The sequence below is a fragment of the Choloepus didactylus genome, chromosome 18 (assembly GCF_015220235.1).
Source record: "Choloepus didactylus isolate mChoDid1 chromosome 18, mChoDid1.pri, whole genome shotgun sequence".
NCBI lineage: Eukaryota > Metazoa > Chordata > Mammalia > Pilosa > Megalonychidae > Choloepus > Choloepus didactylus.
In genome coordinates this window covers 14,366,701-14,510,879 of record NC_051324.1, presented here as the reverse complement: position 1 = coordinate 14,510,879, position 144,179 = coordinate 14,366,701, and the positions used below count along the sequence as shown (strand labels likewise).

General features: G+C 39.4%; 1 pseudogene; it reads right to left on the bottom strand.

Annotated features, from left to right (window-relative positions):
• Window positions 1–31,230: 31,230 nt before the first annotated feature.
• Window positions 31,231–131,744, bottom strand: LOC119514623 (annotated as a pseudogene).
• Window positions 131,745–144,179: the final 12,435 nt, after the last annotated feature.

The window sequence follows — 144,179 nt, the reverse complement described above, 5'->3', positions numbered from 1 at the left end:
AGGTGGGCTGTTGGCCTGGGCTGTGGTCTTCTGAAGACTTGGCTGGGGCTGGAGGACCAGCTTCCAGGATGGTGCCCTTGCTGGCTGTGGGCAGGTGGCCTCAGTTCTTCCCCATGTGGGCCTCTCCTCAGGGCTGCTTGAGCATCCTCACAATGCAGCAGCTGCCATCACCTGAGCAAGTGACCCAAGAGAGAGCAAAGAGGAGGCCACAGCTCCTCTTAGACCTCGACTTGGGGGTCACACACCATAACTTCACTTTATTCTGTTTGTTAGTAGCAAATCACTATGTCCAGCCCACATTCAAGAGGAAGGGGATTTGAAGGGAAGAGCATCAAGGAGTTTGTCTACATATGTTAAAACCATGGTGCTTAGCTGCAGGGGAGGCTGGGAAATGTAGTCTTTATTTTGGATTGCCATGTCCAGTCATGGGCCTGTTACTGTAGAAGTGGAGAACGTTAGTGTGGGGATCCAGTAGTGTCTCTCCCTGCTGTGCTTGGAGAGGTCACCCAGGGGCAGACCTGCAGGCCATGATGACTGTGGCAAAAAGCCTGGGTTCTCTCCTAGGGAGTACAGAGGTTTAGGAACAGAAGGACAATTTCAAAGCCCTGTCCCTCTTCAGCCACTTTATTGAGAAAGAAGGGCCCAGTTAGGTCTAGTGGAGGATAGAAAAGAGTCTGGGTTCAAGGGCAAGATCTAGGAGGCAGATGGATCAGGTTTGGAGATCGGAGGCTGGGGAGTGAGGTTGTGGATGGGATGTGGTCTCCAGTGGCCCCTGTGGTGGGGTGGGGGTGGGGGCAGCATTGTTGTGCCAGTAACATGTTCAGGGAGGAGTTGATGGGTTTGCCTTGAACCATGCAAGGGACTTTTTTTTTCTCAGAAAGAAAACCATTTTTGTTTTTTAATTGTAAAAATAATATACACACATTGTAGGAAAAAAAAAATCAGATGAGAGAGAACTCTTTCCAGAAAGAACTCCAAAAGCATTTTACTCCTTTTGTATACAATATATAAAAATTTATATTGAAGTATGTGTTTAAATACAAAAAAGAGTATATGGACAGACAATAGTTTAAAAGCAAAAAGTACTCAAGATAAGAATTCAACTTTAACACATTTTTATTAAAGGAGCACTTAAGGTAAAAAGAACAAGTTTACAATGTAAAAACAAATTGATATATTACCAAGCCTGGGAGCCCCTGCTCCTTCAAATGCAGTTCAACATGAGACAGAGATCTCCCTCCTGTTTAAGTTACAGACTATTTATAGCATTTTTGATTTGTGTTCAATTAAATCACATTTTATTTTTACATTTGAACCATGAGTGGTAAATGAAGCATTATGATCCGTGAGTGATTGATGAAATGTCTTGATCCATGAGTGGCTTAAGCTCAAAGGAGGGTATCCACAGCATTATCAGAGACTTAGTCTTGAATGTCTACAAAACTCTGATAATATTTTTACTAATTAAGCTATGACTTCTGGGAAGAGCTATTTATTTTTTACTTATAAAATTTAAAAATTGGAAAGAATACTATTACTTGTTTTTAACTTGTTAATATAGATTCTTATTTTAGTCTCTGATTAGTTTAGCCATTATGTTATATTGCTAAGCATACATTTGATTAAAACTATATTCAGCCTTACTACATTAAATATTATGACTTATCTATGATTAAAGTAACAGCTACATCCCAATCCTGTTTTCTTTTTACAAAGAGGACTAGATGATTACATGCGATCTATACCCAAGAAGTTTGAGAGGACATTTTTGTTTTCCTGAAAATATTCACAGCATTTTTATCTGTTTAGCTTCTCCCTCAATATAGTCTTCTTGGACTTGAAGTTTATGAATCATCTGTCCAGTTACTATAGTAAGATCTTTCCATTTTTTAACATTTGGAAATTGTTCTTGAGTGTTTTGGGCAAATGTTCTGTTAAATATGCTTCTATATCAGAAGGAATGATTGTTTTTTTCACTATCAGAACAAAACACATCAGGTGATATATGAGAGCAGAATAGAGTGAAGGTGTCAGCATTGCCATTATCAGATTCCTCAGTAGAAACATTATCTTGTGACACCTGCCTCTTGGGGAACACATCCTTGTTTAATCACCCTCTCTTGGATGTGGATTGACTGAGTGACTCACTTCTGAACAGTAGAATATTGCAAAGTGATTAGAAGCTTCATTTTCACTAAAGTATTTCCTCCATATTTGTTCATAAGTTTTTGTTTTCATTCTTTACCCATCTCCTCTCCAGACTGTAAATTCCTGGGGCAAGAATCTGACCCAGGCCTAAAGTAACACCATTCATAGGGGTGTCAATGTTAAATAAAAAAATGAGATGGTCACATGGAAGCCATACTAGGCTCTGATCAGCTCAGCTTGTAGGGAGGTATGTTCATAAGAGGAAATGAAAATTTGAGGCTGGAGGATGGCCTGGGTTACACTTGCTCCTGTGTCTCCATAAAGCAATGGGCTCAACTCAAAGAGGCTGCCACCCTGGTGACAAGTGCTAGCACTACAATGCAAGAAAGGAAAAAATAAACCCCAATGAAACACACACATTTGTTTTCAGTTATCCAGGCCACAACTCTGGCAGCAAAGTCCAAGGCAGCCAAGGAGTAGGACCAGAAGCCCTGTGGATGATGCAAAGCAACTTGGGATTATCCTATGCACTTTCATTGCTCCACTGGCCCTGGGTGCAAGTTCTCTCATGGGCATCTTCATCCCAGCCAGGGAAAAGATATAGATTTACAATGAAAGAAGGACACCAGGCCTCCCACAGGACTGTTTTTCCTTGTATCCCAGACTCGGGGTCCAGGGAACAGCCATACTCTGTCAACCCACAGTTATGTCTAAAAAATCCAAAAGACCTTGTCTGCTCAGAAGGACCCTTATGGAGTAGAAAGCAGTTCCCAGGGCCTCAGAGCACAGCAGTCTCCAAGGAATATCAATAACCAAAGTTACTTCTCCAAGGCTCCAGAATGCATCATCTCTGTAACCTCCTTTCACAATAGGGGCTAATCCAAGTTTCAGTTGCCCAGAGTGCTAGAGACAGGACCTCATTCTGTCTGCTTCTGGCTGCCCTGTGGATGGACACAGCATACAGCCTTCTGGGTATCTCAGGGAAGCTCTGCCCATCAGCCTTGGAACCCCCATCCCTATGCTGTAGTTAATGACCATGTTGTGATGCTGGATGCCACTGCTCAAAGGCAGAGCTGCCCAAAACTCTTCCTCTTCCTTCATCACCTTTTCCAGTGCCATCTCTTTCTTTTCCCAATCCTGCATTGTCCACACACCTCATTAGTCTCTCTGTGTGTGAGTGTGTGCACACATGCCCAATCACGTGCTCCTGGGGATGCCCAGAAGAAAATGTCCTCACCGGTACAGGAGAATGCAGGGAACCCCAGGATTTTAGAACTCTCATTTCAAAATCAATTTCCATGGGAGGGAATGAACCCTACATTTAGAAATTCCCAAAAATGTATGGCAAAGCTACTTGTGATAAGAAACATGTACAGCAAAGTGGCAGGATAGAATGTCAGAATTCAGAAATCAGTAATGTTTCTATACACTATTTATAAGCTACCTGAGGAGGTAACCAAAAAAAATTCCATTTAAAACAACAACAGAATGAAATATCTAGGAATAATCTTAACTAAGGCTATAAAGTACCCATACAAAGGCCACAACAGAACATTGCTTAAGGAATCAAGGTAAACCTAAATAAATGGAAAGACATCCTGTGACCATGGATTAGAAGGCTAAATGTCTTAAGATATCAATTATACCCATATTGATCTAAAGATGCAGTGCAATTCCAATCAAAATTCCAACAGCATACTTTACAGAAATTTAAAGGCTAATTATCAAATTTATTTATAAGTGTAAGTGGCCTTGAATAGGCAAAAAATCTTGAAAAACATCGACGGAGTGGGAGGACTCATGCTGCCTGTCCTTAAAGCATATTATAAAGCCACAGTGGTAAAAACTACATGGATGTTGACATAAAGATAGACATATTGACCAATTGAGTTGAATCAGGAGTTCAGAAATAAACCCTCAGATCTTTGGTGAATTGATTTTTGATATGTCATCCAAATCCACTCAAGTGGACAGAAGAGTCTCTTCAATAAATGGTGTTGGGAGAATTGGATACCCATATCCAAAAGAATTAAAGAAGGCCCCAATCTCACACACCATACAAAAATTTATTCAACATGGTTCAAAGAACTGAATATAAGACAAAATAACATAAAGTTCTTAGAAGAAAATATAGGGAAACATCTAAAATATCTAGTTTGTTTCCTAGATCTAGTTTGTTTTCTTAGATCTACGTTGTTTCCTAGATGTTACACCCAAAGAACAAGTAATGCAAGAAAAAGTAGATAAATGGAAACTCAGCAAAATTGAATGCTTCTGCAATTCAAAGGACTTTATCAAATGAGTGAAAAGACAGCTGGCCCAAAGGGAGAAAGTATTTGGAAACCAAATATCTGATAATGGTTTGAAATCCAGAATATGTAAAGAAATCCTATAATTCAACATTAAAAAGATGAACAGCCCAATTAAAAAATGGACAAAAGATTTGAATAGACATTTTTTCAAAGAGTAAACAGAGATGGTGAAAATGCACGTAAGATGATCATCATATCTAGATATTAAGGACATGCAAATCAAAACTGCAATGTGATATCATCTCACACCTACTAGAATGGCCAGTAGTATACAAGCAGGAAATTACAAGTATTGGAGAGTATGTGGTGAAATACTAACACTTATTCACTGGTGGTTGGAATGTAAAATGGAACAGTGACTGTTGAGTTCAGTTTGGTGATTCCTTGGGAAGCTAAGTACAAAGTTGCCTTATGATCCAACAATTCTACAACTCTGGATATATCTAAAAGAATTGAAAGCTGGAACATGAGTAGACATTTGCACACCAATGTTCATAGCAGTATTATTCAAAACTGCCAAAAGATGTAAACAACTCAGGTATCCATCCCCAGAAGAATGTATAAAAAAAGTGATATATATATATATATATATATGAATGATGAATTATTATTGAGAAGTAAGAAAGAATGATATCCTGAAGCATGTAACAACATGGATGGATGAAACTTGAGAACATTATATTAAGTGAAATAAGTCATACACAAAACAATAAATAATTTATGATCTCACATACAGGAACTAACTATAATATGTAAACTCATCATAAAATAGAGAGGATAGGTTATCAGGAGACAGAATGAAGCTACAGAATGATGAACTATTCCTTAATATGTGCAGAATAATTAACCAGGTTGAAGTTACTTAAGAAATGCATAGAGATGATGGTAACATGTTATAGTGAAAATAATTAATAATAGTTAATACTGTGTGAATGTGTTGGAAAGGTGATATTTAGAGACATGTATGTCAACAGAAGGAAAAGTGATATTAAAACATAGGAAAAGTATAACACAATACCTTGTTGCAGGCTATGACTGTTGACTAAACAAATACAAAAATATTAAATGTTCTTTCATGAAATAGGCCACATGTGTGATATTATTACAAGAAATTTTAAATGGAGGGGTATATGGAGAAATATACTTATTGCAAATTATGGACTAGAGTTAATAGTAATATGTTAGTGCAATTTTATTGAGATATAATCACATAACTTACAATCATTCAAAGTTTACAATCAGTTGTTCCCAGTATTATCATATAGCTGTGCTTTCATCACCACAATCTTTGAACAATTTATTACACCAAAAAGTAAAATAAAAATTAAAATAAAAAAGAACAGCCAAAGTATCCCCTCCCCTCCTCCCCCATTCTCCATTTACTTTTTTTAAAATTTTTATTGGGATTGTTCAGATACCATACAATTATCCGAAGATCCAAAGTGTACAATCAGTTGCCCCTGGTACTCTCATACAGCTGTGCATCCATCACAGCACTTAATTTTTGTTCAATTTTTAGAAACTTTTCATTACTCCAGACAAGAAATAAAGTGAAAGATGTAAAAACAAAAAAAAAAAAAAAAAAAAAAAGAAAAGAAAACCAAATCCTCCCATATCCCTAACTAACCCCCCTCAATTGTTGACTCATAGTGTTGGTATAGTACATTTGTTACTGTTTATGAAAAAATGTTGAAATACTACTAACTGTAGTATATAGTTCACAATAGGTGTATATTTCTTCCCTATATGCCCCTCTTTTATTAACTTCTAGTTGTATTGTCATACATTTGTTCTGGTTCATGGAAGAGTTTTCTAATATTTGTACAGTTAATCATGGACATTGCCCATCATAGGTTTCAGTTTTATACATTCCAATCTTTTGACCTCCAACTTTCGTTCTGGTGACATATGTGACTCTGAGCTTCACCTTTCCACCTCATTCATGCACCATTTCACACTGTAAGTAATTCTCACATCTTGCTACTGACACCTGTGTTCATTTCCAAACATTGAAGTTTATCCTAGTTGAACAATCTATTCATACTAAGCAACCACTCCCAATTCTTTAGCCTCATCCTATATCTTGATACCTTATATTTCATGTCTGTGAGTTTACATATTATAATTAGTTCTTATCAGACAGACCCTGCAATATTTGTCCTTCTGTGTCTGGGTATTTCACTCAGTATATTGCCCTTGAAGTTTTGTCATCAACCCATTTTTTTTAGGATGGTTTTGTTCACACACCATACATTCCATCCTAAGTAAACAATTGATGGTTCTCTGTATGGTCACATATTTATGTGTTCACCACCTTCACCACTATCTATATAAGGGCATCTACATTTCTTTCACAAGGCAGGAGGGAGAGTCAAAGAAGGTAGAGAGGCAAAAGACAGAGGAAAAAAAATGACAGCTAGGAAGTAGCAAAAGGAAAAGTAACCTTATATCAAAGTAAAGAGTCAGACAATGCCACCAATGTCTAGTGTCTAACATGCCTCCCCTATCCCCCCTCTTATCTGCATTTACCTTGGTATATTGCCTTTGTTACATTAAAGGAAGCATAATACAATTATTCTGTTAGTTACAGTCTCTAGTTTATGTTGATTGCATCCCTTCCCCTATGCCTCCCCATTTTTAATACCTTGCAAGGTTGACATTTGCTTGTTGTCCCTAATAAAAGAACATATTTATACATTTTATCACAATTGTTGAACACTAGATTTCACCAAGTTACACAGTCCCAGTCTTTATCTTTCCTCCTTTCTTCTGGTGTCTCACATGCTCCCAACCTTCTGCACTCAACCATATTCATAGTTATCTTTGTTCAGAGTACTTACATTGCTGTGCCGCCATCTCACAAAATTGTGTTCCAAACCGTGCACTCCTGTCTTCTCCCATCACTCTGTAGTGCTCCCTTTAGTGTTTCCTGTAGAGCAGGTGTCTTAGTCACAAAGTCTCTCATTGTCTGTTTGTCAGAAAATATTTTGAGCTCTCCCTCATATTTGAAGGACAGCTTTGCTGGATATAGGATTCTTGGTTGGAAGTTTTTCTGTTTCAGTGTCTTAAATATATAACACCACTTCCTTCTTGCCTCCATGGTTTCTGCTGAGGATCCACACATAGTCTTATTAAGCTTCCTTTGTATGTGATGGATTGCTTTTCTCTTGCTGCTTTCAGGATTCTCTCTTTGTCTTTGACATTTGATACTCTGATTATTAAGTGTCTTGGCGTAGGCCTATTCAGATCTATTCCCTTTGGAGTATGCTGCACTTCTTGGATCTGTAATTTTATGTCTTTCATAAGAGATGGGAAATTTTCATTATTTCCTCTGTTATTGCTTCTGCCCCTTTTCCCTTCTCTTCTCCTTCTGGGACACCAATGGTATATACATTCTTTTACTTTGTTTCAACTTTAAGTTCCCAGATGCGTTGCTCATATTTTTTCATTATTCTCTCCATCTGCTCTTTTGCATATAGGCTTTCATGTGTTTTTTTCTCCAGTTCTTGAGTGTTTTCTTCTACCTCTTGAGATCTGCTGTTGTATGTTTCTGTTGTGTCTTTTGTCTCTTCTGTTGTGTCTTTCATTTACATAGATTTTGCTAGTTGTTTTTTTGAACTTTCAATTTCTGCCTTATATATGTCCAGTGTTTTCTTTACAGTCTCTATCTCTTTTGTGAAATGTTCTCTAAACTTTTTGAATGATTTAGCATTAGTTGTTTAAATTCCTGTATCTCACTTGAAGTGCATGTTTGTTCCTTTGAGTGGGCCGTAGCTTCATTTTTCTTAGTGTAGGTTATAGTTTTCTCTTGTCTAGGCATCTGACCTCCTAGGCCACCCCAATCAAGTTTTCCCAGATGAGAACAGGTTCAGGTCACAGAAGGAGGAGATATTCAGTGTCTGGTTTCCCTGATGGTTTTTCTTAGAGAATTGATACACTTGTGCTTTTCTTACCTGGCAGGTGCACCTGTCTGTCTGTCACTGCCTGTGTAAGAAGGTGTGGCCTGTGGCTTTCCTCCCCCAGGCTTTGGAGTCTGGTTCTAGAAAGGCAGGCAGTAGAGTTGCACCCCTCCCTTTCCTCTTGGGAAGCTATGCCCCCTCCAGAGAGGTCATCTGAATATCAATAAATTCCTTGTTTTTCTGACTCTGCTGATCAAAGTCTTTTGATTTTAAAATGGCTGTGGCTTTCTTTACTGCAAAGTGCTTCCGGCTGAAAATGGCTGAGGTTTTCTCCACAGAGAGAGAAAGGGACAGAAAAGCTCCCAGGTTCACCCATCAGCTAGAGATAGCACCTGATCCTCTGTGCTCCCCATCCTGAGACAGATATGTCTCCTGGCTCTCCCAAGGTCAGTTGTCACAAAAAGCCTCTATCTGCATGTTGAGGATTTGCTGTCTATATTGAGCCATTAACATTAAAACCCCAGTTGGAGCTGGGCTGAGAGAGTGCTGCTTTCTAGCACCACAAGGCTTCTGTGAGGGAGGGGCTCTTGGCTCTTGTCTTTCAGCTCTCAGAATGGGTCTGCAGTTTTACTTAGATGTTTTTTTGCTGTGATCTTGGGCATTCCTCCCAATTCAGGTTGATGGATGATGAGTGGACAGTCGCATTTGTCTCCCCACAGTTATTCCAGGTTATTTACTAGCTTTTGGTCAGTTATGAATTGTTCCGGGGGGGACTAACAGTCTTCCACTCCTCTCTATGCCCTCATCTTTCTCCTCCCTGTCCATTTACTTTTTAAAATACAGTTTAATTGAGATGTATTCCCCCACCTTACAGTCATCCACAGTTTACAATCAATTATTCACAGCACCATCATACAGTTGTGTATTCATCACCACAAGCAATTTTTGAAACTTTTCCTTACTCCAAAATAAAAATAAAAGCATAAAACAACCCCTAGCTCTTTCCATCCCCTCCATCCCATCCTATTCCTCATCAAATTTTTGTCCCCATTTTTCTACTCATCTGTCCATACACTGGATAAAGGGCATGTGAACCACAAGGTTCTTCATAGTTATGCAATCATCTTCAAGAATCAAGGTCACTGGGTGGCAGTTTGATAGATTCAGGTATTTCCTCTAGCCATTCTAACACACTAAATACTAAATGGTGATAGCTATATAGCATATAAGAATACCCTCCAGTGTGACCTCTCAACTCCATCTGAAATCTCTCAGCCACTGGAACCTTATTTTGTTCATTCTCTCCTCCCTCTTTCGTCAAGAAGATCCTCTCAATTCCACAGTACTGGGTCCAGACTCATCTCGAGGAGTCATTTACTATGTTGCCTGGGAGATTCACACCCCTCGGAATCATGTCTCACATAGGATGGAGGGCATTGAGTTCACCTGCTGAGTGCACTTAGTGAGAGAGAGGGCCACATCTGAGCAACAAAGAGGGTCTCTGGGGGCTGGACTTCTAGGCACAAATATAAGTGGGCTTAGCCTCTCCCTTGCAACAACTAGCCTCACAGGGGAAGGCCCCCTAATTGAGAGTCTGGCCCACAAACTTGACAGCCCTCAATGTTTGTGGGAAAATCAGCAATAGCTTAGGTGGGGAAGTCCAGCACTTCTGCATTACTCCCCAGCTCCTAAGGGGGCCCCACAAGTACACTTATACTCTCCACATATCACTGTGGGATGTGTCAGGATTTAACCCCACAGCCTGTACAAACTGACCAAATCCCACTTTCCATTCAAAGCCCCATGCACCTATACTGTTCAAATAAACTAATTGTACATGTTAAGTTATCTAGTGTGCTACAGAAAATATAGATCCTGTACCAGATAAACATCTCCTTCCTTGGTCTCACACAAAAGTTGTAGTTTTAATACCCAGTCAATATTGTACATTACCCTTGGGCCTGATTTTTCTTAGTCCTAACCAGATCCTCTTCATTCATATGTCTTATTAATGTCTGAATTCTTTTTTTCAGCTCTTTCAACAGTTACCGTATGGGGTAATACTGACATTCATAGCTGCCAGGTTCTAGCTCTGATTCTTATGTGTCACACAGACACCCAAAGTTCCAGAGACCAACCAGGTTATACACAAGGAGCTCAGCATCCCAGGATTTAGACATAACGATTACAACTCAGGAGTAGATGTGAATGCTGTAAGAGCTTACAATCTAGGGACCACTGCAATAAGCATTTCCCTTATAAGCTGTGCTCTAAGATTCAATTCTCAGAGTTTACACATTATAGTTAGTCCATATTAGTGAGACATTATAATGTTTGTCCTCTTGTTTCTGGTGGGCTTCAGAGAATATTTTGAACATCACAGTGTTATGAGGGATAAGTTAGTGTGCTAACTTTTCATAACCTCAGTTTCCTTGTTTGCAAAGTGGGTGAGTGAGCCAGACACCAGTTGTGTGTGGAGGGATTAAAGCCAGGCAGATGAAGGCCTTCAGTGCCTGGAACTCAGAAGAACACCTGGTTGGGGGTACTCAACACAGTACGTGGCCTTTGAGTGTCATCACAGGGGAGCAATGGCTCAGAACAGAGTTTCTGTGCCCCCCCCTTTCCAGCTGGGCTCAGCTCCTTGAAGCTGGGTCCTTGAGTACTGGAACTTGTGGCTCATCTACAAAATGGGGGAAATCACTGCTTCAGGAAGTTCTCCCTAACAACCTGAACTTCCCCCTAACATTTGGCCTGCCTCCTCCCTGGGGTCCATCCAGGTCAACCCTGCATATGCCAGATGGAATGGGGGAAGCATGGGAAAGAGAGAGAGAGGGGCAGCCTGACATGCTCTCCTTCTGGACTCAGCCACCTGCAAGTCCACAGTGCCACCCACACCCATGACAGGAGGGGACAGGGGTTGGGTAGTGTATAGTGAGACTCCTGTGACTCTAGGCTCTCCACCTGTGACTCTATCAGCACACTGCAGAACCACCTGCCATTGTTGGGGATGTTGCCATGGCACTTTCAAGAACGGAGGACACAGAGCAGGGAAGTGGGGGCTGGACGGTGTTCCAGTTTGCTAATTCTTCCATTATGCAAAATACCAGATATGGGTTGGTGTTCTAGTTTGCTAATGCTGCCAGAATGCAAAACACCAGAGATGGATTGGCTTTTATAAAAGGGGGTTTATTTGGTTGCACAGTTACAGTCTTAAGGCCATAAAGTGTCCAAGGTAACACATCAGGAATTGGGTACCTTCACTGGAGGATGGCCAATGGTGTCTGGAAAACCTCTCTTAGCTGCAAAGGCATGTGGCTGGTGTCTGCTCCAAAGTTCTGGTTTCAAAATGGCTTTCTCCCAGGATATTCCTCTCTAGGTTGCAGTTCCTCAAAAATGTCCCTCAGTTGCTTTTGGGGTGTTTGTCCTATCTTAGCTTCTCCAGAGCAAGAGTGTGATTTCAATGACCATCTTCAAACTGCCTCCCATCTGCAGCTACTCTCTCAGCTTCTATGCATTCTTCCAAGTGTCCCTCTTGGCTGTGGCAAGCTTGCTTCTTCTGTCTGAGCTTATATAGTTCTCCAGTAATTTGAATCAGACCCACCCTGAATGGGTGGGTTCACACCTCCATGGAAATTATCCAACCAAAGATCTTGTCCACAGTTGATTGAATCATACCTCCATGGAAACAATCAGAGAATTACAATCTCATCAACAGTAGTAACGTCTTCACCCACAAGATTACATCAAAGAACATGCCATTTTGGGGTACATAATACATCCAAACCAGCACAATAATATATTAACAGAAAAGAGGTCAGAGGAGAAGTGAATATCCTAGGTATTTATCATGCAACAGCATTTTATGCTATGCCATGAATGATGATTAGAAGTGTTTTATTATTAGGTAATAGGCTATCATTTCAGGATCCTTAGTGAAAAAATAATTGTAATGTTTCAGGGAGAACAGCAGTGTATCACGAGATTGGAGATGACATATGTGGGAGAAGTTATAGCATGCTTAATCAAACCATGGGATGTGTAGTACATGGTGAGGATGAGATGTGGTAATTGCAGACAAGTTTTCATGAAACATTTGAGGCAGTGACTGTCTATTTTTTATAGGAGGTACCAAAGCCAAGGTATAGAAGTTGGCCCATATTATTAGAAAATACCCCTACTGCTGTGGGGTTTAATATGGAGGAGGGTAACTAACACCCCCTAATTGCCAGTGAATTCCTCCAATACTCATGCTGAGCAGACAACTTCCCCTCTTCTCAATTATTAATCATTGTTTCTTCCTTCCATTTCATGAGAGAACTGTGGGATGCATCAATGTGGACCTGTTGGTTATTTCTAATAACATATTTTGAAATAATTTTAAAGTTATGGACAATTACAAAAATTATATAGTAACAATATGAAGAACTCCAATGACTCCATACACACACAACTTATTTGCAAATATTTAATATATTGCCACACATTTTGTGTAATTCTATGTGTCAATCTATCCCTTTTATCTACCTATATATCTAATTATATATATACTTATTTTCTAAAATTTGATAAATTGCATACATTATAATCCTTGAACATGTAATACCTCTATGCATATTATTGATCCCACAGAAATATAAAGGATCATAAGAGGATTCTATGAAAAATTATATTCCAGTAAATTGGACAAATGAGATAGAATGGACAAATTCCTAGAAATATTTGAACAACCTACACTGAAAATATAACAGATAGAAAACTTCAATAGACCAATTCCAAGCAAAGAAATTGACTCACCAATCAAAAATTTCCCAAGAAAAAATAGGTCCAAAAACAGATGGTTTCAAAAGTAAATTCTGTGAATCATTCCAAGAAGAATTAATATCCAACTTGCTCAAACATTTCCAAAAAATTGAAGAGGAGTGAACCCTACCTAACTAATTCCATGAGACCAATATTACCCTAACACCAAAGCCACTTAAAGATACAACAAAATAAAATTACATACCAACTTCTCTTACAAATATAGATGTGAAGATCCTGAACAAAATACTTACAAATTAAATCCAACAGCACATAAGTAAAACCATGATCAAGTGGGTTTTATCCCAGGTGTGCAAGACAGTTCAACATCAGAAAATCAAAGAACATAATACACATTATAAAACAGGAGGGAAAAGACAACATGATCATCTCAATGGATGCAGAAAAGGCATTTGACAAAATCCAGCATTCTTTCTTGATAAAAATAGTTATAAAGTAAGAAAAGAAGGAAACTTCCTCAACATAACTGGCATATATGAAAAACCCAAGGCTAACATCATGTTCAGTAGTGAAAGACTGAATTTTTCCATCTAAGATCCAGAAAAAGACAAAGATGTTTTAAGTCACTAATGTTCTTCAACATTTACTAGTTCTATTCAGAGCAGCTAAGCAAAAGAAAGAAATAAAAGGCCTAAACATCAGAAAAGAAGAAGTTTAATCTTTCCCTATTTGCAGATGACATGATCCTCTATATAGGAAGTCCCAAAACACCTACAACAAAGTTAATCAAGCTCATAAACTGAGTTCAAAAATGTGGTTGTGTAAAGAGAAATGCTTAAATTTTTTAGTTTCTATTCACAAGGAATGAATGATCAGTAGAAGAAATCAATAAAATAATTTATTTGCAATAGCAGCTTGGAGAATCAAATATCTAGGAATAAATCTAACCAAGAATGTGATGGGCTTGTTAAAAAAAGGATAAGAAAACATTGTTATAAGAAATTAAAGAAGATCTAAGTAAAAGGACATTCTGTGTTATTAGATTGGAAGAATAAACCTCATTTAGATGGCAATACTACCCACAGAAATGTATAGATTCACTGAAAATGAATGTAAATGAAAAATGAAATTCCAACAAACTTCTATACAGACATGGGAAAGTGTTCATCAAATATATATGGAAATGTAAGGGGCCCAGAATAGCTAATGCTATCTTGAATATTAATGACAAATTTGGAGGACTCATATGGCCCCATCCTTAAACTTATTACAAAGCCACAATCATCACAACAACATGGTACTGGACACAGGACAGACATATAGACCAATGTGGTAGAATTTAGAGCTCAGAATTCAACCCTCACATTTATGTCCAACTGATTTTTGAAAACTGTAAAAAGACCACATAATTGGGAAAGAATAGCTTGTTCAACAAATTGTACTGAGAGAACTGGATCTACATTTGCAACCCCAAATTCATGACAAAACCTAATATAAGAGCTAGAACTATCACACTAATAGGTATAGGTTGGGAGATGAAAACATAGTGAATAATCTTCTGGACCTTGTGTTTGGCAGTGATTTCTTACACTTCACACACAAAGCACAAGCAACAAGAGAAAAATTATATAAATAGGACATCATCAAAACTAAAAAGCCTTGTACCTCAAAGGAATTTATCATGAGAGTATAACAGTAACCTACTCAATTGGAGAAAATATTTTAAAACCACATATGCAATAAAGGATTAATACCTGGAATTTAAAAAAATCCTTCAACTTAAGAATGAAAAGAAAAACAGTCCAATTAAAAATGGACTGAACGCTTGACCAGACATGTTCCAAAAGAAACAAATTGAAAGATGGTCAACATCATTAGCCATCAGGTAAATGCAAATCAGAACCACAATGAAATATCATCTCCACCCATTAGAATGGCTGCTATTTTTAAAAATGGGAGACACCAAGTCTTCTGATATGGAGAAGCTGGAACACTCATTCATTGTTGATGACAGTGGAAAATGGTGTAAATGCTGTGGAAGCCAGTTTAACAAGTTATATTGATAATAGTGGATTTCAAGAGGAATGCATGTCTTTTATGGATAAAATGTAGTGTGGCACCCAGCCCTGCAGTTTCTTGCCCTAGTTTAACCACAATATCTTGTCTTCAGTGTCTTTGCAGAGAACCAAAACATCTTTTACTCTGGTTTCTGTTCTATCTCTTCTGAATATTCTTTGGTCCATTTCATGGACATTTCCTCTGTGGCTGGGTTTCTTAGTAACAATGTTTACTCCATACATTGTCCTTGGTTAAAAATGTGAATATGACCAACATTTTATATATATAGCATACATAGGGTTTCCTTTAGGTAACCTTTAGATATACCCATCTTGTCATGGTTTAGCAAAATGTGTTCCATGTATGCTTTTTACTCCAAAGAAAGCTGTTTTTCCCAAACCTTTATAAATGCAAGAACTTGAATTTTCATCCTTGAGAGGGCTTGGCCCTTTGCTATTCTGTGATCACAATAGTTCTTCAATATTGAACTTACTGGCACTGGATGGCTTGACTGATATTCCACAAGTGGCAGATTACATTTTCTAAAGATGACCACAACAATATCTCCCACCCCACATATTCTTCTACAGCCTTGCTGCTCCTGGTTCAGGAGGTGGAGTCTAATTCCCTCCCCCCTTGAATGTGTGTGGATGTGTGAATGCCTCATAGCCAACAAAATGCTGCAGAGATTATGGTGAGGGAAATGTGAGACTGAGCTGTAAAAGGCAATACAGTTTCTGCTTTAAGAATAGGACACTTCCACTGGAGTTCTGAGCAGCCATGGTTAGCCACACTGTTAAGAAGTCCAAATTAGTGCATTTGGAAGTAGCCCATAAAGACCCTAATAGGTCTCCAGGGGGATAGAGAGAGAGATGCCCAGGCAACATCCAGTTGACTGGGCCTCAGTTGCTCTCTTTTTGTCCACCATTTTACTACACATGCTTGAGAAACCTAAAGCCAGTAACACCCACCCAAGAAACATCTGAATTCCTGACCCACTAAGAACACAAAAACTGATAAATTTATTGATTTTGTTAAACCATATTCTGAGGGGATTTTTTTCACAGCAGTAGTTAGCCAGAAAATCAAGAATTAGTGCCAAAATGACCCATTACCATGACAAATGATAGAAAATCTATGGACCAGATACATATTCCCATATTGTATGAGATCTCAATTGTGTCCCTTCATTCAGTCATCAGTCTAGTTTTTGACCATGAGGAATCCAAATTTAGATGGGTTACAATGAGGCTGAATGGACTAAGAAGATTGTGGACACAGAGCAGGTTGAATTTCCTAATGAGTGCCATCAATTTTCAGACATTTGGTGCCATTTTGCTTAGAATACCTGGATTGGGGCCAAGTTTTCTTTGATCACTTGGGAATCCCCTTTTACATAAATCCATTTTTGAGCTGATAGAATTTCCAAAGAAGAATACAAATCTAAAGAATATATTCAATGGTCCTAAAAATGAGATATCATATTATACCAATCACAATGGCTGCTATTGAAACAAATGGAAAAATAACAAGTTTTACAGATGATGCAGAGAAATAAGAACACTCGTACATTGCTGAATGCAATATAAAATTCTGTATCCACTGTGGAAGACAGTTTTGTGGTTCCTCAGAAAATTAAGCATACAACTACCATATGACCTGGCAACTGCACTCCTAGGTATATGATCAAAAGAATTGAGAGCAGATACTCAATAGATGTTTCCACATCATTGTTCATGGCAGCATTATTCAGATTGCCAAAAGTTGGAAGAAACCTAAATGCCTGTCAAATGATAAATGGATAAATAATAAGTGATATCTGTATGTCATAGAATATTAGCCATAAAAAGGAATATACTCCTCACAGAAGTGAAAATGTAGATGACCCTTGAAGACATCAAGTTGAGTGTAAAATCTAGACTAAATGAAGGCATATTATATGATCTCAGTGACATGAAACAATTAGAATAAGCAAACTCATTGAGCCAAAATCTAGAACAGATATTACCAGGGAACTGATTGGGCATAAGGAATGGGAAGTCAAGGCTTAAAATATTCCAGATTCCTACTTTGAATGATGGAAATTATGTGGTAATGTATAGTGGTTAAGGTCATTATGGTCACAAAATATTATGAATGCAGTTAACATACTATATCATTATGATTAGGAGGGGAAATATTTGAGTGTATATAGGATTTAAAAAAAAATTCATGGTACTATACCACACAAACATTGAACTCTTATTTAAACCACACAATTTTATTAATTATAACAATTATAAAAATATACTATCATAAATTAAAAAGCATATTCTACACCAATGCTAGGTATTGGTGGTGAGTTGGTGTATAGTAATCCAGTATATTATGCTGATTGGTCTGTCAACCCACAACTTCTCTAATAAACAAAAATAATTAAATAATACTATGTAAGGAAAAAGGAAAAAATAATGTTTAGCATCTTCACTGAATAGTAGAATATAATGGATAATTTGGGAGACTATTGGAGGAAATACATTTGAAGTTAAAGTTAAGTACAACTTTTGACCGAGTTTTCCTCTGTGGAGATAGATTCTGATATAGAGTAATTATGGGTGTCTAGATGAGCCAATTTTAGAAGGGGTTTTGCATGGTAGTGACTTGTAAGTTATTCATTTGGAAAGGTGAATGAATATTTTAGTTTCCTCAGTAAAAAGGAAAGTTAAGTGGGAGAGACCTCATCAATTTAATGAAACAAGGAAAACTGGAGCACGAGAAAGAAATGAACATGGAGAACATGTGGCAATCTTTACCTCAATGGCATCATGAGATTCTGAAGTACACAGTAAGAAAGAAGGCAGCTGAGAAGTTGGTCCCTGAGACACACTTGACTACTTCCTTGAAGAGAAGCTCACAAAATTCTGAGGCAACAGACTCATTGACACAAAAATATCAATTCAGATACAGAAAGACTGGGAGAAAGAGACACACCAAAATTGGAGCTTATGAGGAGATGACATTCTCTCTGAGCCTCTGCCATAAGACAGGGGTCAAGTCCACTATGATTAAGATCAAAGTAAAGTCCACCCACACCACTGTATTTTGCAGCAGTTACTCTGGGAAAATTGGATTGGTAGGCAGGGTAGGCTTGGGCTGTACTCAATTGGTAAATCCTTTGTGCTGAGGTAGAGAGGGAATCAATAAAAGGAACCATCCTCATCATTTTCTGTCCTTTTCAGTCATAGGATGGGCTTGCTGAACTCATTCTTTTAAGGAACATGAATTAGAATAGAGAGGAGACATGTTCTGCCAGTTGTAACTGAGTATCCTCGGTGGAACTCTCCATAAGGGCAGGCCAAGTCTTGTGCATTGGTCTCTGGTTGGCCTATAAAACAGTCCAATGTAAATACTGCAAACACATCCAAATATGGAGACATTGTCCCAGCAATTCTTTACTTCCTTGTAGTTGAGCCTCTCGGTATTTTATGTAGTCAAGAGTCTTTGGAGAAACAGGATAAATGTATATCTGTGTGAGTGTATATATGTAAATGTTAAGAGATGCTTTATAAGAATTGGCTCATGTGAATGAGGAAATTCCAAATTCAGTAGGATTGGCCAAACTTTGGAATCACTATGGTGACATTGAATTCCCAGGAGAAGCTGTATATTGGGGAACTCCATGTAGTTGATGAAGTTCTCAGGAGAGATTGGTTGGGTAAAGAAGAGATAGAAATTATTCTTTCTGAATGCTGGAAATTTGTTCTTCCCTAGATTGGATGAGACTTCTCTCATTCCTGAAGGCAATCTCCCTTCCTGGTATTAGATGTTGTCAGCCTTAGTTGCATCAACTAATTATTTAAATCCACAAAATACCCTCATAAGAGCAATCAGTCCAGTGTTTACTTGACCAAATACCGGGACAGCATGACCAAGCAAGGTTAACACGTGAATTTAGTTATTTATTTAAAATTTATTTAATTTAATTATCACAGCATTATTTTGAATTCATTTGATTCCTATTCCATAACTTGAGATGAACTTCACATTAAAGAAATCCCATTAATAAAGGAAATTCTGTGATCCCTGGACATACCAAAGACAATACACAGAAGAGATATGAAAGGATAATGTTGAGTACATACTTTTTACTTTTCTAAGTTATCCAAGCCACATGAAGGCATTTTTACCACCAGTATTTAAGTCATATCATGAATTTTTAAATTAGGGTCTCCATTACCGTAGAAATTCTTTGTACTGATCATAATCTGTATTTGACCAAAAGGCAATGGCCACATTCTATCATTTAACTGCCCCTTTACATGAAGGGCCTTCTTGGATACTAAGTATTCTCATAATGCTTCTCAGTATTCTGGCATGTCCTCTGTGAGCCCTTGCAAAGTTCAACATAACTCCTTGGTCAAATCTAGTGCTCCTACTCATCTATGTACTGTAGTGACTTCTGTATCATTCTGGAAGTGAATTCAGCTTTGGAACAACTTACCTGAAATGATGATATGCCGATTGACCAGGAGTCCTTTTCAAAGGCCAATCAAAGAGATTCTGACTTATTTACTCAGGGCCAAGCCCCAGGACATCCTGTTTCAGAATGCCCCCTGGGTGTTCATGATCTGCATCCTGTATTGAAATCTGCTGCCTTAGAAGTGACCAGGTGAACTTTGCACTGAACTGCCTCTGCAGGCAGGGACCTACTTGGTCAGTGTGCATTTCATTATATTCTAGGAGGCAGGACTTTTACCATGGCTCAAACCCATGCTGCAGAACAGGAGTAGCAGTAGAGGATTAAAACCATGTGAAAAGGATCCATTATACAGAGATTCTGATGGAATGATCCAGGTCAGCTGCCAGGCATCAGTGTCTATGAAGGTCCCAGTTTGTTCTCTTGCCCAATGAAGTCGGGGAGATTGGCTATGGAATAATCTAATGGCAATGGCTTTTTTCACATTTTCTTTAATTTCCTGAGAAAATGATGGTAGCACCAGAGTGTAAGGTAGTTTGTTTCAAAAGATAGGCATCAAAGCCAAATAGGCAGGTAGTAAAGAAAAGTTTTATTTGAGAGAAGCCTCAGGACAGCCCCTGCCAGCAGAAAGGCTGCTCAGAGGGGAAATCACACAGTAAGGTGGTGAGATTTCTTTTTATAAGGGCTTTTTGCCAATCTGGAAGTTACATGGTGTAAACTATGTGAACTTTGGCCAATAGGGGGTTACACATAGTTTATCTGGCAACTTTGGCTATGCCTATTTTGTGCACTTGAAAAGGAGAGGTGAGGGGGGCAGGGAATAAATGTGTGAGGGAAAGGGAAGCAGTGATGTGTGATAACAAAGAAAGTTGCTCAAAAATGGGGAAAGGGAGGGGTAGCAATGTGAGGCATGGTATGATCTACAGACTGGTTTTGTAAAAGAGGGAAATGAGAAAGGGCCCAGGGCCCAGACCTAACACAGAGAATCTCTGGACTTGGCAAGGCTATGAGGGCATGAGCCTGAAAACCCCTTCAGATATTTAATATTTATTCATAGGGATATGTGATTTTAAAAGAGGAAATGGTTTTCCTATCTATTTTAGGATTTTTCCTTATAAGGGTAAAAAGTACATATGCTTTTATTAAAGCTCTGGGAAAAGAATATAAATTAGGGGAAATTGATCAATGCTTCAGTGTAAAAGAACTCTCAGTAGAAAGTATAACAGTCATATCATTTTCAAAATTTTCCATGTGAAAATGTAGTCTGTAGGGTTTCTTCATTGCCTATTTGAAATCTGATGGGCATTTAGGAAGTATGTTAGGGGAACGTGTAGCTGAAGCTATTGTGTTTTCCAGAGTGGGGGAGTTATGCAAGAAGAAAAAAGGAGTGTCTGCATCATGGAAGTGACAGAGAAAATGAAAAGGGAAGGGCGAATGAGTTAGGGGGACAGAGTGAGAGACAATTTGGGTTTCGTGGACCCTCTCCATGAAAATGAGTCAGAACAGAAAGACTATGTCTACTATGAATGATTTCAGAAGCAAAGTTCCTCATGGTCACTGTGTTTGTCCCAGTTACTGTAGAACAAAATGAAGATGGAGGCAGGGGTAGGGAACCTGCAGCAACTTGATTGGAAGTCCATTGTGCTGATGTATGGAGGAGACCTAGAAACAGGGTACAGAATCAGAATCCTCCACCAATCTCAGGGCACAATGTGATGGACTGGGCTTCCTGAATTCACTCCCTAAAAGACCATGCCATACAATACACAGAAGCATTCTCAGCAGATGTGGTCATGTAATTTATAACACAAGAATACTGTATGGCATTTCTACAGGGACAGGTCATGTCTTACCACTGGGGCTTCTGGATTTCATTCCTAGTGAAAGTCCTGCAAAGCTATAAACTCCTGGATACATGCCACCAGACATTAATGATGTCCCTGTGTTTGAGAATTTGGGCAATCCTTTGTCAATGTGGGACTCTATTTCCTCTCCTGCTGTTGTACCGCATGCTCCAGAAATTCCAACTCTTGCAGGTAAGTCTGTGTGCTGGTTTGGATATATTGTGTCCTCCAGAAAATCCATCATCTTTAATACAATCTAATGGGTGCAGAGTTATTTATCTTTTGGTTAGGGTGTGACTTTTTGATTAAGTTGGTTCTATGGGGATGTGATTCACCCCCTGATGAGAACTTTTGATTAGATTATTTCCATGGATGTGTGGTCCTGCCCATTCAAGGTGAGTCTTAATTAGATCACTTGATTCCTTTAAGTGGCTCAGGAAAAGAGGCAGGAGGCAGAGCTGACAGAGATGCTTGGAGATGTGGACAGAAGGACACTTAGAAATACTAAGCTAAGAGATAAAGCCCAGAGTTTGCACAAGAGAAATTAAGAGAGGACCCCCAGATGCTTAGAGCAGAACCTGTTGGAATCGGAAGTTGAAAGCAATTGCACCCTTGGAGAAAAGGACCAGCAGACACCAGTCATGTGCCTTCCCAGCTAACAGAGGTGTTCTGAATGCTATCAGACTTTCCTTAGTGAACGTACCTTCTTGTTAATGTCTTAGTTTGGATACCTTTACCACCTTAGGACTATAAACTTGTAACCAAATAAACCCACTTCATAAAAGCCAATCCATTTCTGGTATTCTGCATAATGGCAGTTTTAGCAAACCATAAAATATTTTGGTACCAGAAAAAATGGGTAATGCTGAGTTTGCAAATACAAAACAGGCTGGAATGGCTTTGTAAATGGATGAGGGAAAGATTCTGGAAGAATTTTAAGGAGATTCATAGAAAAGGCCAGGACTGCTCTGAAGAGATTTTCGGTAGAAATATGTACTGTAAAGATACTTCTGATGAAGGCTTAAGCAGAAATGATAAACGTGTCATTGCCAACTGGGAGAACGGTGATCCTTGGTCTTAAGTGGCATAGAATTTGGCAAAACTGAGTCCCAATATCAGTTGGAAAGTAGAATTTGAAAGCAAAGGGCTGGGATAATTAGCTGAAGAGATCTCCAAACCAAATGTTGAAATCACAGCCTGGCCTCTCTTGGCAGCTTATAATAAAATACGAGAGGAAGGAGATAAGCTAAGAACTGGACCCTTGGCTATTATAAAACCAGAAAATACAGGTCTGGAAAAATTTGGGCTTCCAGAAAGTGAGACCCCAGTGGCTAGGGTGTAAGAGAGGATTTAATGAAACCTGGAACCAGTCAGCCATTTCAGTACAAGCCAGGATTTGAGTTGGAATTATCCAGGAAGGATTTGTAGAAAGTTCTATTGTCTGATGGATTTGACTACTGTATGTTGCATGCCACAAAGCCAACAAATTTTCTGTGAGATCTGCATGAATTGAACCACTGCCAATCTGGACTAAAAGGGTCAGAAAATGGACAGATTGAATGAAAATCTTCTTCAAAGACATAAACATGGAAGCTGAGTTCTGGAGTGAATAAACCTTGGGGCAGGAGAGCAGACCAATCCAAGCACATGGATAGTGAGTTTAACAGTGACTTGGAGTTCAAGAGTGCTGCCATCTAAGGGTTCTCGGATGCCTGAGGAATAGAGGAGAGCTTGGAAACTCCAATTTTTGAGAATAATTTTGGTACCCTGGGCCATAGATTGTGGAGCACATTCCCTTGGGATCTGAGAAAGCCTAGCCACCACCCTACTGTATGAAGGGAGGAGAGCCTGGGCCCCAAAGATTGCATAGATCCTGGGTGCCAAACCAATGTTTGAGTGGTGTGGAGCTGAGAACAGTGTGGCCTCCCCAACACATGGATATGTTGGAACAATACACTAGCAATTGGAGAAAGCAAGGCTGCTGCATAAGCATTTGGAAAGGTTGGAAATGATGCTCTCTCAAGCCACAGGGACAAAATATCATTCAATAAATCACTCAGACTTTGAAATCCAGTCATGTATAGCTGGCATGTTTTAGGAAGTGTTTTGGTCCCATAACCCCTATTTCCCTTAAAATTTCTCTATGGCAATGGATGTTTATCTGATGACAGTCCCTCCTTTGTATATTGGAAGCAAATAATCTGTTTTAAGTTCCACAACCAGAGGAGAATTTTGCCTTAGGCCAGATCATGCCTGTAACTGATTTCAATAAGACATTGTACTGATCTACTGTTACTGAAATATTTTAAAGCTCTTGTGATATTGCAATGGAATGAATGTATTCATCATGTGGAAGGAACATATGTTTCTGGGTTCCAGAGAGTGGAATGTGCCAGTTTTGATATATTATGGCCACCAGACATGCCATGATCTTTAATGCAATGCTGTGGGGGAATACTTCTTCATCTTTTGGTTAGGATATGACTTTTTGATTAGATTGATTCCATGGAGATGTGACTCACCCAACTGTGGTGAGACCTTTTGATTAGATTATTTCCATGGAGGTGAGGCCTCACCCACTCGAGGTCAGACTTAATTATATCACTGGGGTCCTTTAAGAAGCTTGGGAAGAGAGACAGGAGCCAGAGCTGAGAGTGATGCTTGGAGATTCTTGAAGACGCAGGAAGTAGGACTTTTGGAGATGCTAAACTAAGAGAAGAAGCCAAGATTTTGCCCCAGAGAAGCTAAGAGAGGACTCCTAGATGATTAGAGTGAAAGCCACTTGATTCAGTAGCTGAAAGCAATGCAACCCAAAAGCAAAGGACAGAAATATACCAGCCACATGACTTCCCAGCTAACAGAGGAGTTCAGAATGCTATCAGCCTTTCCTCAGTGAAGCTATACTCTCATTGATGTCTTAGTTTGCACACTTTTATGGCATTAGGACTGTAAATTTGTAACCAAATAAACCCACTTTATAAAAGTGAATCTTCTAATTACTTAACATATTATTCAGGTTCTTCCTGGAAGCAGAAATGATAGGCTAGTCATGATATATATGTATATATATATATAAATATATGAACATGTATATATGTGTGAATACTTATGTTTGTATATGTAAACATTTTGGGAATTATGATAGAAATATATTTATGTGACCTTGGGGATTAAAAAGACCAAAATTTTTATAGGGAAATCTAAAGGTCAGGCATTGTGATGAAGGTGATTAATTCCCCAGAAGAAGTTGCCTAGCTGAAGTAGAGATAACAATTCTCTCTGACTGCTGAAAGTTTCAGTTTTCCCTTTAAAACCTTGTTCTAATTTGCTAATGCTGCAGAATGCAAAACACCAGAGATGGATTGGCTTTTATAAAAAGGGGGTTTATTTGGCTACACAGTTACAGTCTTAAGGCCATAAAGTGTCCAAGGTAACACATCAGTAATCGGGTACCTTCACTGGAGGATGGCCAATGGCATCTGGAAAACCTCTGTTAGCTGGGAAGGCATGTGGCTGGCATCTGCTCCAAAGTTCTGGTTTCAAAATGGCTTCCTCCCAGGACGTTCCTCTCTAGCAAGCTTGCTCCTCTTCAGAATGTCACTCACAGCTGCACTGAGTTCCTTCTCTTTGAGTCAGCTCATTTATATGGCTCCACTGATCAAGTCCCACCCTGAATGGGTGGGGCCATGCCTCCATGGGAATATCTCATCAGAGTCATCACCCACAGCTGGGTGGGGCACATTCCAAGCAAATCTAATCAGCACCAAAACGCTTTCCCCCAAGACTACATCAAAGATAATGGCATTTGGGGGACACAATACATTCAACTGATTGGATGAAACTTATCATTGCTTAAGGCAATCTCCTTTGCTTTATGTCAATCTAAGAGCCTTTGATACAATCGAGTGACTGATGATATAAATCCAGGAAATGTCCTCAATGTCACAATCATCACTGACTTGACCAAACAAGTGAACACCATAACCTCACCAAGTTGACTCCTGAACTTACCATCATAATCTATCCCTTGTTACTTTATCATCTACAAACTTCTCAACAAACCATACTTAAGTTCTCAAAAAACAATAAACAGTCATACTTTGGCCTGGGATAGTTCAGCTGTTCTTCCTACAACCAGAAATGCACTGAGACTTTCCCTAGAAAAGGATGCAAATCTTTTAATGTAATAATCACTCTTAAACTTGATACCTGTAAGTTCAGTACTCCTGGAAGGGAAGGGATGGGTCAGCAGGCTGTCCTATCCTGGTGTCTAAATTAGTCAGCTCAAAAATTCTCATGTTTCAACCTAGTCTGCAGTCAGACAGAAGGAAATAAATATTCTAAAGCCTCACTGTGATCCCTGCCACCCTCCCCAACCTGTTGCCTTCCTACACAGGAAGTCAGTAGTCTCAGTTCCCATTTGGCTTGGCCATGGGATGCTCTTGTGACTGTGTCCATCTCCTGCCAGTTTGGCCCTCCTTTCTTATTGGAGCTGATGGACTCAGATGCCTGATTCATTCATTTGCTATTGGCCTGAGTTCCCACCTATGTCCCTCTCTGATAGACTCAATTTTACTTACTTTGCACTGTTACCATAACATCTTCAGCCAATTGCACCTGCCCATCAGGGAAACACAGTATCTCATCACCAACTCCTACACCATGGCTGTGCTCCCCCTCCACTTGGAAACTCACAAGTTAGGCATATCTGTCTGCCTGTGGACACTTACCCAGTTCACAACCATCTTCATCACTATTTACAAACATTGCTGATGTCCACCTCTGATGGACATCTGCTTATGCCTGCAGTCTCCCTTCAAAGGATTTACCATCTAATGTCAGATCAAGGGAGGAATTGGATTTACCTCTTTTTCATGAAAGTAGTGATGGTTTCTTCTCATATCCACTGGATTGGCTTGGACATTCAGGGCTCACCCCTGTTTGGGGTCTAATTCACCCGCTCCTTCACACATCCCAGCTGTCTTTCTTCCACCTACTCTGGAAAGTACCCCTCCCAATTTTTCAACACTCCCAACCTACCTTCAAGAGCCAAAAAGGAGGGTCTGTGTGCACAAGGGGATCCCTGGGGAGACCAAAGTGGAACACTTAATAATCCTATAATGGCCTTACCATCAGGCAGCTCAGAAGATGCTGGGGGATGGAAGAAGGTGGCATCATAGAGAGGAGTGAAAGATAGTACCCCTGAAACAACTAATAAACAATAAGGAACAAGTAGTGCATTATCTCAAATAACTGCTGAGGGAAAACCATGACTGTTCATACATCATACACCAACCTGGATTGGGAGGAATTCCTGAGATTGCAGCATAAAATATGTAAGTAAAACCAGCAGAATGAGCTGGGATCCCCGCCCCTTGCAGCACCCAAACTGCAAAACCTTGCTGTGATAGAGAGCAGCACTCTCTGAACAAGCAAATACACCTCAGTCCAGCTCCAATTGGGGTTTAAATCAAGAAACATGGACTGCTCAATACAAGCTACAAATCTGCAACAAGCAGAGAGAAACATTTAGTGATCACTGACCTTAAAGACCTGGAGGACTTCTCTGACCCAGGATGGGGAGCCCAGAAGGCCAGGGGCCTGGTGGGTGAAGCTGGGCAATGTGTGGACTGGTCCTGAAAGGGGACTTTCTGTCCATTTTACTCTCTCTCACAATGGACAGCTCAGTGGAGAAAGCCAGAGATATTTTCAGTTCACACGACTCTGACCCAGACAATGGTGGAGATAGCAGAGTCAGAGAGACAAAGGACCTATTTAAATGCTGGCAATCACTCCTTAGGGGATGTATCTTCCTAAGAGGAAGGAGATGTGTCCAGTCATACTACCAACCTCCCTTTCAGAACCAGACCCCAGAGCCTGGGAGAAAACAGCCAAAGGAGAAACTAAGCAGGCCACACCTACTTAAACCAGTTAGGAGTGACAGGCTGACAGATGCCATCTGCTGGGCAGGTTAGGAAAAGCACAGCAGCTAGAGGCCTCACAGGGTGTGTCAGTCTTCTAAGACACACCCTCAGGGAAACCTGATACTGAATATTGCTCCCTTCTGAGATGTGAGCCCATTCTGGTCTAGGAATACCAGATTGGAGTAACCAAGGAATTCAGATGCCTAGACAGCAGAGAACTACAACCTACACTAAGAAAAACAAAATTATGGCCCAGTCAAAGGAACAAACTTACACTTCAACTGAGATACAGGAGTTGAAACAACTAATGCTAAATCAATTCAAAAGTTTAGAGAAGATATGGCAAAAGAGAAGAAGCCTATAATGAAAACACTGGGTGAACATAAGGTTGAAATCAAGAGTTCAAAAAACAACTGGCAGAATCTATGGAAATGAAAGGCAAAACACAAGAGTTGAAAGACACAATGGAGATATACAACAGCAGATCTCAAGATTCAGAAGAAAACACTCAAGAAATGGAAAACAAGACACCTGAAATCCTACACACAAAAGAACAGATAAGGAAAAGAATGGAAAATTATGAGCAACATCTCAGGGAATTCAATGACACTATGAAATGCATGAATGTACATTCTATGGGTGTCCCAGCAGGAGAAGAAAAGAGAAATGGGGCAGAAGCAATAATGAGGAAATCATCAATGAAAATTTCCCATCTCTTATGAAAGACATAAAATTACAGATCTGGGAAGAGCTTATTTAAACATAGTAAATCTGAACAGCCCTATGCCAAGGCACATAATAATCAGATTATCAAATATCAAAGACAAAGAGAAAATCCTGAAAGCAGCAAGAGGAAAGAAATTCATCACATAAAAAGGAAGCTTGATAAGATTATGTGTGGATTTCTCAGTAGAAACCATGGAGGCAAGAAGGAAATGGTGTTATATATTTAAGCTGCTGAAAGAGAATAACCACCAACCAAGAAACATATATCCAGCAAAAATTTCCTTCAAATATGAGGGAGAGTTTAAAATATTCTCTGACAAACAGATAATGAGACAGTTTATGAAGAAGATACTTGCTGTACAGGTAATACTAAAGGGAGCACTGCAGACAGATATGAAAAGATAGGAATGAGAGGTTTGGGACACAATTTTGGGTGATTGTAGCACAGCAATGTAAGTACAATGAACAAAGATGACTTTGAGTATGGTTGAAAGAGGAAGGTTATGAGCATGTGGGACACCAGAAGGAAAGAGGTAAGATAAAAACTGGGACTGTATACATCAGTGAAATCTAGAGTGCTCAACAATTGTGATAAAATGTACAAATGAGTGTCAACATTGCAAGGTGTTAAAAATAGGGTAGTAATGGGGGGAAATTCAATCAATACAGACTAGAGAATATAATTAACAGAAACATTGTATTATGCTTCCTTTATTGTAATCAAGGCAATGTACCAAAGCTAAATGAATAAAAGAGTGGGACAAAAGTGAAGGGTATGGAACTCTTGGCATTTGTGATGTTGTTTGACTCTTTATTGTACTTTAGTTTAATGCTATCTTTCCTGTTGTTGCTTCCTAGCTGTCATGATTTCTTTTTCATTTTTTTCTTTTTCTTTTTCTCTTTCTTTTTTCTTTCTACCTTTGACTCTTCCTCCTCCTTTGTGGAAGAAATGGAGATGTCCTTATATAGATAGTGGTAATGTTGGTTGTTCTGGTTTGCTAATGCTGCCAGAATGCAAAACACCAGAGATGGATTGGCTTTTATAAAAGGGGGTTTATTTGGTTACACAGTTACAGTCTTAAGGCAAGAAAGTGTCCAAGGCAAGTCATCAAAAATAGGGTACCTTCACTGGAGATGGCCAATGGCATCTGGAAAAACTCTTTTAGCTGGGAAGTCATGTGGCTGGCGTCTGATCCAGAGTTCTGGTTTCAAAATGGCTTTCTCCCAGGATATTCCTCTCTAGGCTGCAGCTTCTCTCCAAAATGTCATTCTCAGTTTCATTTGTCCTCTCCTAGCTTCTTCAGAGCAAAAGTCTGCTTTCAATGGCCATCTTCAAACTGTCTCTCATCTGCAGCTCCTCTCTCAGCTCCTGTGCATTCTTCAAAGTGCCCCCCTTGGCTGTAGCTCTTATTCAAAGTGTCACTTACAGCTGCACTGAGTTCATTCTGTTTGTCAGCTCATTTATATGGCTCCAGTGACTCAACTTAGACCCACCCCGAATGGGTGGGGCAACACCTCCATGGAAATTATCCAATGAGAATCATCACCCACAGTTGGGTGGGGTGCATCTCCATGGCAACACTCAAAGAATTAGATTCTAATCAACACTGATAACATCTGCCCACACAAGATTACACCAAAGATAATGCCATTTGGGAGACATAATATATTCAAACTGGCACACTGGTGGATAGAGAAATTCGTGACTATACAGGGAGCCATTGACTGTTTACTTAGGACAGAATGTACAGTGTGTGAACAAAACCATCTTAAAAATGGGTTGATGAAGAAAACTTGAGTACACTATATTGAATGAAATGGCAGACACATAAGGACAAATACTGTATGGTCTCACTGATATGAATTAATTATAACATTTAAATACATAGACATGAAATATAAGTTACCGGGATATACAATGAGGCTAAAGAATGGGGAGCAGTTGATTATTGTGAGCAGAATGTTCAACTAACTTGAACTTAAGTGTTTGGAAATGGACAGAGGTGATGGCAGCACATCTCAAGAATAACTAACAGTGATGAATGGTGTGTGAATGTGGTAGAAAGGGGAAGCTCAAAGTCACATATGACACCAGAAGGAAAGTCAGGGGTTAAAAGAAGGGAATGTATAAAACAGTGAATCCTGTAGTGGACAATGTCTGTGATTAACTGTACAAACATTAGAAATCTCTTTCATGAACTAGAACAAATGTATGACACTATAACTAGAAGTTAATATTACAGGGGCATATAGGGGAAAATACACCTATTGCAAACTATATACTATAGTTAATAGTATTTTGACATTCTTTCATCAATAGTAACAAATGTACTATACCAATACTATGAGTCAATAATGGAGGGGCGTTGGTTAGGGGCATGGGAGGATTTGAGTTTTCTTTTTCTTTTTTTTTTTTTTTTTGTCTTTTTTCCTTTCTGGAGTAATGAAAATGTTCTAAAAATTCAAAAAACATTAATTGTGGTGATGGATGCACAGCTGTATGATGGTACTGTGACCAATTGATTGTACACTTTGGATCTTTGGATAATTGTATGGTATGTGAACAATCTCAAAAAATAAATGGAAGAAAAGCAAAGAACAAAAAAAGATACTGGGATGCCAGGAAATGCCTAGTACAGTTTTCTATAAGTTCCTAACTAATCCAATTTGTCTAGGCCTGAGGAGACTCACTGGTGCTTACAAAATATTTCCATAACCCCCTGTCACACCCAGCCCTCTGTGTTCACTCCCACATCCTCCAGTCCACCCACAGGAAATTTCTTTTTCTATAATGAATATTTGTTCTTTAATATGGTAGTTTTCACCTTGTGAACTGCAGAACATTGGACAAACCAGTGAACACACCAGAAATGATAATTCATACTCTAAGATATTCCTGTAGAAGGATACCAACTCCACAAACTCATGTTCACATTCTACTTGGGATCCAATTTATTTTTATTGTGTTAATGTGTTAGACCACCTGAACAGGGTCTCTGTCTCTGACAGGATATTAAATTTGTTCTCCAAGTGAGTACCAGCATATCTGAAGTTAAGAAAGAAAGCCTTGTTCATTGTTGCTGTGTTCATAAATGATGGTATTTATTCCTTGGAAAGCTGCATCCAGAATATCTTGATGGGGTAATTTACCTGTGAGATAAAAGTGTGCCTCAACATCCTGCAGAAACCTGCTTTCAGATCCAGCACAGAGAGCCACAACTTTGACTGGAGAGTCTATATGAACATCAGATACATATATGTGTCTCTTGATTTGCTCAATCATGGTTGCCAAAGAGACAGAGTCACCCAATATACATAACCATCCCTTTCCAGTATATAGAAGCAGAAACTTCTCTAGTGACAGAAATTCAGTCTTCTGTGGCAGACTTCTGTTTGGGGAGAGGAAAGCCCACACCTGCAGCAAAGATTTCTTAGTACAATTCAGACTAATCTATGTTTGTTCTTCATCTTAAGTCCTAGAAGGAAAATAAATGACAGAAATATCTGCAATTCCTTTCACTGGAAATATGACTATTCCAGGTGTTTGGTGTGGTTGATGTTGAATTCCATTGTGTGGGTTCCCTCTTTGAGGCATTTGGGAAATTTCGCAGGATATTTAGGGCTGAAGGTGCAAGGACCAAGTTCTTTAACCAACAATCTATTGTCTCCCTGGGGTGCAGTATCATAGGCTGTGGGAGAAGAGTAAATGCTGACTCTGTTCTCTAGAGCCCAGATCATCAGACACTCCTTCCAGGTTTACCAGGTTGTGCACTTCATGGGTCAGAAAATAGGAGGATGGTAGGAGAAAATAGGGTCATCCATCATTTGCACTGTCTCCTCCATTAATGGCTCAGGCAAGTTATTGGACAGGAAGAGTGTGTTTATTTTATGTGGTGGGCTTGATTCTACTAATCATCCAATATTGTCCCAGCTCTCAGCAAAAGAGTATGATGAGAAGCCATTAAAGAGTTCTACATAATCAAGCAGACTTCCAGAAGATGGCAGCTAGAAGAGACAAGGCAAAAAAATACCCCAGTGAAAAATTACCAGATAAAAGCCAGAAAGGGACCCAGAACACCAGTTCCAGTGATGCACCAGCTGGACTAGGTCTACTAAATCCACAGGGACTGTGCACTTGGTGAAACCAGGAGCCTATGTTCTGAAATGAGTGATTAAGCCTGCTGAATATGTGACAGCCATGCTGTGCTGTGGGGAAACCATGGGTTGGTGTTTGGAGTCAGACTAGCTCTTTTTTAAAAATACCCAAAGTGGCTGTGGATATGGTGGCAAGAACCACACAGTGAAGTGTGACAGGAAAAGGCTGTGCCAATGCCTCAGTATCTGGTGTGGACAATAGCCGTTTGTGCACCTGCTGCTAATTTTCTCAGAGTGAGGAAAGCAGAGGGGAGCCAAAAGGGGGAAATAACCACACTCCTTACAACCATCTTCCCAGCAGACTGGGGACACTCCTTCCCAGCAGACTGGGGACACTCCTGCCCAGCACCGGTGCCACAGCACAGACCTGAACCAAAAAACCCAGTGTGACAGGGAGTGTTTCCAGCAACACACACATGCCACAATATCAGGCATGGGCAATAGCCTTTCTTGCACCCACAGCTAATTGTCCCAGAGCAAGGAAGGTGGAGCTGTGTGAAAAGGGGGAATTTAACACACCCCATGCAGCCATCATTACAGCAGTCTGGGAATGCCCCTACCTGGCCAGTAGCCTAGAACTTCCCTTGGGGGATGGCACTCAACTGTGATGTAGCACAGCCTTCCATCAGCAGAAGCCCTAGGAGGGCACAGCTTGGAAGAGGGACCTACTCAGAAATCCCAGGGACCATACACCAATAACAAGGACTTGTGGGTTAGCACAAGAGAGAATCCATGGTGAGACTGAACTGAAGGTTTAGACTCTTGCAACAGCCTTAAATCTCCAGGAACACCTCAGAGGTTTGATTATTAAAGCCACCCTCCCTCCCTATCTGCTCAGACACAAGGGCAGACAGCACCAACCACACACCCATACTTGGTGCACCAATTAGAACCCCACAAGAATCAGACCACTACAGACCACAAAGACAAATTTGGGGAAAAGTGGCTTGAGGGGAATAGGTGGCTCATGGGCACCACCTGCTGGATAGTTAAAGTGTACACCACTAAGCTGTAGATCTGACAAATTAGAGATCAGGCCAAAAACAACAGAAAAATTTAAAGCATATGAACAAACCAGACAGTATAGATAACCCAAATCCAAACACTCAAATCAAAAGATCAGAGGAGATGCAGTACTTGGAGCAATTAATCAAAGAACTAAAGACAAATGGTGAGAGCATGGCACAGGATATAAAGGACACAAAGAAGGCCCTAGAAGAGCATAAAGAAGACATTGCAAGAGTAAATTAAAAAATAGATGATCTTAGGGAAATAAAAGAAACTGTTGATCAAATTAAAAAGATTCTGGATACTCCTAGTACAAGACTAGAGGAATCTGAACAATGAATCAGTGACCTGGAAGAGGACAAAATGGAAAATGAAAGAACAAAAGAAAGAATGGGGAAAAATCAAAATGGACCTCAGGGATATGATAGATAAAACAAAATGTCCAAATATAAGACTCATTGGTGTCCCAGAAGGGGAAGAGAAGGGTAAAGGTCTAGAAAGAGTATTCAAAGAAATTGTTGGGGAAAACTTCCCAAACCTTCTACACAATATAAATACACAAAGCATAAATGCCCAGTGAACTCTAAATAGACTAAATCCAAATAAACTGACAACAAGACATATTCTGATCAGACGGTCAAATACTGAAGAGAAGGTGCAAGTTCTGAAAGCAGCAAGAGAAAAGCATTTCACCACATACAAAGGAAACAACAAAAGACTAAGTAGTGACTACTCAGCAGCCACCATGAAGGTGAGAAGGCAGTGGCATGACATATTTAATATTCTGAGAGAGAAAAATTTCCAACCAGGAATTCTTTATCCAGCAAAGCTTTACTTCACATTTGAGGGAGAGCTTAAAAATTTCACAGACAAACAAATGCTGAGAGATTTTGCTAACAAAAGACCTGCCCTACTTCAGATAGTAAAGGGAGCCCTACCAACAGGGAAACAAAGAAAAGAGAGAGAGAGAGAGATGGAGAAAGGTTCAGTAATATACTGTTGGATTCAATTTGCTAATATTTTGTTGACAATTTTAGCATCTATATTCATAAGAGATATTAATTTGTAGTTTTCCTTTCTTGTAATGTCTTTATCTTGTTTTATCAGCAGGGTAATGCTGAGACTTGTGTAACTTCTCCCCTTCGGTCTCATCAAATATATAATTGGGTTTAAACAATAGGTGCTACCTCATTAGGTTATTATGCAGGTTAAACCACTAAATACATGTAAAGCACCTTCAGCAAAGCCTAGAACATAATAAGTACTAAATATATAATTTTTAAAGTACTGCTTTCTTGGAAGTAAATTCTATGTGGTTACAATTCAGTATTCAATTACTGTGTTGTTAGATTTCACTTGTTAAATGTTTATGACTTTTTCTTTGGTGTTTGTAAAGCAATTAGCTTATTATCTTCTTTATGTATCTGTTCTTGTCCCACCTTTGGTATCAGGGTTTGGCTAACTTCCAAAAGTGAGGTGATTAGCCATCCATCTTTTTCTATGCTCAGGAAGTGTTTACATAATATAGAAAATCATCTGGGCCTGGTACCTATTTTTTTATTAGTTATATATTGTTGTGTAACAAATTACCCCCAAAACTTAATGGTTTAAAACAACATTTATTACCCTATAACTTCTGTAGATCAAGTAACTAAGCATGGATCTCTCACAGGCTGCAATCAAGGTGTTGGCTGCAATTTCAGTCATCTTAGGGCTATCTACGGGGAGGATACATTTCCAACCTCACTCACGTGGCTGTTGGCAAGATGCAGTTTCCTGTGGGTTGTCTGACTCAAGACCTCAGTTCTTCATGGGCTGTTGGCCAGAGGCTTCCTCAGTTCCTTGACACATGGAATTCTCCTCAGGGCAGCTCACATCTTGGCAACTGGCTTCACTGAGAGTGTCATGTAGCAAAGTAGGACTGACTGTTTTGTAACCTAACCTTGAAAGTGATATCCCTTCACTTTTGCTGCAGTCTATTGGCTAGAAGAAGTGAGTTGTTAGTCCAGCCACCCTCAAAGGGAGGAGATTACACAAGGGTGTGAATACCAGTAGGTGCTATTATGGGCCATTTTAGAGGCTGCCTGCAACAAATATGAAAGGTAGATCTTTGACTGCTCGTCCATATTCTTCTATGGCTATTGGTCCATGCTAGTCCTATACTTTTTCTTACACAATTTTGGTAATTTATGATTGCCTACTAAATAATTATGTTTCTGTTTTGAAAATTTGTTAAAAATCTGATCTGGAGCTGAAGCTTATTCCTATCTTATTTGTCTCCCCTGTCTTTTTCTTTAGCAGAAAGAATACTTGCCTAATTTGTTGCTCACTGCAAAAAAGCAGTTTTTTTGTGTGTATTGCTCAGCTCAATTTTTTATATTTTCTTTTATTGATTTCTGACTTTATTAATTACTTCCTTTTACTTTTATTTGAGCTTATTTTGTGTGCTTTCACCTAGATTCTTGAAATCTTAGTTTCTTTGTTTTCAATTTTGATTTCAAATAAATGCATTTAAGGCCATGCATTTTCCTCTGAGTACTAGTTTTGGCTCCACCCCACTGGTTTTGATATGTAGAGCTCTTATTGCTTTTCATTTTGCAATGCTTTGTAATTTCCATTTTAACTGATTTCTCCTTAATAAGGATAAAAGTGCAGTGCCCCACCTTCCTTATTTCCATGGGCATAATTTTAAACCATCCTTTTTTTGTTAAACTGTTATTTTATTTCCCTATGGTTAACATGGTCCTAGATGAGTTTTTTTTTTTTAATTTTTATTCAGGTAACATATATATGGCCTAAAATTCCCCCCTTTTACATATACAATTCAGTACTATTAATTACATTTGCAATTTTGTGTTACCATCACTACCACCTATTGCCAAAATTTTACAATCTTGTACAATTTAAGGATTAATTCTCCATTCTCTACCTCCAACCTAGCCCTTGGTAACTTGTATTCTAGATTCTGATTCTATGAGTTTGCTTATTCTAAGTATTTCATATCAGTGAGATCAGAAAGTATTTATACTTTTGTGACTGGCTTATTTCACACAACCTGACATTCATCAAGATTCATCCATGTTCTTGCATGCATCAGAACCTTATTCTTTTTTAATGCTGAGTACTGTTCCATTATATGTACATACCACATTTTGTATACCCATTCGTCAGCTGATGGACACTTGGGTTGCTTCCACTTTTTGGCAATGTGAATGATGTCATTATAAACATCAGTGCACAAATATCTGTTCAAGTCCCTGACAGCCACATGGTAATTCTATACCTAGCTTTCTGAGGAACTGTCAAACTTGTCTTCCACAGCAGCTGCATCATTTCACATTTCCAGTGGCAGTGATTGAGTATTCCTATTTCTCCACATCCTCCCCAACACTTACAATTTTCTTGTTTTTAACTAGTAGCCATTCTCATTGATGTGAGAGGGTATCTCATTGTGGTTCTGATTTGCATGTCCCTAGTAGCTAATGATATTGAGCATCTTTCCATGTGGTTTTTGGCCATTTGTCTATCCCCTTTGGAGAAATGTCTATTCAAGTCTTTTGCTCATTTTTTAAAGTGTGTTGTTTATCTTTTTATTGTTGAGTTGCAGGATTTCTTTATATATGCTGGAGGTTAAACCCTTATTGGATATGTAGTTTCCAAATATTTTCTCCCATTGTGTGGGTTCTTTTTTCACTTTCATGATAAACCTTTTGATACATAAAAGTTTTTAATTTTGATGAGGTCCCATTTAAATATTTTTTTTTTTCCTTTTGGTGCTTGTGGTTTCAGTGTAAGATCTATGCAACCATTGTCTAACACAAGATCCTGAAGATGTTTCCCAATTTTTTTTCTGGAGTTTGATAGTCCTGGTTTTTATATTTAGGTCTTTGATCCATTTTGAGTTAATTTTTGTGTATAGTGTGAGAGAGGGGTCCTCATTCTTGTTTTTTTTTTTTTTTTGTTTTTTTTTTTGGCATATGGTTACCCAGTTATCCTAGTACCATGTGTTGAAGAGATTATTCTTTCCCAATTGAGTGGACTTTGCACTCTTGTCAAAAATAAATTGGCCAAAAAAATAAATAAATAAATAAATGAACAATGGAGGGGAGGAAGGGAATGGGATGTTTGGGATGTGCTTTTTTATTTTAACCTTTTTTATTTTTTGGATAATGAAAATTTTCAAACTTTGTGGTGATAAATGCACAACTATATGACAATACTGTTAACAACTGATTGTAAACTTTGGATGATTGTATGTTATGTGATTATATCTCAATAAAATTGCATAAAAAAGAAAAAGAGTTCTTCACTGCCTTGTAAAAGGCACTAAAGTGGCACTGAAATAAGCAGTAGAGGAAACAGAAGAGGAAACAGTTTGCAGGTTGTGAAGTGGGTCCTTCTACCTTACTTGATAATAGCAAACACCGTGATTACTCTGGATATGGCACTTTTCTCCATGTTTGACTGTGTTTGTTCTTATCACAACCCTCTGAGCTTCAAATAATGAATAAGAACCCATATATCATATTAAATATTTTTGCCATAAAAATGTTTGAAATGTATTTTGCTTTTGAAAGCATTGTTATGAATGTTTCATTCAATTCATGATTGGCTATGAATTCCTGTGAACTATTGTGCATAACAGGAAATATTTTCATTCAAAAATGATAACTTCCATAGATACTAAATTTAATAACTGAGTTGACAGCACTGTCTTTTTTTTATTAGAGAAGATGTGGGTTTACAGAACAATCATGCATAAAATTCATGATTCCTATACAACACTCCACACTAACACTTGGTGCAGAAAATTTGTCATTTTTATGTGATTCTGTTTTCAACAGTGATTACATTTGTTTCAATTGATGAAAGATTATTAAATTAGTACCATTAACTATTGTCCATAATTTATGTATCAGTAATCCCCCCATATTCCCAACATACTATTTACTATTTTTCCATGTATGTCTTATTTCATTACTCATCTACTAATTCACTCACTAAAGGGGGTGTCATTCACAAGATTTTACAATCACATGGTCAAAAGATAAAAGCTGTATGGTAATACAATCATTATCAAGTTCAAGGCTACTGGATTACAGTTAAGGAATTTCAGATGAAAAACAAGGTCAGAGGAGTTAAATGACTTCCTCAATTACCATGCACTGATATTCAGTTTTACCTGATTTCTGTATGTTGGCATCTTATGTATGACTGGTCCCCATGATATTCCAGCTTGTCCATTACCCAAGCTGTAATTTTTCTTTTTATTCATGGATTTGAAAGCTCTCATTTCTTCCTTGAATAGAAAGTTCTTAAGTTTATCTTCCAGCTCACATGCTGCATGAATGGAGAAAACTGTGTGATGGTCTCTGTTTCCTGTCTCTTAAGGCTTTCACTTTTGATTCTTTGCAAAAAACTTAATATTATGAGCTCACTGAAAAGACTCCATATGATAATCAATTAAAATTAACTAAATTGTGAATACCTAAAACATAGAAAGATTCAAATATATCTAGAAATATAGGCTGAAGCTTTTCAGCAAGAAAGGAGAACATTTAGGGCTGAACTTTCTGTCAGTCTAGGCAGAAAGGGAAACAGCTCAGAACCTGCTAATTATCCAACTGAATGACTACAAATTCCTTGAGAGAAAAAAATCTTTCTTTTTATTGAATCAAATGGGAAGATGCCTCAAAATGTTTTGTGGAGGTGAGTTATAAATACAATTAAATTTTAGAAACCATAAATACAACCCACAGCTTTCTCTTCCCCAGTTGTAAGAATCCCAGATTCTTTGTGAGCCTTGTGGAATTCCCTGGACCTTTCCATGGTCTTCTAATGTCCTGACTCCCAGGTCCTTCTGTGGAATGTGTGCCTCAGGCTGAAAGTCTGGCCAAAGTAGGTAGACTCCTCTAATGATCAGGAGTACATAGATATACAGCTATCCCCCATCCCTTCTGGATGCCCACCTGATCCACTTGATGTTGGGGAGTTCATGGGGACCACCTGCAGATGCCATAGTGAATCCCTTTGCAACCTCCTTGATTACTGTCCATGTCTTGACTTTCACCAAGGCCATTATAACCTCCTCCAGCAACTTTGCCAAAACTGGATAAGGCAGGGTAGAATTGAGTGCTGGGCCTGGGACAGCAAAAAGGAGGTTCATAGTGATGACATGAGTTGACTGGGCTGCAGACACCTGTGGCCCTGTCCTTGGTTCAAGTCATTTTCCCTGATTTTCCAGCTGGGAGGATTTGGCCAGTCCCTTAATGTCCCTGAGACATGGTGGCCCCAGGTGTGGAATGAGGATAAATGGCCCCAACTGTACCCTACTCTGTGCCAGGAGCTAAGATCATGCACTTGCTCTGGCAGGAGCCAAGCCACAATAAGAAAAGGAGACAGAACTGGATTAATGGGACTCAGGTCTGAAGAAGGGGCATGCAGAGGGGTTGCAAGTGGCCATAAGGTTCCTGTTTTGGGTGAATAAATGTATTGTAGGAAGATAGAGAGGGTGACTACACAGTATTGTAATGTACATGAAGACAGATACACATACCTCAAATGGGAAATAACATAACTTAAGGGTAAATTAAAAGGAAAAATAAAGCAAACCATATAAAAATAAAATGTGAAATAAAATGCTACATACGGGAAAAAAGGAGAGGGGAAGGAAGGCCCCATGTCTTGGTCTGGTCCTGTCTGGATCTGAGAAGTGGGACCTGGGTCTTTTCCTTGACTGGCTCTACCTGGGAAGGTGCTGCTGGTAGCATGTCTGCCATCACATCCAGCTCTGTATCTGGCCATAATGTTTCAGTTCTCCCAGGTATGAACCCAGATCCAACTCCATTGCTGAAGATACAGGTGGTGCAATTTTAATTATCTCTAGAGGTGGTAAGGCAGGTGGTTCAGACTCCAGAGTCTGCACAAGAGCTGGAATTCAATGGGGCTCTAGATCTTCAAGCATTGCCCCCTCTGGCATTGATGCTAGAAGAGGAGATACAGCTGGAAATATGGCTGGTGCCAAACCAGAACCTGGGCCTGCATGAGGCAGAAATTCACCAAATGACTGCCTTTCCAGGTGTCTTTCCAAAGTCAGAAAATATCCCACTTGCGTTGAGAAGCTGAAGCCCAAGAAAGCACCTCAGGAAGAATTTGAAGACAAAGGACTTCAGAGGATAGGTCTGAGGTTCCTCTTTGCTCCAGGCTCAACAAGAGCATCTAGAGGATCCTCCCTCTGTATGCCAGCATGTCCTTCCCCATGCGCTATCAGACATCAACCCCAGGTCATCTTCACCCTCTGTCTCTGCCTCAGTTTTCTCCTGTTATTCGTGCTGGGACCTTAATGGATGTGTGTGGCCATGCAGCTCCAAGGCAGTCAAGCAAATCTTCTCATAGGCCACCAGGACCTGATATTCCTGCAAATATGTAAGCTGTGATTTTGCAGGTAGTCATGAATGGGAATCAAATGTAGGAAGGATGTGGGATGGACTCGTGGATTCAACTGGGACTGGGAGAGGGGGCTAACCTGGCAAAGCTCTGGGAGAGAAACCGGGGGAGTTCAAAGGTTGGGGCCTTTGGAACTGGGTGTAGAAAAATCTCTGCTCCCAGTATCTCACCTCCAGCATGACCTGGCATTTGTGGACAGTGTGTGCTCCTGCACCCTGATCAGGGTGGTGATGTCCATAAACACATCATACAGCTCCTTGCTGGTCTCCCATGTGGAGCTGTACAACCACATGGACCAGCATCAAGCAGAGAGACTCCAGGGACCTGCCTAGTCATTTCCAAGGAAGGCATTCCCTGTGGAATTCTATTCATGGATGAGGCACAGGACTTTGCACAGATCACTCAGAGGAAGAAATGAGATTAGTGAAACAAACTGTGGGAAATGGCCCCCACCACCATGTCTCCACCTGCCACTGGACAACCATGATCTGGGAGGGAATATGAAAAGCCCACCAGGCTTCCATTCTCCATGTAGCAGCTCCTGCCCAGGATCTGCCCCTGCCTGTGGTCCTCCCTCTGGACACACACACACACACACACACACACACACACTGGGAATGTCCAGGTAGCACCACAATATATACTCTTGTTTGTATTCCCCTTAACTGTGCCTCCTTGTTTACCTTTTTGTCCTAAATGTTAAGTGGCCAGAGTCTTTGAGGGCAAGGTCTGAGCCAATGCCTGAAACACTGAGAAAGGCTCTTCCTCCAGGGTTTCCTGAGGCTACAGCCTCAGCAAATAAACAGGAAGAAAACATCTTATGCTCTCCAATTCCTCTGCACAAGTGAGCTGTTAGGTGATTTCTGTAGAATGAGGTTACCTGGATACCTGGGTTCCAAGCTTTTTTGGTCTCTTTCTCCAAGGATGTGAGGTCACTTCTGGGGGTCCACTTCCCTATTGCTCTTCCATGGATATCATTTCCCAAATGCCCATCTTGGCCACCAACTGTGCACCCTCCTCTACCATGTCATCTCCCTGACTGTAGAGTTTCACCAACACATTCCTCCATGCTGTCCTGGCAAGGCCTTGAGACTTAAGAAACCAATTTGTGTAGATAGAGCTGGGTTCATATTTGGTTCTTTTTTCTACCAGTTCTGTGAAAGTGGGTAAGTTGCTGTGCCTCTCAGAGATCCCCAAATCTCCCTTCCTGTTAATGGAATCATTATAGCATATATATTCTAAGTACATCTTCAAGTGGATGTGAGATAATACATATATAACTCATGGGTTGGGGCCCCATGTAGTTAATGTGTGAATTTAGAGAAGAAGGAATGACAAGATCAGGTGGGTAGCAGCATGGTATACAATTCAAAACATGAGTGAGTTCTGGGAGTCTGATCTTGGGAAACTTCCCATTCCTCTTCAATTTATTTCGAAGTCCACAGCTTGAGAGGCTTGAAATTAAATGAAAAGCAGTTATCATTATTAAATGTTGTAAGTATCCTTAAATTGCTTCCCATTATCTTCAGAATGAGATCCAGGAGCCACCTCTTAACCCATGTAGTGGACAGCCTCAAGATGTCTTCCAAGGATCCCCATCTCCTGGGGAACAAACCCTTGTTTTAATCTTCCTCTCTTGGGTGTTGCCAGACTGAGGATCTTGCTTCTGAACAATAAAATATGGCAAAATGATGAGACACTTCATTTTTGCTACAGTGCTTGGTCTTTTTTTCATAAGTGTGTGTTTTCATGATTTTACCCATATCCCCTCCAGATTATGAATTCCTGGGTGCAGGGACCATGTGGTTCATTTTGAATCCTGGAACTAGAGTCTAGTCTGGCAGCTAGCACAGATGTGTAGAAGGTGAATGAATAAATGAGATTTTCAAACAGACCCCATACTTTCCTCTGATCACCTCAGCTTGTGGGAATGGATGCTATAATCAGAAGAGCAAGTCTGAGGCAGGGGGATGGCCTGGGTGACCCTCCTCTTTCTCCTGGGTCTCCACAAAGCACATAGGCTCAGCCAAGAGATGAGGCTGCCACTCCTTTTTGCCAATGCTAGCACTGTACCACTAAGTAGGAAAAATAATAACCAAAATAACACCCACAAATTTTTGATGCCATACTGGCAGCATTTTGGCAGCAAAGTTCCAGGCAGCAAGGAACAGGACTGGAAGAACTATGGGTGATATGAAGGGCACTGGAAAACCCCTATGTCCCTTTCTTTGCTCCATTGGCCCTGGTGCCTTGTTTCTCATGGACATCCTCACCTCAACCAGGGAAATTATATGAACCTACTTCCAAAAGAGGACCTTGAGGCTCTCACAGGACAGTCATGTCCTCAGATCCCAGACTCTGTGTCCAATGATCTTCCAGTATCTGTGACACCCTACATCTTACCTTCAACAAACCTGCTAGCCACACTCTGCTCAGAAGGATCTTTAAGGTATAGAAAGCAATTTCAAGGGCATCAGAGAACTGCAGGTAATTGTTGTGGATCCAAACTGAAGATACTTCTCTGAGATTGTGGAACCCTTGGGGTCCCCCAAATCAACCACCCTAATTTATATAGGAGGAAACCTGAGTCTTCTTTTCTGTAGGCTCTTTCCACAATAGGGACTCATCCAAGTTTCAGGAGCCCAAAATGCTAGAAGCATACCTAGCTCTGTCTCTTCAGAATGTCCTGGGGGTGGACTCAGCATGCAGACTTCTGGGCACCTTGGGGAAGCCCTTGCCCAGCAGCCTGTCCACTCTACCTGCCCATGCTGTGGTCCCTGAACTTTTTGCTAGAAGGCTGTATGCCACTGCCCCATTGCAGAGCTGTCCCAACCCTTCCTCTTCCTTTCTCCTTGTCACTTTCTCCAGTGTCAGCTCCTCTACCCCAACAAATTTCCACAACTCACATTAGTCAGTGTGTGTGTGTGTGTGGGGGGTGGCACATGCTTCTGAGGATGACAAAAAGATTATAGCCCCATGGTGAAAGTAGCATGCAGGAGACCTACATTATTTAAGATCTCTCATTTCCAAAGCAAATACCTTGGGAGGGGGTTGAGCCTTTGTCTAGATGTCCAGAACCTTCTAGGTTCTCTGGACTCAGCACTGGGTCACTGCTTACATTTCTCTGGCCACAGTTTCCTAAATGCTCACTAAGGTGTAGGATGTGAATTGCCTAAATGCATGCTCAGCATGGGCAAGGTGTCAGGCCTCAGAAAGCTGGGTGGGGTGTGGCAGGGCAGTGGATCAAGGGCACTCATGAGCACATGGTTCCCCAATCACAGGAACATGGTGGACAATACTGTGCAGGCAGGATTATGTCCACAACCTGGTACACATGTAAGGCCTGTGTGGACCAGAGGAGGGTGCATGGATGAGACCCCACTTTGCCAAACATTTCTCTGCTCTGTGTCTTCCATTCTGCCAAGGGCCATGCCAACCTCCCTAGCAATGCCAATTGGGGCTGCATGTCACTCTTTGATTTGCAGCTGGAGAGTCTGGAGACAGAGGAAACTCATAATACACTTCAGGTGTCCCTGTCTCCATTTACCACAAGTTGGGGTGGCACTGTGGACCTACAGGTGGTCAGCAAGTCCAAGAGGAGAGCAGGTCAGGCTGCTCCTACCCCTCTCTCCAAACACTCCTCTCCCATCCCACTGGGTGTTAAGTATGGGTGGCAGGGAGCTCAGGGAGGAGGCCTGCAAAGGGTTGGAGGACAGTTCCTGCTGTTAGGGAGACCCTCGTGTAAGAGGTATTGTCCCCATTTGTTGATGAACCCCAGGCTGCAACACTCAAGGACCCAGCTCTAAAGAATTGAGCTCAGCCAGAATGTGGGATTCAGTATCCCTGTTCTGAGGCCTACCAGCACCTGTGTTAGCAGAGGCCTTCACCTGTGCTGACTGCCACTAACCAGGTGGCCCTCTTGGGGCCCAGGGGTGGCAGGCCTTCATCTGACCAGCTATAATTCCTCCACACCCTCATGGGGTCAGATTTATTCACACATTTTTCAACGGAGGAAACTGAGGCTCTGACACAGTAACTTCTCTGACATAGTGTTATGAACTGACCAGGTCAGGGTTTGAACCCAGGTCAGTATGACCCTAATGCATGTGCTTTGCACAAGGGCCTGGATTTGGTGGCCTCTAAGCTCTCACATATATTATTAATTTGTGCTCATTATGTGGAATTGTTAATATGTATCAAAAGTCAGAAAAGAAACTTCAGAGTGGGGTTCAAACCAATATGCTATAAGTAGTTTTGATAAAAAGTTATATTGTAACTGAATGCTACAATATAAATGGTCTAAAATGTCAAAAAGTGTTGAATAAATTTTTTAGAAGGGAATATTTTGTCTTTTGGAAGGTGAGTGTCAAGAGAAACTGTTGGTAAACTATAACATTACCTACTGTTTGTTAAATGTGATTTGCTTGGATCTTGTGAAAGGAGAAAATGGTTTGGTTAATGCCGATTTTCCAGTAGGGTTAAGGGTTAATATTATCTGGTTTGCTCATCATTGGATTACAACTGATTTGTCTTCTAGGCAGAAGATAGTCTCTCTGAGTAGTTTTCATGGCTCCTTCTAGTATAAGCTTCTTGCTGCAATCATTTTGCTTCTCTAATTTCCACATTATTGTGGTATATATGGATTAGTTTGGGGAATTGGCTGCACATTCCAATCGTTCTGACTTTGGTTTTAGCCCAGGATATACCTCTGGAATACTTGCTCTTATTTCCACGCACTGCAACGGATTGAGCAAGATATGGCCTATAACCTGGCCCAACCTAGGATTGTGGCAGGTATGCACACATCTGGTGCCTATGTCCTTAAAACCCATTTACTTCTTTTATCATGAAATCCCTGGCCAGTCCCTGCCACATGATGGGTCTTATAAGTTTTTTTAAATGAATGAAGACATAAGAAAGGAAAAAATGGTTCTTAGGAACATGAGTTCTAAATCTATGGCTGTGACCATGTTGCATAACATCCAAGTGCACCATACTACTCTGTCTGCTCCACAGGGGCACCATAAGCATAAGTGATATGAAGAATGCCCCCTAGAGTTATGCAACTTTGTATCCATGAGCAACCCAGAGCTAGGAAAGAATGGATAAGGCTCTCTGAAAAGGAAGAGTAACATGAGTGAAGAAACAGTTTATTGCAATAGAATGAGCAGTATTGTATAGCTAGAATATGCACATGGTAGAGATCATGTGGGTTATATAAAATGATAATGATTTAACTTCATGATGTAGGTGAAATTATTTACTTATGAATAACATAATAATAAGTTTGAACTCTGGCCATTGGTGTATTCATAGATGTCAGTTATTATAGAATGGAAAATAAGCAATTAAATAAATTTAAACAAAGACAATAGAATGGCATATGAACAGTAAAAGAGAAATGGATAATAGGTGCTCTCCTAGGAGATGTTTGCAAATGTTTAAGTGAAATATGGTGAAGATTTTAATTAGAATGGTTTAAGTGGAAATATAGAAGGAATTAACTCAAGAACAATTTCATCTCTAAATGAAAATTTGATCTCAGATTTTAGGCAGAGGATAAGGTTTCTTTTTTGGGAGGTGGATGAAGCATATTTTGATGCAGTTCACTGTTAATTAAAAAAGAATAAAGTCTGGCCCTACAAAGAAATATGAACTCTGTGCATGCTGAGTTTGAAGTGCCAGAGATGACAGAGTTTCAGAGATGGCAGCTGGAAATCAACATCTAGAAAGAAATAGCACAGTTTAAGATAGAGATTTTGGAGTCCCCAGTAAGAATCATAACCCAATAAAACAAAATAAATATTTCAACAGAGTCCATACCATGCTTTTAGGAATTTCACATTTCCCACACATAATTTAATATAAATACAAATTCACTTTTAAATTTAACCTAATTTCTTCTCACAGTTATATGCTGTACCAGCAACATTGCTTATAAAGTGAAGTATTAGAATGGCCACTACTGCATTTCTTGCAGTGTTCAGGAAAGAGAAAAGATGCTTGAATTAGGATCATTTCCAAATTCCAAGGTTTGTGTGGATGTATGTAGAAGTGAAACATATTTTATGAGCTACTGCCCTGAATTCTCTTTGAAGATTTGCTATTAGCTGATCATACCTTCCTAATTGAAATGGAAGATTTTTGGTGGGCAATACTCTGTTAGTTGGTGGAATTTGGTTTCTGGACCAATTCCTAAATAAATGTAGGCATCTCACCCAAGAGGAAGGGGGAGGCATTGGATTGGATAAAATCACCCAGAGAAAATGTGAGTTCTAAGCTATAGTCAGTTACCACCTTTTACTTTTAAATCTTTTTGCTGATAAAATTTTTGATATTTTCAAGTGTGTCATACCCATTCATGGTTGAGAAATAAAGATTCACAAATGTAATGTTAGCATATTCATTTTAACACATTTCATGTATACAAAGTAGCATCATACATAAATGGGAGCAAGCAAAGTAAGCATTTTAAGAGAATGTCTTTTGGGCTGGGAACTCTATGTTACCTCTTTGAATTTTGACAACAATCTTTAAAATATACATTAGTGCCTTTATTTTACAGATGGGTGGTTACAGGTGTAAATGGAGATGCTGAAATTGAAATTCATGTTCTATTTCACTGAAGGTTCAAGCAATTCTTATATCCCATGCTGACATCCTGCTCATTAGCACTTTTGGGGATAATGATGACATAAAGAGATAGTTGGATAGGGCAGGAATGTGTGAATCCATATGCTCACTTATCTGTATCTTATAATCATGATTTATAAGATTAAACACATTATTAATATAATTCATTTACCAAAATTATTTTTTGAAATATGTTTTAAGATTTCTCAACCTACTGTATAAGTACAATAATTCTGCAATTCAAATTCACTTAATGGGTTTTAGTTGAAATGTATGTTACATGCTACAAATTCAGGAAAAAGAGCTCTTTAAATGGGAATTGACATCAGAAATAAGAGTTTCAGTTATATATCTAACTTGAAACATCTAGAAAAATGTTTGAACTAATATAGTGTAAGTTACCCCTGCGCCTTTGTGATTACTTTGCTTTTCTTATATTCAGTCAACCCCTTTCTAGTTATTTACAAGAGGAATTTCATATCTTACCCAATATCTCCAAAACTCTATCCCTAGAAACTCACCCATGCCCTCAGGATCAGCAGAAGATCATGTCTCTTCCTATTTCACTGAGCAAAGAGATCATAAGAGCACTTCTTCACTATCCTTCCTTAAAATGAACATACCATTCTTTCCTCCTTTTGTCACTCAAGTTATAATGAATGAGGCATCCACACTTTTTATAAAGATACTCCATCTAGATGTTGGTTCTGATTCCCCTTAGATACCTGCCTCTTTTTGTAACTTCTCTCATTCTTTATATTATGTTTCTCCCTTGCCAACAGCTCCTTCCTTTCAATCTTTGAATACACTTAACTTTCACCTTAGTTTAAAAACAAACTTAATTTACTTGACTCCAGGTATCATTCTAATTGCCTTCCTATCATTTTCATCACTTCCAGAGCCAAACTTCTTAAAAAGAGTCTGCACTTGATACATCACTTAATTATCTCCTTCACTCTTAAAACACTTAAAATGATTTTTGTTCCTAATAATCCACTGAAACTGTTTTTACAGGAACTCTGACCTACACATTGCTAAATTCAAGGGACACTTCTCGGTACTTATGATGATTAATTGCAATTTTCTGTGTAACCCTCCACCCTAATAGAGTATTACTTCATGTGATAGCCTACATTCTGGCTTTTCATTAACTGTATCCCCAACTATACACATTGCTTAAAATATTTGTTAATGTAAAAATACATGAATTATGGAGGTTAATATGGCTTCAAACATATTGTAATTCTAACCTTAAACTTTTTTTGCACTGAAGGATTTATATTTTCTGGTAACTCTAAATGTACAATGCATTTAGACACAAAAATCATGAACAGTAACACAAGATGAATAAAATTCCAAATAGATGATATTAGGAAACATTGACTAATGAATTCAGATAAAATTAGTATAATTAATGTCTTAAGACTTAGTTCTTAAATTCTTTTTATGATAATTTTATGGAGGTAAAATTTACCTACAGTAAAATGCAGAAATATATGAACTTTGTAAAATGAGTAAACCTATGTAAATAACACCTGAATTAAGATATAGAACATTTTCACCATCTCAGAAAGTGTCTTCATGTCCCATTATAGTCAACCCCCCTGAAGAAGAAGCAATTACTGTTCAGATTTCTATCACCACATATAACTTTTGCCTTTTGTGGAACTTTGTAAAAATGGACTCACAGGATGCATGACTTTTGTGTCTCGCTTCCTTCATTTAATGTTTTTTATATTCTTCCATGTTATTGTGTGTCAGTTGTTTGTGCCTTTTTATACCATTATAAGAATATGCCACTTGCCTCTTTATAGACATTAGGATTGTTTCCAGTTTTTGGTGACCATATATAAAGTTTCTATGAACATTCATTTATAAGTTCTTTTGCAAATATATGTTTTAATTTCCCTTGGATGAACACCTGAAAGTGAATATGGTGGGTCATTGTCTACATGTATCTTTACCTTTATTGAAAAAACATCATAAAGCTTTCCAAAATAATTTTATCATTTCATAATTTTTAAAAGTCCCAGGGGTCCACATTCTCACCAATATTTGATATTATTAAACTTTAAAACTATAATCACTCTAATTCTGTAAAGCAATATCCTTCTCTGATTTATAATACATTTTTCTTGGATATTAATGCCATTTACCATGTTTATTTGTAGCTATTGGCCATTTTCATCTTATTCTGCTAAGCTTTTTCAAACGTTTTGCTAATTTTTATTTGGTTAGTTCATTTTTTGTCAAATCAAGTTCTAGAAATCTCTCTCTATATGTGTGTGTATATATATATATATATATATATATTTGTGGATACACACACAAAAATACTATGCTATAGTTTCCTGATAGAAGTCATTTTTCAATTGTATGTATCATGACTATTTTCTCCCAATTCATACTTTGTATTTCTATTTTCTCAATGCTTCCAATTGAATGGTATACATTTTGATTTTATGAAGTAAAATTTAATATTTTTAAAAAATTATGAACTCTTTAATTTCCTAAGAATTCTTTGACTTTTTCTAAACCATGAAGATTTTCTTCTGTGATTTTCTAGAAGATCTAGTTTTACATTTAGTCCTGTGGCCCACCTCAAATAAATTTTTGCATACAATGTGAAGAGAGGTTGAAGTTTATTTTATTTTATATTTTTCAATACAGACTAGGTTTCTCAGCTTGATTGGTTAGAAATACTTTACCTTATCCATTTAATTGCATTGGTGTGTTTGAACAAAACATACTGACTACATAAGTATGGATTCTTTCTGGATTTTTCTCTTGGGCACTAATGATCTATTTATCTATGTTTATGCCAACTTCATATTCTTTTGATTACTGGCTTTACTATATAGCAAGGTTTGAAATCATTTAGTTTAAGCTCTCCATCTCTATTTGTTTTTCAAGATGGCTGTGGTCATTAATTTTATGTGTCAACTTGTCAAGGCTACTGTTTCGAATTCTTTGGTCAAACACCAACCTTGAGGTTGCTGTGAAACTATTTTGTAAATGTGATTAATATCTACAATAAAAAATCAGTTGACTTTAAGTAAAGGAGATTACCCTCAGTAATGGTTGGTTTCATCCAATGAGTTGGCAATCTTAAGAGTAAAAACTAAATTTCCCTAAGAAGATAAAATTCAGACTTAATATTGCAGCATAGAAATCCTGTCTGAGTTTCCAGCATGCCAGCCTGTTCAACAGATTTCAGACTCAAAACTAAAACACCAGTTTCTGATTTTCCAGTTTTCTGGTCTGTCTAGAGATTTCAGACTTTCCAGATCAATCACATGAGTTCATACCTTAAAAGAAATCTCTAAATAATATACATCCTATTGTTTCTGTTTCTCTGAAGAATCCTAATGGATACAGTGGTCCTAGCTATTTAAGATGCTTTGTGTTCTATATAAATTTTAGAATCTGATTGTCAATTTTGTTAGATGTGTTCCTAAGCATTTCATGGTCTTTTTTTCTGCTATTGTAATTTATATTTTAAAATTTTAATTTCCAATTTATTTTGGCTAGTATTCAAAATAGTACTATCTTCTTTATATTTACTGTGTGTCCTGCAATCATAATCTAAGCACTCATTTGTTCTAGTAGTTGCTTTATAGATTCCATATGATTTTCTATGTAGAATATATGAACAAAGATCATTTTACTTTTTCCTTTCCAAGATTCACATCAATTCTCCCCTTATTACACTGGCTTGGACCTCCAGTGCAGTTTGAGAAGAATGGAGAGTACCAATATCATTGTCTTATTCCTAATCTTAGAGGGGAAATATTCATTATTTCACTATTAAGTAAGATGCAAAATGTTGATTCTTCATGGATGCCCTTAATCAGATTGAGTGCATTCCATTCTATTCATAGTTTGCTGAGTTTTTTGTTGTTATTGCAGTTGTCATTTTGTTTTGTTCTCTATTGATTTTTAATCATGAAGGATATTTATGTGAAAATATTTTTCTTCATCTTTTGAAAGAATTGCATAATTTTCTCTTTTATTCAGTTAATGTGGTAGAATGCAATGATGGGTAATTTAAAATTATATTCTTTAATTTCAAAAATGAATAGTTCTCTTCTAGATTTGTTTTTGTTTTCTAATTTAATTTCATTAAGGTGAGAGAATATACTTTGCATGATTTAATGCTTTAAACTTCATTGAAAATTGTTTGATGGTTTAGCATATGGTCTATCTTGGTGAATGTCCCAAGTTCACTTGAATGTGTATTGTGGAGTTGCTGGCATAATTCTGTACATACAAACTAAGTCTAGGGGAGAGTTCACAAATCTGGGCTTTAATGATGTTTTGCCCAATTTTTTTAATTACTAATAGATAAGTATCAAAATCTCCAGCCATGTATTGTCTATTAATTCCTTTAAATCTGGACATTTTTGCTTCTAGCAATTTAAATTAGGTGCACCTTTAAATTTGTTTATGCTTTTTTCTGAAATTACATTTATTTCATCATGAAATATTCCCTCTTTGACTATGGTAATATTCCATTTCTTAAAGTTTTCTTTGTCTGGTATTAATGTAACCATACAACTTTTATATATTTAATGTTTGCATATCTTTATGTAATTATAGTACAGGTTGTGTAGTTGGCACTTATTTGGGTCTTGCTTTGAAATGCAGTCTGACTATCTCTGTCTTTTAATTGCATTCTTTAGTCCCTTTGTATTAAATATAATTGTTTATGTGATTGGTTTTAAGTGTATCCACTTGTGTTTTATTTTCTCTTTGCCCCATTTGCTCTTTGCCTCTGGGTTCCTTATTTCCTATCTTCTTGTGGATTTACCAAGTATTTGTTAATATGGTATTTTATCTTCTGTAGTGATATTTTTAGCTATAACTTTTCATACTATTTGTTCTGTAGTTGCTCTAGAATTGCAATAAGTAACCTAAACGTGTGAGGTTACCTATTATGGACTTAACAGTGTAATGCTTCATGCATAATGTAAGAACCTTATATACATTTTCCTCTTTCAATTGACTTTTACAGAATTTCATAGGAGAAAATGATTTCCTATGTTTATTAACATTTCCAGTACTCTTCATTCCTTCCTATATACCAGTTTCCATATGATATAGTTTTCCCTTTTAACAAAAATCTTCCTTTAGCATGTTTTATCAGGTAAAAAATTATTTCAGCATTTTTTGAAAATAAAAATTGTTTATATCACCACAATATTTCATTTTTTCTTTTTCTTTCTTATTTTTTTCTCTTCCCAGTACCAAATACACACCGACCTCATAACCTTCACCAAAGCCTGACCCCTCCCCCACTTCCCAACTGGCTCTGCTCTGAACTTTAATTTGTACTTCAGATTTATGCTGGGTCCCTGGAAAATTCTAACCCCCATACCTGGCAGATTATAGTGTGGCAGAGACCTTCTAACCAAACACTTGACATTGAAGGTGAGTGTCATTTTCTGGGAACTCAAATCTATGAGCTCAAGATATTGTCCCCTTCCCCCCTGGCTCAGGGCCTAAGGATTGGCTTCTGGCCAGGGAAGCCCCTGTCCCAGTGTATGTCCATGAAAGAAGCCATGACTAGATAGATGGATGGGATGGACAGAGAGGTTGGCAATTGTTCCCTCAAAGGTGGCAGACTTGGGATAGTAGCACATAATGCTCACACCCTGGGGGCGGGGAGCTTTTGAGGCGGGCCTAGGCACCACCAAGCAGTGCCAGGGTCAGGAAAGTGGCAGCAATCATGGTTCTGAAGCAGTGGCTGGTAAGTGGATAGGAGGCAGGCCTAGATCTCTGTTCTCATTTGCTAAGGCTGCTATTATGAAAAATACCAGAAATGGATTGGCTTTTATAAAGGGGTTTTATTTGGTCACAAATTACAGTAATACTGCCATAAAAGTGTCCAAACCAAGGCATAAACATGAGTATACGCTCACTGGAAAAATGCCATTGATATCTGGAAAATCTCTGTCAATTTGGAAGGCACAAGGCTGGTGTCTCTTGCTCCCAGTTTGTGTTTCAAAATGGTGTTCCAAAATGTCTCTAGGCTTAGCCTTCTCAGGGCAAACTCTGGCCTATATCTCCAAAGTTTCAGAAAAAGTCTGCTTTAAAAGGCCACCTCAAAAATGTCTCTCTAAGCTGCAGCAGTGAGCTCCTTTTGTCTGAGCACTTATAAGGCACCAGCAAATTAATCAAGACCCATGTTGAATGGGCAGGACCACATCTGCATGAAAATAATCTAAATAAGGTATTACCCACACTTGTGTGGGTCACATTTCCAAGGAAACAATTTAATACATAGATACCAACCTAATCAATGCTAACATGTATGCCTCTACAAGATTGTATTAAAGAATGTGGCTTTTTTCTGGGGAACATGATACATACAAACAAGCACAAGCTCTTAACTGTGTGGGCCCAGCCCCCATGGGACATGAAGCATTTCCCTGAAGCAGGAATTCCCTGATGACAGCAGCTCCCTAGCCCTGGGATTCACCTCTTTCTTGCCTAGTCCCTCCAACCTTCCAGGTTCAGAATCTACCATTCAAGAAAGGTATTTCATCATCAGCTCAGGGCTCACCTTCAGACTCCCCTCAAACATCTGGACCATGTTATGCTACTTTCTATGTTATCCAGATAATCACTTCTTCAATACCTTTTTCTCAAATTTATCCTTTTTTTAACATCAATGAAGATATCTAAAACAAACTTTATCTCCCACTTGCCTGAAATAAAAAGACACCAAAAGGATGGCAATAAATCAAATATTCAATTCTTTTTAAAAATTGTTTTTATTGATTGTTATAAATACCTGCCTTCCCTCATTCTGTCATTCCCCCACCTTTTATCTATTTTCTGTCTCTGGGAATTTGCTATTTCTCTTCATATAAGTGACATCATAAAATATTTGCCATATGTGTCTTGCTTACTTCACTGAACATAATGTCAAGATTCTTCCATGTTGCAGCATGTCCCATTACTTCATTGTTTCTTGTGGCAAAACAATATTCCTTTGTGTATAGATACCACATTTTGTTCATCCACTCATTTTTTGTTGGACACGGGTTATTTCTTCATTTAGGGTATTGTGAATAATGCCATAAACTTTGTTGTAAAAGAGTCTGAGATCCTGTTATCATTTTTATTGGGTATATATCCAGAAATGAAATTGCTGGGTCATTGGTAATTTAATTTTTGAGGAACCATCATATTACTTTCAACAGTGGCTTCTCCATTTAACATTTCCTCTAAGGTGCTAGTGTTCCAATTTATTTGCATCATTTCCAGCATTTGTTATTTTCATTTAAAAAAAATAGCCATCCTTTGGGTGAAATGGTATCTCATTGTCACCAGTATTTTTAAAGGATTTTTGTTGTTTTTGTTGGAGTCTAGGTTTGAAGTTTTCTTTTTTTCCTGTCAGCAGTTTGTAAATGTTATTACTTTCTTTTCTTGCCTGACATTATTTCAGGAGAGCAGCAACTCTCATTCTCATAATTTTTCCTCTGTATATATTTTGCCTATTTCCTCTGGATGATTTGACAATTTTCAGGCTTTGCTTTCCGTCAGCTTGAATATGATGTGCCTAAATTTGGATTCTGCATTCATCTTGCTCAGATTTCATAAAGCATCCCGGAACTCTGGAGTTTAACTTTTCATGAGATTTGGGAAATTTTCAAATATTATATCAAGAAATATGTTTTCTGCTCTTTCTCCTGTTTGTGTACCCAGTTACAAGTATTATGGGTCTCCTGACATTGTCCCACAAGTCACTAATATTTCATTATTTTCACTCTCTTGATTCTGTGCTTCATCTTTAAATAACTAATATTGACTTGTTTTCATGTTTTTAATCCTTTATCTTAATTCCATGTATTATATTTTTCAACTATCAAATTGAAATATTTTAATATAATTCCCATGTCTATTATATAAATTCTTCTTTAATTTATGTTGCATATTTGTCATAAATTTTTTAATGTTCTAGCTTGCTAAATCCAAAATCTAGATCATCTATGTGTCTGAATCTATTGACTTTTTATTTCTCTTGTGTAAAAGCCAAATTTTCTTCTTCAAAAATCATTCATAACTGGTTGTTTCCCATCAAACACTGGACGTTGTGGATTTCATTGCATTTCTCTGTAAATTGTTGATCTTTGCTCTATCACATTGCAAATTACCAGTAAATTATGTGAACCCTTTTCAAGGATTGGTTTAGGCCTTTTTATGTGTGTTGTGGGAACACAGGCTCAGATACAACAGAAACTTTCAGCAAATGACTGCCATATTACTTGCACAGCACACAGGATCCACAAGAGCAGGGGAAGACAGCCCAGAATGGCTTGACCCCGGGGAGGTTTAAGGCTCAGATCAGGGTCAGTGGATGGCAGCTCCACATACCATACTTTGCATCAGAGAGGGGAGACCCTGTGTTGAGTATTTACACAATCCAGGGGAGGGGGCCTGCCACTGAGAATCCCTGCCCTGATAAGCATCTGGGCCAGCTTTTTTCCTGTTTTCCAGGTTTAAGGTCTGGTTGGGCCTTTCCATTAGACCTAATATCTCCCCTAGCCTGTGGAATGGAAACAGATTGAAATATCGTTTCACAATATGAATGCAGGTGGGGTGGGAGGTATAGGTGAAGCCTGGGAGATGGCTGCTGATTTTGTGTCTGGGACATCCCCAGCGGGACCTGTTGAAGTTTTACTTTTAACCTTAGGCTGTAATATTTGCTTTGGTATGTGGTACTTATTTCTAAAGTTTACTTAAAAGGGGAAAATTTGAGTTGTATATATGCTACTGGAATAAAAATTAAAAAAAAAAAATAAAACATAGCACATTACAATATTGTAATGATGGAGTATAGTTAGTAAATGATGGAGTATAATTAATTAATGATGGAGTATATTGTAAATTACAGAGTATAGTTAGTAGTACAATTACAAAAATGTTCTTTTATGAATGGGAACAAATGTATAACACTAATGCAAGATGAAAATAATAGGGTGACATATGAAAACTCTGTATTTTATGGATGATTTTTCTGTAATTTCAACTTCTCTAATAGGTTGCTTATTCACATAGAACCTTTGTCTTAATAGTTATAATCATGCGGTGATCCTTTGCTTGATATTTGTTTAGTATTTGCTCCAACTTCAATGTTTTAGAGGTGGTTAATCAGCATTCTCAGAAATTCTTTGACTTAATTTTCAATAATATTTTTGTTCTCTTTCATTAAATTACCCATAAAAACTCTGATTGGAACATAGAAGAAATTTCATTAGTTTTCTAACATGAGGATGATAGTTTTCTAATATATTTAGAGAAATGCTGTTTGGAGCCTTTGGCAAGCTCCTATAGGAGAATCATAATGCACGCCCATAGGATTTTGAAGTAATGCCTTACCATTCTCTGCAGATAACTACTCTCTATTTGAGAGGCTGCTTTTGGCCTGCTATTGGGCCTTAGTATAGACAGAACACTTAAATATGGGACACAAATTTATAATGAGAGCTGAGTTTCTTATCATGAGCTTGTTGTTTTTCAACCTGAGGAGCCATAAAGGTGGGCATGCACAGCAGCACCCCATCATAAAATGTAAATGGTATATATGAGATAGAGCTTGAGTGGGTCCTGAAGTCATAAGTAAGTTACATGAGGAAGTGGTCCAAATGTCCACAGCCCCCACTCCTGCCACATTACCTTCTCTCTCTTAGCCCACATCTATGGCATCTTGGTGAGTTCCTTGCAATCAGTTGACTAAGGAAGAGAAAACTCGGGCCTGATTTACAGATGGTTCTGCATGATATGCAGGCACTACCCAAAAGTGGAGAGCAGCCCCTTGCTGGGATGTCCCTGAAGGACAGTGTTGAGGGGAAATCTTCCCAGTGTGTGGATTTTCAAGCAGTACACCTGGTTGTTCACATTGCTTGGAAGGAGAACTGGCCAGAAGTGCATTTGTATACTCATTCATTGGCTGTTGCTAAAGGTGTGGCTGGATGGTCAGGGACTTGGAAGGAACATGTTTGGAAAATTGGGGACAAAGAAATCTGGGGAAGATGTATGTGGATAGACCTTTCTAAGTGGGCAAAAAACATGAAGATATTTGTGTCCCATGTGAATGCTTACCAGAGTGACTTCAGCAGAAGAAGATTTTAATAATCAAGTGGATAAGATGGTCTATTTAGTGGATGTCATTCAGCCTCTTTCCCCAGCAACTCCTGTCATTGTCCAATGGGTTCATGAACAGAGTGGTCATAGTGGTAGAGATGGAGCTTATGCATGGGCTCAGCAACATGGACTTCCACTCACTAAGGCTGACCTGTCCACAGCCACTACTAATTGCCCAATCTGCCAGCAGCAGAGACCCACACCCAGTCCCTGATAAGACACCATACTGATGCTTTGAGAGAAACACTCTGGGAGAAACAAGCCATGTTGCAAGGAACTGAAAGAAGCTAAGACAGAAGCCCAGCGTTTCAGTTTGCTAATATTGCTGTTATGCAAAATACCAGAAATGGATTAGCTTTTATAAAGGGGATTTATTTGGTTACAAAGTTATAGTCCTAAGGCCATAAAGTGTCCAAACAAAGGCATTGACAATAGGCTACCTTCACTGAAGAACACCGATGGTGTCCAGAAAACCTCTGTTAGCTGAGAAGGCAAAGGCACAAGGCTGGTATCTGCTCCAGGATTCTGTTTTCAAAATGCTTTCTCCCTGAATGTTCATCTCTATTGTCTGGGGGTGTTCTCTTACTTTCTCCCAGGCAAACTCAGCTACCAAAAGTCTGCTTTCAATGGCCATCTCCAAAATGTCTCTCTTAGTGGCAAGACTGAAGAGGGCTCCAGTAAACTAATGAAGACCCACCCTGAATGAGTGGGTCTTCAGCTCCATGAATATAATCTAATCAGAGATATTACCCAGAACTGAGTGGGTCATATCTCCATGGAAATGAATGATTCCAAACATTCCAACCTAATCAACACTAATACATCTGTCACCACAAGATTGCATTAAAGAACATAGATTTTTCTGGGGGACATAATAAATCCAAACTGGTACACCCAGAGACCTTTTGGAGAAAGAAATGGAAACCAGAACTAACCCTGAGAGAGGGTTGGCAGACTCCAGCTATGTGCCTTTCCATGTGACATTGGAATCCCATATGCTATCAGCCTTTCTCCAGTAAAGGTATCCTCTTGTTGATGCTTAGTTTGGTCACTTCTATGGCTTCAGAAGTATAAATTTGCAACCTCATAAATGCCCTTTATAAAAGCCAGTCTATTTTTGGTTGTTTGCATTTCAGCAGCTTTAGAAAACTAGAAGAGAATCTTAAGTATTTCAACCCACTGCCTTCTTGCCTCCATGGTTTCTGATGAGAAATCAGAACTAAATCTAATTTAGACTCCCTTGTACACAACAAATTAATTTTCCCTTGCAGCCTCGAGAACTGTCTCCTAGTCCTTTGCATTTGATAGTGTAACCAATCATGATATGGTCTGTTTCTCTTCATGTTTATCCTGTTTGCCTGTCTCTTAACTTCTTGGATGTGCACAGTCACAGCTTTTACTATGTTTGTGGAGTTCTCTGCCATTATTTCTTTGACTATTTTTTCTGCCTCTTTCACTCATTCTCTTTCTGGGATTCCCATAATGCACATATAGGTGTGTTTGATGGTGTCCCATTGCTGTCATATGCTATCTAATCTTGTAATACTTCTTTTTTCTTTCTGCTCTTCAGCCTGACTCTTTCAAGTGTCACATTTTCAAGTTCTCTGATTCTTTGTTTTCTGCCAGCTCCAAACTGCTCTTGAAATCCTCCTGGGCATTTTCCATTTCACTTATTGTTGTCTGAAACTCTAGTAGTTCTTCTTGGTTCCTTTTTAAAATTTCTTTCTCTTTACTTAGACTCTCATATTGTTCATTCATTGTTTTCCTGGTATCCTTTAGTTCTTTCTCTATATTTTCCTTCATCTCCTTGAGCATTTTAAGACCGTTTTTCAAAAGCTTTGGTTGGTATGTTCACATTCTCATCTTCTTCAAAGGGGTTTTTTGTATTTGTATCCTTTTCCTTTGGGTGGGACATCATTTCCTGTTTCTTTGTCTTGTACTCTTTTGTTTCACACTGTATATTATAATGCTCTAAAATGTTAACCTTAGAATGTTATTTAAAATATTCCCTGTGATCTCTGTTTCTTAATTTTGTAAACAGCTTGTGTTAAGACAGAGATTTTCTTGAGCTTCAGCATGTATGTCTGCCCAGGGTGAATGCAGTGTGAAGTTTTCCCTCTCTCCTTGGGACTATCTTGTCCTGGCTTCTTTCTTGTTACTTGTTTGGGACTTTCTCTTTTTACAGGAGTTAAGCCATCCCCTCTGTTTGCCAGGAGACAGATCTCCCACTCCAGGTTGCTTAAACCCAGCAGGCCTTTGCCTCAGATTGTCTGCCTCTACAGTTTTTAACAGTCTTTTCTTTGTTTTCATGCTGCTCCTGCCTGGAAGACAAATTATGGGAGTAGTGTCACCTCAGAGAAGACTTTCCCAAGTCAGTCTTTCCTAGACAAAACAGGTTCAGGGGCCCAAAAGGGGATTGCATCCTGGCTCAAACATATCCTGGGATGGGGATCAGGAAGAATGCCAAGAAATTCTCTGAAGGTTTCCCAAAGCTTAGCTTTCTGGCTGTGCAGGAAATGCAGACTTTCAGCTAACTGTTTCCCACAGCCATGAGGAAGCTCTGCATCTTTAAATTCCCACCATCCTTGTTCCTGTTGGTGTGGGGTACAAAAATGGCTGCTGCCGCCTTTGTCCAGGGCAGATTGATACAATAGCTGATCTCATTGGTGGGACCAAGAGATCCTAATTTGCTAATCAAAATTCATGATCATTGATCATCTGTGGTGTCCCCTGTTGTTAAAGAGGGTTTATGTCCCATTCTGTTACCAGCAGCTATCCAGGGGCTGTGCCCCACAGCATGAGTAGCGGATAGACTGCCACACGAAGAGAGCCATTTACATGTTTGCCATAACATATCAAATCCTTCCTCTTGCCCCTCCATGGATGCTGTAAAGTGTTATTCTGGCCTCTGCAATTTCAAAATAGTTGTTTCAAACAGTTCCTGCCTGTTTAATTGTTCTTTGAGTGGAAAGACTCAGTCCTGGCACTCCCTACCATACTATATTCACTGGAAGTATTCTGAAAAAATATATTCAATGCACTAGTTATTTTTACTTTTTTCATGTTTTTAAAAAGTAAAATGTCCTTTTATCTATATTTGTTTTCCCAAATATTTACTTTTATCAAACAATTCTCCATGTCACTTGTTTCTTGTTCTTAATGTGGTAAATATGTTTACCACATACCACATAGTGTATCTGCCTCATATAACATAGGACCTTCCCTTCTATGGGGTTGAAAACTCACTCCCCATGCCTAGTCCTGAGTCTAGGATATCTGGGTGACAGCCATTTAATTCTGAAAATGTGCTGTTGTCCAGTTTTGCCTGACCCAAGTTCTGTTTGCAGGGAGCATTGCATTTATGACTTGTAAATTGTTGGCCATGGCGAGGACTCACTTTTGTGGACGGTACTACTTTAGCCTCCATTTTCATCTGGTATGGTTGCAAGGACATGTGAACTGTACTAGTTTTTGACCAACCCAAGCACTTTTTTTTACTGTACTGGAGGTTTCTCTGGAAATATTCCTTAAAACATGGTTATGTGGTAATTTGTATTTATTGATTCCAAGAGCTAGTAAAGTAAAGAAAGCTGAAGTAGATAATTTTGGACTTTAAAACTAGACCCTCCTTAAAGTGTTTTGTTTAGTGACAACTTTGAGAGTAATATTTGTCCACTAGCCCTCAGTTAAACCACCTTCATTTGTCATTCACTTCAGAAACAATAAGCTATATTCAGCTGGGCCAGATGATTGACTCTAATTCCATGCTGCATTCCAGAAATATAAGTATTATCTTTGTCCATGCATGAAGGAAATTGTTTACAAAAGGATCAGGAAATCTGATCTCACCCTGTTACCTGTTTCTCCTGGGCCCTAATGTTTTATTCCCACTGTGCATTCCAATTCCCTGTCCCTTCATTTGATAAAGATAATTTGGAGTCAGATATTTGAGTTTTCCAACTACACAAGGGGCATAATTATTAGGTTCAACCTCTCAACAAAATTTTCTTCTCATTCTTACATTAGTAACTTAGATGAAATCTTGGCTTTTCCTCTTGTATGATCTTGTTAAAGAAGGCAGTAGGTAGCAAATACACCAATTGTAGCCAACTCCAAATCCTTATATGCAGATGTTTCAGTCTGTTTCCATTGCACAACCTGGGGGATGTATTAGCTCTAATAAAATTTGGACTACACCTTAAATAAGAAAACATGAAACAAGCAGACTGAGCAGGAACTCTCAGTGGCAGAGCCCTCTCCCAAAAAGGGTATACAAATACTCAACCCTGAAACAGCACGGATCTTCCCTCCCTGAAGCAAAATGTGGCATGTGGAGCTGCCATCCACCATCCCTGACATGAGCAGTTGACCTCTCCTAGAACCAGCCATGATGGAATATCTTCTCTTGATTTTTTTTTACCCTTTGTACTGTCTGAGTAATAAAATGAACTTCTGTTGAAAATTTATTTGCCTGAATTTATGTTTCCATGACACACCATATAGTAACTCACTCCACACCAATATCCTGACTTTTTTCTTTCCTCCCAAGTCTCTTTAAGCCATAGTCTCAGTAGACAAATCAGCAGTGGCAATTAGGCAAGTTTTTACCCAGGCTTTTGACTATTTGGGACAGGGTTTCAAACTTGAAGATGGATAAACCCTTATATTTTGTTTCTCTGTATTATTATTTTTTTTACAATTTAGGGTCTGTTAAGTGTGCAGATTACTTTCATATTTTTCAGGACTGTATTCAATTGTAATGGCAGAGGGCAAATTCAAAGTCACTTAAATAGAAAGGGAAATGCATTGGCTTCTTGTTTCAGTAATTGAAGGTATGAGCCATTCATATTATATTTAAATGTAATACACTAAACTGTAGAAAATAGAGAAGTTATTTCTGAATTATCCAATAGGATCAAAGAATAGAGATCATTAAACAAGCTGGACATGAATTGAAATAGTATATCGTAATGACCAACACTCTACATTTTTTAATCCTACCCAAAAACTTTTCCCATAAGAATGGGTCTTTACTGGAATAAACATATCTATGTATATGAATAAAGGATGGTTATGGTTAAAAGGTAATGAGGCAAACAGTTTGGGGAGAGAGGACAATTATCTGGGTATAAGGGGAGAAGGTGTTTATAGATGGAAGCCAAATATTTGGACAAAATCAGTAGAAAAAATCAAAGATAGATGCTATTGTCATGTTGAATATCAAGTGTTAGGAATCATTGTGGTCTGTAAAGAATTTCTGAATAAATATATTCATGGGAATTGATTTGTGGCTTCCAATATACTCCCAATAATGTACTAGCCTCAGGCTAATCTCAGCAAAGACCTTAGAACTATCAATTTTGTACAATATAAAAGATTATAGGTTTTTCAGGAATTTCATTTAACCCAACACTTCAATTTACAGTAGTTAAATGGAAAAAAGACAAAAAAAATTGCTTGGGGTTATGTGGGTGTTTACTAGCAGAGTTGGATTTAAAGTGTGATTCCCTTGACTCAATACACAGCACTTTATTTTTGTTTACTAAATAATTGTAATGTATTTTCTTAGATTAAAAATGAAAGCAAACCATAAAGAGAATGCTTTATTGGCCAAGGTAAAGAAGAACTCTATATAGTGGTGGCTATAAATAAAAGCATTCATAGGTCATTATAAATTTAACAATATTATCTGAAAATTCACTCCTTAAGATACCTTGGGATAAAAAAATAAAAACTAACATACTCCTCATTAGTAGGAAAGTATCTTTGCATAAGAGCAGTATCATTTAAGAAATAGAAAACCAGTAAAAAGAAAAGATTTCCCAATAAAAATTTGGTAACTATTGTAAAAAAAAAAAAAAAAGGAATCTGGTGAACAAAACTAAGGTAATCTAAGAAGACTAAAAGGTATAATAGTAGGAAGTAAGTGATTACATTCACAGTAGATTACATCCAAATGTACTTAAAGCCCATGCAAAGTAAAAGAATATGCAGGGTGAGGTCACCAACATGGTTATGTGAACAGCTACTGAAAACTTCTCTGCCAAGATTCAATAAAAATCATGACAGGAGAGGCCAATGACTATTACTAAATATACAAATATAAAAATGTTTTTGCATGTGGGAAAGCAAATGAATTTCAACCGTGTAGAGAGTTGAAAAAGGGATTGTATTCAGGAAAAAACATAATCAAAGCAAACTGGAGTCTATGGTCAACAGTAACATTGTAATATACCTCCATTAAATGTAACAAAGGCAATATGCCAATGCTAAATGTATATGAGAGGGGATATAGGGGAGGAATATGGGATTCTTGGTAGTGGTGTTATTTGCTGTCCTTACTATTATATTGTATTGTATGACATGTTATTTTTCTTTTTATCATTTTTTATTATTGCTAAAAAAAACAATTTTTCTTGTAGTAATCAATATGTTCAAGTGCTGATTGTGGTGATAAATGTACAACTTTATGATGATACCATGAACAACTGATTGTACACTGTGGATAAATGTATGGTATGTGAATATAACTCTATAAAATTGTAGGAAAATATATATATAGGAGTAAAAGTGTTGGAGAAAACACAGTGAGAGAGATGTACCTATCTACTGTTGATGAGCAGGTAGAATGGTGTAGCCTCTCTGAAGGTCAGTGTGGTTGTTCCACAAAAAGTTAAGTATGTGGGGACCATAAGGTCCTGCACCCTCATTATGGGGTATGTCATTTGAAGATCTGAGAGCAGAGACATGAATGGACATTTGCAAACTGGCGTTCATGGAGGCAGTAATCATGATTTGCAAAGGGTGGAGATGACCTAAGGGTACATTGACTGAAGAATGGAATGGTGTACTGTGGTGTATGCATACAGTGGAACATTGAGCAACTACAAGAAGGAGTGAAGCTGTGAGACACACAATGAGGTGAATGGATCCTGTACACAGTATTTGAGTGAAGTACACCAGAAATAAAGGCAAACACTTTAATTCCTCACCAATATGGACTAACTACAAAGTGTAAACTCAGAATTGAATCTTAGAACATAGCCTAAAGTGGACATAATTATTGTAATAGTCCCTAGATTGTAAGCTCTTACAGCAGTTAACTCTATCCCTGAATTGTAATGCCTATCTCTAAACTTTGAGATACTGATCCCTTAGTGTACAACCTGATTGGTCTCTGGAATAATGCATATCTCTGAGACACCTGAAACTCAGAGCTAGAGCTTGGCAGATATGAATGTCAGTATTAGTGCATACAGCCACTGTTAAAAAAAAAACAAGCTGAAAAAGAGCCCAGACTTCAATTAGTGATATGAATGAAGCAGGTCTGGTTAAGACCAGGGCAAACCAGGCCAAAGGGTAAAGATCAAAACTGACTGCGTTTTAAAACTTCAACTTCCATGAGACCAAGGGAAGAGATGTCTATTTGTTACAGGATCTAAATTTTCTAAATGGTACAACTCTACAGTTGGTTTGTTCGAACACCACAATTGCATGGAACTTTAAATAGGAAGTGAGACATGGTAGGTTAGTATAGGCTGGAGTGAAAGAGTGACAAATCCCAGAGTAATTTGGGCAGATAATAAAAAATATATTTACAGCCTCCCCCTCCCCAGCCCCGAGGATCTTGGGGGAAGGTGCAGAAGTGTTGGACTTCCTCACCTGGGTTGGTGTTGTTGTCACAAAAATTGGGACTGGTGGTTTGATGTGCTGAGCTCTCGATCATGGGACTTGCCCTTATGAAGCTTGTTACTGAAAAGAGTGACTAAACTTGCATATAATTGTGTCTAAGAGTCTCCCCCTGAGTACCTCTCTGTTGCTCAGATGTGGCCTTCTCTCTCTCTAACTGAGCCACCTTGACAGGTGAACTCGCTGCCCTCCCCCCTACATGGGACCTGACTCCCAGGGGAGTAAATCTCCCTGTCAATGCAGAATATGACTCCCAGGGATGAATCTGGACCCAGCATCATGGGACTGAGAGTATCTTCTTGACCAAAACAGGGATGCAAAATGAGACGAAATAGTTTCAGTGGCTGAGAGATTTCAAATGGAGTCGAGAGGTCACTCTGGTGGACATTCTTATGCACTATATAGATAACACCTGTTAGATTTTAATGTATTGGAATAGCTAGAAGTAAATACCTGAAACTACCAAACTCCAACCCAGTAGTCTGGACTCCTGAAGATGATTATATAATAATGTAGATTACAAGGGGTGACAGTGTGATTGTGAAGACCTTATGGATCACACACCTTTTATATAGTGTATGGGTGGATGAGTAGAAAAATGGGGAAAAAAATAAAGGAAAAATGGGGTGGGATGGGGGATGGTTTGTGTGTTCTTTTTTCACTTTTATTTTTTATTCTTGTTCTGGTTCTTTCTGATGTAAGGAAAATGTTCAGAGATAGATTGTGGTGATGAACGCATAACTATGTGATTGTACTGTGGACAGTTGATTGTATACCATGGATGATTGTACGGTGTGTGAATGTATTTCAATAAAACTGAATTTAGAAAAAAAATCATGACAATTCCGAATGGTTCATGATTTAGACTGGGGAAGAAACCTGCAAATGCTGAATTGAAGAAAGAGAAGAAATATCAGCTAGGAATCTTCCATCTAGGGCCAGCTAATCCTCTCTCCTCCCCCTCACTTGTTCTCAGCAGAGGAAAGTCACAGAAAGAGCAGATGGTACTGTCCAACAAGGACACAGAATATAAAATCTCTCACAGCAGTGCAGCCTAGATACACCATTTGAAGACTTTGGGGACAGGGTAGAATATTTCAAGGCCCGAGTCAGTGAGGAACAAAGGGTCTGAGAAAACAGAAGATGTGTTTCCAGCCATGGCTTGAATTCCCTCCACCCCATCCTTGAAGGAAGCCAAAGAGGGTAGCCATTTCCTTGCCTGAGGCATGGTAGGAGGACTGGGTCAGCTTGGAGAGTCCTCTGTCACAGGTGGATTGGCAGACACCATCCTACATTGAGCCAGATTTTGGCCAGCAAAGTGAGGGCATAGGCATCCTGCAGTTTCAACCTGACCTGTGCAGATGCAGCCCAAGCATGGAGGCAAAGCACCTTCTGCAGACAAGTAAGTTCCTGAACAGTGCCAGCTTCTGGAGAGACTGGAAGGTGGAAAGGAATTGAAAGACTTACAAAGATGCACCAGTCTATTTCTTAGGATGACAGAAACTTGTCTAAACCCCCAGCATGGAAACCCAGCCCTGTTTTTGCTTAAAAATAAAGACAACCCTTCTGTTAAACAGGGCTCTAAAACAAACCCAGGTCTTGCTGGCCAGTGAAAAAGAGAGCATTACTGGAAGCCAGCAGAATTTTTTACCACACACAGTGACATTTCTGGAGTGTCCAGTGCTTATATCCCATCATGGTGGCAGATCACAGTAGGTGCCAGATTTTGGGGGTAAGACTGAGAACCAGAGATAGCCTGACAATTGGCAAGTGACAGAAACAAAGAACAGATAGTGAAAACAAAAAGAAAACCCTAGGCAAAAGAGTGAAAATAATCTCCAGACTAAACTAGTCAAGAAAATCTGATGGTCATGGGTTTCCCAGAAGGAGAAGAGAAGGGAAAGGGGGCAGAAAGAATAACAGAAGAAATAATCATTGAAAATTTCCCAACTCCTAGGAACAACATAAAATTACAGGTCTAGGAAGTGCAGTGTACCCCAAGGAGGATTGATCCAAATAGAATTACTCCAAGACATTAATCAGATTGTCAATATTCAAAGACAAAGAGAGAATTCTGAAAGCAGCAAAAGAAAAGCAATCCATCACATACAAAGAAAGCTCAACATGAGTAAGTGTGAATCTCTCAGCAGAAAACATGGAGACAAGAAGGCAGTAATAGGATATATTCAAGGTACTGAAAGAGAAGAACTGCCAATTAAAAATTAAATGTCTGGCAAAATTGTCCTTCAAAAATAAGGGAGAGTTTAAAATGTATACAGATAGACATTGAGAGATTTCATGAAAAGGAGACCTATCTACAAGAAATAATAAAGGGAGCACTGCAGACAGATAAGAACAGACAGGAGAGAGATGTTTGGAGAAGAGTATGGAAATAAAGATTAGCAGTACAGCTAAGTAAAATGGTAAAATGAAGGAAAATAATATGCTTTTATGCTACTTTTTTGTGAAGTGGGACCCCACAAGTGTGATCAAACCTAACAAGGTTTTACCAGTCTAGGCAGGCCTAGGTCTCCAGATGAGGGTGTTATCCTTATCAAGTTTCCCTGAGAATGAGACCCAACAGGTTTTCAGATCCTCCTGTGAAGCCTCTAGACTCTGCTTTTCCTATCCTGTCCAGCATGTAGCACTTGTCTGCCTGCAGCTCTTCTAATTCTCAACAGCACCTCTCCATTCCCTGCGCAGGACTTACTCAAGCTGTTTCTGCTTTCCAGTCCCTGGGGTCTGAGCTCTCTGAAAAAGTATTGCCAATTATGCTGGGCTCCACTACCCAATTCTTGGGGAAGGTATGCCCTTTTGTAAATTATCTCTCCCACTACACTCATTGCTTTTTCTCTAGGACCAGCTGCCAATTGAAAATATCTGAGGCTTTCACTTGTGAGTGACAGAATAGAGTTTTTAAAAAGCAAACTTAGAAAGAAAAAAATGAAAAAGCAAGAAAAAAAGAAATCCCATTTCAGAGGTTTTTCTCATCCCACAAGTTTCACCAATCAAGAGCTGGAGGTGGTGTCTGGCCCCGTGCACCCTCTTTCTTGGAGCACAGCCCCTTTCCAGCACTCTAAGCTATGGTGACATCAAAAGCCTCAGTTTTTATTCTTTTTATTTCATGTAACTTTTTTCTGCCTGCTCTGCCTCTTTCTGCCAAGATTAAAGCCCTGTTTTAGTTTTGCCAAACTATATTCCTTTGCTCTCAACAGAGACTCTTTAATGCTCTGCCCTTTAGGGAGTTATCTGCTTCACCTGACTAGTTACTCAGACAAATTTAATCCTGCTTTTGCCCAGGGCAGTACTGAAACCTGGGAGTTCTGGTAGTGCTAACGGACTATTGAAATGTAAAAACAAAATAAATAAATGGAGAGAAAAAAGAAAAGGAAAAAAATCCCTTTTCAGAGCTGGATATCAGCTCCCTGGGTTTGCCCATGAAGAGACAGAAATTGTACTCATTTATATGTGCCCCTTTTTCATAGGTTCCAGCCTTTTCCAGTATTCTGAACTTCTCCACCTCCAAAACTCTCTGTTTCATGTTGTTGTTAGCCCCACTGCCTCCCTCCTGGGGAAAAACCTCCCAGTTCCTTTTACTTTCTCTTGATTTTTCTGTGCTTGGAGCTTTAATTCAGCAGTCTTCATTTGTTAATTAATTCTGCAATTGGAGCCTGGTGGAGTCCTGCTCCTTGATCTCAGAAGAGACTGTTCCTTTTTCCCTTGGGGAACCAGCTCTAAGACAGTCTGCCCTGCCTATGGTGGAGGGGAACCAGCCCTCTGGCTAGGGAAACATAACAGTTCTTCACTGCAATCTCTTCTGCCCTTGTACCGATTCAAGACCGGTATAGAAAGTATTTCCAATCACAGAATTCCCCTAAAGAATTGTTCCAGACAATTTCTGGCTATTCACCACCTGCTGTAGAGTAGTTACTAAATTCCACACCTCACCACTCCACCATCTTGCCCCTAGTCCTGGAATTCATTTATAAGTACTATGTATCATAATATGTTGGTTGCAGCAGTAAAAAAAAACTGAAGCCATACTTATACCCTATATGCATGATTTAGAAATGAAAAATAAAAGCTAGAAATCAATAATCTAAACATCCACCACAAGAATTTTCCAAAATTGATAGAAAACTAAACTCAAATGAGATAAATATAAGAAAAGAGAAAAATCAATTTAGAGAAATATGAAAAAGTACAAATAGAAAGGATAAACAGAAGCAGAGATAGATTCTCTGAAAAGAGTAATAAACTTGATAAATATATGTCAAAACTAATAAAAAAACTGAGACGCATAAACATCAACATTAGAAGTGAAAAGACTTATAATTAAACATTTTTCAAAAGGTCAAATGATTATAACACAAAACTGATATCAATAAATTGGGAAATCTATGTGAAATGAACACATTTTTAGTAAAAAGTATTATAAGATCTGATATAAGGAGAATTAGGAAACAGGACTTAAGATTCAATTCACAATTTAAATACAGAGATGTTCCAGTTTGCTAATGATCCCATTATACAAATACCAGAAATGGATTCACTTTTATAAATGGGGTTTATTTCGTTACAAAATTACAGTCTTAAGGCCATAAAGTGTCTAAGGTAAGGAAACAAAAATAGAGTACCTTCACTGAAGGATGGCTGATGGCATCTGGAAAACCTCTCTTAGCTGGGAAGGTACCTGGCTGACATCTGCTTCAGAGTTCTGGTTTCAAAATGGATTTCTCCCAGGACATTTCCCTCTAGGCATCTGGGGATGTTCTCTTTGTTTCTCACAGGAAAACCTTGAAGTAGGAAATGTCTCATTTCAATAGCCATCTCCAAAATGTCTCTCTTGGCTGCTTTAAGGTCCTTCTGTTTGTGAGGTCTTTTATAGGACTCCAGTGATTTAATCAAGAACCCCTTGAATGTGTGGGTCATAGCTCCATGGAAACAACTTAATCCAAATAGACCAACCTAATCAACACTAATACATCTGCCCCCACAAGATTGCACTAAAGAACATGGTGTTTTGGTTGACATAATACATCCAAACCAGCACAGAATATAAACATTCCCATAAAGAAAACATGAGGCCCATATAGCTTTACTTTAAATTCAACAAAACATATTTAAAAGGATAAAATGATAGAACTGGCTCAAAAATCAAGATTTATTGTGAAGATACTGTTAGACATTATGGAGAAGAGCAAAGACCTGAATTGAGAAGGCAGAAAAAGTTCCAGAAGCATATGTATTTCTTTACTGGAGTTGGAACATATTTGGCCCTGAAGAAATATCAGGCTTTGGGGGAAGGGGTTATATGCAATATATCCTGCTATGTCATTTGCAAATCTGTATGGAAAAACTAAAACCTGGTGTCTACTTCATATTCTATACAAAATTGATTTCAGTAGACTTAATGGCATAAATTGGAAAAAACCAAACAGTATGGAAAGATTTTTTAAACATGACGTGAACAAAATTCACCATCAGTAATGGAAGAGATAGATGAGTTGAACTAAATGTACACTCAATAGTGATGTTCACTGGAAAGACATATTTAAAGAGGAAATGGCAATCAAGAAAGTGAGAGTTGGTGTTTACCACACAGCCAATCAATGTCATATGACTAGAAAATATAAATTGCCCACAACAAAATAAGGAGAAAGAAAAACTAATAAAAAAATGATAAAAAAAAAACATATTTGGTGCTGCATCACAAAACATAACTCCAAATGGTCAATAAATACACAGAAAATAACCTCATCAGATATCAGGCAAAGTCACACTAAATGCTAACTAGGATATCACATGCAGATTCATATACAATGATTTAATAAATGACACATTTTAAATGTCATTACTGAATTATGAAATACTTTCAAAGTGCTTTGGTACTACTTTTGTCCTTTGATAGAAAAGTTGTTTACTTCAATACAAACAAAAAGCAGAGCCAGAGATGGAGTAATTTCTTAAAAAGTGAAAACAAATTCTTGAGACAATTAAAACAGATGTGTGGAGGCGGGGCAAGATGGCAGACTGGTGAGCTGTATGTTTTAGTTACTCCTCCAGGAAAGTAGGTAAAAAGCCAGGAACTGCGTGGACTGGACACCACAGAGCAATCTGTCTTTGGGCATACTTCATACAACACTCATGAAAACGTGGAACTGCTGAGATCAGCGAAATCTGTAAGTTTTTGCGGCCAGGGGACCCGCGCCCCTCCCTGCCAGGCTCAGTCCCGGGGGAGGAGGGGCTGTCAGCTCCGGGAAGGAGAAGGGAGAATTGCAGTGGCTGCTCTTATCGGAAACTCATTCTACTGATTCAAACTCCAACCATAGATAGACTGAGACCAGACACCAGAGACTCTGAGAGCAGCCAGCCCAGCAGAGAGGAGACAGACATAGAAAAAAAACAACACGAAAAACTCCAAAATAAAAGCAGAGGATTTTTCGAGTTCTGGTGAACACAGAAAGGGGAAGGGCGGAGATCAGGCCTTGAGGCGCATATGCAAATCCCGAAGCAAGGCTGATCTCTCTGCCCTGTGAACCTTTCCTTAATGGCCCTGGTTGCTTTGTCTATTAGCATTTCAATAACCCATTAGATCTCTGAGGAGGGCCGTTTTTTTTTTTTTTTTTTTTTTTTTTTAAATCCTTTTTGCTTTTTCTAAAACAATTACTCTAAGAAGCTCAATACAGAAAGCTTCAAAGAATTGAAATTTGGGCACGTCAAGTCAAGAGCAGAACTAAGAGAGCTCTGAGACAAAAGGCAATAATCCAGTGGCTGAGAAAATTCACTAAACAACACAACTTCCCAAGAAAAGGGGGGTGTCCGCTCACAGCCACCATCCTGGTGGACAGGAAACACTCCTGCCCATCGCCAGCCCCATAGCCCAGAGCTGCCCCAGACAACCCAGTATGACGGAAGTGCTTCAAATAACAGGCACACACCACAAAACTGGGCGTGGACATCAGCCTTCCCTGCAACCTCAGCTGAATGTCCCAGAGCTGGGAAGGGGGAGCAGTGTGAATTAACAGAGCCCCATTCAGCCATCATTTGAGCAGACTGGGAGCCTCCCAACACAGCCCAGCAGCCCAGAACTGCCCTGGGGGGACGGCACTCACCTGTGACATAGCACAGTCATCCCTCAACAGAGGACCCGGGGTGCACAGCCTGGAAGAGGGGCCCACTTGCAAGTCTCAGGAGCCATACGCCAATACCAAAGACTTGTGGGTCAGTGGCAGAGACAAACTGTGGCAGGACTGAACTGAAGGATTAGACTATTGCAGCAGCTTTAAAACTCTAGGATCATCAGGGAGATTTCATTGTTAGGGCCACCCCCCCTCCCCGACTGCCCAGAAACACGCCCCACATGCAGGGCAGGCAACACCAACTACACACGCAAGCTTGGTACACCAATTGGGCCCCACAAGACTCACTCACCCACTCACCAAAAAGGCTAAGCAGGGGAGATCTGACTTGTGGAGAACAGGTGGCTCGTGGATGCCACCTGCTGGTTAGTTAGAGAAAGTGTACTCCACGAAGCTGTAGATCTGATAAATTAGAGATAAGGACTTCAACTGGTCTACAAACCCTAAAAGAACCCTATCAAGTTCAGCAAATGCCACGAAGCCAAAAACAACAGAAAATTATAAAGCATATGAAAAAACCAGACGATATGGATAACCCAAGCCCAAGCACCCAAATCAAAAGACCAGAAGAGACACACCACCTAGAGCAGCTACTCAAAGAACTAAAGATGAATAATGAGACCCTAGTACGGGATATGAAGGAAATCAAGAAGACCCTAGAAGAGCATAAAGAAGACATTGCAAGACTAAATAAAAAAATGGATGATCTTATGGAAATTAAAGAAACTGTTGACCAAATTAAAAAGATTCTGGACACTCATAGTACAAGACTAGAGGAAGTTGAACAACGAATCAGTGACCTGGAAGATGACAGAATGGAAAATGAAAGCATAAAAGAAAGAATGGGGAAAAAAATTGAAAAACTCGAAATGGACCTCAGGGATATGATAGATAATATGAAACGTCCGAATATAAGACTCATTGGTGTCCCAGAAGGGGAAGAAAAGGGTAAAGGTCTAGGAAGAGTATTCAAGGAAATTGTTGGGGAAAACTTCCCAAATCTTCTAAACAACATAAATACACAAATCATAAATGCTCAGCGAACTCCAAATAGAATAAATCCAAAAAAACCCACTCCGAGACATATACTGATCACACTGTCAAACATAGAAGAGAAGGAGCAAGTTCTGAAAGCAGCAAGAGAAAAGCAATTCACCACATACAAAGGAAACAGCATAAGACTAAGTAGTGACTACTCAGCAGCCACCATGGAGGCGAGAAGGCAGTGGCACGATATATTTAAAATTCTGAGTGAGAGGAATTTCCAGCCAAGAATACTTTATCCAGCAAAGCTCTCCTTCAAATTTGAGGGAGAGCTTAAATTTTTCACAGACAAAGAAATGCTGAGAGAATTTGCTAACAAGAGACCTGCCCTACTGGAGATACTAAAGGGAGCCCTACAGACAGAGAAACAAAGACAGGACAGAGAGACTTGGAGAAAGGTTCAGTACTAAAGAGATTCGGTATGGGTACAATAAAGGATATTAATAGAGAGAGGGAAAAATATGGCAAACATTATCCAAAGGATAAGATGGCCGATTCAAGAAATGCCTTCACGGTTTTAACGTTGAATGTAAATGGATTAAACTCCCCAATTAAAAGATATAGATTCGCAGAATGGATCAAAAAAAATGAACCATCAATATGTTGCATACAAGAGACTCATCTTAGACACAGGGACACAAAGAAACTGAAAGTGAAAGGATGGAAAAAAATATTTCATGCAAGCTACAGCCAAAAGAAAGCAGGTGTAGCAATATTAATCTCAGATAAAATAGACTTCAAATGCAGGGATGTTTTGAGAGACAAAGAAGGCCACTACATACTAATAAAAGGGGCAATTCAGCAAGAAGAAATAACAATCGTAAATGTCTATGCACCCAATCAAGGTGCCACAAAATACATGAGAGAAACATTGGCAAAACTAAAGGAAGCAATTGATGTTTCCACAATAATTGTGGGAGACTTCAACACATCACTCTCTCCTATAGATAGATCAACCAGACAGAAGACCAATAAGGAAATTGAAAACCTAAACAATCTGATAAATGAATTAGATTTAACAGACATCTACAGGACATTACATCCCAAATCACCAGGATACACATACTTTTCTAGTGCTCACGGAACTTTCTCCAGAATAGATCATATGCTGGGACATAAAACAAGCCTCAATAAATTTAAAAAGATTGAAATTATTCAAAGCACATTCTCTGACCACAATGGAATACAATTAGAAGTCAATAACCATCAGAGACTTAGAAAATTCACAAATACCTGGAGGTTAAACAACACACTCCTAAACAATCAGTGGGTTAAAGAAGAAATAGCAAGAGAAATTGCTAAATATATAGAGACGAAGGAAAATGAGAACACAACATACCAAAACCTATGGGATGCAGCAAAAGCAGTGCTAAGGGGGAAATTTATAGCACTAAACGCATATATTAAAAAGGAAGAAAGAGCCAAAATCAAAGAACTAATGGATCAACTGAAGAAGCTAGAAAATGAACAGCAAACCAATCCTAAACCAAGTACAAGAAAAGAAATAACAAGGATTAAAGCAGAAATAAATGACATAGAGAACAAAAAAACAATAGAAAGGATAAATATCACCAAAAGTTGGTTCTTTGAGAAGATCAACAAGATTGACAAGCCCCTAGCTAGACTGACAAAATCAAAAAGAGAGAAGACCCATATAAACAAAATAATGAATGAAAAAGGTAACATAACTGCAGATCCTGAAGAAATTAAAAAAATTATAAGAGGATATTATGAACAACTGTATGGCAACAAACTGGATAATGTAGAAGAAATGGACAATTTCCTGGAAACATATGAACAACCTAGACTGACCAGAGAAGAAATAGAAGACCTCAACCAACCCATCACAAGCAAAGAGATCCAATCAGTCATCAAAAATCTTCCCACAAATAAATGCCCAGGGCCAGATGGCTTCACAGGGGAATTCTACCAAACTTTCCAGAAAGAACTGACACCAATCTTACTCAAACTCTTTCAAAACATTGAAAAAAATGGAACACTACCTAACTCATTTTATGAAGCTAACATCAATCTAATACCAAAACCAGGCAAAGATGCTACAAAAAAGGAAAACTACCGGCCAATCTCCCTAATGAATATAGATGCAAAAATCCTCAACAAAATACTTGCAAATCGAATCCAAAGACACATTAAAAAAATCATACACCATGACCAAGTGGGGTTCATTCCAGGCATGCAAGGATGGTTCAACATAAGAAAAACAATCAATGTATTACAACACATTAAAAACTCGAAAGGGAAAAATCAATTCATTATCTCAATAGATGCTGAAAAAGCATTTGACAAAATCCAACATCCCTTTTTGATAAAAACACTTCAAAAGGTAGGAATTGAAGGAAACTTCCTCAACATGATAAAGAGCATATATGAAAAACCCACAGCCAGCATAGTACTCAATGGTGAGAGACTGAAAGCCTTCCCTCTAAGATCAGGAACAAGACAAGGATGCCCGCTGTCACCACTGTTATTCAACATTGTTCTGGAAGTGCTAGCCAGGGCAATCCGGCAAGACAAAGAAATAAAAGGCATCCAAATTGGAAAAGAAGAAGTAAAACTGTCATTGTTTGCAGATGATATGATCTTATATCTAGAAAACCCTGAGAAATCGACAATACACCTACTAGAGCTAATAAACAAATTTAGCAAAGTAGCAGGATACAAGATTAATGCACATAAGTCAGTAATGTTTCTATATGCTAGAAATGAACAAACTGAAGAGACACTCAAGAAAAAGATACCATTTTCAATAGCAACTAAAAAAATCAAGTACCTAGGAATCAACTTAACCAAAGATGTAAAAGACCTATACAAAGAAAACTACATAACTCTACTAAAAGAAATAGAAGGGGACCTTAAAAGATGGAAAAATATTCCATGTTCATGGATAGGAAGGCTAAATGTCATTAAGATGTCAATTCTACCCAAACTCATCTACAGATTCAATGCAATCCCAATCAAAATTCCAACAACCTACTTTGCAGACTTGGAAAAGCTAGTTATCAAATTTATTTGGAAAGGGAAGATGCCTCGAATTGCTAAAGACACTCTAAAAAAGAAAAACCAAGTGGGAGGACTTACACTCCCTGACTTTGAAGCTTATTATAAAGCCACAGTTGCCAAAACAGCATGGTACTGGCACAAAGATAGACATATAGATCAATGGAATCGAATTGAGAATTCAGAGATAGACCCTCAGATCTATGGCCGACTGCTCTTTGATAAGGCCCCCAAAGTCACCCAACTGAGCCATAATGGTCTTTTCAACAAATGGGGCTGGGAGAGTTGGATATCCATATCCAAAAGAATGAAAGAGGACCCCTACCTCACCCCCTACACAAAAATTAACTCAAAATGGACCAAAGATCTCAATATAAAAGAAAGTACCATAAAACTCCTAGAAGATAATGTAGGAAAACATCTTCAAGACCTTGTATTAGGAGGCCACTTCCTAGACTTTACACCCAAAGCACAAGCAACAAAAGAGAAAATAGATAAATGGGAACTCCTCAAGCTTAGAAGTTTCTGCACCTCAAAGGAATTTCTCAAAAAGGTAAAGAGGCAGCCAACTCAATGGGAAAAAATTTTTGGAAACCATGTATCTGACAAAAGACTGATATCTTGCATATACAAAGAAATCCTACAACTCAATGACAATAGTACAGACAGCCCAATTATAAAATGGGCAAAAGATATGAAAAGACAGTTCTCTGAAGAGGAAATACAAATGGCCAAGAAACACATGAAAAAATGTTCAGCTTCACTAGCTATTAGAGAGATGCAAATTAAGACCACAATGAGATACCATCTAACACCGGTTAGAATGGCTGCCATTAAACAAACAGGAAACTACAAATGCTGGAGGGGATGTGGAGAAATTGGAACTCTTATTCATTGTTGGTGGGACTGTATAATGGTTCAGCCACTCTGGAAGTCAGTCTGGCAGTTCCTTAGAAAACTAGATATAGAGCTACCATTAGATCCAGCGATTGCACTTCTCGGTATATACCCGGAAGATCGGAAAGCAGTGACACGAACAGATATCTGCACGCCAATGTTCATAGCGGCATTATTCACAATTGCCAAGAGATGGAAACAACCCAAATGTCCTTCAACAGATGAGTGGATAAATAAAATGTGGTATATACACACGATGGAATACTACGCGGCAGTAAGAAGGAACGATCTGGTGAAACATATGACAACATGGATGAACCTTGAAGACATAATGCTGAGCGAAATAAGCCAGGCACAAAAAGAGAAATATTATATGCTACCACTAATGTGAACTTTGAAAAATGTAAAACAAATGGTTTATAATGTAGAATGTAGGGGAACTAGCAGTAGAGAGCAATTAAGGAAGGGGGAACAATAATCCAAGAAGAACAGATAAGCTATTTAACGTTCTGGGGATGCCCAGAAATGACTATGGTCTGTTAATTTCTGATGGATGTAGTAGGAACAAGTTCACTGAAATGTTGCTATATTATGTAACTTTCTTGGGGTAAAGTAGGAACATGTTGGAAGTTAAGCAGTTATCTTAGGTTAGTTGTCTTTTTCTTACTCCCTTGTTATGGTCTCTTTGAAATGTTCTTTTATTGTATGTTTGTTTTCTTTTTAACTTTTTTTTTCATACAGTTGATTTAAAAAAGAAGGGAAAATTAAAAAAAAAAAAAAGAAAGAAAAAAGATAAACAAGGAAAAAAAAAAAAAATGTAGTGCCCCCTTGAGGAGCCTGTGGAGAATGCAGGGGTATTTGCCTACCCCACCTTCATGGTTGCTAACATGACCACAGACATAGGGGACTGGTGGTTTGATGGGTTGAGCCCTCTACCATAAGTTTTACCCTTGGGAAGACGGTTGCTGCAAAGGAGAGGCTAGGCCTCCCTGTATTTGTGCCTAAGAGTCTCCTCCTGAATGCCTCTTTGTTGCTCAGATGTGGCCCTCTCTCTCTGGCTAAGCCAACTTGAAAGGTGAAATCACTGCCCTCCCCCCTACGTGGGATCAGACACCCAGGGAAGTGAATCTCCCTGGCAACGTGGAATATGACTCCCGGGGAGGAATGTAGACCCGGCATCGTGGGACGGAGAACATCTTCTTGACCAAAAGGGGGATGTGAAAGGAAATGAAATAAGCTTCAGTGGCAGAGAGATTCCAAAACGAGCCGAGAGATCACTCTGGTGGGCACTCTTACGCACACTTTAGACAACCTTTTTTAGGTTCTAAAGAATTGGGGTAGCTGGTGGTGGATACCTGAAACTATTAAACTACAACCCAGAACCCATGAATCTCGAAGACAGTTGTATAAAAATGTAGCTTATGAGGGGTGACAGTGGGATTGGGAATGCCATAAGGACCAACCTCCACTTTGTCTAGTTTATGGATGGATGTGTAGAAAAGTAGGGGAAGCAAACAAACAGACAAAGGTACCCAGTGTTCTTTTTTACTTCAATTGCTCTTTTTCACTCTAATTATTATTCTTGTTATTTTTGTGTGTGTGCTAATGAAGGTGTCAGGGATTGATTTAGGTGATGAATGTACAACTATGTAATGGTACTGTAAACAATCGAAAGTACAATTTGTTTTATATGACTGCGTGGTATGTGAATATATCTCAATAAAATGATGATTAAAAAAAAAAATAAAACAGATGTGTGTGTGTGAGGGAGAGTGATATAAAAAGACTATATGATAAACAGCACTATTTTAATGATGTTACAATATACTTTTAAACTCTACCTTCATTTTTTGTTTATATGAATCACTGAGACATATCTATAAGGAAAAATGAGGATTCATCAAAATCAAGGTATATAAGCAGGTAATTAAAAAGATATACATATGTATTTTGCTACTATTAAAATAAATGTGATAGTGAACCGTGTTTTCAAGAAACTGACAACCTATAAAACCATCTCCATAACTATAAAGTGTGATACTATTTGGACATTTTTATTTGATATATAAATAAGATATCTCATCAATCTATATGCACTATAATGTTCAAATTTCACTTCTGGAATGTATCTTCAGATAATAGGATATTTGCACACAGATAGATGTTGCAAAATCTATTGTGCACCAATATTTACATTATTAGAAGACTAAAAGCAATCTCCCTGCCTTTGGCAAAGAACAATTTTAAATTTATGGATGATACATAGGACCAGGCCCTGAACAGCCATTAAAACCAGCCCATATTAAAATATTGATAGATGAAACTTGAATATAAAAATGTCAATTACTAAATAATTATATATATATATGCACACATGTATGAAGTAAGATTGGTTTCTGTTGTTTTGATGTTTTATTTTTATATTTATTTTCCCTTTGTTCTATTTTTGTATTTCAATGCATTTGCTTAAGAGCATAGCTATCACGTAGTTTGATGAGAAAATGATAATGTCATCAATAAAGAATATCAAAGGGTGGAAATAATTAAATGATTTGAAAACTTCCCAACCAGATGTTAATAAAATATGTCCCAGCAAACTAATAATTGGCTATCAATGGATATTATGTTATATGAAAATAGGATTCATGGTCATTCTAGGTCTCACTTTCTATTTAAGTATGGCATAACATTTGCAGAGCTATGCAAATACCATAAAAATTATCAGAATTGTTTACAAACTGCAAAACACTTTCAGTCTCTTGCTTATTGAGCTCTTTAAAGCCTTCAGAATGTTTTCCAACTTATAGGAACATTTCCTCCATCTTGCAACTTATTAAAAAATTAAAAATTATACATACTATCAACAGTGGCCAACCAACCTCACTCTCCTTTCTTTGCCTTCACTCCTTATATGCTCTTAATGATTTACTAAAGCCTCTTTTACATTCACACATTTTTAAGTTGAAATAAATCACACACATGTTAACACATATACAATTGTATGGTTTATAGTAAGTTTACAAATTTGTGTAACCATTGCCACTATCTATTTATAAAACATGTCCATTACTTCATAAAGAAACTCTATATCTGTTGGGTATCACTCTACATTCCCTAATTCCCAATTATCTGGCAACCAATAATCTATTTCAGTAATGAAATATAATATATAATGATATACACTATTTCAATATTATATACATATATATTTGCATATATATATATTTGACAATTTGGGCCATTTCATATGAAATGAATCATACATTACATGGCTTTTTGTGCCTGACATTTTTCATTTAGTGAAACATTTTCAGGGAACATGCATATTCAATGAGGCATCATTGTTTCATTTCTTCTTTATTGCTAGTTAATATTCCATTTATGGACATACCATATTTGCTATTGGTTCATCAATTGATGGACATTTGGGTATTATTGCTTTGGGACTATTATGAATAATGATGCTATAAAAATATTCAAATGCACACACAGACACTTGCTGGTAATATGATTGATATAACTAAATTTATAGATGGATTTTGCAAGATGTTACATATTTACAACATGGAATCTTCCATAATCTTTCCCTTTTTTCCCCACAGCTGTTCTATCTAAGGTATTTGACCTGATGAAACACTTCATTAGGTGAATTTCTCACTACCATAATTTTTGTTGTTGAAGTGGGGAACATATATGTTATAGGTCTTAGTTAATATAACATCTTAATATTTGTTCATCACCTTTGCACTGGAATGAAAATTTGACTGAAAATATTATTGGAATGCACTTTCTTCAAAATTTTTTAAACCTGGCTTAATGGATGGATTTCTGATTTTCCACTGATATGAGAGTTGCTCTTTGTGCTGTTACCTGTAAATATCTTTATTATTCAACATCAATAACAAAGGCACTTCTGAGTAAATAGCAATTATTCTTTGACAATTTCCCTTACATATACTGAACATTGTCCTGTAAGTTTGACTTTTCATCCCAATCACAAATGAATCATGTATTTTTAATATTTTACTGACTTAATTGTTAGATCTGCTGCTTTGATACAATTTATTATCCTTATGTTGGATAATTTTATCCTCTGCTAGTCCTATCTTCCTTTACATTCCATTTATATTTTCCCTCTACATTACATAGTTATTAGGTCAGTGCCTGGAATCAACCATAGTTAGTATGATTTCTGGTGACTCTTTAGTGCTTTTCTTGTTCTCAGGTCTATCTGAGGCTCCATGGTTTCCTTCTGCTTCTCTTCACACAAGCATGGATACCATGAACTGTTGGTGACTATTAATACTTTGTCTTATTTCTTGCATTTTGGAAATTCTCCATAATTCCTGGTCCCATATTTTGGTGAGAATTATCATAAGATTTTGGCTTTTTTAAGATTAATTCCCCTCTACTTTATGAGGGAATTCTTAAACTCTGCCACCATTGCTGCCAGTTATTCAGAATTCATCCTTCATCTTTGAAAGTTAGTTGTTACACAATTTTAACGTAAATTTATTTGTTGTTAGCTTTTTTAAAAATCAGTCATTTGCTTTAATTGTTGTAGTTGTTCTAGTCTTCTCTTTCACCTTCCAGTCCTTTGGTTACACTATGACATCACTGGAAATATATTTTTGAATTCATTGTACTTCACAAAACTCAAGATTGTTTTTAAACACTTTTAAGTTCTTGTTTACATTGCTCCTTATAGGTTTATTATCTCAACTCTATGCATATTTTCTGCTGTTTGCTGAAGTTACTTTGACTCCTGCTCAAGGAAAGTGGTTTCCTCATCAATTTTCTAAGTAAAAATATGAGCTACATTTATGAATTTTAAATTTAGGAATCTTCAGAAGACTGTGTTATGGTGGTTTGACTTGCTTTCTGCCAGGTGATAGGGACACAACAATTTAGATCCATTTCAATATTCTTTCTTTCATTGGGATTTTCATTCTGTGAGTATGGTATAGTTCTGATGCCTAGACTACTTGAGAGAAGGGCTACAGATCTGAATTATTAGGGAAGATTTTATTATTAATTATTAATTACCCATCAAATTCCAACACAAACTAGTTTAGTTTTATATTCACTTGGGCATCATCCAAATCTTTCTACATCTGTCTTCTCAACTGAAGATAAAGATTTTTTGAATACGTGATTTTTAAAATATATGTGGAGGTGTCTTAATTTCAACTCTTCCAATGAGGTTGAATATTGGTTCCTCATTGGGGCTGATACCCAGTAAAGTAGTGGGATTATGGATTGGGCACATTTCTTGGACTGGTTTCAGGGTGGTCTTCTCTCCTAGATTCAGTATCAAGTGTACTACTCTTTTGATTTTCATTCTTTGTTGGGTTTTTTTGTAGTGGTGGTTGTTGTCCATTGAGGATTCGCTATAATTTCTTGAGAGCTTAGAAATATGTTTCGAAATATGCTCACTTTACATAATCCGGCATTGCAATGTTTTCCAGTAGGAGCGGATTTCAGAACAACTTGTCTTCTACAATTCCATTTAAATCATAGGTAGAATTTGTGGTTTTGTATTGGGCTGACTTAGAAATTTAAAAGTAAAATACACACCATATACTTTTGGGGGCCCCTTGTTATTTTTAAATTACTTTTTAATATGAAGTACTTTTAGATATGAAGTACTAATAAACATAAAACTATGAAATCCACAGTCTCTTGTTCCCCACTACATCTCAAGTCCAACTTCCCAGAGGCAACCTTCTTTTAGCCCTTGCATTCATTATTGAATGCCATACTTTACAATACTATTTGCATCATTATTTCATGATTTATTAATTTTAGGCAATTAATTTGACTCTTTAGTGTGGTCAGTAAGCACTTGACTTTCAAAATCAACACCATTATCACACAATAGTTATCTAAAAGGAATTATATCACAATTTTCTTTACATCTATGTTCTCTACTTATACTAATATGAGTTTATAGTTATTATTCTGATACCCCAGATTTCTATAAGTGTGTTTGTTGTTCTGATACTTTAAATACTTTCTTTTAATCAGAATGTATTCTGAAGTACCATATTAAAGCATATGAATTTAATTAATTAAACACATAAAATCTTAGTGTTTAACCATGTATCTGACAAGAGTTTGATATTCAGCATATATAAAGAAATCCTACAACTCAAAAATAAATGGACAGACAACTCAATTACAAAATGGGCAAAAGATATGAATAAAATTTTCTCCAAAGAGGAAATACAAGTGGCTAAAAACCGCATGAAAAGATATTAATCTTTATTAGCTGTTAGAGAAATGCAAAGAAAAACCACAATGAGATATCTCACACCTATAAGAGTGGCCATTACTAACCAAACAGAAAACTACAAGTGTTTCAAAGGATGTGGAGAAATAGGAGCCCTTATTCACTGCTGGTGGGAGTGTAAAGTGGTACATCCACTGTGGAAAACAATTTGGTATTACTTCAGAAAACTAAATATTGAGTTGCTCAATATTTCTGCTACTCAGTATATGCCCAGGAGATCTGAGATAAGGAACATGAACAGACACTGGCACACCAATGTTCATATCAGCATTTTTCACAATTGCCAAATGATAGAAACAATCCAAATGCCCATTAACAGATGATGAATGGATAAACAATATGTGATATATACATATGATGGAATATTATGCAGCATTAAGAAGAAATGATGTTCCAAATCATGTGAAATGATGAATCTTGACACAATGCTGAGTGAAATAAGTCAGATCCAAAAGGTCAAATATTGTGTGATTTCACTAATATGAGATTACTAGAATATGTAAACTCAGAGTCTTAAAATGTAGAATACAGTATACCTAGAAATAGAAGTTAGATAAAAATGACCATAATCTAATATATTCAGAATAGGTATAATTAGGTATAACAAAGTTGAACATAAAAGATTTGGAAATAGATATGGGTTGAGAATAGCTCATTATTGGGAATATAAAGAAGGATGTTGTATTGCAGGTGACTCTGGTTGAAAAGTGTTGTTTAAAGTTATGGATGTCATCAATTAACATGACAAATTTAAATAAGTTCTTGCATGAACTATTACAAATGAAGGACACTTGTACAAAGAGTTAATGACATGGTGGTATGTGGGGAAAGACATCTATTTCATGCTACAGAATAGAGTTATCAGTAACACTTTAAAATTCTTTCATCAACAATAACTGGTGTATCACACAAATAGTAGGGATCAGCCATAGAGAGAGATAAGGTTTATAGGGTGTTTTAGGTTTTCTTTTTTGTGTCTATCTGATAATTTTCTTTTTGGAACATTGAAAATGTTTTAAAACTTAGTGTGATAATTGCACAACTATGGGATAACACTGTGAGCTATTGATTGTACTCTTTGGATGGAATATATGATCAGTGAATATATCTCAATAGAATCTGCAAAAATCAACCAATTAAAAAGGTCATAGTGTTTGTGAAGGGATTTTTAAAAACACAGGGAACCCTGTGGAAATCAACAGTAATACGTAGAAGTATATGGCTTGAAGTTTAAATACCCTGGGTAAAATCGATGATGGTGAATTTATTGATACAGAAGATAGCATACAGGGAAAGATCTGTTAGTTCTGGTAAATTTTCTCCCTAAAAGAAATATCTGATCAAAACCATTACCAAAAATAAATATTGAACACCAAATTTCAATAGTGACATGGAGAGAAACTGATAAATGATGAGATAGTTCCAAAAAAAATTATCCAGGGTAATAGGGTTGAGAGGAGAGGTCTCCAGGTATAAATCAAAAGTTATTCCTAAAATTCTTGGGAGAAATTACCATTTTTGTAGAGTTTGGCATTGGTGAACAAGCATGGTGGCTACCAGATATTTCTGTATTAAGTGAAATAGAAAATTACACTAAAATTTTACCTATAAAGTAAATAAAAGATAGGTTTGGAAAATAGGAAGCCAAAGAAAAATATGGAGATAATAAGGGGCTGGAAGGAGGTGTGTCAGTGGGTGCAAAGGAGAATTGAGGTGGTGGGAAATTGGGCCATCCCTTCTCTGAACAACTGAAACTCCATGACTGTTGTAACCCTTTTGATGTCAGACCAGAACACTGGGCTGGAGTGTGCTTTCTCAGTGCCTCATAGTCTGATGCAGCACTTCATTGTGGATGATGAAAAATCTCTATAATTTGAGCAGCATCAGTGCCCCATGGTTGAGCTCATGTTCACCTACATGGAACCTGAGTTCTGTCTACTTCCTCTTGTCTGTAGTTCATTCTCTTGCTCCACTACAGACAGAGAAAGTTAATATCCCAGAGCATCAAGCAACCTCTGTACTTCAGTGATGTAAGGGACCCTGGGACAAGTCCACTGTAGAAACTCACTGTTTCCCCCTGTTCCCATTTCCTACATTTATAAATTTGTTATGTTGACACAGAGGACAGGTTTAGTACAAAATTCTCAGAAAGAAGAGACTATCATCTTAGGAACAAGTAAGGGAAGAGAGATTTTGGAGTGGGGATGTTTTTTCAAACCAAACCTCACAGTCATCCTATGGGTGTGACAGAGAACTGCAGAACAAACTCCCAAATATATGTTTGTGGTAAGGTATTGTAATATTTAGGAAATTCAGGATATCCAGGGAGGGTTGCTCCACACTTCTTCACTCTCAATATCCCACATGAATTTGATCTGGGCCAAGCCTGTTCCCTGTGTTAGGATGCTATGGAGAGCAATGTAAAGCCTCTGGAAGGCTCTGAAGAGATGCTTTTGTCTGAGCTCTGTCTTCCTGGAAGAGCACCCTATTGCAAGTAGCACACATGCTCCTGTAGGTTTGAGATTCTATGCCCTGTTCAGAAGAGGACTCCTGACCAAAAAAGGGACTCCTGAATAAAAATCAATTATCTCATCCAGAAAGAAAATTTTTTGCATTATTCAAAGATGAAAATGAATAGAAAGCAATTAACTCACTTAAAAATTCTTAACAGGCAAGAAACAAAGATATATTATTTAAGATTGAGGTTCAGAAGTATTTCTTAAAAAGAGAGATTGAGATTATATCACATGACCCCCTTTTTTCTTGGTTTTCAGCATTGGTGCAGAGCAAGAAAGTAGAGAAATAGGGTGAGTTGACACACAAGGTTCTGCTTTCCCAACAAATCTGCTCCAAGGTGAACTAACACCTCACAATACCTGATAGCCCACACCAACTGCACAGTCTGATGATATCAGGTGCTAAAGTTACTCTCAGAAAGCAAAGGCCCCAGAGGGCAGGGTCAAAGGATAGAGAACCAAACCTTAGGGCACTCTCAAATCCTTGGAAGAAAAGAAGGAAGGTGCTGGAAATGGGGCATGCATGAGATCTGGTGAACAAATCTTTGTTGGTCTGGGAGGCAGATATTGTAGTGCCTGTAATAAGCAAATAATTGCATTAAACCTGAGATTCCTTCAGTGAAATAACATTCTTTTCAATTTAATTCACATATTTGTGGGATCATACAATTATATTTAAATGCAATCCCTTGAAAAATGATAAAAATCTTAGAACAAGTAAGCCTCTCCATGGTTTACATTGACCACTTAAATTGTGTCCTCATTCTTGGAGCTCTTAGAATGTATTCCTCCAAGAGTCTCTCCAAAAGGCTGTGACATGCAGCTCCATAGAGGGTGTTTTGACCCCTGCATTCAAACCATGTAACCAAGACACCTGATTTGCCATCTTTGCGAGCTTTTCAAGGAGCCTGAGTGGGGACACTGGACATGAGTCCTCCTTGGAAAAAGATAGTTTATCTCTTCTACTTCTTTCCTAATCACACTTCTGAGCATGGCCTTTAATATCTCAGAGTCACAGAGCCAGCTAGGTTGGATAAGAGAGGGAACAAAATAGGGAACCAAAGTATAAGAAATTCAAGGGGTGTGAGTAAAATATCTACTAGAAAGTCAAGGGTGCAAGGAATATTTTGGGACAGGGTTAATCAGAAGCCCCTACCCAGGTCAGGCCTACCAGGGCTTCCTGTTCCCCTTCCTCCTCTGACTGAAGCTCCTAATTTCTGTCTCCTGCAGCCCTCTGTGCAAGAATCCTGGAATGACCAGATACTGTGAAGTCACCTGTCATCTCTGGGTCTTTCCACCCACCTAGGATGACCATCTGCCAGAGGGGTACCCTGTGGGAGATGCTGCTCCCTCTGCAACCCATTTGAAATCTCAGTATCTGGCCTCTGGGCTGCCTCCACACTTCAGAAAGATCAGCTAGAAAAACCTACAGCCAAGTCTCTACTTCTTGTCTCTGCCAGCTCACTCTTTCCTCCAGAGGCTGAATCACTTGCCTCCTGTGGAAGGCCCTGGAGCATGAGATGGAGCCTAGGGAAGCCATTATCCCTTAGTGAGCATCAACCTTGTTCTGCCCTGTCCTCCATAATATCATCCCTTGTTCTCCTTCCCCTCTTGTCCCTCCCTATAACTGCTGTCCCTTCCACCACTGGCCTGTTCCTTGTTTCCAGACTCCCACTATTTTCTGGCTCCCAATTACTCATCCCCATTTTTTCCACCTCACCCTGAGAACCTTCTTACCTCTGCCTCCAGGGTACCTCTTGCCCCACACCTCTCTTACTGTTTTCTTTGTCTTCAAATTACCCATGCCACTGACTGTTCCATCTCTGCTACAGGTGGTTTCTGGCCCATCCCACCCCAACTCCCTCAATTTTCCCCCTTTACTCACCCTTGACCCTGTTCTGCTCTTCATCAACTGAGACCCTGCACTTGCCCAAGGCCTTCCCTTCCTTGTCTTTGCCCTCTCCCCTGCCCACATCTATGCCCTCAGTGCACTAACTGAAGTCATGTGCAAGAGTTCCTCCACTCCAACATCCTACTCTTACCTCCTTTCCACCTCATATCCTTGATTCACTCTGCCTCCCTGATATTCACCTCTCTGTGGACACCCCTATTCCTCCTGGCCATTTCCTCGGTTGGAATATCAAAATCCTTGACAACATGGCCCATGCCAAAATTCACTGGGGTGCCCTGGGCTATCACTTTCTGCCACCACTCACACCTGACAACCAGCAGTTGCCACTGCTCCCTCAACTGCAATTGCAATCAAGTATTACAGTCCATCCCCACCCACTGTGATGGCCACTGAAATAAATCCCTGCTGTCTGGACTCCTCCCATTACTCTCATGCAAAAATGGACATGGAGAGCTCTCTCCAGGCCTGTCCTATTGAATCAGCAGGTGGCTGGCATCTTTGGCTGCTTGCTGACAACCTAATATGGGACCTGTGTGACTTGTCAGCTTCCCAGTCTGTGGGAGCCTATAGGGGGTGCAGAGGGACTGGCCTATGTTAGCAGGAACTCCCTAAGCTCCTTCTTGTAGAGGCATTCTAGTAACACCATGTTCCATAAATCTCTCAAAGAGGAAGTGCTCTAAAAGACACCTAGAACACATCCAGAGAGAGGGGGGGATAAGGGACCTCAAAGACCAAGGGAGAAGACCCCTGCCCAAGCCAGTGTTTTCCCTGACACCCTTTGTTCAACAATCTCATCAACCCTTGAAGAGACACCCAGGTCCTCCATAAATTAAAATGGGTTAACATATTAAGATAGGCTCTTCATTGGCTCTGGAAAAGGAGAAACACCCAATGGCAGAAGGGATCCCTGAAACTGTGCCCAGAGTGAGACCAGTGGGAATCTGTAGGTTTCTCAGCTGTTGGGAGACAATAGGGAGACCAGGAGAAGAGGCCTTGTGCAGCAAATGCTCCCTATCTACCTCCTTAGAAGAAAGAACTTTAATAAGACCACATTCTATACACTTCTGAGAGAAGAGGTCACTCTTCATTCCACTATAGAACATACCCAGCAGGAGAAAGGGCTGAGGAACTCCCAAAGCCAAGGAAAGAGCATCACTTTCCAGGCCAGAGATTTTCCTGACACCCTTTGTTCCATGATCCCACCAGACCTGGAAGAGAGCACCTACACCCTCACCAAACATAAGAGAGGTAATGTAGTAAGGAGGGCCCTTTGATGGCTGTGGAGAAACAGAAAAATAAAGGGCAAGGAAAGATCCCTGAAACCAGGTGAAGGAGGCCCAGTCCCTGGAATGTGCCCAGGCCTGGAGGAAGTGGGTCCTAATATCCTGGGATCCCTGGCTCTTGCCTTCTCAACTTAGAAAATACAGGAAGAGGTCCAAAGCAGACCTAGCAGGGACAGGGGCATCAGGAAATGACAAAGCCAACCCCAGAAATGTGTACAATTTGAGGACACTTTCAGCTACACACTTTATTTTCCTGCTACATGCCCTCCCCCCCCAATGAAATCCTTCCAGGAGCTGTTAATTTTCACCTTGAGGTGAAAAAGCCTAAATACACAGGCAGGTTCTTTAAATGCCAAAGATTTTGCTCTGAATGGTGCAAAACCTGAGTATATCCACCTTCCTTTGAAGGAGAAAAATAAAAATGTATTTACATTTGAAGCCAATGACTTTCATGATAATTTATTATTCATCAAACAATTAATACAACAAAAACCCAAACAATGAAAAAATCAAACTCCTGATTCTTCTTTATCTCACCACTCCCCTTCCTACACTTTTGTTAATGTAATGAAAATTTCCCTCAATTTATAATTGTTAAATGTTACATTGTGAGTGGGTAACAAGTCAAACCTCAGGCATTCTCTTAAATCTTGTCCAGTGTGAGCCATACTTAGCAGCAATTTCTCAGAATATTGACAGGTTATTAATATTTTATATAATATCTAAGAAATCCTTTGTCTTGTGTTAATTTTTTCAAGTAGGTAATTCATTGTTTTGATGTTGTTTTGCTTTCTTTAAAAGTGAGACCAAGAGTGGACAAAGCTCCAAGGGGATATTTGTTCCTCAATAGTTAGCAGAGAGTCATTCTTCATTCATTTTGAAGTTACTAGGGTTTTATAGAATAATTTTCTAACTGTAAGAAAAGAGTAATTAGATTAATGAAAAAATGAATCAAAAATGAAAACCAAACAAAAAGGTTTCTAAATTCTTTCTAAACCTGGTAGACCCGTTGATTTTATGATCCTTGCAATAGCTACTTGCTTAACTGATTACCAAATGTTTTACAAACATGCACAATGTATCCTGAAGCTTAAGAAATTTCTCTCCATTCAAAACATTGAATTGGTAAATGTTTCACTGTTTCATCCTCTCTCTACTGGGTTTTATTAATTTTGGCCTTATTAAATAAAAATAAGTGAGTCCACAATCATAAATGTATTTACAGAAATCAAATTTACTGAAGACCTTTTCAAATCTTGAGTTCCACATTGAATTTTTTATTATCTAATGCATCAGCTTAATATAGATGAAACCAATGTTTTATGGTTAAACAAAATTTGTTCTTTAATTGAATAAAAGGGAGAAACTGTTAATAGTGGAAGTAGATGTCAAACTTAATAATAATGTTGGCAAGAGAAGGTGAAATGTGTACAGCCATAATTCCCAGGACAATGAATATTGACATATGACACCAGTTATGTTGTCAATTTGCAAAAGGAAATTTTGCAGATGTAATTATGGTGACTAACCAATTGACATGTGTCACCTACAAAGGAGATTATGGTAGGGGGTAAGCTAATCAGAGAACCATTTAGAAACAGAGAATTTCCCCCCACTGTTGGTAGAAGAGGATATCAGAGAGATTGGAAGGGTGAGGATTCAACATGCCATTGCTGGTTTGATCATACAAGTGGCTCTGTGTGAGGAAGATTGTAGGCAAATTTGGGGAGCTAGGAAATGGGGACCACCTATGGAGGAAGCAATGGGTTCTGCAGATTGAATGAGCTTGGAAGTAACTGAAAATCTTGAAACTCATTATAATCAGCATACACTTAGACATTAATAGTGCTGATATTAGAAATTCCCTGAAAAAGATGGTTTCTATGAATCACAAGTAAATACATTTATGATTCCTTAATATATTTATTTATTCAAATTATCATGGGCTGCCTTCTGCCTGTGCCCCGTTTGGGGATACATATTTAGGATATTCCAAGACTTTGGGTTTAGAGTATGGAAGGGGACATCCTCAGCACTTAATGAGTGCCTGCTTTGACTTCATAGTGTATGATTTAAGTAAAGATTAGCATCAAGTTTGCATAATACCATTTATATGAAATGTGCATGCTTTTGATTTTTGAACAAAAACATGCTTAAGTTGCAAAACTTTCTGAGATTCATAATGTCTGCCTTTTTTTTCTTTCCTTAAAGCTTATAGAGAATTTACTTTCACTCAGGAAGTGTTTTAAATAAGTTGTGTTTAGAATACTAGAGAAAACTGAGTGTGATTTTCAAATGGATCCATGTCACCACTTTCTTATAAGACATGACCTTATAAATGATGGACTTGAGAACAAATAAAAAGAACAAGAAAAGTAGGTTACTGGAGAGAATTCTCCTGTGAATTATGCCTAATGTTTTCCTCTTTGGAAAATAATCAAGTTTTGTCTTAAATTGTCCCATAAGAAAAAAGAGTTTTTACAAATAGACTAAATGGTAATTCTTACAAATAATAGTTTTGAAAATAAACATACTTATTAAAACATAGTGTTTCCTTTTCTTGCCACATTCCAGTGCTTCCAACTATCATTTGTATGTTCTCAAGAGATACAGCACAATGTTCCAGTCAAAAAATTTGGTAATGTCAGTGTTCCAAGGTGCCATTCCTGCACTGAATCTTTGTAAAACTAGCAAAAATTTGCAGGGACAGCTTCCTCAAAATTCTAGACAACAATTAAACCAGTGTAGTAACTGGGCAATTGCCAAATCAAGAAAATCCAGCTTTAAAAATGTGTAGTAAAATCTCAAGGCACACATTTTCGGCCCTCTTCCATCCCTCCCCACCCTAGAGTGATGTAGAGCTAACCTGTGCTATAATTTTAGTCCCTTGGTCCAGTTGCTGAGTTGCTTATATGTTGGAGACAGTCTATCCAGTTGCATGATAAAAGACTGAACCAGAAAACTCTGGGTTACCCAATAGAAACAAAAGATTGCAAGCAGGGACTCAAGTTATTTGCCTGCCAATATTCATAGTGACATTTGTCACAATTGCTAATAGATGAAAGCAACCCAAATATCCATCAAATGATAAATAGATAACAACAATATTTTGGATATGTACATGTAGTGGACTATTCAGCTGTACAATGGAATGAAGTTCTAGGACATTGGAAACCTGGAAGAAACTTGAAGACTTCCTGTTGTATGAAATAAGCCAGGTACACTCTTCATATATTTTGCATTCTCAGTCTGGTGACTGGGAAAGAAAGTGTGATACCAATATGGTTTTAACAACTGAACAAATGTCATTATTTCTAATTTTTCCAATATTTCAAATATCCTGAGTATGTTTACATGACAACTTCTTAGGCTCTACCAAATAGAAGATCCTACTTTTATGAGCAGAAGAAAAAGTACTAATAAAATGGAGGCCTAATTTATTCTAAATGCATGTATTCAAGAAGAAAGATCTAAAACAAAAAATGTAATGGAACAACTGAAGAAGCTAGAAAATGAACAGCAAACTAATCCTGAACAAAGTAGAGGAAAAGAAATAACAAGGATTAAAGCAGAAATGAATGACATAGAGAACAGAAAAAAAATAGAATAAATAAAACCAAAAGTTGGTTCTCTGAGATTAACAAACTTAAGAAGTCCCTAGGCTAGACTTAAAAAATTAAAAAATCAAAAAGATAGAAGACCCAAATAAACAAAATAAAGTATTAGAAAGGGGAAATTACTGTAAAGAAATTTAAAATATATATATAAAATGATACAATGAACAACAGTACACCAACAAAATTAATATTACAGAGGAAAAGGACAATTTCCTGGAAACACATAAACCACCTGGATTGACTAGAGAAAAAATAAAAGACTTCAACAAACCAATCACAAGAAAAGAGATACACTCAGTCATCAAAAACTTCCCACAAATAAATGCTCAGAACCAGATGTCTTCACAGGGGATTTCTACCAAACTTTCCAAAAAGAACTGACACCAACTTTACTTAAACTCTTTCAAAATATTTAAGAAAATGGAACACTACCTAACTCATTTTATGACACTAACATCACTCTAATACCAAAACTAGGTACAGATGCTACAAGAAAGGAAAACTACAGGCCAATCTCCTTCATGACTATAGATGCAAAAATTCTCAACAAAATACTTGCAAATTGAATCCAAATACACATTTAAAAAAATCGTACACTATGACAAAGTGGTGATCATTCCAGGCATGCAAGGCTGGTTCAGCATAAGAAAATCTTTCAATGTAATACCAGATATTAACAAATCAAAAGGGAAAAATCAAATGATCTCAGTAATGAAAGGGCATCTGAAAAACCCAGAATCCGTTTTTTAATTAAAAAAAAACTTCAAAAGGCAGGAATTGAAGGAAACTTCCTCAATATTGAAAACCCACAGCCAGCATAGTACTTAATGATGAGAGAATGAAAGCCTTCCCTCTAAGATCAGGAATGAGACAAGGATGCCCGCTTTCACTACTGTTATTTAACATTGTGCTGGAAGTGCTAGCCAGAGTAATCTGGCAAGACACAGAAATAAAAGTCATCCAAATTGGAAAGGAAGTAAAACTGTAATTATTTGCAGATAATATGATCTTATATTTGGAAAACCCTGAGAAAATGACAACACAGCTACTTGAGCTAATAAGCAAATTGAGAAAATTGGTGGAGTACAAGATTAATGCACGTAAGTCAGTAATGTCACTATACACCAGAAATGACCTAACTGAAGAGACACTCAAGAAAAGAGATTCCATTCTCAATAACAGCTAAAAAATATCAAGTACCTAGGAATAAACTTAACAAAGGATGCAAAAGAAATATATCAAAAACTACATAACTTTACTACAAGAAATAGAAAGAGTTTAAAATGCTGGAAAATATTCTGTGTTCATGGATAGGAAGGATAAAGGTCATTTAGATGTATATTCTGCCCCAGTTCATCTACATATTCAATGCAATTACAATCAGTATTCCAACCTACTTTACAGACTTGGAAAAGCTAGTTACAAATTTATTTGGGAGGGAAAGATACTTTGAAATATAGAAACATAAAAAAGAAAACCAAAGTGGGAGGAGTTACACTTTTTGACTTTGAAGCTTGTTATAAAGCCACAGTATTCAAAACTCATGATACTGGCACAAAGATAGATATATTGATCAATGCAATCAAGTTAGGAATTCAGAGATAGACACCCAGAACTACAGTTGACTGATCTTTGGCAAGGCCCCAAAACCACTGCACCCAGACATAACAGTTTTTTCCACAAATGAGGCTGGGAGAGCTGAATATTCATATCCAAAAGAATAAAATAGGACCCCTACCACACAACCTAACCAAAAGCTAACTCAAAGTGGATTAAAGACATCAATATAGGAGACAGTACCATAAAACTCCTAGAAGATAATTTAGGGAAACATCTTCAAGACCTTATATTAGGTGGTCACTTCTTGGACCTTATATCCATAGCACAAGCAATAAAAGAAAAAATAGATAAACAGGAGCTCCTCAAACTTAAAAGCTTCTGTGCCTCAAAGTAATTTGTCAAAATGGTACAGAGGCAGCCAACTCAGTGGGAAAAAATATTTGGAAACCATGTATCAAACAAAAGATTGATCTCTTACATATATAAAGAAATCCTACAACTCAACAACAATAGTACAAACCACTCAATCATAAAGTGGGTAAAATATATGAAACATTTCCCTGAAGAGAAAATACAAATGGCAAAAAACACATAAAAATGTTCATCTTCACTGGCTATTAGGGAGATTCAAATTAAGACCACAATGAGATATCATCCCACACCAGTTAGATTGGCTTCCATTAAACAAACAGGAAACTACAAATGCTGGAGAGGACGTAGAGATGTAGAGAAATTGGAACTCTTATTCACTGTAGGTGAGACTGTATAATGGTCCAGCCAGTCTGGAAGACAGTCTGGTGGATCCTTATAAAACTAGATATAGAGTTACCCTTCAATCCAGAAATTTCATTATTTGGTATACACCTGGAAGGTCTGAAAGCAGTGACACCAACAGATATTTGCACACTGATGTTCATAACAGGATTATGCACAATTGCCAAGAGATGGAAAGAATCCAAATGTCTTTCAACAGCTGAGTGGATAAACAAATGTAGTGTATACACACCATGGAATATACTCAGAGCTAGAGTTCAGTAGCTGTGTATGTCAGTATTAAACCATACAGTATCTTTTTTAAAAAGCTGAAAAATGGTTCAGACTTCAGTTAGAGATATGAATGAAACAGATCTGGTGAGCACTAAGGCAAATCAGACTAAAGTGCATAGGATGATATTGATGGTGCTTTAAAACGTCAACTTCTGTGGGAGAATAAAGGAATAGAGGTTTATTTGGTGCTGAGTCTGTATTTTTTGTAGCACAGTATATGGTTTGAATTGTATGGTCAGTTTATTCAAATACCACAATTATGTGAAACTTTTAATAGGAAATGAGAGATCTTTGGTTTGTAGAGGTTAGTGTGACTCCTCAATACATCCCGAAGTAATTTGGGCAGAGGACAAAATGTATTTACAAAGCCCCATCAGGGACTGGGGAAAATGTGGAAACATTAAACTTCCCCACCTGGGGAATTATTGATATTCTCACAAGCAATGGGGTTTTCCAATTCAGAAGACTGAACCCTTGATCTTTGGGTTTCCACTTATGAAGCTTGTTACTGTAAAGGACAGGCTAAGCCTACTCATGATTGTGCCTAAGTGTCACTCCCAGAGAACCTCTTTGGTTGCTCAGATGTGGCCTCTCTCTCTAAGCCAACTCAGCTGGTAAACTCACTGACCCCCCATGTGGGACATAACTCCCAGGGGTGTAAATCTCCCTGGCAACATGAGGCATTTCTCCCTGGGATGAAACTTGACCTCACATCATGGGATTGAGAAAGACTTCTTGACCAAAGAGTAGAATAAAAATATATCAAAATAATGTTTCAGTGGCTGAGAGATTTAAAATGGAGTTAAGAGGTATTCTTATGCACTATATAGATATACCATTTTAGTTTTTAGCCTGGTGGTATAGCTAGAAGGGGACACCTGAAACTGTTGAACTACAACCCAAAAGCCTTGATCCATGACAATTGTATAACTATACACCATCCACTGTGTGACAGTGTGATTGTGAAAATCTTGTCTCCCATTCTTACTTTACCCAGTGTGTGGACAGATTAGAAGAATGAGGGCAAAATTAAGTGAATAATAGGTGAGGATGGGCTATTTTTGTGTTCTTTTTTAATTGTATTTTTATTATTTTTTAAGTAGTGAAAATGTTCAAAATTTTGACGATAAATTCACAAATACATGATAGTACTGGAACAACTGATTGTACACTGGATGACTATAGAGTAAGCAACTATAACTCAATAAAACTGAATTTAAGGAAAAATTCAGTCAAGCCATATGACGCAGGATATCTCTTTGATAACAGGTTTTGTTTCTTTATTAGGAACTTGTGGGTTTACAGAAAAATCATTCATTGAATACAGGATTCCCATAAACTTCTCTATTATTGACACCTTGCATTGGTGGGGAACATATGTTACAATTGATTGTAGCACATTTTTGTAACTTGAATATTAACTATAGTCCATGGGTTAACTTTGTGTGTTCATTGTTTGTGTAGTGCAGTTCCATGGCCTTTTTTGAAAAAAAAAAACATCATTAGAGAAATTGTAGGTTTACAGAATAATCATGCAAAAAATACAGGATTCCCATACTCCAGCCCAACACCAATACATACACTGTTCTTGAGATAATTTTTTACAATTCTTTGGTAATTCTACTTTTTAACAGTAGTTACATTTGGTACAATTGGTGAAAGATTATTGCAGTAGTACTATTACTATCATCCATAATTTACATGTAAGTGTATTTTCCTCATATTAACAAATTATTATTAATTTTACTATTATTATTATTTTTATGTATGTCTTCATTTTATTATTAGTGTACCCATACACTGGGTAATGGAAGTTTTAGTCAGAAGGTTTTTACAATTGTATGATCATACGATAAAATCTATATAGATATACAATCATTATCAATGATCAAGTCTAATGGATTATGGTTCAATAATTTCAAGTATTTTCTTCTGACAATTCTAATATAGTAAAAACTAAAAAGAAATATATATAATTATAATGAGTCATTTGGCATAGTCATTTGTCAAGTCCTAAGTACTCAATTACACCTTTTGCCTCTCATTTGATCATTCTCTCAATCTTCAGGGATATCTGGGCAATGATCTTTTTAGGTTCTTCAAGCTGGAAAGGGGTGTCAATGTTATGAAGTAATGGAATGAAATTTTCTTGGAAAGACTAGTACCTCTGGGTTTCAGGGCTTATCTAGCATTGAAACAGTCTGGAGGCCTTAAGTTTCTGAAAAAAATAACCTTACTAAGTAATGTATTTATAGTCTTAGAGTCCAAGGTATTCTTTAGGGTTTTCAGGAATACTGCTGGCACAATTTGCCAATATGCCTGGCATGTTGGGGCAATTTGCAATATCTGATGGAAGCCTGCATTAGAGTAACCTCAAGAATGGTTTCTAGAATCTATTTGATATCTCTTAGCCAATGAACCTTTATTTTGTTTCATTTATTTTACAACTTTGGGTCATGAATGCATTCTCAGTTCGATGATGCCCAAGCCAGGTTCATCCCTGGGAGTTCTCTAGGGATGATTCTTAGGCAAAATTATAAGAAATCTTAGATTTGCCTTTGCAGAAATAACTTTCATAAGGGCAAGCCTTGAGGTTGAGGGTTTGGCTTATTAAATTGGGTGTCCCAAGTGCCAGAGAGAATATCAGGAAGCTTAATAGTTCCACATCTTTTTCTCCAGTCCCTTAAGAGGGCTTTGGAAATACATTTTTATTTTTTGCCCAAAATTCTCATGAATGAATCATGGTAATACATTGTACTGTATAGAGCAATAATATCTCATTCTCTATTCTAGGCTCCACAAAATTAGGTTTTTAAAATACACTGACCAGACAGGTTAAGTTTAAAGTGTCTGCTACAGAAAATTAAATTTTTTATCCGAATAAACATCTCTTCCTTTGGTCTCATCCAGAAGTTGGAGTGTCAATCACAGGCAATATCATCCTTTACAATACCTTAGCCCTAAACAAATCCACTTCACTCATATCTCTAATTGAAGTCTGATCTCTTTTACAGACTCTTTAACAGTTGCTGTATGAAGTGATGCTGACTTTTAAAGCTGCAGAACTATGTGCATTTCAGGTAGTAGACAGATACCTAAAGTTCCACAGAACTATCAGGTTACACAAAAGCTCAGCATCTCAGAATTTTGAAATAACAGCTAAAACTTAGGAAGAAATGTGACTGCTCAAAGAGGTTACAATCCAGGAACCTCTGCAGTGAGACTTATTGAACATTCTGTATTCCCTAATCATTGATTTCCCAATCCCTGCCCACTTTCTATCTCCTGTTAATCTATGCTCTCCAAAAATACCAGGTGGGGTGCCCTTTCCTGGTTTTAAGGTGAAGTGGGTGCCCTCTCCTGTCTTTGGATTGCAGAATAGGAAGCTTGGCACACACAGTTTGCTGTGTATCCATGCCCCCTCCAAGCAGGAATCCCTGAAATTAAGTATTCCTATTATTCAGTACCATAAATTTTCAAGTTGAAGGAAATGGAGCAAGCAGCTGTCTTAATGAGCATGCAAAGAAATAAGAAGGAAAGTACAAAGTCTAATATAAAAAGTCAACTGGTTTCCAATTCCTAACAATGAACAAATATAAAATAAACAACAAGCAAATGCATTTATAATAGTAATTACATGCAGTGAACTCCTTTGGTTTAAACCAAAGAATATATGTAAATTATTTGCCATATAAAATATATAAACTATGAAAAACTTAAAAGAAGGACTTATAAATAAGTGGAGAAATAGTCTTTTATCATGGTGGGTAGACTTACTATTATTAATTGTTGAACTGCCCCCAACTAGATTCCTGGAGTCAATGCAATCTCAGTCAAAATCCAAGCAAAATATTTTGTAGATATTCACAAAGTGTTTCTTATCATATGAGAGCATACATACTACTTAAAAAGAAAGTCGAATAACTCAAATTACTTAATACAAAAACTTATTATAAAGGTATATTAAAAATGTTTGGCACTGACACACAGAAAAATAGAAAGGAAGAGACATTTCCCATGGAGACCCATGCAAATATAGACAACTGAGCACAATCCTTTCAATAAATGGTGGTGGACAAATTGATCGGCCATATAGGAAAAAGTATGTAAAAGACACAAACTGTATATTTATGCAAAGATTCACTAAGAATAATTTTCAGGCTTCTGTGAAAAATGCAAAATTATAAAAACTTTAGAAGACAATAGAACAGAAAACCTAGAAGACCTTAGTTTTCTTCATGAGTTTTTATATGCAGCATCCAAAGAAAGAATCATTAAAGAAAAAAGTTGGTAATGGGTTTTTACTATTTTTTTTTTATTTTATGTTGTGGAGGATATTAGTAACAGAATGAAAAGATCAGCCCTGCGTTGGAAGAAAGCTTTTCAAAATACACTCATCTAAAAATGAATTATCCCAATATGTACAAAAGGCCATAGCTCAACAATAAGAAAACAAACCATCAAATTAATAAATGGATAATAGACTGAATAGATTCCTCACCAAAATTAGGTATATAGTTGGTAAGTAAGTACAGATAAAGATACCCAATCTCAATTGTCATTATGGAAAAGCAACCTAAAACCACAATGAGGCAGAGCAGGGTGGCAGCAGAGAGAGGTGTAGAATTTAGTTAGTCCTCTAAAGCAACTAGTAAACAACCAGGAACAACTAGTTAATAACCTGGAACAACCGTTGGAGGACATCCATGAATGGATACACATCATACACCACCCTAGAATGGGTGGAGCAGCTGAAATTGTAGCACTGAATCATAAGTAAACTCTGGTAACCCAGGGCTGAATCCCCTCCCACCTCAGACAGGGCAGGTCTAGCTGAAACACTGCCCTGGGGAAAAAAGAAACAGGTCATAGGAAAGTAATTCAGTCAAGCTCCAATTGCAGTTTTAAATAACACATTTTGACTACTGAACAAAAGCTATAAGCACAGAGCAGGGAGGGAAGAAGATTCCTTCCAGAAAAGAGGAGGCAGGGCTGATGGGGAAAAATTCATAAATAAATAAAAGTAGAGACGTTTCAGAATACTGGTGGATGGCTGTGTCCCAGGAAAACTGGGGCCTGAGGACTGGCCCTGTAAAGGGGATTTTGCTTTTTTACATTTTTTTCTCACATTCTGGGAAGCTCATTAGAGAAAGCCTCAGGCACCTTCAAGTCCCTGCTAACTCAGGCAAGTGTAGATTTAACAGAGCCAGAAAGACAAAGGAGGAATTCAAATAGGGAAGATAATTCCCTAGGGGGTATACATTCCTTAAGCAAAGGGGGGAGGGACAAGCATAAGTGGCTGCTCTCCCTCAGACAATTCAGGCTCTCTCAGTGAATTAAACGGACCTCAACTCTTTATGCTTGTGGGAAACTGTGGGCTAAAATTGCCACCTGCTGGGCTAGATAGGGAAAGCACAGATTTTAGAGGCCCTAGGGAAAAGTCTGTCAGTCTTCTAGAACCCACCCTCAGGGAAAACTAATACTGAATACTGCCTCCTCCTGACACCTGAGCCCCTCTTGTCTGTGAACTTCTGATTGGGACATTCAAGGAAATCAGATACCTAGACAAGAGAAAGTGAAAAATCACAGTAGGAAAAATGAAGATATGACCCAATCAAAGGAACAAACTTATACTTCAACTGAGATACAGGAATTGAAACAAATAATTATTAAACAAATCTCCTTAATCATTCAAAAATGAATCCAAAAATCAATTCAATGAGTTGAGGGAAATATGGCAAAATAAATGAAGGATATAAAAAAGACACTGGGTGAACACAAAGAGGAAATTGAAAGTTTGAAAAAACAAGTGGCAGAACTTACAGGAATGAAAAGCACAACACAAGAGATGAAGAACACAATGGTGACATCCAGTAGGAGATTTCAAGAGGCAAAAGAAAAGATTCATGAACTCAAGAACAGGACATCTAAAACCCTACACACAAAAGAACAGATGGGGAAAAGAATGGAGAGAGACAAGTGATGTCTCAGGGAACTGAGCAACAATATGAAGTACGTGAAGGTACATGTCATGAGTGTCCTGGAAGGGGATGAGAAGAGAAAATGTACAGAGGCAATAATGGAGGAAACAGTCATGGAGAGTTTCTCATCCCTGATGAAAGTCACAAAATTACAGATCCAGGAAGTGCAAACATAATAGATCCAAATAGACTTATGCCAAGACACTTAATTAGATTATCAAATGTCAAAGATGAAGAGAGAATTCTGGAAAGAGCAAGAGAAGTTACACATCACATACAAGGGAAGATGAATAAGATCATGCGCAGACTTTTCATTAGAAACCATGATGGCAAGAAGGCAGTGGTAAGATGTATTTAAGATACTAAATGATAAAAACCACCAGCCAAGAATTTTATATCTGACAAAACTGTCCTTTAAATATGAGGGAGAGTTTAAAATATTATCAGACATACACTGAGAGTTTGTAAGATGCCTGCTATACAAAAGGGAGCACTACAGATGGATAAGAATATACAGGAGAGAGACGTTTGGAGAGGGGATCTGGCTTGAACACATTAGGTGGGGAAGGTGGTCCATTTTCCCAGGAGGCCCATGGTGGGAATGCAAAGATATTAAGACAATGGGTTAATATCCCTAACCATAACCCTAAACCAAACATTTTTCATAAACCTGAGACCAGCACATAAGATGCTTTTGAAGGTAACTCAGATTCAGCAGCTTCGGGGTTGGGGTGGGAATCTGGCTGGACCATGCAGGGTCAGGGTGGGGGTGCTCCTTCTCAGAAGGCCCACTGTGAGCATGCAAAGCTATGCTGGCAGAGGTCCCATTAACACTAACACTAACCCTAAACCTAACCCTAACCTTAAACCTAACCCTAACGCTATCCTGATGCATAATCCTACCCTTATACATATCCCTAACCATAACCCTAAGCCTAAACCTGACCCTAAACCTATCACTATCAATAACACTAATCTTAACCCTAAACCTAACCCTAACCCTACCCTTAACCATATCCCTAACCCTAACCCTAAATTTAACACTAATCCTATCCCTGTCCATAACACTATCCCTATCCCTATCCCTATCCCAAACCTTAACTGCACCATTAACCCTGGGAACAGCACAGAAGACACTTTCAGAAAGCCTTCAGTCTGGGCAGCCTTTGGGGTTGAGGTCAGAGATCTGGCTGGAACACATGGGGTGAGGGGAGGGGGTACTCTTTCCTGGAAGTCCTGTTGTGGGCATGTGAAGCTGGATGGGGGGGGGGGACATATTAACCCTAACCCTAACTCTAAGCCTAACCTTAACCCTAAACCTAACACTAATACTTGGACCAGAATGGGAGAAGACACTTTCAGAGAGGCTTCAGTCTGGGCATCCTGTGGGACTGGGGACAGGGATCTGCCTACATTATGCAGAGGTGTGTGAAAGGACACTTTCCTGGAAGGCCTGCTGGTTGCATGCAAAAATGTGCTGGGGAAGGGTCCAGTATCCATAAACCTTAACTAAAACCAAACCATAAACTTAACCCTGACCCTATCATAAGCCCTACCATAACCCTATCCCTAACCCTATCCCTAACCTATCCCTAACCCTAACCCTAAATCTAACACTAACCCTAACCCTAAATCTAACTCTAACCCTATTCCTAATCTTACCCTCACCATATCACTAACCCTCTCCATAACTGTAATCCTAACCCTATCCCTAATCCTATCCCTAAACCTCACCCTAACCCTATCCCTATCCCTAACCTTATCCCTCAGCCTATCACTAACCCTATCCCTAACCCTCTCCCTAACCCAATCCCTAAACATAACCCTATGCCTATATCTAAACCTAATATCAACCCTAACTCTAACCCAAACCCTACACATAGACCTTTAATTAATCCTAAACCTAACCTAGCCCTAACTATATCCCTATTCATAAGCCTGTATCTACCACTATCCCTATCCTTAACCCTAACCCCAAACTTAACACTAACCCTAACCCAATCCATAACCCTATTTCTATCCCTAAACTTATCCCTAATCCTAACCCTAATGCTAATCCTAATCCTAACCCTAAACCTATCCCAATCCCTACCCCTTATCTTAACCCTAAACCTAACCCTATACCTACCCCTAACCCTAACCCTAATCATAACCCTAACCCTTTCCATAACTAAATCTCAATCCCTATCTCTATCCCTAACCCTAACCCAAACCCTAAACCTAAACTATCCCTAAGAATAACCCTAACCCTAACCCTATCCCTAACACTAACCATAACCCTAACTCATAACATAAACCCAACACTAACCCTCTCTTTTCTGCAAACCTAGCACTAACACTAGCCCTAACTGTATCCCTATCCATAGAACTATATCTATCCCAATCCCTATCCCTAATCCTAATGCTAACCATAACCCTAAAGCTATCCATATCCCTATAATAGTCCTAGCCCTAGCCCTATCCCTAGACCTATCCCTAGTACCAGCATGGAAGAAGATGCTTTTGGAGAAGATTTAGTCTGGGCAGCATGTGGGGTTGTGGGCTGGAATCTCACTGGACAAGCTGGGGTGTTGTGTGAGGGTGATCTTTCCTGGGAGGCCTGCTGGGGACATGTGAAGCTGGGCTGAGGAAGAGTCCATTTTCTCCAAACTTAATGCTAATACTAACCTAAACTTAACTGTATCCCAAATTCATAACCCTATTATGACCATTCCTATTCCTAATCCTAACTCTAATCCTAACCCTAAGTCTCATCCTATCCATACTCCTATCATATCCCTAAACCTAACTGTAACTCTAACCCTATCCCTATCCCTATGCCTACCCCAACCCTAAACATAACCCTAACCCTAACCCTATCCATATCCTTACCATATCACTAACCCCAAATATAACACTAAACTTATCCTATCCCTATACCTAACCCTAACACTATCCCTATCCCTATCCATAACCCTATCCCATTCCCTTTGTAACTAACATGTAACTATCATGAACCCTAATTCTAACCCTAACACTATACCTATTAATAACCCTACCCCTATCCCTCTCTCTCCCAAATTCTAACCAAAAACATATTCCTTACCCTAACCCTAAAGGTAACACTATCCCTATTCCTAACCCTAACCATAACCATAAAAATAACCATAACACACACCCTACCCCATCCATGAGCTTATCTCTATCCCAATCCCTATCCCTAATCCTAACATTAAAGATTACCCTATCTATAAGACTTTCCCTATCCATATCCCTATCACTAAACCTAACACTAACCCTCACCTTAACCCTACCCCTATCCATAACTCTGTCACTATTCCTATCCCTGTCTTTAAACCTAACCAAAACCCTAGCTGTAAACATATCCCTATCAGTAACCTTACCCCTATCCCTTTCTCTATCCCTAAACTTAACCACGACTATTATCCAATCTCTAACCCTAACCCTAACCCTGTTTCTATGCCTATCCCTATCCTTAACACTAACCACTAAATATCCTTAATCCTAACTGTAAGCCTAACCCTATAATTATACTTATCCATATAATATCCCTGACACAAATCCTAAGCATAGCCTTACTCAAAATCTAACCCTAACCACACCCCTGTCCCTATCCCTATTCCTATCCATAACACTAACCCTTAACCTATCCCTAAACCTAACCTTAAAAATAACTCTAAAAATAACCCTATTCTTAACCCTAACCCTAACTGTAACATTATCCCAACACCTATCCCTATCACTATCATGCCCTAAACCTATCCCTATCCCTATCCTTCTCCCTTTCCCTAACCTAGACATAGTCCTACCCTTAGCCATTACCATAGCTCAATCCCTAGGACCAGCACAGGGGAACATACTTTATGAGGTGCTCCAATCTGGGTAGCCTGTGGGTTTGGGGGCAGGGTCTTGCTGGACAATGCAGGATGGGGAGAGGGGGTGCCTTTCCCAGGAGGATGGGTGTGGGCATGTGAAGCTATGATGGGGCAGGGTACATTTTCCCTAAACCTAATACTAACTGTACCCTAAACCTAAACCTAAACTGATCTTTAACCCTAACCCTAACCATGACCCTCACCTTATCTCCATCCCTATCCCTATTCCTAAAGCTAACACTCACCCTAAACTTAAATTTAAACCTGTCCCTATCCCTAACCCCAGCACTAACACGAGCTCTATACTTAAGCCTAACACTAACACTAGCCCTATCCTTAACCCTAACCATAACCCATTACCTATCACTATCACTAAACCTAACCCTAACCATTACCCTAGCCCTATCTATATCTCTATCATATCCCTAAACCTAACCCTAGCCCTAAACCTAATGATATCCTTATCAATATCCCTAACCTTAAAACTAGCCTAACCCAAAAGCTATCCAAAACCTTATCCCTATCCCTAACGCTAACCCTAAATCTAACCCTACCCTAAACCTAACCCTAAAAGTATCAATAACCCTGCCATGTCCCTAACACTAACCTTAACTCTAACCCTAAACCTACCCATATCATTATAATATCCCTTACCCTAACCCTAACCCTATCCATATCCATATCCCTAACATATCCATAACCCTAACCCTAACCCTATATACATCCATAAACCTATCTCTACTTACCCCCAATCCTAACCCTAACCTATCCCTATACCAATCCCTATCCCTATCCCTAAGTCTAACCCTAAACCTAACCCTATCCATATCCCTATTTTATCCCTAACCCAAACCCTAATCCTGTCCCTATTCCTAATCCTCACCCTTACCTTAAACCTAACACTAGTGCTAACCCTAACCCTAACCCTAACCCTATCCCCAAACCTAACCCTAGCCCTAACTGTATCTATATCTATTACCCTACATCTATCCCTATCCCTATCCCTAAACCCAAATTTAACCCTAACTCTAACCTTATTTATATTCCTATAATATCCCTAACCCTAATCCTAACACTACCTCTATTGGTTTGTGTATATTATATCCCAAGAAAAAGCCATGTTCTTTGACGCAATCTTGTGGGGGCAGACATATTAGTGGGGATTAAGTTGGAATGTTTGGATTAGGTTGTTTCCATGGAAATGTGCCCCACCAAATGGTGGATAACTCTGGATGATTTTCATGGAGGTGTGGCCCCACCCATTCAGCATGGGCCTTGATGAGTTCACTGGAGCACTATATAAGCTCAGACACAAGGAGCAGGCTTGCTACAGCCAAGAGGGACACTTTGAAGAATGCCCAGGAGCTGAGAGAAGAACTGCAGTTTACAGAGACATTTTGGAGTGGGACTTTGAAATCAGACTTTTGCTCTGGAGAAGCTAAGAAAGGACAAATGCCCCAAAAGCAACTGGCAGTGACATTTTGGAGAGAAGCTGAAGCCTAGAGAGGAATGTTCTGGGAGAAAGCAATTTGGAAACCAGAACGCTGGAGCAGATGACAGCCATGTGCCTTCCCAGCTAACAGAGGTTTTCTGGATGCCATTGGCCATTCCTCCAGTGAAGGTACCTGATTGTTGATTATTACCATGGACAGTTTATGGCCTTAGACTGTAACTGTGTAACCAAATAAACCCCCTTTTATAAAAGCCAATCCTTTTCTGGTGTTTTGCATTTGGCAGCATTAGCAAACTAGAACACTACCCTAAACCTAAGCCTATCCCTATATCTATCCCTAACCCTAACCCTAACCTTTAGCCTAATCCTATCCGTATCCCTATCATATCACTAACCCTAACCCTAAATCTAAACCTAGTGCTATCCCTATGCCTATCTCTACCCCTAAACCTAAACCTAAGGCAATCCCTTACAATAACCCTATCCCTAACCCTAAACCTAACACTAACCCTAACCCTATCTCTATCCATAAACCTATACCTATCCCTAAACCTATACCTAAACCTACCCTTACACCTAACCTTATCCTATTTCCAAAACAGTATTCTTATCCCTATCAATATTCATAACCCTAACCCTAACCATAACCCTAATCCTAACCTTATCACTATCCTTAACCCTAACTGTAACCCTAACCTCATCACAATCCATAGCCCTATCTCTATGCCTCACCTATCCCAAATCCTAAAGCTAAACCTAAACCTACACATAACCCTAACAGTAATGTCAACACTCACACTAATCCAAACCCAAAACCTATCCCTATACCTAACCCTAGCCTAATATCAGCCATAATCATATCCCTATTCATAACTCTATAGCTATCACTATCTCTATCCCTAACCATAACCCTAAACCTAATCTGAACCCTATCTCAATCTATAACCCAATTTCTATCCCTAAACCTATCTGTAATCCTAACCCTAACCCTAATGCTAACAGTAACCCTATCCACATCACTATCCTATCCATAACCTTAACCCTAACCCTAAACCAAACCCTAAACCTACCCCAATCCCTTTCCCTAGCACTAAACCTAATGCTGTCCCTATCCATAACCTTATCCCTATCCTTTTCCTATACCTAAACCTAGCCCTAATCCTAACCTTCACCCTTAACCTAACCCTATCCCTATCCAATACCCTAACCCTGTCCCTGTATCTATCCCTAACAATAAACATAACCTTAACCCTAACCCTAAACCTACCCCTATCCCTATTCCTAATACAAACCCTATCCCAAACCGTAACACTAACACTAACCCAATCCATATCCCTATCTATCCATAACCCTAAACCTAAACCTAACACTAACCCTAACCCCTAACCTTAACCCCAACCCTAAGCCTAAACCTAACCCTCACCCTATCCCTATACCTATCCCTTTCCCATATCTTAAACTTAATCCTAACCCTAAACCTAACCGTATACCTATCCCTAACCCTAATCATAACACTAAAAATAACCCTAACCTTATCCTTATACATAAATGAATCTCAATCCCTATCCCTATTCCTAACACTAACCCAAATCCTAACCTTAAAATAACCCAACTCTATCCTTATCCCTATCAAATCCCTAACCCTAACTTTAGCCCTAACCCTAACCCTATCCCTAACCCTAAACCTAAACTGAAGAGCAACCCTAACCCTATCCCTATCCCTAACTCTAACACTAACCCTAGCTCTGCATGTATACCTATTCATAGATCTATATCTACCCCAATACCTATAACTAAAGATAACCCAAACCCTATCCATATACCTATCGTAGCCTGAATCCTAGCCCTAGCTCTAGCCATAGCCATAGCCATAGCCCTAGCCCTAGCCCTAGCCCAAGGACGAGCATGGACTAAGACAGTTTTTGAGAGGCTTTAGTGAGGGAAGCCTGTGTGGTTGTGGGCTGGAATCTGGCCTGAGGAAGGGTTCACTTTCCCTAATTCTTATCCAAACCCTAAACCAAAACCTAACTTAGCACTATCCTTATTTCTAGCTCTAACCCTAAGCCTAAACCTATTCCTATCCATAACCTTACCCCATTCCCTATCCCTGTCCCTAAACCTAACCCTAACCCTAATCATAACTCTATCCCTATCAATAACCCTATCCCTATATCTATCCTTAAAATTAACCAGAACTCTAACACTAACCCTAAACCTAACTCAATCCTATCCCTTTCACTAAACCTAATTCTAACCCTACCCCAATCTCTATCCCCATCAATGATCATATTTCTTTCTCTATCCCTATCCTTAACACTAACCTTTCACCTATCCTTAACCATAACAGAAACTCTAACCTTATACATGTCCCCATAAAATCTCTGACACTAACACTAAGCATAACCCAAATGTAAACCTAACCTAAACCCTAACCATAAACCTAAACCTATCCCTATCACTAACCCTAACACTAACCCTATCCCTGTCCCTAAACCTAAACCTAAACCTAGCCCTAAATCTATCCCTATCCCTGACTATAACCATAGCACTATTCCTACCACTATCCATATCATTATCCTTGCCTTAGTGCTAGCCCCACTCCTTGACCTAGGCCTAGCCCTAGGCCTAGCCATAACCCTAGATTTATCACCAGCACAGGAGAAAATGCTTTGGAGAGGCTTCAATCTGGGTAGCCTGTGGGGTTGGGGTCAAAGTCTTGCTTAATCATGCAGGGGGTTTGTTGGGGTGCCCTTTCTCAGGAGGCCCCTTGTGGACATGTGAAGCTGGGCAATGACAAGGCCCATTTTCCCTAAACCTAACCCTAACCCTAAAACTAACCCTAAACCTAAACCTAACCCTATCCCTAAACCTAACAGCAAACCTAACCCTAAACATAACCCTAAACATAACCTTAAGCCTATCCCTTTCCCTAATTGTAACCCTAACCCAAATTCTACCCCAATGCTATCCCTATCCCTATGCCTATCACTAACCCTAAGACTAACCATTACCATAACCCTATTTCTAACCCTATCCATATCCTAATCATGTCACTAACCCTAACCATAGCCTAAACCTATCCCTAAACCTATATGTATCTCTAATCCTAACAATAAACCTTGCCCTAAGCCTATCACTATCCATAACCCTATCTCTATCCCTATCCCAATCCTTAACCCTAACCCTAACCAAATCAACATCCCTATTATATCACTGAACCTAATGCTTACCCTAACCCTATCTGCATCCATACCAAAACCTAAACCTAACCCTAACCCTCATGTTATCCCAACCATAAACCTAACCCTCACCCTAAATCTATTCCTAACAATAAACCTTGCCCTAAGCCTATCACTATCTATAACCCTATCTCTATCCCTATCCTGATCCCTAAACCTAACCCTAACCCTAACCAAATTGATATTCCTATCATATCCCTAAACCTGACCTTTACCCTAACCCTATCTACATCCATACCTAACCCTAAACCTAACCCTAACCCTCATATTATCCCTATCCATAGACTTAGCCCTAACCCTAACCCTAAAACATCCCTACACTTAAGCCTATGCCTATACCTGTTCCTGTCCCTAACATTAACCCTACATCTAACTGTAACTCTGTACACATCAATAACACTTTCCCTATCCTTATCTCTATGCCTAACCCTAACCATAACCCTAAACCTCAACCTAAACACAAACCAATCCCTATCCCTAAACCTGTCTCGATCTTTAACATTAACCCTATACCTATCCTCAACCCTAACCCTAACCCTAAACCTTACAATAACCTATCCCTATCCCTATCTCTATCCCTATCCCTATCCCTTTCCCTATCCCTATCCCTATCTCTATCCCTAACCCTAACCCTATCCTTATCACTATCCCTAACACTAACCCTAAATCTAACCCTATTATCACTGATAACTCTCCTTCCATATTCCTATCCCTAATCCTAACACTAACCCTAACCTTAAAATTAAACCTAACTCTATCCCTAACCTTAGCAAGATCCATATCCCTACATCTATCCCTATTCCTATCTGTAATCCTAACCCTAAACCTAACCTCAACCTAACCCTATCCATTTCCCTATCAGACCCATAACCCTAACCCTAACCCTAAAGCTTACCCTATCCCTAACCCTGCCCCATCCCTAAACCTAAACCTAACCCTAATCCTATCCCTATCCAGAACACTTTCTCTATCCCTATCCCTAATCATAACCCTAAACCTAACTTTAATGCTATCCCTAACCCTATGCCTATCCCAAACACTAACTCTAACAGTTACCATAAACCTATCACTATCCATAACACTATCATATCCCTAACCCTAGCCATAGCCCTATCACTAGCCCTAGTCCTAGCCCTAGTCCGAGCCCTAGTCCTAGTCCTAGGACCAGCATGGGAGAGGATGATTTTGGAGAGGCTTCAATTTGGGCAGCCTGTGGGTTTTGGGGTAGGGATCTTGTGAGAACAAGGGGGTGGAGGATGTGGTGTTGTTTCCTGGAGGCCTGCTCTGGGTATGAGAAGCCAGGCTGGGGAAGGGTCAATTTTCCCTCACCCTAAACCTAACAATAACCCTAAACCTAACCATAATCCCATCTGTAATGCTAACCATAACACTAACCCTAACCATTTCCATAACCATAACCCTGTCCCTAGCCCTATCTGTATCTGTAAACCTAAACCTTATCCTAACCCTAACACTATACTTAACCCCAATCCTACACCTATCCAAAACCCTTTCTCTATCCCTATCTGCATCCCTAATCCTAACCCTAACCCTAACCCTAACCCTAACCCTATCCATATCTCTAACATAGCCCAAAACCTGGCCATGGCCATGGCCCTGGCCCAAGCCTTAGGACAAGCATTGGAGAAGACACTTCAGAAGAGGCTTCAGTCTGGGCAGCCTGTGTGCTTAGGGGTGGGGATGTGGCTGTACCACATTGGTTTGTGGTGTGGGTACACTTTTCTGGGAGGCTTGTTCTTGGTATGCAATGCTGGGCTGGGGAACAGTCCAATTTCCCTGACTCTAACCATAACCATAACCCTAATTTTACCCTATCCCTATCTGTATGCCTATCATATCCCTAACCCTGACCCTAATCCTAACACTAAATCTATTCCTAACTCTAACCCTAACCACAACCCTAAGCCAATCCCTATCACTAACCCTAATTCTAACACTATCCATTTCCATGAACTTATCATCCCTATCCCTATCCCTATCCCTAAGCCTAAACCTATCCATAACCCTAACATAACCCTAACCCTAATCCTAACCCTAACACTATACTTATCCCTAACCCTACACCTAAACTAACCCTAACCCTAACCCTAACCCTATCCCTATCCCTATCCCTATCCGTATCCCTATCCCTCTCCATATCCCTATTCCTAAACCTAATGCTAACCCTAACCCTAATGTTCCAGTTTGCTAATGCTGCAAGGTTGAAAAACACCAAAAATGGATTGGCTTTTATAAAGTGGGTTTATTTGGTTACAGAGTTACAGTATTATGGCCATGAACTGTCCAAGGTAAGGCATCAACAATCAGTACTTTCACTGGAGGATGGCCAATGACATCTGGAAAACTTCTGTTAGCTGGGAAGGCATGTGGCTGGTGTCTGTTCTGGAGTTCCAGTTTCAAAACGACTTTCTTCCATGATGTTCCACTCTAGGTGTTTGCTTTCTCCTTGGTTGCATTTTCTACAAGCTGCAGCTCCTCCGAAATGTCACTGTCGGTTCTTCTTATGTCCTTCTGTGTATGAACTTCTTTGTACAACTCCAGTGATCCAACTAACATACACCCTGAATGGGTGGAGTAACACCTCCATGGAAATTATCCAATCAAATGTTTCACTCACCGATGATTGAGTCACATTTCCATAGAAACAATCAAAGAATTCCAATCTAATCACTCTGCCTCCACAAGATTTCATCAAAGAACATAGCATTTTAGGGGTGATAATACATCCAAACTGACACATTCCACCTTCTGGACCCCAAAATGGCATGATCTTTCCATATACAAAATAAATTCATCCCATCACAATATCACAGAAACTTAAATATATTTACCAGCAATAGGTAGGTACAAGATCCCATCAAAATCAGTTACAGGTGTGGTGTGTCATAAGACATAATTTCCCTCTGGCTGTAGACCTGTGAAACTTAGAACAAGTTATCTACTTCCAATATGCAAAGGAGGGACATTCATAGGATAAACATTCCCATTGCCATAAGGAGAAACTGAGGAAAACAGGGTTTAAGGGACCAAAACATTTCCTAAAATCTGCAGGACATATTTCATTATATTTCAGTCTGAGAGTAATTTTTAGAATGATGTATCCTTGCAGCTTGAGACAGCAGGAGCCCAACCCTTTCCAAGGGCCCTCACAGTAGCCCTTTTCTCTCCCAATGCTGGGGTGAGTTCTCCAACTTATCCACATGTTGGGGAGATCACTTTCTTCTTGGCACCATCTTCTTCAAACACTGTAGTTCCACCCGGACTCTGCCTCTCCAGGGCAAAGACTCTACCCTCTCTGAACAGTGGGGTGGCAGCCAGGCTTTACCCAATTCCTGGGGAAAGTTCCACCCTCTCTGGAGCCTGGGGTGGCAAAACACTTCTTGAACACCAAGGTGGAAGGCCCATGCTCTGCCTCTGAGGCAACCTCACCTTTTCTATGTGCATGGGCTGCTCCACTCTCCCAGCCCAACACCTCTTGACTCTAGACCTCAATTTCAATGATTTGGTCCTTGAAAAAAGATTTCCTTCAATTTGTTCCTTGTCTGTCCCCTCAAATTTTCATAGGCTTGGCATGCAGTATGTAGAGGTCAAAACCTTCAGACAATAGGAATTTCCACAAAACCTTTCTGGAGAACTCCATCTCCAAACCTAGCCTGTACTGAAATCATGGTTGGGGTCCATGTTTGGGTAAATCCTCATGCAGGGCTGTTGCTTCTGGGGTCTCATTGTGCTGGTTTGAATGTATTATGTCCCCCAAACACCATTATCTTTGATGTAATCTTGTGTGGGCAGACCTATCAGTGTTAGATTGTAATTCTTTGTATTTCCATGGAATGTGCCCCACCCACCTGTGGGTGATACCTCTGATGAGATAATTTCCATGGAGGTGTGGCCCCACCCATTCAGGGTGGGCCTTGATCAGTGGAGCCATGTAAATAGGCTGACAAACAGAAGGAACTCAGTGCAACTGTGAGTGACATTTTGAAGAGGAGCTACAGCCAAGATGGACACTGAAGAAAGCACAGGAGCTGCAGATGAGAAAGTTTGAAAATGGCCATTGAAAGCAGACTCTTGCTCTGGAGAAGCTGAGAGAGGACAAATATCCCAAGTGCAACTAAGAGTGACATTTTTGAGGAACTGCAGCCTAGAGAGGAACATCCTGAGAGACAGCCATATTGAAACCAGAACTTTGGAGCAGATGCCAGCCATGTGCCTTCCCAGCTAACAGAGGTTTTCTGGACACCATTGGCCATCCTCCAGTAAAGGTACCCAATTCCTGATGTGTTACCTTGGACACTTTATGGCCTTAAGACTCTAACTGTGTAACCAAATAACCCCCCTTTTATAAAAGCCAGTCTGTCTCTGGTGTTTTGCATTCTGGCAGCATTAGCAAACTAAACACTCATTTTTTAGAAGCCCAGAATTTTCCAAAGTATCAGTTTCTGGTTTCTTTGTACCCAAGAGTTCATTTCTCAGCTTATGCCTGTCCTGTCACATTTTACTATAAGCTGCAAGAAGGAGCCAAGCTGCATCTAGAGATCTGCTCGGCTTAGTGTTCCAACTTGTCACCTTCAAATTCTGCCTTCCATCCAATACTGGGACACAATTTTGCCAAATTCTCTGCCACTTTAAAACAAGGATCTCCTTCCTTCAAGTTTGCAGCAATGCATTCATCATTTCTGCTTAAGCATCGTCAGAAGTGTCTTTAGAGTCCATAATCCCAGAAACAGTCTCTTCAAAGCAGTCTAGACCTTTTCTATCAAGCTTCTCACAATTCTTCCACAATCTTCCCCTTATCCATTTAAAAAACCATTAATGGGGTGGGATGGGGGGATGATTTGGGTGTTCTTTTTTTCACTTTTATTTTTTATTCTTGTTCTGGTTCTTTCTGATGTAAGGAAAATGTTCAGAGATAGATTGTGGCGATGAATGCATAACTATGTTATCATACTGTGGACAGTGGATTGTATACCATGGATGATTGTATGGTGTGTGAATATATTTCAATAAAACTGAATTTAATAAAAGAAAAGCCATTAAAACATGTTTGGTATTTGCGAACTCAGCAGCACAGTAGCACCCACTTCTATGGTAGCAAAATCTGTTCCAGTGTGCTAATGCAGCCAGAATGCAAACTACTAGAAATGGATTGGCTTTTATAAAGGGGGTTTATTTGTATGCAGGATTACAGTCTTATAGCCATAAAATGTCCAAGGTAAGGAATCAGTACTCTGGTACCTTCACTGGAGGATGGCCAATGGTGTCAGGAAAATCTGTTTGCTGGGAAGACATGTGGCTGATATCTGTTCAGAGTTCTGGTTTCAAAATGGCTTTTTCCAATGGCATTCCTCTCTAGGTGTCTGCTTTCTCCTGGGTTGCATTCTCTAAGTTGCAGCTCCTCCAAAATGTCACTCTCTATTGCACTGAGGTCCATCTGTTTGTTAATTCTTTGTATGACTCAAGCAATCCAATTAACACTCACCCTTAATGGGTGGGGTAACACCGGCATGCAAATTATCCAATCAAACATTTCACTCACATTTGATTGAGTCACATCTCCATGAAAACACTCAAGGAATGCCAACCTAATCAACAGTAATATGTCTGCTTCCACAAGACTGAATCATAGAACCTGGAGTTGGTGGGTCATAATACATCTAAACTGGCACATGTAACTCTAACCCTATCCCTATCAATAACACTATCCCTATCCCTGTCTCTAACCCTAAATGTAATCCTAAGCCTAAATTTAACCCTTACTCTAATCATATACTTATCCATAACCCTAAATTATTCCTATCTCTATCCTCAACCCTAATCCTAAACATAACCCTAAACCTAACCCCAACCCGAACCTGTCCTTGTCCCTAAACCTAACCTTAACCCCATTCCCTATCCATAACTCTATGACTATACCTAGCCCTATCTCTAATCCTAACCTTAACCCTAACAATATCCATATCAATAACCCTATCCCAATCCCTCTCTCTATCACTAATCCTAACCATAACCCTATCCCTAACCCTAAATCTTATCCTATCCCTGTCCCTTACACTGAACCTAACACTAAACATAAACCTATCCCTTTCCCTATCACCAAATCTATCCCGAACCCTAACACTAATCCTAAACTTAAACCCATCCATGTCCCTACTAACCTAGACCCAAACCCTAATCTTAACCCTATCCCTATCCATAACTATATCTCTAACCTTTGCATATCCTTAACCCTAACACTGACCCCAACACTATCTTTACCTTTATCCATATCCCTATCATATCACTAACGATAACCCTCACCCTAACCAGCTTTATTCATATCACTATACCTAACTATAACCCTAAACCTCCTTCCCTATCATAGCCCTGTACCTAGCCCTAGCCCTAGCCCGAATCCAAGCCCTAGAACTAGCCCTATCCCAAGCCTCTCCTTTTGGAGAGGATTCAGTAGGGCAGCCTGTGTGGTTGGGAGTGAGGTTCTGTCTGGCCAAACAGTTTGGGGAGTTGAGGTGCCCTTTCCCAGGGGGCCTGCTGTGGGTATAAAACACTCTAAACTTAAATCTATTCCTATCCATAACCCTATCCCTATCCCTATTGGACCATTGGACCATATTCTTATCCATAACCCTATCCCTGTCTCTAATGGACCATTTGGAGAATGGTCCATTTTCCCTAAACCTAACCCTAAACATTACCTTAACCTAATGTCAACCATATCCATATCCCTGTCATATCACTAACTGTAACACTAACCCTAACCCTAACATTAAACCTATCCCTATCTGTAACCCTAACCCTAACCAAAAAACTAACTCTAAGCTTATCCCTTTCCCGAACCCTAACACTATCCATTTCCATAACTGTACCCCTCTCTATTTCCCTATCCCTGAGCCTATCCTTAACCCTAACCCTATGCATATCCCTATCATACCCCTAACCCAAATGCTAAACCTAACAATATCACTATCCCTAACTCTACCCCTAAAACTAGTGCTAAACTTAACACTAACCCTATCCCTATCCATATCTCTGTACCTATGCATATCCCTATCCCTAAACCTAATACTAAACCTAACCCTAAACCTAAACCTATTCCTATCCATAACCCTATCCCAGTACCTTTCTCTATCCCTAAATCTAATGCTAAGCCTAACCCTAACCCCAACAGTAAATGAAACATCAACCCTAAACCTATCCCTATCCATAACCCTATCCTATCCCTATCTCTATGCCCAAATCTAATACTAAATATAACCCTATAACCCTAACACAATCCCTATCCCTAACCCTAATCTTACACCTAACCCTAACCCTATTCCTTATCCATAAACCTTTCTCTATCCCTATCCGTATCCCTAATACTAACCATAACCCTAATGCTATCTATCCCTAACCCTAACCCTATCCCTTTACCCATCCCTAACCCTCACCCTAACTCTAACCCAAAACCTAATCCTATCAATATACATAACTGTATCCCTATCCCTATCTATCCCTAAACCTAACCCTAACACTTATCCTATCCTTCTCCCTAAACTTAAACCTAATCCTATCCTTATCCCTAACCCTAACTTTATCCATATCCCTAACATAACTCTAACCCTAACCCTAACCATAACCATAACCATCTTCATATCCATATACCTAACTCTAACCCTAACCTATCCATAAACCCATCCCCAACCCTATCCCTAACCCTAACACTAACCCTACACCTATCCATATCCCTATCACAGCTGGATTCTTAGGTCTAGACCTAGGCTTAACCCAAGACCTTGCACTAGCCCTAGCCCAAGCCCAAGCATAGGAGAAGTCACTTTTGGAAAGGCTTCAATCTGGGCAGCCTGCGGGGATGGGAGCAGGGATCTGGCAGGTCACAAGAGTTGGGTGGTGTGGGTGAACTTTCCCAGTAGGCCCACTGTGAGCATGCAAAGCTGGGATGAAGAAGGGTCCATTTCTGCTAACCCTAACCCTAACACTAACACTAACCCTAACCCTAAACCTAACCCTACCTTATTCATAACCCTTTATCTTTACCTATCCCTATCCCTAATCCTAAAACTAAACCTAACCCTAACTTTAAATCTAGCCCTAACCCTATCACTATCCAAAAACCTGTCTCTATCCCTATCCCTAATCTTAACCCAAAGACTAATCCTAAACCTAACCCTAACCATATCCCTAACCCTAACCCTAACCCTATCAGTGTCCCTATCCCTATTCCTAACCCTAATGGTAACTCTAAACTTATTGCCATCCATTAACTTATTCCTATACCTATACCTATACCTAACCCTTACCCTAACCCTAACCCTATCCCTATCCATAACCCTATCCTTATTCCTATCTCAACCCCAAATCCAAGCCCTAAAATTTACCCTCCACTTAGCCCTAACCATAACCCTATTCCTATCCCTAATCCTAAACATAAACCTAACCAAAACCCTACCCATACCTATATACACAACCCTATCTCTATCTTTATCTCTATCCTTAATCCTTAATCCTAAAACTAACTATAACCCTAACCCTATGCATATCCCTTTCATATCCCTATCCCTGATGCTAACAGTAACCATAACCCTAATCCTAACTGTACCCCATCCCTATCCCCAAAACTAATCCTAACCTTATCCTTATCCATAACTAAATTCCTTTCCCAGCCCTAACCCTAAACTTAACCCTCAATATCCCTATCATAGCTCTAGCCTTAGTCTTAACACTGGACCCAGTACTAGTACTAGCCCTAGCCATAGCAGAATCCATATCCCCTACATTCTACATTATAAACCATTTATTTTACATTTTTCAATGTTCACATTAGTGATAGCATACAATATTTCTCTTTTTTGTGCCTGGCTTATTTGCTCAGCATTATGTCTTCAAGGTTCATCCATGTTGTCATATGTTTTATGAAATCATTCCTTCTTACTGCCATGTAGTGTACTATCATAAATTATAAACAGTATTCTACACAGTGCTAGGCATTGGTAGTGAGGTGGTGTATGGTAGTCTAGTCTATAATGCATGATTGGTCTGACAATCCACAACATCTCTAATAAACAAAAGATTTAAAATAATACTATGTAAGGAGAAATTAAAAAAAATAATGAATATTTGAAATATAATGGATTATTTGGTGGACTATTAGGGGAAATACATTTGAAGTTAAAGTTAAGTATAACTTTTGATTGAGCTTTCCTGTATGGAGGTAGTTTCTGATGAAGAGAAATTATGGATGTCTAGATGAGCCAATTTTAGAAGGGGTTTTGCATAGTAGTGACTTGGACGTAATTCATTTGGAAAGATAAATGAATATTTTCATTTCCTCAACAAAAAGGAAAGTTAAGTGTGAGAGGCCAAATCAATTTAATGAATCAAGGAAAATTGGAGCACATGAGAAAGAAATGATCATGGAGAACATGTGGGAAACTTTACCTAAATGGGGTCATGAGCTTTTAAGCACACAGTAAGAAAGAAGGCAGATGAGAAGGTGGTCCCTGAGACACAAACACTTAACTACTTCCCTGGTGAGAAGTTCACACAATTCTGATGCAACAGACTCATTGAGACAAAGACGCCAATTCAGATACAGCAAGACTGGAAGAAAGAGACATACCCAAATTGGAGCTTATGAGGAGATGACATCCTTCTCCCTGAGCCTCTGCCATAAAACAGGGGCCAAGTTCACTATAATCAAGATCAAAGTAAAGTCCCTCAGGATCACTGTATTTTGCATCAGTTACTCTGGAAAACATGGATTGGTAGGCATGGGAGGCTTGGGCTGTACTCAATTGTAAATGCTTTCTACTGATATAGAGAGGGAATCAACAAAAGGGGCCATCCTAATAATTTTCTGCCCTTTTCAGTCATAAGATGGGCTTGCTGAACTCCTTAAGTGTAAGGAGCATGAATTGGAATAGAGATGACACGTGGTTCTCCCAGTTGTAACTGAGTGTCCTCTGTGGAACTCTCCATAAGTGCAGTCCAACATTCGTGCGTTGGTCTCTGTTTGGCCTGAAGAAAAGTCCAATATAAGTAATGCAAACTCATCCAAATATGGAGACATTGTCCTAGCTCTTCTTTACTTCCTTGTAGTTGAGGCTCTTGGTATTTGTTGTAATCAGGAATCTTTGGAGAAACAGGATATCTGTATATCTGTCTGTGTGTGTACATATGTAAATATTAAGAGATTCTTTGGAGGAATTGGCTCATGTGACTGTGGGAAGTCCAAATTCTGTAGGTTAGGCCAAAGTTTGGAAACACTATGGTGTCACTGAATTCCCAGGAGAAGCTGTAAATTGAGAAATCCATATAGTTGATGATGAAGTTCCCAGGAGAGGCTGGTTGGGTGAAGTAGAGATAGAAATTACTCTTTCCGAATGCTGAAATTTTTTCTTCCTTTATAGCCTTCCCCAGATTGGATGAGAATTCTCTCATTCCTGGTCAGTCTCATTTGCTGGTATTACATGTTGTCAGCCTTAGATGCATCAACTAATTATTTAAATCCACAAAATACCCTCACAGTAACAATCAGTCTAGCGTTTACTTTACCAAACACCTGGACAACATGACCAAGCAAAGTTAACGTATGAATTTAATTATCACAGCACTGTTTTGAATGTACTTCACATTAAAGGAATCCCATTCATGAAAGAAATTCTGTGTTCCCTGGACAAACCAAAGCAATATGAAAGAGGGATATAAAAGGAGAATGTTGAAGACCTTCTTTTTACTTTTCTAGTTTACCCAAGCCACATGAAGGCATTTTTACCACCAGTATTTAGGTCATATCCTGAATTTTTAAATTAGGGTCTGCATTTCCATACAAATTCTTTTTCCTGATCATTATCTGTAATTGACCAAAAGGCAATAGACACATTCTATTATTTAACTGCCCCTTTATATTCAGGCCCTTCTTGGATACTAAGCATACCCATAAGTGCTTCACAGTATTCTGGCTTGTCCTCTGTGAGGACTTACAAAGTTCAATGTAACTCCTTCATGAAATCTAGCTCTCCTAGTCTTCTATGCACTCCAGGGAATTTTGTATCATTCTGGAAGTGAATTCAGCTTTGGAACAACTTACATGCAATGACAGTACGCCTATTGACAGGAGTCTTCAAAGGCCAATCCCTGAGATTCTGACTGACTTACTCAGGGCCAAGCCCCAGGACACCCTGTTTCAGAATGCCCCCTGGGTGTTCATGATCTACAGCCTGTGTTGAAATCCACTGCCTTATAAGTGACCAGGTAAGCTTCGCACTGAACTGCCTCTGAGTTCTGTCTCATTGTATTCTAGGAGACAGGATTTTAACCCTGACTCAAACCCATGCTGCAGAATAGAAGTACCAGTAAAAGTTTAAGACCATATGAAAAAGATCTCCTACCCAGAGATTCTGATGGAATGATCAAGATCAGCTACCAATCCTCAGTGTCTGTGAAGGTCCCAGCTTGTTCTCCTGCCCACGGAAGTCAGGAATGCTGGCTATGGGATAATCCATTGGCAATGGGTTTTTTCACATTTTCCTTTTTTTAATTTCATGAGAAAATGATGGTAGTTCAAGAGTGTAATGTAGTTTGGTTCAAAAGATAGGCATCAAAGCCAAATGGGAAGGTAGTAAAGAAAAGTTTTATTTGAGGGGAGCCTCAGGGCAGCCTCTGTCAGCAGAAAGGCTGCTCAGAAGGGAAAGGACAAAGTCAGGTGGTGGGATTTTTTTATAGGGCCTTTTGCCAAACAGGAGCTTACATGGTGTAAGGTATGTGAACTTTGGCCAATAGGGGTTACACATAGTTTATCTTGCAACTTTGACATTGCCTGGTTTCTGCATGTGAACAGGAGAGGTGAGGGGGCACGGAATAAATTTGTGAGGGAAGGGGAAGCAGTGATGTATGACAACAAAGAAAGTTGCTCAAAAATGGGGAAAGAGAGGGGGCAGCAATGTGACACATGGCATGATCTGCAGCCTAGTTTTGCAAGCAGGGAAATGGGAAAGGGCCCAGGACCCAGACCTAACACAGAGAATCTCTGGACTTGGCAAGGCTGTGAGGGCATGATCCTGAAAACCCCTTTGGAGATTTGGTATTTATTCAGAGAAATATGTGATTTTAAAAGGGGAAATGGTTTTCCTATCTACTTGAGGATTTTTCATTATAAGGGTAAAAAGTATATATGCTTTGATTAAAGCTCTGGGGAAAGCATGTAAATTAGGGGAAATTGATCAATGTTTCAGTATAAAAGAACTCTCAGTAGAAAGTATAACAGGCATATCATGTTCAAAATTTTCCATATGAAAATGTAGTTTGTAGGGTTTCTTCATTTCATATTTGAAATATTTAAAACCTGTTGGGCAATTAGGAGGTAATATTAGGGTGAAGGGTAGCTGAATCTATTGTGTTTCTCAGAGTGGGTGGGTTATGCACAGAAGAAAAAAGGAGTGTCTGCATTTTGGAAGTGACAGAAAATGGAAAGGGGAGGGAGAATAAGATGGGGACAGAGGGAGAGACAATACGGATCATTTGGACTTCATGGACCCTCTCCATGAAAATGTCCCATAATAGAGCAGCTATTTCTACTATGAGTGATGTCAAAAACAAAGTTACTCATGGTCACTGTGTTTGTGCCAGTTAACTGAAGAACAAAATGAAGAGGGAGGCAGGGGAAGGAAACCTGCAGCAACTTGATTGGAAATCCTTTGTGCTGATGTATGGAGGAGACCTAGAACCAGGGTAGACACTCAGAATCCTCTTCCCATCTCAGGGCACAGTGTGATGGGCTGGGCTTCCTGAACTCACTCCCTCAAATACCATGATATGGAATACACAGAAGCAGTCTCAGCAGATGTGTCTATCTAATTTATAACACAGTAACCCTGTATGGCATTTCTCCAAGGACAGGTCATGTTTTACCACTGTGGCTTCTGGATTTCATTCCTATTGGTCCTGTGTAAGTCCTGCAAAGCTATAAACACCTGGAGACATGCCATCAGATGTTAATGATGCCACTGTTTTTGAGACTTTTGGCAAGTCATTTGTCAGTTTGGGACTATTTCTGCTCCTGCTGTTGCACCTCATGCTCCAGGATTTCCAAGTCTTGTAGGTAAATCTGTGTGCTGGGTTGGATATATTGTGTCCTCCAGAAAATCCATCTTCTTTAATGCAATCTAATGGGGGCAATTTATTTATCTTTGGTTAGGGTGTTACTTTTTGATTAAGTTGGTTCCATGGGGATGTGATTCACCCAAACGTGGATGAGATTTTTTGATTAGATTATTTCCATGGATGTGTGGTCCTGCCCATTCAAGGAGGGTCTTAATTAGATCACTTGAATCCTTTAATTGGATCAGGAAGAGCGACAGTGGCCAGAACTGACAGAGATGCTTGGAGATACTTGGAGATGTGGACAGAAGGACACTTGAAGGTGCTAAGCCAAGAGATAATGTCAAGAGTTTGCACCAGAGAAGAAAAGAGGACCCCCAGAAGCTTAGAGCTACTGGAATCAGAACTTGAAAGCAATGCAATCATGGAGCAAAGGACTAGCAGACACCAGCCATGTGCCTTTCCAGCTAACAGAGGTGTTCTGGATGCTATTGGACTTTCCTCAGTGAAGGTAACTTCTTGTTGATGCTTTAGTTTGGATACTTTTATCACCTTTAGGATGATAAATTTGTAACCAAATAAACCCAATTTTTATATGCCAATCCATTTCTGATATTCTGCATAATGAAAGATTTAGCAAACCATGACAGATTTTGGTACCAGAATAATGAGGGTGATACTGAGTTTGCAAATACAAAACAGGTTGGAATGGCTTTTTAAATGGATAAGGGAAAGATTCTGGAAGAATTTTGAGGAGGTTGATAGAAAAGGCCTGGAATGCTCTGAAGAGATTGTTGGTAGAAATATGTAACCTAAAGATAACTTCTGATGAAGCCTTAAGCAGAAATGATAAAAGTGTCATTGCCAACTGGAAGAAAGGTGATCCTTGTTTTTAAGGGGCATAGAATTTAGCAAAACTGAGTCCCAATGTCAGATGGAAAGCAGAATTTAAAAGCAAAAATTTGGAAAAATTAGCTGAAGAGATCTCCAAAACAAATGTTGAAATTTCAGCCTGGCCTCTCCTTTCAGCTCATAATAAAATGTGAGAACAAGGAGATAAGCTAAGAACTGGGCTCTTGGGTATTAAAAATGAGAAAATACTGGTCTGAAAAAATCTGGGCTTCCAGAAAGTGAGATCCCAGAGGCTAGTGGTGCATGAGAGTATTTAATGAAACCTGGGACAAGCCAGCCAGGATTTGAGTTGGGGTTGTCCAGGAAGGATTTGTAGAAATTCTTATTGTTGAATGGTTTTGACCACTGCATGTTGCATGCCACAAAGCCAACAATTTTTCTGTGAGATCTGCATGAATGGAAACACCGCCAGGCTGGCCTTAAAGGGTCATGAAAGGGACAGATTGAAGGAAAAACTTCCCCAAAGACATAACCATGGAAGCTGATGTCTGGAGTAAATAAACCTTGGTCCAGGAGAGCAGACCAATCCAAGCACATGGATAGTATGAGTTTAAGAGTACCCTGGAGTTTAATATTGCTGCTACATAAGGTTTCCAAGATGCCTGGGAAATTGAGGAGAGCTTGGACACTCCATTTTCTCAGAATAATTGTTACCCTGGGACTCAGATGGTGGAGCACATTCCCTTGTGATTGGGGAAAGCCTGACCACCACCCCACTATTTTAAGAGGGGAGAACTTGGGCCCCAGAAATTGCGTAGAGTTTGGGTGCCAAACCAATGTTTGTTTAGTGTGGGACTAAAAACAGTGAGGTCTCCCCAGTGCATGGGTATCTTGTAACAATCACCTAGCAATTGGAGAAAGCAAGGCTGCTGCATAAGCATTTGGAAAGGGTGGGAATGCTGCTCTCTCAGGCACCAGGGACAAAATATCATTCTATAAATCACTCAGACTTTGAAATCCAGTCAAGTGTACCTTGAAGGTTTTAGAAAGTGTTTTGGTCCCACGACCCTTGTTTCCCTTACAATTTCTGTCTATGACAATGAATGTTTATCTGACGACTGTCCCTCCATTGTGTATTGAAAGCAAATAACCTGTTCTAAGTTCTACAACCTGAGAAGAATTTTGCCTTAGGCCAGACCACACCTGTAACTGATTTTGATAAGACTTCGTACTGATCTACAGTTTTTAAAATATTTTAAGGCTCTTTTGATATTATGATGGAATGAATGCATTTTTTTCATGTGGAAAGAACATGTTTTTTGGGGGTCCAGAGGGTGGAATGTGCCAGTTTGGATATATTGTGGTCCCCAGAAATTCCAGAACCTTTAATGCAATCTTGTGGGGGCAGACTTCTTTAACTTTTGGTTAGTGTGTGACTTCTTGATTAGGTTGATTTCATGGAGATGTGACTCACCCAACTGTGGGTGACTCCTTTTGATTAGTATATTTCCATGGAGGTGTGGCCCCATGCATTCAAGGTCAGTCTGAATTAGAACACTGGAGTCATTTAAGAAGCTTGGTAGGAGAGACAGGAGCCAGAGCTGGCAGTGATGTCTGGAGATTCTTGGAGATGTGGAAAGTAGGACTTTTGAAGATGCTAAGCTGAGGGATGAAGCCAAGAGTTTGCCCCAGAGAAGCTAAGTACTTCCAGATGCTTAGATTGAAAGGCACTTGATTCAGTAGCTGAAAGCAATGCAACATTGAAGTAAAGGGCAAAAATATGCCAGCCACATGCCTTCACAGCTAACAAAGGTGTTCAGAATGCTAGCAGCCTTTCCTCAGTGAAGGTATACTCTTATTGATGCCTTTGTTTGTATTCTTTGATGGCCTTAGGACTGTAAATTTTTAACTAAATAAACCCACCTTATAAAAGCCAATCCATTTCTGGTATTTTGAATAAAGGCAAATTGAGAAAAGCAGAACACTCTGAATCACCTGATTACTTAATATATTATTCAGGTTCTCCCTGGAAACAGAAATGATGGCTAGGCAGGATATATATGTATATTTATGTACATGTATATATGTGTGTATGCGTGTAAATGTAAACATTTTGGTTATTATAGTAGCAATATATTTACATCAGATTGGGAATTAATAATTTTTTGTAGGGAAATCTAAAATTTGGGAATTGTGATGGAGGTGATGAATTCCCCAGAAGTTGCCTAGCTGAAGTAGAGATAACAATTCTTACTGACTGCTGAAAGTATCAGTTTTCCCTTTAATACCTTCAACTGATTGGATGAAACTTCTCATTGCTGAAGGCAATCTCCTTTGCTTTTTGTTTATCTAAGAGCCTTTGATACAAGCAAGCGACTAATGGTATAAATCCAGGAAGTGCCCTCCCTCATCATCACAATCATTGTTTGCTTGACCAAACAAGTTAACCCCATAACCTCACCAAGTTCACACCCGAACTTACCATCATAATCTACCCCTTGTTACTTTGGCACCCACAAACTTCTAAACAAACTAACTTAAGTTCTCAAAAAACAATAAAAAAATCATACTTTGGCCTGACATAATTCAACTGTTCTTCCCACAACCAGAAATCCACTGAGACTTTCCCCAGAAAAGGAAGCAAATCTTTTAATGTAATAATCACACTTAAACTTGATACCTGTAAATTCAACACTCCTAGAAGGGAAGGGATGGGTCAGCAGGCCATCTCTAAATTAGTCATCTCAAAAATTCCCATTTTTCAACCTACTCTCTAGTAGCCTCACTGTGATCCCTGAGCTTCGCCAGGTACCACCTTTACTGCCGCCATCCCCAACCTGTTGCCTTCCTAGCCAGGAAGTCAGTAGGCTCAGCTCCCATTTGGCTTAGTCATGGGACTCATGGGAGATGACTGTGTCCATCTCCTGCCAGTTTGGCCCTCCATCCCTTCTTATTGAAGCTGATGGCTCAGCTGCTTGAGTAATACATTTACTATTGGTCTGAGTCCCCACCAATATTCCTCTCTGATGAACTCAATTTTACTTACTCTGGACTATTACCATGATATTTTCAGCCAATTGCACCTGCCCATCAGGGAAACACAGTTTCTCACCACCAACTCCTACACCATGGCTATGCTCCCCCCTCCATTTGGAAACCCACAAGTTAGGCATGTTTGTCTGTCTGTGGACACTTACTCAGATCAGGGCAAACTTCACTACTTACAAACACTGCTGATGTCTACCTCTGATGGACATCTGCTTATGCCTGAAGTCTCACACAATCACAGGATTTACCATCTAATGTCTGAAGTAGAGAAGAATTGGATTTACCCATTTTTCATGAAAGTAGTGTTGGTTTCTTCTCACATCCACTGGATTGATAAGGGTATTCAGGACTTACCTCATTTTTGGGAATAATTCACCCCACTCCTTCACACATTCAGCTGCTTTTCTTCCATCTGCTCCTGAAAGCTCTCCCAATTTTTCAACACTCTCAACCTACCTTAAAGAGCCTACACCAAGGAGGATCTGGGTGCAGGAGTGGATTCCTGGGGAGGTCAAAATAGAACACTTAATAATCCTCTGATGGCCTAACCAGCAGACAGATCAAGAGATGCTGTGGGGATGGAAGAAATGACAGCACAGAGAGGACTGTTAGGTCGTTTTTCTCCCTGAATAAACACCCAGGAACAACTACTAAATTATCTGGAATAACTGCTGGGGAACAACCATGATTGTCCACACATCATACACCAAACTGGATTGGGAGGAATGCCTGACATTGCAGCATAAAATCTGTAAGGAAAAGCTGCAGACACAAGATGGGAGCCCCCTCACCCCATGGCAGCCCAAACTGCAAAATCTTGCTGTGATAGAGAGCAGCATTCTCTGAACAATCAAATACACATCAGTCCAGCTCCAACTGGGGTTTAATTAACAAATGTGGACTGCTCGATGCAAGCTACAAATCCATAGCAAGAAGAGAGGCTTTTGGTGATAACTTACCTAAAAGGGCCAGAGGGCTTCTCTGTCCCAGGTTCAGGAGCCCAGAAGACCAGGTGCTATCTCTGTCTGGTGAGTGAAGCTGAGGGTGCTGTGGACTGGTTCTGAAGGGGGCTTTCTGTTCCTTTTCCTCTTACTCAACTTGGGTGGCTAAGTGGAGAAAGCCACAGCCATTATCAGTTCACAGCACACTAAGACAGAGAAGGGTGGAGAGAGCAGAGTTGAGAGACAAATAAACTATTTAAATGCTAATAATAGCTCTGTATGGGGTGTACCTTACCTAAGAGGTAGGAGGTGGGTCCATTCCTACTAACAACCTCCCTTTCAGAACCAGACCCCAGATCCTGGGGAAAAACAGCCCAAAGAGAAACTAAGTGGACCTCACCTACTTAAACCTGTTATGTGTGACAGGATGACAAATGCTACCTGCTGGGCAGGTTAGGAAAAGTATAGCAGCTGGAGGCCTCAAAGGGTGTGTCAATTTTGTTAGACACACCCTCAGGGAAATATGATACTGCATATTGGTCCCTATTTAGATCTGAGCCTGTTCTGGTCTAGGAACACCTGAATGGGGTAATCAAGGAAACTAGATGCCTAGACAACAGAAACCTACAAACTACACTAAGAAAAATGAAGTTATGCCCCAGTCAAAGGAACAAACTTACACTTCAACTGAGATGGAGAATTGAAACAACAAATGCTAAATCAATTGAAAAAGTTTAGGGAAGATATGGCAAAATAGGCAAAGCCTATAATAAAAACACTGGGTGAACATATGGTAGAAATCAAAAGTTCAAGAAACAACTGGCAGAATCTATGGAAATGAAAGGCACAACAAAAGAGATGAAAGACAAAATGGAGACACACAACAGCAGACCTCAAGAGTCAGAAGAAAACACTCAGGAATTGGGAAACAAGACACCTGAAATCCTACAAAGAAAAGAACAGATAGTGAAAAGAATGGAAAAATAGGAGCAATGTCTCAGGGAATTGAATGACAACATGAAATGCACACATGTGCATGTCATGGGTGTCCCAGAAGGAGAAAAGAACTTACAGGGGCAGAAGCAGTAATAGAGGAAATAATCAATGAAAATTTCCCATCTCTTAAGAAAGACATAAAATTACAGATCCAAGAAGCACAGTTTACCCCAAATAGAATAGTTCTAAACAGGCCTCCTCCAAGATGCTTAATAATCATATTATCAAACATGAAAGACAAAGAGAGAATCCTGAAAGCAGCAAGAGGAAAGTGATCCATCACATACAAAGGAAGCTTGGCAAGACTCTGTATTTCTCAGTAGAAACCACTGAGGCAAGAAGAAAGAGGTGTGATATATTTAAGATATTGGAAGAAAAAACCACCAACCAAGAATCATATATCCATCAAAACTGTCCTTCAAATATGAGGGAGAGTTTAAAATATTCTCTGAGAAAGACAATGAGAGTTTGTGAACAAGATACCTGCTCTACCAGAAATACTAAAGGAAGTACTACAGACAGGGAAAGACAGGAGTGACAAGTTTGGAACAAAATTTTGGGTGATTGTAGCACAATAATGTAAGTACAATGAACAAAGATGACTCAGGGTATGGTTGAAAGAGGGTGGTTAGGAGCATATGGGACACCAGAAGGAAAGAGAAAAGAAAACACTGGCACTGTATACCTCAGTGAAAGATAGAGTACTCAAAAAAATTGTGATAAAATGCACAAATATGTTTTTATATGAGGGAGAACAAATGAATATCAACATGACAAGGTGTTAAAATAGGGTGATTTTGGGGAAAACACAATCAATACAAACTAGAGAATATAATTAAAATAAATATTGTATTATGCTTCCTTTAATATAACAAAGGCTATTTACTAAAGCTAAATGCATATGAGAGTGGGGCATAAGGGAGGGGTATGGAACTCTTGGGATTGGTGATGTTGTTTGACTTTTTATTTTCCTTAATTTAATGGTATATTTCCTTTTGTTGCTTTGTAGCTGACATGATTTTCTTTCACTTTTTTCCCTTTCTTTTTTCTTTTTCTTTTGTCTCTCTGCCTATTTTGAGTCTTGCTCCTCCTTTGTGGAATAAATGGAGATGTCCTATATAGATAGTGGTGATGGTGGTGAATACATAAATACATGACTATACAGGGAGCCATTGATTGTTTACTTCACACAGAATATACAGTGTGTGAACAAAACCATCTTGAAAATGGGTTGATGAAGAAACCTGAGGGCATTATATTGAATGAAATAAGTCAGACACATAAGGAAAAATTAGTTAACTGATATGAACTAATTATAATATGTAAATTCATAGATATGAAATATAAGTTACCAGGATATAGAATGAGGCTAAAGAATGGGGAGCAGTTTATTATGAGCAGCATGTTCAGCTAGGTTGAACTTAAGTGTTTGGAAAAGGACAGAGGTTATGATAGCACATTGTGAGAATAACTAACAGTGATGAATGGTATATGAATGTGGTGGATAAAGGAAGCTCAGTGTCACGTATGCCACCAGAAGCAAAGTTGGAGGTTAAAAGATGGAATGTATAAAACCATGAATCCTGTGGTGGGCAACATCTGTGATTAACTGTACAAATATCAGCAATCTCTTTCACGAACTAGAACAAATGTATGACACTATAACTAGAAATTACTAATATGGGGGCATATAGGGAAAATATACATATTGCAAACTATATACTGCAGTTGGTAGTATTTTGACATTCTTTTATCAACGGTAACAAATATACTATATCAATACTATGAGTCAATAATGGAGGGACATTAGTTAGGGTTATTGGAGGATTTGAGTTTCCTTTTTTATCTTTATTTCTTTTCTGGATTGATGAAAATATTCTAAAAATTCAAAAACATAACTGTGGTGCTCAATGCACAACTGTATTATGCTACTGTGACCAATTAATTGTACACTTTGGATCTTTGGGTAATTGTATGGTATGTGAACAATCTTAATAAAAATTTGAAATAAAAACAAAAATAAAAAGATCCTGGGATGCCAGGGACTGCCTAGCACATTTCCCATATATTCCTTCCTAATCCAATTTGCCTTGCCCTGAAGAGACTCACTGGTGCTTACAAAATCTGTCCATGAACCCCTGGCACATCAAGTCCTGTGTTTTCTCCCACATCCTCCAATCTACCCACAGGAAATTTCTTTTTCTATAATGAATATTTGTTCTTTAATATGGTAGTTTTCACCTTATGAACTACAGAATATTTGACAAACCAATGAACATACCAGAAATGATAACTCACATTCTAAGATATTCCTCTAAAAGAATACCAACTCCACAAATAAATGTTCACATTTTATTTGGGATCCAATTGATCTTTTATTGTGTCAATGTGTTAGACCACATGAACATGGTCTCTGTCTTTGATAGGATATTAAACTTGTTCTCCAAGTGAGCAACAACATATCCTGAAGTTAAGAAAGAAAGCCTTGTTCAGTGTTGCTGTGTTCACAAATGATGATATTTATTCCTTGGGAAGCTGCATCCGGAATATCTTGATGGTGCCTCTTACCTGTGAGATAAAGCCGTGCCTCAACACCCTTCAGAACACTGCTCTCAGATCCAGGACAGAGGTCCACAACTTTGACTAGAGAGTCTGGGTGAACATCAGATAGATTTAGGTGCCTCTTGATTTGCTCAATCATGGTTGCCAAGAGAGAGTCACCCAGTATACATAACCATCCCATTCCAGTATATAGAAGCAAAGGCTTCTCTAGTGACAGAAATTCAGTCTTCTGCAGATTTCTGTTTAGGGAGAGGAAAGCCCACACCTGCAGGGTTTAATTGAATGCTGGGCCTGGGACACCAAAAAGTAAGTTCACAGCCAAACATGATTGTACTGGGATGCAGAAACATGTGGCTCTGTCCTGGGTTCAAGCCATTTTCCCTGATTTTCCAGCTGGGAGGATTTGGCCAGTCCCTTAATATCCCTGAGTCATGGTGGTCCCAGGTGTGGAATGAAGATAAATGGCCCCAGCTGTACCCTACTCCATGCCAGGAGTTAAGATCATGCAGTTGCTCTGGCAGGAGCCCAGCCACAGTAAGAAAAGGAGACAGAAGTGGATTAATGGGACCCAAATCTGAAGAAGGAGCATACAGAGGGGCTGCAAGTGGGCTTATGTTTCCTGTTTGGGGTGAATAAATGTCCTGTAAGAAGATAGAGGGGGTGACTACACAGTATTTAACATACATGAAGACACTGATATACACACCTCAATTGGGGAATACCGTAATTTAAGAGTAAATTAAAAGTAAAAATAAAGCAAAACCATATAAAAAGTAATATGTGAAATAAAATGCTGCATACAGGAAAAAAGGAGAGGGGAAGAAAGGCCTCATATCTTGGTCTGTTCCTGTCTGGATCTGAGGAGTGGAAGCTAGGATTTTTCCTGGACTGGCTCTACTTTGGAAGGTGCTGCTGATAACCAGGTCTAGCATTGCATCCAGCTCTGTTTCTGGCCCTAATGTTTCAGTTCCTCCAGCTATGAACCTGGATCCAATTCCATTGCTGAACATGCAGATGGTGCAATTTTAGTTGTCTCTAAAGCTGGTAATACAGGTGTTTCAGACTCCAAAGTCTGCACAAGAGCTGTCATTCAATGGAGGACTAGATCTTCAAGTGTTGCCCCCCCCCCCCACCCCGGCACTGATGCTAGAGGTGGAGATATAGCTGGTAATGTTGCTGTTGCCAGACCAGAACCTGGGCCTGCATGAGGCAGAAATTCTCCAAATGACTGCCTTTCCAGGTGTCTTTCCAAAGTCAGAAAATATCCCACTTCCCTTGAGAAACTCAAGCCCAAGAAAGCACCTTAGGAAGCCTTTGAAGACAAAGGACTTCCCAGGAGAGGTCTGAGATTCCTCTTTGATCCAGCCTCAAAAGGAACATCTAGAGGCTCCTCCCTCTGTACTCCAGCATGTCCTTCCCCATGGGCTATTATGCATCGACCCCAGGTCAACTTCACCCTCTGTCTCCACCTTGGTTTTCTCCTGTTACTCATGCTGGGCACTTGATGGATGGCTGTGACTCTACAGCTCCAAGACAGGTAAGCTGACCTTCTCATAGGCCACCAGGACTTGATATTCCTGCAAATATGTAAAGGTGATTTTGCTGGTGGTCATGAATGGGTATTAAATGTAGAAAGAATGTGGGGTAGAGTCCTGGATTCATCTGGGAGTGGGAGAGAGGGATGTTATGGAAAAATCTCTGGGAGTGAGCTTGTGGGAGCTACCAGGTTGGGGCCTCTGGAACTGGATGTAGAGGAATGCCTGCTCCCAGTCTCACCTCCAGCCTGATTCAGCATTCGTTGACACTGTGGTACTCCTGTGCCCTGATCAGGATGGTGGTGTCCATGATCCCACAATAAAGCTCCTTGCTGGTCTCCCATATGGATCTTTTCAACCACATGGCCCAGCATCAAGCAGAGACACAGCAGGGACTTGCCTAGCCATTGCCAAAGAGGATATCCCCCCTGGAATTTTACTCATTGATGAGGCATAGGACTTTATCTGCAAAGATCTGTCACAGGAGGAAATGAGTTGACTGGAATAATCTGTGGGAAGATGGGCCCCACCCCCATGTCTCCCACTGCCACTGGCCAACAGTGATCTGGGAGGGAATATGACAAGCCCACCAGGCTTCCATTCTCCATGCACCTGTTCTTGCCCAGGGTCTGCCCCTGCCCATGGTCCTCATTCTGCACACACACACTGGAAATGTCCATATAGCACTACAGTGTATAATCTTGTCTTCATTCCCCTTAACTGTGTTTCCTTTGTTAGCTTTTTGTCCTAAATGTTAAGTGGCCAGTCTTTGAGGGAAAGGACTGAACCAGTATTTGAAGCAGTGAGAAAGGCTGTACTTCCAGGGTCTCCTGAGGCTACAGCCTCAACAAATAGGAAGAAAACATCTTATGCTTTCTGATGCCTCTGCACAAGTGAGTTGTTAGGTGACTGTAGAATGAGGTTACCTTTTATCTGGATTCCAAGCTTTGCTGGTCTCTTTCTCCAAGAATATGAGGTCACTTCTGGGGGTCCACTTCCCTATTGCCCTTCCCTGAATATCATTACCCAAATGCCCCTCTTGGCCACTAACTGTACACCCTCCTCTCCCCTGTTGTCACCCTCAGTGTACACAGTTTAACCAACAAATTCCTCTATGCTGCCCAGCAAGGCCTTGGGATTTCAGGAACTAATTTGAGTAGATAGAGCTGGGTTACTATTTGCTTCATTTTTCTACAAGTTCTGTGAGACTAGACAAGTCTTTGCACCTCTTAGGACCCCAAATTCTCCCTTCGTGCTATGGGAAACATTATATCGTATATATCATAAATACATCATCAAGTGGATGTGAGGTAGTACTTATATAATTCATGGGCTGGAGTCCCATATAGTTAATGTGTGAACTTAGAGAAGAAGGAATGACAAGATCAGGTGGGTAGCAGCATGGTATACAATTCAAAACTTGACTGAGGTCTGGGAGTCTGATCTTGGGGAATTCCCTGCTCCTCTTTCCTCTATTTCCAAATTCACAGCATGAGGGACTTGAAATTAAATGAAAAGCAGTTATCATAACTGTATGTTATAAATATCCTTCAATTGCTTCCCTTTATCTTCAGAATCAGATCTGGGTGCCACCTCTTACCCCATGTAGTGGGCAGCCTCCACATGCCTTTCAGGGATCCCCATCTCTTGGGAAACAAGCCCTTGTTTTAATAATCCTCTCTTGGGTGTGGCCAGACTGAGGATCTTGCTTCTGAACAATAAAATATGGCAAAATGATGAGATAATTCACTTTCACTACAGTACTTGATTTTTTTTCATAGGTGTTTGTTTTCATGATTTTACCCACCTCCCCTTCAGATTGTGAATTCCTGGGTGCAGGGACCATGTGGTTCATTTTGAATCCTGGAACCAGGGTCTAGTCTGGCAGCTAGCACTGGTGTGTCAAAGGTGAACAAATAAATGAGATGGTCAAACAGACCCCATATTTGTCTCTGATCAGCTCAGCTTATGTGAATGGATGCTATTATCAGGAGGGCAATTCTGAGGAAGGGGTATGGCCTGGGTGACACTCCTTTTGCTCCTGGGTCTCCACAAAATCACATAGTCTCAGCCAGGATATGAGGCAACCACCACTTTTTGCCAATGTTAGCACTGCAGCATTAAGTAGGAAAAATAATCAAAAGAACACCCACAAATTTTTGATGTCATCATGACAGCAGCTCTCACAGCAAAGTCCTAGGCAGCAAGGAACAGGACTGGAAGACCTATAGGTGATGTGAAGGACCTTGGAAATTTCCTGTACCCTTTTCTTTGCTCCACTGGCCCTGGTGCCTTTTTCTCATGGGCATCCTCATCCTACCCAGGGAAATACTATGGATCTTCTTCCAAAGGAGGAACTTGAGGCCCTCACAGGACAGTCATGTCCCCAGATCCAAGACTTGGTGTCTGTATTAGTTAAGGTTCTCTAGGGAAATAGAATCAATGAGAGGTGTCTATGACTATAAAATTTATAAAAGTGACTCACGCTACTGTGGGTATGCACAAGTCCAAATTCTGTAAAGCAGTCAGCAAACTGTCAACTCCAAGGAAGATGTCCAATGAACTCCTCAGGAAATGAACCAGCAACTTTAACAAACTCCTCAGGAAATGAACTGGGGATATTTGATGAAAGTTTTCAATGAACTCCTCAGCAAATGAACCAGCAACTTCAATGAAATCCTCAGGAAATGCTTCACTGGGCAGCCGAAGAAGTGAAGGTCCTCTATGTGTCTCACTTTTAAGTCTTCAACTGATTAATTGAATCAAATCCAGCCAATTGCATTCTCTCATTGTGGAAGACATGCCCTTTGGTGAGTCATCAGTCACGGCTGCAGTCAATTGATGATTTAATAAACCAGCCTGTTGGTTTATTAACCAGCCACAAACATCCTTGCAGCAATTGCTAGGTCAGTGTTTGCTTGACCAGACAGCTGGGTACTATCACCTGGCCAAGTTGACACATGAACCTAACCATCACAGTCCACCCCTTGTCAACTTGGCAGTTACACGCATCACCTAAAACCATACTTTATCTCTAAGTAGATAACAATAACAGACATATATTTTGCCTAACAATACTCTGTTGTGCATCATACAACTGGAAACACACTAAATCTCTCCAGAATAGGGTGCAAGTCCTTGGGTGACATTAGCTCTTAAAATTGATTTCCTTTAGCTTAAATACAACAAAATGAAAAGTACAGGTTATGCCATATGATAAGGGGATAACACAGAGAAGAAAGCAAAAATATTTGATTTACAGACAAATACAAACACAATCATAACAAAATAAGGAGGAAATGTTCATGCCATCATAGTCCTCATTTACGTAATTGGTCACGTGGCCATAGTTCATATTTATCACAACCTTCTTCCACTACCCATTCCATGTTCCCTTTACTGTCAGCGAGCACTTCAGCTGGCTGTGGTTCTTTGCCTGGTGGGGTGACCCAAACCTTCATTCCTGAAGTTTCTTGGCCATTTGTAGTTCTGCCTGGATTGGGTTGTTGCAATGTTCCATTGACTTTAATCACCGGGCATGGTAGTTTTAAGAGATGCCCTAGGGGATCTCCTATATTCCAGGAAAACTCTTCTTTACTTCCACTGTGTAGTTGCAGTGCTATTTTCTCTTGATAGTCAGGATCAATCACCCCAGCCAGTACAGTAATCCCCTTCCTTGCCTGTTAATTCAGAGGCATAAGAAGCCCAAAGTGGCCAGGTAACAGTCTTAACTTCCAGTTCAATGGGATTATTGTTGTGTTTCCTGGTGAAAGCCCTCCTAATTTTGGAACCAAGACCTGTAGACCAGCAGAGCTTAAGCTTGCAGGGACAGGAAGCAAAAATTTACCTAGTGGATCACTAGGAGTGATAGTGAGTGGTGCCACTCCTGTTTCCACCCCTTGATTCCTGGACCCATGAATTCTGTCTATGGGAAAAACAGCACCATAGAGTGGATGCTGTTTCAGAGCATACACAGCCTCCTGGAGAACACTGTCCCAAACCTGCAAGGTATTGCCACCTAGTTGGCACTGAAATTGATTTAACAGTCCATTCCACCATTCTATCAACACAGCTGCATCTGGATGATGGGAACATGGTAAGACCACAGAATTCCATGAGCATGTGCCCATTCCCTCACTTCATTTGCCATGAAGTGGGTTCCTTGGTCTTAAGCAATGCTGTGTGGAATACAATGATGGTGGATAAGGCATTCTGTAAGTCCACAGATGGTAGTTTTGGCAGAAGCATGCCATACAGGGAAGGGAAACCCATATCCGGAGTATGTATCTGTTCCAGTAAGAAAAATCACTGCCCCTTCCATGGTGGAAGTGGTCCAATGTAATCAACCTGCCACCAGGTTGCAGGATGATCACCTTGGGGAATGGTGCCATATCAGGGACTGCGTGTGGGTCTCTGCTGCTGGCAGATTGTGGCCAGATCAGCCTTCGTGAGTAGAAGTCCATGTTGCTGAGCCAATGCATAACCTCCATCCCTACCACCATGACCACTTTGTTCATGAGCCCATTGGGCAATGACAGGAGTTGCTGGGGAAAGAGGCTGATTGGTATCCACCAAACGGGTCATTTTATCCACTTGGTTATTAAAACCTTCTGCTGAAGTCACCCTCTGGTGAGCATTCACATGGGACACAAATAACTTCATGCTGTTTCCCCACTCAGAAAGGTCTATCCATATACCCCTTCCCCAGATTTCTTTGTCACCAATCTTCCAGTCATGTTCCTTCCAAGTCCCTGACCATCCAGCCAAACCATTAGCAACAGCCCAGGAATCAGTATAGAAACCCACCTCTGGCCAGTTCTCCTTCCAAGCAAAGTGAACAACCAGGTGCACTCCTTGAAGTTCTGCCCACTGGGAGGATTTCCCCTCACCACTGTCCTTCACGGACATCCCAGAAAAGGGCTGCAGTGCTGCAGCTGTCCAATTTTGGGTGGTGCCTGCATATCATGCAGAATCATCTGTAAACCAGGCCCGAGTTGTCTCTTCTCAGTCAACTGATTGTAAGGAACTCCCCAAGATGCCATAGCTGTGGGCTAGGAAAGAGAAGGTAAGCTGGAAGGAGTGGGGGCCATGGACATTTGGGCCACTTCCTCATGTAACTTACTTTTACCTTCAACACCTGCTCAAGCTCTATCTTCTATATACCATTTCCATTTTATGATGGAGTGCTGCTGTGTATGCCCAACTTTATGGCTTGGTGGGTTAGACAATACCCAGCTCAAAATAGGTAACTCAGGTCTCATGGTAACTTTATGGCCCATGTTTAAGTTTTCTGTCTCTACTAAGGCCCAGTAGCAGGTGAACAGCTGTTTCTCAAATGGAGACTAGTTATCTGCAGAGGATGGTAAAGCTTTACTTCAAAATCCTAAGGGCCCACATTGTGAGATTCTCCTATAGGAGTCTGCCAAAAGCTCCAAACAGCATTCCTATTTGCCACTGACATTTCCATCACCATTGGGTCAGCTGGATCATATGGTTCAAGTGGCAGAGCAGCTTGCACATCATCCTGGGCCCGTCACAGAGCCTCATCTTGTTCTGGCCCCCACTCAAAATTAGAAGCTTTTCTGGTCACTTGGTAAATGGGCCAGCATAGCACACCTAAATGAGGAATATTTTGTCTCAAAAATCCAAAGAGGCCAACTAAGCATTGTGCTTCTTTTTTGGTCATAGGAGGGACCAGATGCAACAGCTTATCCTTCACATTAGAAGGAATATCTCGACAGGCTCCACACCACTGGACACCTGGAAACTTTACTGAGGTGGAAGGCCCCTGTATTTTTGTTGGATTTATCTCCCATCCTCTGCCACACAAATACCTTACCAACAAATCTACAGTACTTGCTACTTTTTGCTCACTAGGTCCAATCAACATGATATCATCAATATAATGGACAAGTGTGATGTCTTGTGGGAGGGAAAAATGAACAAGTTCCCTGCAGACAATATTATGACATGGGGCTGAAAAGTTGATGATATAACCCTGAGGTAGCACAGTGAATGTAAACTGCTGGCCTTGCCAGCTGAATGCAAACTGTTTCTGGTGGTCCTTACAATTGCTGAAAAAGCATTTGCCAGATCAATAGCTGCTTACCAGGTACCAAGTACAAGGGGATGTGTTGATTTGCTCAAGCAATGACACCACATCTGGAACAGCAGCTGCAATTGGAGTCACTACCTGGTTAAGCTTACAAAAATCCACTGTCATCCTCCAAGACCCATCTGTTTTCTGCACATGCCAAATAGGAGAGATGAAGGGAATGTGGTGGGAATTACCACCCCTGCATCCTTCAGGTCCTTAAGAGTGGCATTAATCTCTGCAGTCCCTCCAAGAATCCAGTATTGCTTCTGGTTCACTATTTTGCTAGGCAGGGACAGTTCTGGTTTCTTCCACTTGGCCTTTCCTACCATAATAGCCCTAACTCCATGAGTCAGGGAACCAATGTGAGGATTCTGCCAGTTGCTGAGTATGTCTATTCCAGTTATGCATTCTGGCACTGGGGAAATAACCAAAGAATGGCTCCAGGGACCCACTGGACCCACTGTGAGATGGACCTGAGCTAAAACTCCATCAATCGCCTGATCTCCATAAGCCCCAACTCTGACTGGTGGACCAGAGTGATGTTTTGTGTCTCTGGGAATTAATGTCACTTCTGAACGAGTGTCTAATAATCCACAAATTATCTGATCATTTCTTCTTCCCCAATGCGCAGTTACTCTGGTAAAAGGCCATAGATCCCCCTGGGGAAAGCTTGGAGGAAGAATAACAGTATAAATTTTTGGCAATGAAACAGAGTCCTTTCCCAAGGGTACCTGGCTTCCCTTCATTCAAGGGGCTCTGGATCTATAAACTGTACCTGAAGGCTGGGAAATGATTAAGGGGCCATGACTCTCTGTTTTTGTAATTCAACGGTGACTTTTGTTCCCATGACCTAGAATTCTTCTGCCTATATACTTCAAAGAAGAATTTAGTCAATTGCCCATCTATTTTACTACTTGGTACTCTGTGATCCACTAGCCAGTGCCATAAGTCTCTGTGAGTCATATTATTTTGATTGCTGCTTTGAGCCTGTTTTCCATTATGGTAGCCACACCCACCTTGTCTGTGGTGATTAACTGCAGCCACTTGGCTCCTGCCAACTTGGGACCCAATTATCCCCATTGTGTTTAAGGATTCCAGCTCAGTGACAGCAGTTCCTACAGTAATATCTGACCTACAGAGAAGGACAACTACAGAGCTCTTCAGGAATGATGGAGCTACTCTCACAAATTTATTCCTCACAGTCCTGGTAAAAGGTGTGTCCTCTGGACATTCCAGGGGTGTGTGAGAAGGTCTTCCATGATAAATCCACTCTAACATTCCAATCTCTCTAAGCCTTTGCATCCTCTCCTCCACATTGTACCAGGGTAGTTCTGGCACTTCAACCTCTGGTAATGCCAGCCACCTTTAATCCATGTTTCAGCCAACCACCCAAACAAACTGTTAACACCCATTCTAACCCCTCAAGCTACAACATTGAATACAGAATCTCTGCTCAGTGGGCCCATATCAGCTTCAACCTGATCCATCCTTATATTCCTTCCACCAGTATCCCACACCCTTAATATCCATTCCCACATATATTCTCCTGGTTTCTGTCTGTATACGTTGGAAATCTCATACAGTTCTTTTGGAGTATATCACACTACTTCATGGGTCACACTTTATACATCACCTTTCGGAGCTTGTTGGGACATTAGTCTAGCTATAGGTCTTGAAGCAAAGACTGGTGGTGGGGGTGGGTCATGAAAAGAGTCAGAATTATCCCTCATGCTATTTACCTCAGGAAATTCTGTTGCATTTTCATCTCTTAAAACAGGATTAATCCCTCCAGACAGAGGGGTGAGGGCTGCTTCCTCAGGGGAGGTGATTACAGGATTAGCAGGCACTGAAGGGTTAATCTCTTTAGGTGGTTGTTGGATGGCAGGCTCCTTACCGCAGACTGGAGATGGGGAAGCTGTTTCCTCAGGACAGCCCTCTACAGGCAAATCTAATAATGACTCAGCAGAATCCAGGGTTCCAATGTCCTCACTGCCATTATTATCAATCCATATGTCCCCATCCCAAGTTCTTTTCCAATCAATGCCTTTACTTTAACAGCAGACACCCTGAGAGATTGAGATTTTAGTTTACATTGTAAAGATGCTGCTTGCACAATAAGAGTTTTCATCTGGTTTTCAGAAACTTCAAGTCTGCAGGAACAGGAAATAAGATTTTCTTTCAGGGCACACATAGAAACTTTACATCTGTCAAACAGCTTTTAAGTTTTGAATTTGAAGGCTTTAGCTCATCCCCTTCTCTTACAACTTTATCCAAAGTGTCTAAGAGCAGCCAGCCAACATCATTATACCTCTTAATTCTGAAAAACTCTGTGAAGGTGTCAAAAACACAGTCACCCAGAGCCTTGCTTCATACTAGAGTATGATTAGGAGAATAAAACGGTGCTATTTTGTGTATCTCCTTTGCCAAGTCATGCCAGGGAGTGTCTGTGCCCTCTTGATTATTGGAAATAGAGTTGTTAGTGCTTTTGAATCTAATCAGAGTAGAAAACAAATTGTAAAAGCCCATTTTAAGATTTTGTTTCTCAAGAACCACTCCTTGTACCAAGTTGTATTAGTTAGGGTTCTCTAGGGAAACAGAATCAATGAGAGGTGTCTATGACTATAAAATATATAAAAGAGACTCATGCAACTGTGGGTATGCATGAGTCCAGATTCTGTAGAGCAGTCAGCAAACTGTCAACTCCAAGGAAGATGTCCAATGAACTCCTCAGGAAACAAACTGGCAATTTCAACGAACACCTCAGGAAATGAACCGGGATCTTTGATGAACATGTTCAATGAACTCCTCAGGAAACACTTCACTGGGCAGCTGAAGAAGTAGTGAAGGTCCTCTATCTGTCTTTCTTATAAGTCTTCAACAGATTAATTGGACTAAATCCAGCCAATTGCATTCTCTCATTGTGGAAGACATGCCCTTTGGTGAGTCATCAGTCACAGCTGCAGTCAATTGATGATTTAATAAACCAGCCTATTGGTTTAATAATCAGCCACAAAAGTCCTTGCAGCAATTGTTAGGTCAGTGTTTGCTTGACCAGAGAGCTGGGTACTATCACCGGGCCAAGTTGGCACATGAACCTAACCATCACAGTGTCCAGTGCTCTTCCAGTTTCTGTGCCAACCTACATCCAACCTTCAACAAACCTTCTGGACTCTCTCTGCTCAGAAGGACCCTTAAGGTATAGAAAGCCATTTCCATGGCCTCAGAGAACTGCACATCATTGATGTGGATCAAAGACTAAAGACACTTCTCTGATGCTGTGGAACCCTTTGGGTCCCCCACTTCAACCACCCTAATTTATATATGAGGAAACCTGAATATTCTTTTCTGAAGACTCTTTCAACAATAGGGGCTCATCCAAGTTTCAGGAGCCCAAAGTGCTGGAAGCACACACAACTCTTTCTTCAGAGTGCCCTGAGGTTTGGCCCAGCTTGCAGACTTCTGGGCACCTTAGGGGAATCCCTTGTCCAACAGCCTGTCCACTCCACTGCCCATGCTGTAGTCTGTGACCATTTTGCTAGGAGGCTGTATGCCACTGTCCCATGGCAGAGCTGTCCCAGATATTCCTCTTCCTTTCTCCTTGTCACCTTTTTCAGTGTCAGCTCCTCCTCTGCCTCAAAAAATGTTCACAACTCCATTAGTCAGTGTGGGGAGGCACATGCTTCTGGTGATGACAAGATTATAGCCCCAAGGTACCAGGGGCATGCAGAGGACCCACAGTATTTAATACCTCTCATTTCTAAAGCAAACCCCATGGGAGGGGTTTGAGACTTGGTCTTGATGGCCAGAACTTTCTGTGTTCTCTGGACACTGCACTGGGTCACTGCATTTCTCTAGCCATGGTTTCCTAAATGCTCACTAAAGAGTTGGAAGTGAATTGTGTAAATGCATGCTCAGCATGGACAGTGTGTCAGCCTTCAAGAAACTGGGTGGGGTGTGGCAGGGCAGTGGACCAAGGGTGCTCATGAGCACATGGTTCCCAAATCATGAGAATATGTGGACAGCATACTGTGTGGCCAGGATTATGCCCACAAACTGGTATGCATGTGTGATGGTTATGTTCATGTGTCAACTTGGCCAGGTGATGGTACCCAGCTCTCTGGTCAAGCAAGCACTGGCCTAACCATTCCTGCAAGGATGTTTGTGGCTGGTTAATAAACCAACGGGCTGGTTTATTAACCATCACTCAGTTGGCTGCAGCTGTGACTGATGAGTCAATGAAGAGTGTAACTTCCACAATGAGAGAATGCAGTTGGCTGGATTTAATCCAATCAACCATTTGAAGACTTTTAAGTAAGACATACAGAGGACCATCACTTCTTCTTCTGCTGACCAGCAAAGCATTTCCTGAGGAGGTTGTCAAAGTTGCCAGTTCATTTCCTGAGGAGTTCATCAAAAACCTTTTTCAAGTTGCTGGTTCATTTCCTGAGAAATTCATCAAACATGTTCATCAAAGTTGCCAGTTCATTTCCTGAGGAGTTCACTGAACATGTTGGTGGAATTTGCCAGTTCATTTCCTGAGGATTTCATCATACATATTCATTGGAGTTGCCAGTTTGCTGCCTGACCTATGGAATTTGGAGTTGTGCATACCCACAGTTGCATGAGACACTTTTATAAATCTTATATTCATAGATATCTCACAGTGATTCTGTTTCCCTAGAGAACCCTAACTAATACAACTTGGTACAAGGAGTGGTTCTTGAGTAACAGAATCCTAAAATGGGCTTTTACAAATTGTTTTCTACTCTAATTAGATTCAATGACACTAATGACTCCATTTCCAGTAATTAAGAGGGCACTGACAGTCCATGGTGTAAGTTGGCAAAGGAGATATGCAAAATAGCACAATTTAATTCTCCTAATCATGCTCTTGTATGAAGCAAGGCTCTGGGTGACTGTTTTTGACACCTTCACAGAGTTT